The sequence below is a fragment of the Vigna umbellata genome, chromosome 1 (assembly GCF_029865625.1).
Source record: "Vigna umbellata cultivar VRB3 chromosome 1, Vumbellata_1.0, whole genome shotgun sequence".
NCBI classification, from domain to species: Eukaryota; Viridiplantae; Streptophyta; class Magnoliopsida; order Fabales; family Fabaceae; genus Vigna; species Vigna umbellata.
The window spans coordinates 11,559,132-11,702,769 of NC_142165.1; the positions used below are offsets into that span (position 1 = coordinate 11,559,132).

Here is a 143,638-nt window from a genome sequence, read left to right on the forward strand (position 1 = left end):
TTTCTCATCTTTTTTATTTTTTATTTTCTGTTTGTATTTCTACTCCTCTCTTCATCGGCTCTTCTTCTGTCTTCTCTCTTCTTCGTCGGCTCTTACCTTTTTTTTTTTCTCTTTTCTGGTCGCAGTAATATGAGTAGTGCAAATCCGGAGATGCTAATTCAGGATTTATACACAAGGCCATCAAACCATGCTATATAATTTTTTTCCAAAAGATGGGCGGAGATTTACATCGAAATGGCAATTTTTTTACTACAATAGGTGACCTCTATCTAACAACGCACGTAGGACGGAATATAATGCCACGAATTTTGGAGACCGGAACGCACGGACAAGCAGAGGATCCAGGACGCAAAAGTTTTATGCTTCTGGTTCTTTAAATTTTGAATGGTGCAATTTACTTTTCTTGCAATTTGGATTTTCGTTCTAGTATGTTATTTTGTTTTGCTATATTATTCTTTGTCTTTTGCGATTTGTGGCACTTTGTAGAATCTGGTGTTTCTATTTCATTTGAAAAATGCAATTGTTGTATTGAGTAAACAATTTAATATACAATGCACTCAATAGTTTATTCTTAATGTTTTTCCTTAGCATAGGTTTGTTTCAACTTATTCATCCATTAAAATACGTTATGATTCTCTTAATCTAAATAACATCATAATATCCTTTTCAGTTTTTCAAATTTATCCACTTATTCTCAAATATTTTTGTCAATCCAAACACACCCTTAATGCTTACATGCCAAAGTTGAAGTTATCTAGTTTTGTTGGTCATGCACGAAAGGCAAATAATTTAACAGTCCCTTCTTGTTCACACAACCACTTGGCAATTCTGTTTAATACTAAAATATTAAAGTAAGATATTTAACCAATACATAGATTACATTTTTTAATAACAAATTAATAAGAACAGTTATAAAAATAGTTGTACGAAATAACAAGGGTAATATTATTAGACACGCATTTAGTTTTTATATAATATTTAATTTTTTTTACTTTACTCAATGAGATTTAAACTCATATTTCAATTTTAAAAAGGAAAATATTTACATTCTCAATTTAAAAAGTTGAATGCAGGAACATGATTGAAACGAATTAAAATAGTAACCGTGATATCATTTAAAAGATTTTCTGATCAGAGTTTGTTGAAAAATTACTCGAAGCGTCCAAAGTTAGCTTCCTTTCCCTTATTTCTTTATTTTCTTTCTTTTCTTCGTTTTTCTGACTTTTCACTATATAAATAGGGGAGTATTGTATAAAATACAGAGTACGCTACATAGAGTTCTTCCAAATTCCCTCAAAGCTGCTTTTTCAGAGGATTGATAACAGGTTTTTTTTAATCTTCGGTTAATTTCAATACGTTTTGTTATCTTTAGTTTTGCAAAATTTTATGCTTCTGTTTTTTAAATTTTGAATGGTGCAATTTACGGATTTTTGTTCTAGTATTCTTTGTCTCCTGCTATATGTGTCACTTTGTAGAATCTGCATTTGAAAAATGCAAGGATCTGAATAAAGTTTATGTCTCAAATGTGGATTTACTGTTTTTCTGGTTTGTTATTGCTTGCAATTTGATTTTAGGATTAGTGTATTCTTTTCTTTCGTTTTTGTTCTGCAATCTATAGTTCAATATCATGCATTGCAAAGTTATGGATGCATTTCAGAGGATTCGCGTGGATAACAGGTTTTTTTTAATCTTCGGTTAATTTCAATACGTTTTGTTATCTTTAGTTTTGCAAAATTTTATGCTTCTGTTTTTTAAATTTTGAATGGTGCAATTTACGGATTTTTGTTCTAGTATTCTTTGTCTCCTGCTATATGTGTCACTTTGTAGAATCTGCATTTGAAAAATGCAAGGATCTGAATAAAGTTTATGTCTCAAATGTGGATTTACTGTTTTTCTGGTTTGTTATTGCTTGCAATTTGATTTTAGGATTAGTGTATTCTTTTCTTTCGTTTTTGTTCTGCAATCTATAGTTCAATATCGTGCATTGCAAAGTTATGGACGCATTTCAGAGGATTCACGTGGATAACAGGTTTTTTTTAATCTTCGGTTAATTTCAATATGTTTTGTTATCTTTAGTTTTGCAAAATTTTATGCTTCTGTTTTTTAAATTTTGAATGGTGCAATTTACGGATTTTTGTTCTAGTATTCTTTGTCTCCTGCTATATGTGTCACTTTGTAGAATCTGCATTTGAAAAATGCAAGGATCTGAATAAAGTTTATGTCTCAAATGTGGATTTACTGTTTTTCTGGTTTGTTATTGCTTGCAATTTGATTTTAGGATTAGTGTATTCTTTTCTTTCGTTTTTGTTCTGCAATCTATAGTTCAATATCATGCATTGCAAAGTTATGGATGCATTTCAGAGGATTCACGTGGATAACAGGTTTTTTTTAATCTTCGGTTAATTTCAATACGTTTTGTTATCTTTAGTTTTGCAAAATTTTATGCTTCTGTTTTTTAAATTTTGAATGGTGCAATTTACGGATTTTTGTTCTAGTATTCTTTGTCTCCTGCTATATGTGTCACTTTGTAGAATCTGCATTTGAAAAATGCAAGGATCTGAATAAAGTTTATGTCTCAAATGTGGATTTACTGTTTTTCTGGTTTGTTATTGCTTGCAATTTGATTTTAGGATTAGTGTATTCTTTTCTTTCGTTTTTGTTCTGCAATCTATAGTTCAATACCATGCATTGCAAAGTTATGGATGCATTTCAGAGGATTCGCGTGGATAACAGGTTTTTTTTAATCTTCGGTTAATTTCAATACGTTTTGTTATCTTTAATTTTGCAAAATTTTATGCTTCTGTTTTTTAAATTTTGAATGGTGCAATTTACGGATTTTTGTTCTAGTATTCTTTGTCTCCTGCTATATGTGTCACTTTGTAGAATCTGCATTTGAAAAATGCAAGGATCTGAATAAAGTTTATGTCTCAAATGTGGATTTACTGTTTTTCTGGTTTGTTATTGCTTGCAATTTGATTTTAGGATTAGTGTATTCTTTTCTTTCGTTTTTGTTCTGCAATCTATAGTTCAATATCGTGCATTGCAAAGTTATGGATGCATTTCAGAGGATTCACGTCGATAACAGGTTTTTTTTAATCTTCGGTTAATTTCAATACGTTTTGTTATCTTTAGTTTTGCAAAATTTTATGTTTCTGTTTTTTAAATTTTGAATGGTGCAATTTACGGATTTTTGTTCTAGTATTCTTTGTCTCCTGCTATATGTGTCACTTTGTAGAATCTGCATTTGAAAAAGGCAAGGATCTGAATAAAGTTTATGTCTCAAATGTGGATTTACTGTTTTTCTGGTTTGTTATTGCTTGCAATTTGATTTTAGGATTAGTGTATTCTTTTCTTTCGTTTTTGTTCTGCAATCTATAGTTCAATATCGTGCATTGCAAAGTTATGGATGCATTTCAGAGGATTCACGTGGATAACAGGTTTTTTTTAATCTTCGGTTAATTTCAATACGTTTTGTTATTTTTAGTTTTGCAAAATTTTATGCTTCTGTTTTTTAAATTTTGAATGGTGCAATTTACGGATTTTTGTTCTAGTATTCTTTGTCTCCTGCTATATGTGTCACTTTGTAGAATCTGCATTTGAAAAATGCAAGGATCTGAATAAAGTTTATGTCTCAAATGTGGATTTACTGTTTTTCTGGTTTGTTATTGCTTGCAATTTGATTTTAGGATTAGTGTATTCTTTTCTTTCGTTTTTGTTCTGCAATCTATAGTTCAATATCATGCATTGCAAAGTTATGGATGCATTTCAGAGGATTCGCGTGGATAACAGGTTTTTTTTAATCTTCGGTTAATTTCAATACGTTTTGTTATCTTTAGTTTTGCAAAATTTTATGCTTCTGTTTTTTAAATTTTGAATGGTGCAATTTACGGATTTTTGTTCTAGTATTCTTTGTCTCCTGCTATATGTGTCACTTTGTAGAATCTGCATTTGAAAAATGCAAGGATCTGAATAAAGTTTATGTCTCAAATGTGGATTTACTGTTTTTCTGGTTTGTTATTGCTTGCAATTTGATTTTAGGATTAGTGTATTCTTTTCTTTCGTTTTTGTTCTGCAATCTATAGTTCAATATCGTGCATTGCAAAGTTATGGATGCATTTCAGAGGATTCGCGTGGATAACAGGTTTTTTTTAATCTTCGGTTAATTTCAATACGTTTTGTTATCTTTAGTTTTGCAAAATTTTATGCTTCTGTTTTTTAAATTTTGAATGGTGCAATTTACGGATTTTTGTTCTAGTATTCTTTGTCTCCTGCTATATGTGTCACTTTGTAGAATCTGCATTTGAAAAATGCAAGGATCTGAATAAAGTTTATGTCTCAAATGTGGATTTACTGTTTTTCAGGTTTGTTATTGCTTGCAATTTGATTTTAGGATTAGTGTATTCTTTTCTTTCGTTTTTGTTCTGCAATCTATAGTTCAATATCATGCATTGCAAAGTTATGGATGCATTTCAGAGGATTCGCGTGGATAACAGGTTTTTTTTAATCTTCGGTTAATTTCAATACGTTTTGTTATCTTTAGTTTTGCAAAATTTTATGCTTCTGTTTTTTAAATTTTGAATGGTGCAATTTACGGATTTTTGTTCTAGTATTCTTTGTCTCCTGCTATATGTGTCACTTTGTAGAATATGCATTTGAAAAATGCAAGGATCTGAATAAAGTTTATGTCTCAAATGTGGATTTACTGTTTTTCTGGTTTGTTATTGCTTGCAATTTGATTTTAGGATTAGTGTATTCTTTTCTTTCGTTTTTGTTCTGCAATCTATAGTTCAATATCGTGCATTGCAAAGTTATGGATGCATTTCAGAGGATTCACGTCGATAACAGGTTTTTTTTAATCTTCGGTTAATTTCAATACGTTTTGTTATCTTTAGTTTTGCAAAATTTTATGTTTCTGTTTTTTAAATTTTGAATGGTGCAATTTACGGATTTTTGTTCTAGTATTCTTTGTCTCCTGCTATATGTGTCACTTTGTAGAATCTGCATTTGAAAAATGCAAGGATCTGAATAAAGTTTATGTCTCAAATGTGGATTTACTGTTTTTCTGGTTTGTTATTGCTTGCAATTTGATTTTAGGATTAGTGTATTCTTTTCTTTCGTTTTTGTTCTGCAATCTATAGTTCAATATCATGCATTGCAAAGTTATGGATGCATTTCAGAGGATTCGCGTGGATAACAGGTTTTTTTTAATCTTCGGTTAATTTCAATACGTTTTGTTATCTCTAGTTTTGCAAAATTTTATGCTTCTGTTTTTTAAATTTTGAATGGTGCAATTTACGGATTTTTGTTCTAGTATTCTTTGTCTCCTGCTATATGTGTCACTTTGTAGAATCTGCATTTGAAAAATGCAAGGATCTGAATAAAGTTTATGTCTCAAATGTGGATTTACTGTTTTTCTGGTTTGTTATTGCTTGCAATTTGATTTTAGGATTAGTGTATTCTTTTCTTTCGTTTTTGTTCTGCAATCTATAGTTCAATATCGTGCATTGCAAAGTTATGGATGCATTTCAGAGGATTCGCGTGGATAACAGGTTTTTTTTAATCTTCGGTTAATTTCAATACGTTTTGTTATCTCTAGTTTTGCAAAATTTTATGCTTCTGTTTTTTAAATTTTGAATGGTGCAATTTACGGATTTTTGTTCTAGTATTCTTTGTCTCCTGCTATATGTGTCACTTTGTAGAATCTGCATTTGAAAAATGCAAGGATCTGAATAAAGTTTATGTCTCAAATGTGGATTTACTGTTTTTCAGGTTTGTTATTGCTTGCAATTTGATTTTAGGATTATTGTATTCTTTTCTTTCGTTTTTGTTCTGCAATCTATAGTTCAATATCATGCATTACAAAGTTATGGATGCATTTCAGAGGATTCGCGTGGATAACAGGTTTTTTTTAATCTTCGGTTAATTTCAATACGTTTTGTTATCTTTAGTTTTGCAAAATTTTATGCTTCTGTTTTTTAAATTTTGAATGGTGCAATTTACGGATTTTTGTTCTAGTATTCTTTGTCTCCTGCTATATGTGTCACTTTGTAGAATCTGCATTTGAAAAATGCAAGGATCTGAATAAAGTTTATGTCTCAAATGTGGATTTACTGTTTTTCAGGTTTGTTATTGCTTGCAATTTGATTTTAGGATTATTGTATTCTTTTCTTTCGTTTTTGTTCTGCAATCTATAGTTCAATATCATGCATTGCAAAGTTATGGATGCATTTCAGAGGATTCGCGTGGATAACAGGTTTTTTTTAATCTTCGGTTAATTTCAATACGTTTTGTTATCTTTAGTTTTGCAAAATTTTATGCTTCTGTTTTTTAAATTTTGAATGGTGCAATTTACGGATTTTTGTTCTAGTATTCTTTGTCTCCTGCTATATGTGTCACTTTGTAGAATATGCATTTGAAAAATGCAAGGATCTGAATAAAGTTTATGTCTCAAATGTGGATTTACTGTTTTTCTGGTTTGTTATTGCTTGCAATTTGATTTTAGGATTAGTGTATTCTTTTCTTTCGTTTTTGTTCTGCAATCTATAGTTCAATATCATGCATTGCAAAGTTATGGATGCATTTCAGAGGATTCGCGTGGATAACAGGTTTTTTTTAATCTTCGGTTAATTTCAATACGTTTTGTTATCTTTAGTTTTGCAAAATTTTATGCTTCTGTTTTTTAAATTTTGAATGGTGCAATTTACGGATTTTTGTTCTAGTATTCTTTGTCTCCTGCTATATGTGTCACTTTGTAGAATATGCATTTGAAAAATGCAAGGATCTGAATAAAGTTTATGTCTCAAATGTGGATTTACTGTTTTTCTGGTTTGTTATTGCTTGCAATTTGATTTTAGGATTAGTGTATTCTTTTCTTTCGTTTTTGTTCTGCAATCTATAGTTCAATACCATGCATTGCAAAGTTATGGATGCATTTCAGAGGATTCGCGTGGATAACAGGTTTTTTTTAATCTTCGGTTAATTTCAATACGTTTTGTTATCTTTAGTTTTGCAAAATTTTATGCTTCTGTTTTTTAAATTTTGAATGGTGCAATTTACGGATTTTTGTTCTAGTATTCTTTGTCTCCTGCTATATGTGTCACTTTGTAGAATCTGCATTTGAAAAATGCAAGGATCTGAATAAAGTTTATGTCTCAAATGTGGATTTACTGTTTTTCTGGTTTGTTATTGCTTGCAATTTGATTTTAGGATTAGTGTATTCTTTTCTTTCGTTTTTGTTCTGCAATCTATAGTTCAATACCATGCATTGCAAAGTTATGGATGCATTTCAGAGGATTCGCGTGGATAACAGGTTTTTTTTAATCTTCGGTTAATTTCAATACGTTTTGTTATCTTTAGTTTTGCAAAATTTTATGCTTCTGTTTTTTAAATTTTGAATGGTGCAATTTACGGATTTTTGTTCTTGTATTCTTTGTCTCCTGCTATATGTGTCACTTTGTAGAATCTGCATTTGAAAAATGCAAGGATCTGAATAAAGTTTATGTCTCAAATGTGGATTTACTGTTTTTCTGGTTTGTTATTGCTTGCAATTTGATCTTAGGATTAGTGTATTCTTTTCTTTCGTTTTTGTTCTGCAATCTATAGTTCAATATCGTGCATTGCAAAGTTATGGATGCATTTCAGAGGATTCACGTGGATAACAGGTTTTTTTTAATCTTCGGTTAATTTCAATACGTTTTGTTATCTTTAGTTTTGCAAAATTTTATGCTTCTGTTTTTTAAATTTTGAATGGTGCAATTTACGGATTTTTGTTCTAGTATTCTTTGTCTCCTGCTATATGTGTCACTTTGTAGAATCTGCATTTGAAAAATGCAAGGATCTGAATAAAGTTTATGATTTACTGTTTTTCTGGTTTGTTATTGCTTGCAATTTGATTTTAGGATTAGTGTATTCTTTTCTTTCGTTTTTGTTCTGGAATCTATAGTTCAATATCATTCATTGCAAAGTTATGATCACAGGATACTCAGCACATATTTTCATGCATTTCTACTCCTCTATTCATCGCTCTTCTTCTCTCTTTTCTCTTCATCGGCTTTTACTTTTTTTCTTCGCTTTTCTAATCGCAGTAATATGTTTTTTTTTTTCCTTTTCTAATCACAGTAATATGAGTAATGCAAATACCGCATATCCTAATTCAGGATTTATAGACAAACTGAAGAGGGTGATAAAACCTATCCTCGACATGCTATATATTTTTTTCCAGAAGATAAGTGGGGATTTACATAGAACTGCCAACTTGTTTACTACTATAGGTAACTACAGCAGCAAAGCTGCTGCTATCATTGCTGTGATAATAGCTTACTTTTATCCTCCTGCTGCCATTTGATTTCATGTCCTGTTTCTCTGTTTGTTGTAATAATGTTTGAATTTTATTTCTATGTTGTAATACGTTGAAGTGTATTTTTCATCTCATGTTAGAGACACAAATAGAAAATAATGAATAAATAAATGTTTACGATCACTTTGCAAGGTTTTATCAGCTACTTACATAGATCCATAGACGAGATATTATCAGCTAAGTACATAAAGAAACCAATCTATATGTACCAAAACTAATTAAGCCTTAACTATGTTCTTTTTTCTATATTTTAGTTTTTATTTGTTTTTATTTAGACATATTAGTATAATATTTTTATATTAATTTTATATTGTTGAGAAAAATATATTTTTAAATATTTATAATTTTAATTTGTAAAAAAAATGTATAGATCAATCATTTTAATTAGTTTTTTATTCTCAATTATTATCCCTATTTTATTATGCTGTAGTGGTTAATAAATAATGTAACATAAAAATAATAATGCATCAGCACTAATATCTCCCGTGCACAATGTGGAAATAATAAGATAAAATTTTCAAATAGTTTCACAATTAAAATAAAAATGTTACATAAAAATATCAGAAAACTATACGAAAATTATAAAATTTATTACAAGATTAAGAATATCTCATTAGATTATGAATATTTTATGTAATTAAAAATAAATGAAAAGATTGTCATATCGTTAAAAACAATTATTCAAAATACCAAAAATCTTATTATTTGGAATCTTATACACATGTTGTAATATGAATTTTCGTATGACAGATATACAAATAATTAATTTAGTGTCGTGTCAAGATATACAGTAAATGTTTGTCTCTGAATTTATTCTTATTTTGCTTTTCGATCTTCGAAATATTAAAAATAATCTTATTTAATTTACACAAATAAACGTGAAAAGGTAATTAGAGAAAAAGTAACATTGTTACTGTGAATGAATTGATCATCCATGAAAAAATTGTTAATGGATAAATTAAATTAATTTTATCAGATTAATTATGGATAGACTAAATTTCTAAAATACTATTAATACTAACATTTGGCACATCATGGCTTGTGCGTAGCAGATAAAAGGAATTCACACATTTTCCACACAACATTTCTATTAAATGTAGCAACATCACAATCCTGCACCGAATCAACTACACTTTTAGATATATTTTGTACGCGACGTAGGACTAACGCCTTGTTCACTTGAGTGGATTTGAGGAAGAGTAATTGAGGGAATTTGAGAGGATTTGAAAATAAATTTTTTTGTTATTTATTTGAGTTAATTTGGAGATAAGTGAGAATGAATTTGGAAGTAAAGTTTGTCAGAATTAGTGTAGGATTTGATTGACATGACAGATTAAAAAAATTTACTTCCAAATCCAATCTCATTTACCTCCAAATTCACTCAAATAATCAACAAAAAAATTTATTTTCAAATCCTCTCAAATCCCCTTAATTCAAATGAACAAGACCTAAGAGTTCATGTAGTGGCATCATTCATAATTACCTGTAAGCGGCAACTTCAACAAGTTGCCTATACAAGCATATACACAATAGCAAATAAATCAAATAACAATCATCCGAGTGGTCTTAATAATTCATTACAGACAAACTAAACATTGAAATTTGTTTCATTTTTTATAATCAACACTTTACCGTCGTAGTTAAAAATATAAACCCGTTTAGGCATCCTTCAGTTAATTCAATATATAATTAAATTTTTAAATATAACAATTCAGCCACAGAATTATATATATATAGCCTACTCGATTGAAAAAAAAGAGAGAGGAAGTTGATATTGCAAAGAATCAGCATCAAACCTGCGGTGCCAATGACAGATATTTGTATTTATCCAAAGCATATCGAACTAATGCTTCATTCTCACCGGACAACTATATTAAGACAGTGGCCAATAAATCATCTTTTTTGTCTATTGACTTTTTGTAATAAAATTATTAAAATAAATGTAAATAATTATTTTAGTTTAAATGGTTAAATTTAGAAAAAAAAAGATAATTAAATTTAAAATAAATGTTACTTAAAGGATAAAATTAGTGAAATTATTATATTAATTAAAAAAATATTTATATAAAAGACAAAAGTGAAAAAAAAATGTAGAAACAGAGGAATACTTTATATATATATATATATATATAGATATATATTATTTTCTTTTTCTTTAGTTTTATAATTATTTTTTTCATCACACTCATTTTTTCATAACTTTTTTAATGCTTCTCTTAGTTCTATATCTACAAGGACTACTCACATCTTTTAGGTAATTTTTTTATCACAATTTTGATTACACACATTTCTTTTATAAGTATGTTGAATTTGTGTATTATTAACTTGAATAAATCAATTTTGGAACTCACATTTAATTTTATATATAAATCAAGTTATTGTGTATGCCCAAACTATATGCCACCTTCCTATTCTTTTCGATCATTTCTCTTTATTTATATATATAAAAGATGTTTGATTTTTTAAATTGAGGTGTTTAATCGCAAATAATCTTTTATTTATTAAGTAATATGAAAAGATATATCTTCTTTCTTTTTTGTGTTTAATTTTTTATTTGAATAAATTGTTTCATTGAAATTCTTTTATTATCTTTTAATGGTTTAATATTTAAAAAAAAAAATCAAATGTAGAAGGTTATTTCCATTTTATTATACCTTAAATTATATATTATTTTATTTGCTTTTCTTTTCTTTAATATACCTTTAATTATATATCATTTTATTTTCTTTTCTTTAATAGTGTATAAAATCGTTTCTAAAACATATTATTGAATTTTAATATATATTTATAATTTTTTGTTTATTTTAATCATATAAAACAGATGATTTTTTGTATAATGATTTTTATTTTTATTTCGTTCTCATAAATGTAATTTAATACCAAAATTATATAAACACATTTTATTTATTATAATGTTATTTTTATGAATATTGTTTATCACCTTTTAACATAGATTAATATTTAAAAGATAATATATATATATATATATAAAAGTTGAAATTATTATTTATTTAATATTTTTTGTTTGTTCAATTTCATGTGATGTATTGTAATATTTATTAGTATATAAATATATGGATTTTATTAAAATTTATAGAAAGAACTTAAAAAATTGAATATTGATTATCACCTTTTTAATATAAATTAAAATTTAAAAAATAATATATATATATATATATATATATATATATATATATATAATTTCCTAACTCATGTAACTCTTAAAGTACACCAAATTTTAGTTTAATATTTTTTTTCAATTTCTTGTAATATTTATTAGTGTATAAATATATAGATTTTATTAAAAATTATAGAAAGAAATTTAAAAACATTTAAAATAATTTTAAAATTTAATATTTTTTTTTATAAATTTTTTAAATATTTTTTAAATTTATTTCATTAACATTGATAAAATTAATAAATAATTTGATTGTTATAAAACTTAATTGTGTAATGTTTTATATAAGTTTTTTTATTTTTATTCCATTATTGTTTTGTATTTGGATTTGAAAAAATTATAATTTTTTCAGAAACATTTGACATTGAAAACATAGAAATGCATGTTTTTTATATTAAATATTTGATTATATTATATTAGTTTTTATGATTTTTTATGATTTCTAATTTTAATTATAATTAATTAATTAATATTGAAAGACAAAATCATTGAATATATAAATAAGGATAGAGATGAATTTTTAAAATAAAGATGAAAAAGTAAAACATGTTATGGTATTATAAACTTAATTATGTGTTTATATCTTGTTTATAAAAATAGAACACTTACTGAGTTATTCGACCTAGTTTTACTTGCTACCACCTTTTCAAAGTTGTAGTGTATTTAACAACAAATAACAATAGAAACAATTTCTAAATAAGTGAAAGTCTAATGAAAATAAAAAAAAAATTATAACATGTTATAAAAAAAATTCCTTCATATCTACTAAAATTATATTGAAAATATCAGCATATTATCTAATAATAAGAGTTAAGAGATTAAAATAAAAATTTATATAATTTTCTCTTACATGAAATAACATAAAGCCAATAATTTATTTCCTATTGTTACAACTACTAATTGAGTAACTCTAACAATGGAAAAAAAAAAAGTATGGCGTAGAAAAAAAAATCATTAAGAAACATATTAAAGGAATGTGAAAAGGTTAGAATATTACATTGGATAAAACTTAAGAAAAAAATAAACTATAAAACATCCATATCACCAATAGAGGCAATTGAATGAGAAATATACAATAACTAAGTGAACTAAGAATAAAACAAAATGTATTGAAGTAAATTTATTATTTTTATTTTATTTATTAAAAGTCTTAATTATAATAAATGAACATGCATGATAAAACTTTATTATAGTTTTTTAACTAATGCACATAATTAATTTTATTAATATAGTTTATTAATAAGGTTAAATGAGTTATGGAAACTTTAAAACTTATTTAATAGTAAAATATACTCGTAGGTATAATCACTGTAAAAAAATTGATAAATACAGAATAAATATTTGACATATTTTATTTTTATTATAATAAAAATTATTCTTAATGAAGATATTTTAATTTTTTAGTTGTATTTAAATTCTGCTAATAATAAAGATGATGCAAATATAATTAATTTTTCAATTATTCCAACTTTTTTTACGTTATAAAGTAACAATTTTGTTTATATATTAATATTAATTTTTTTCTTTAATAAATATACGTATTAAGAATCAAATACATATTTAATTTATTTAAATCATGAACTAAATTCATTAAATCAAGTTATTTAATGACTTAGTTCAGTTTAAGGTTAAGTTGAGATTTATTTATGATTTCATTAAATTAAATTTAATATTTATGATTACATTAAATTAAATTTAATACATTCCTATATAGGTTGGGTAGTGAGTTTATAATACGATAAAATTATTATTTTATTGACTAAATTGGATTATTTCATAAAATAAAAATTATTAATATTTAAAATAGTTTTTATTTTGAATAAAAAAATATAATTTTGGTTTGTGAAATAAATTTTAAATTGGTTCTTAACATTATCTATTTTGATCCTTTGCATTACTAACCAAGGTTATCAAAATTTCATCTAATTACTATTATTTATTTTAAATTAGTGTCTAATTTTAAATTTAAAACCAATGTAAATACTCAATTTTTATTTATAGCTAAAACTTTAATAGCTAATGTTAAAAATTAATTTAGACTTTAATTCAACAATCTATGATAAGTTTCTACTTACAAAATGATTTTAAATGCTAATAATTTTTAATTTATAAAATAATATTTAAATTAGTCAATTATATAGTGACTAATTGTTTTTATTTTTCAAAATGGATATTATTTAATAGTTTTAATATTAGTGATCCAATACCCACTTTAATATACTTACATTTTATTACATTTTTCTTGTTTGAATTAGTTGAAAACATTTGTTATAATAAGCTATATACAAAATCAAATTTAGATAAAAATAAAAAATTAATGGATACCGAACGAAAAATAATTAAATTTTAATAGATATTTAAAATTTATTTTAGTAAAAGATAATGAAAAAGAAGAACAAAAGGGCATCATACCCGTAACCAATGTTGTTACGTCACTCTAAAAAAAGAACCTTCTCTTTATGGACGAATTTAGTACCAATATTTTGCAATTACGAGGAAGGTGCATTTTTTTGTTTTAATTCTTAGACCAGAACATGCATCAAAATTTTGGAGTGTTTTCATGTTGTTTGGTACAAGCACCCTTTGATTCAAACTAATAATACAATAAACTGTTTGATGACCAATTCTCAGTTCCAGAATGACAAAGAAAACTCCACCTCACATACTATTTTCAAGGCATATTATCTTTTATCTCACATTAGGATAACATTAGATTCTCAAGATAATCAATTAAGTACAACAAAAGCATGATTCAAACAAAGAAAACAAGCCAAACTGAAGCATATTTTCACTAAAATTCTGATACTATCTCAATTTGAATTCATCTCTAAAAATACATATCAATGGCATCAGAACTCATAAAGTAATGCCTCCAAGTTCAAGTCCTCTTTTATTAATAACTTGTAAATAACCTGCTACAATTCTTCTTCAATCCTGCAAAGAAAAAGATTATAGACACAAGTTATGAAACAAGCAAATAAAGACATTACCAAGAGTTAGTGTTGGGAAGCAACCTTATTTCAGATAAGAATTTCTCATACAAGTAAAAGACAAAAAATTGTTCACCAAATCTATTTATCAGATTTCCAACCAAGCACAGGAAATGTTTTTTTTTTCCAATACTAGATTCTGAAGCATTTCAGTTATATTGAAAATATGCAAGACAAGGGCTACATATGTGAATTCAGAGCTATCTCCCGTCTGATGATATGTGCAGTTGCAAGCCAATGCCTTATCATTTTCTAGAGAATGTTGAAAACATTGAAAGGAATCAAGAAACATAATTAAAAGGAGTTTTATTAACAAACCTCATCGTCGTCGTCATCATCGTCATAATCACGATCTTCCTTCTTTTTCTTAAGTTTGGTTGTACCACCCTCTTTGCTGATGGGCAATTTCATTGCTCCAAAGGGAGTGTCAACATCAATATTTCCTTTCATGGTGTAACCAGTTCCCTTTCCTCTAATCATATCCCAGAGGGCAGAGCCAAAATCCTTAGGCCTGAAGGTGATTGGTATATCAATATAGGTAATCCCACTTTTCTCAATTTTAGCAGACTTGGTGAGTTCAGCACCACCAATGCTAACATCACCAAGCCACACCTCATAATCAAGAGCATTCAGGCCAAGGTCAAAATCATTCTTGTTTTCCAACTTCAAATGAAGAGTTGCAATTGTCTCTTCAAAAGAGAACCTTTCAAAATGAATCTTCTCAAGATCAACATCAGGCTTATAAGGTATGGGGATTTCTCCAGTTTTCTCCAAAGGTAGAGTTAGCCTTCCCAATATGGGAACATCAAAAATCAGACTCACCTTCACCCTATAAGGAATGATGCTTCCTGGTTTAATATCAGCATATGTTTGCTTGATGTCATCATAAATCAAAGTAAGAGGAATTTTCACTGTCTCCTCTCCGTGTGCATGGATGGTACCTGCATCTGGTATCAATCCAGAGACTAGCTTCCTTCCATCACTCTCAACCAAGTAATCTATGTCAATCAGAGGGATTGGCACTGGATTAGGGTTCTTTATGAGCACATCAACTACAAGATCTACCTTGTGAAGATTAATTGATGGAATGTGAATCGCAGTAACATCAGCAGAAGGCTTCCCAAACCCAATAGCTTCCTCAATCTTCTCACCAATGTCGTGAATGAAATCCTTCACCTTGTCAATGAATCCACCCTTCCCTTCCTCTTTGTCATCTTCCTTGTGCTTTTCATCCTTGGTACCCCTTTCCACCACCTCTGGCTCATCAGATGTCGACATATCTAAATTACAGATGCCAAATTTTAACATAAGTTAGCTTCATCAAGATCCAATTTCAACCCAATCACGGCACTAATCAAAGTCACAAGTTAACTCTCTGATCAACTATTTGCAAAGGAAAACACTGCAACATGCTGGATCACTTACATCAGCATTTGATAGTTACAACAAACACACGAATAAAAAATACAAACTTTAGATCTCCATGCTCCAAAAATTCAACCAAACTTGCCATTCCATATCAGGGTCATGATACTAGGAAAAAAAATTCAACTTTATTTGCATTTTGTTAAGTAATTACTTTTTGCCAGTAGATTTCCCAGGAATAAAAAATAGAAGATGCACAGAATCATAAGACGGTCAATGCTTGATCATTTGAATTGAATACAGGATACCATCCTCACAAAATGAGGAAGCATGGCCAAATTGGCCTTAAAGGGGATCATAAAAATGGAAGATACTGGGTGGGAATGAAGCAGAAATATGTGAAAGAGTGCAGAGAAAGTACCTGAGAATTGAAATGAGATGAGTGATCCAAGAGAGAGAGAGTATGTAAGTGTGAATCAGATTAACACAACACAACAACAACACACAACAGCATAGAGATCAAGATTTTGTAGGTGGAAAAAAAATACAAAAAAGAAAGTAAAAAACAATTAGCAGAGATAATGAAGGGTCAGATATTTCGCACGAAGACAAGACAAATGGTAGCCGTTGATTGAAGTTTGACCACAAATCCAGCATAGCATGGTCCACACGGAATGTACATGGTTTAAAGAGGGAAAATGCGTAAATAAAGATTTCAACTACACTAACAGCTACAACTACAAAGTTCAGCAAAAAGTCAAAATATGATGAAGTTATCTTTTGCTTATTTATTAAATATTGAGTTCATATTATTGAATATTTTTTACAAAAATTATTATGGCTTATTTTTTCATTTTTGTAAAATTTGAAATAATTATTTTAGTTTTCGTTAAAAATATTTAAAATTAAAATTTATTCATTTTACAGAAAGTAAAAAGTAAAAGTACTTTTTATGTCAATTAGTGTACAAGACAGACCACCTACCAGTCAAGAGTTGAAGTATTAAATATTGTGATACAATATGTTATTGATTATTTTATATAACAAAAATTGGGAAGTTTAAAACTAAATTAATAAATAATAGTATTCAAACTAATTTTAAAACATTGGGACGCTAAGTTGGTAAGCAACGGATATCTTATGCACTGAATTTTGTAGAAAAATACAGTACAAAAGGAATAAATACATAAAAAATAGAAAAGAAAAAATAAGATGAATGAAAATAAACAATAAATAAAATGTATTGTTGGAATCTCATTTTAAAAACAAAAAATAAGTACATAGATAAAATAATAAACAGATTATTTTTAAAAATCGATTTTTTTTCTGTAATATATGTTTCTAGCACTTTTAATCTGGAAAAAAAAAACATTGAAACATGAAATGTCAATTTTTGAAAAATTCACCACAATTGAACCGTTACAAAATGTTAAAACATTCCCTGAGCGTTTCTTTTTTGCAACTTCAACAGGTTTGTGTTGTACTTTCTTTTATTTGTATTCTTCCTTATTTTAACTTAATTAAACCCCTGACATTCTTTTTTTCATGATTTAAATCATTATTATATCAGATTTTTAAAATTCTTATTATTAAACGAATCTCTTAAAATGCTGATGCGTAACTATACTAATACTTTAAATATAAAATGAGTTTTTTATAGTTTTTATTTATTTTTTGGTTGTTGCTGCAAATTCTTAATATACTGATAAACATATAGTATCCATTTATGTGTCTACGACAGTACATTGGATTCTTGAGGTAAATCGAGTAATATAAACATTGGATTCTTTTATATCAGAAATGAGAGAAGAACAAGATTCACATATTGTCCTGTTCACGAGGTCAGTGTCCATAGACAACAGCAATCAGAATTCTCAGTAATTGTCTGTCCATAAAATACAACCAATTAGCATTTCAATACAAAATGCTATGACTAAGCAACCTAATCTCACAGGCAAATAAAAAAATGCCTTGAACTGATGAAACAAAATTATATTTATATATATGATTCAGACCACAAGGTGTGAATCACTACAAGCTAAACCAATATTATAAGGAAGATTTCAAGAGTTTAAATAACACTTATGGTAATAATACAAGGTAGAAAAACTCATAATTACAAGGGTAGGGGAAAAAGATGTAAGGAGACTCATGATGTCCCCAGAGGAGCTCTGTCATCTGGTCCAGCAAGCATGATCTGTCATTGTTTGCAGTTTCGATTTAGCAATGGTGGTCAAAAAGAGAGAAAGAGAGAAAAGATCAATTCTCAAATTCTAGCCAATGTGTTAAGTTTCAGAAGGACATACATTACAGTCAAATGCAAATCTCCTTGCAAGCATGATGACAGCATTCCTTTCTCGCTCTGATTCAAAAGCTAATACAAAAGAATGCCCTTGCTTTGGCTGCCAAAAAACTCCCTGTGCTGCTGCATTTCCACCTCCTCTAACACCACAAAGCTAAAGAAAACAAGATCAAAGTACTATGGTTAACCAAATTCTATTTATCATAAGTGACAAGAGCACAAGAACAAAATGCATTTTCATGAACACAGATAGAATCGAATAATTCAATGCACATGGTATATGTGTGTGTATATATCAGCACAGTGATTAACAATAATAGAGAATGAGTACAAGAAAGAGGTTGGAGCATTGATTTGCTTTTCACAATCAAAATATAAATGGTGTCAACAGTTCTAAATACCTGCATTGAACTTGAATAGTATTCTTTGGCAATTGTGGTCTTTCCTTTGCAGAGTTTTATTCTCATCTTTCCAACATGAAGCACATGAATAGATTCAGTTGAAGGTGAACCATTCATTTGAGTTACAACTACCTGAAAAAGTATTAAATGAAACATGTAATCTGACTAGATTTCACTTGTAAACTTTATTTTGAAATGAGAAGAACAAAGTACAAGATAATAACAGTTTGTCAAAACTAAAAATTTTGATTAAATGGCTAAGCAACAGCCATGAAACCATACACCTTTGAATAAAAAAACAGCTCAACTTAAAAAGGCACACGCATGTAAACAAAAGTTAAAAGGAACAGAACAACATACGTTAAATTCAGTGTCATGTTTGCGAACAAGTGCCTCAACATAGGTTCCCAAACCAGCAGCTGCAGGAGAGTACAGAAGAAATTTAAGCTCAACATGACTGCACAGCAAAACGTGTCTCAACCCCTTAAAAAAATAGATAACAAAACTTTATATTTAAAATAGAAACATGCACAGAAGCAATGCCTCTTAGTGACTACTACTATAGCAAATGAGGATATGTCAAATTGAAACCAGACCTGGATCTATTGGACCAGAAGTTGAGAGTGTGACATGCTCACTTTCTGAAATAACATCAGCTTGCAATATACGCCCAACATCAAAAGGCTCAGGGGCGTAAACTGATTTGGTTGCTCCTGAGAAAGTTATATTATATGATAAGGAAAGATTAAAACGATGAACTTAGTGCATGACATATTTAACAACAACCAGTCTTCCAGCATCTTAAACAGCACAGCATACATAATGTTTGGCTAGCTCAAATGTATAATAGCCAGAAAATGCTAGTCACAATCTATGAATTAAGTTCTTATAAAGTGACTATGACCTAACTCAATTCTATAAGATGAAGTTTACACTCATTTATATACTAAAATATAGGCATATATCTCTTGTGGGTGTGACTGAATAGTGAGTGACATGATAGAATTAATAAACCTCGCTAGAATAGGTCCGGATACCATCTTATAAAATAGTTTGAGTCTAACTAAATGAATCATTATAAACAACACAAGTAGTTATATTGAACATTCATCTATGATGAAACATGTTAAGCAGATTATAGGTATATCATTTTCTATGAATACTAAAGGATAGAAATGTCATAATCATAACTGTTATTTGCCTTCCGGAAAGTGACCAATAATAGAAAATGCAATACAATCAGTAGGAGATATGCATAAATCATGAGTCAGCCAACTCGCTAGTTAAAAAAAAGAAAAAACAACAGAAAAACTACCTGATATAAGTTCTTTTTTTGCATCATCAGATGATACACGATACCACTGAATTGTACATTTAGAAACTTCAGGAGCATTATCAGAGCAAGGTTGAATTTGCAAGTAAGAACCTAAGGTTTCATTCCCTTCAAGTTCATATAAGTGAGGAATATTCTCCCCGCCTTTCTTTGTCCTAGTTAGCTGAAAAGTAGTATGAAGGATAAACAATAAAATAAGCTTACAATAATGATGAATGGAAAACAATCACTAAGCTTCTCCATCTAACCAAAGAAATTTCCCATTCACTTAAGGTAAAAAAATACATTGTTCAACATCAATGCCCAAACATTAATCCAAATGAATAAAATCATGGAATTTTCGAACACGCCATGTCAAGAATTAGAAGATTCTCTCATGTATCTAAAGATCATACCGCCTCAGCGAAGAAATATGGAAAATTGAATAGCTCATGTTTTTCATGTAGTATTAAAACATTTCCTTATATATCAATCATCAGAAAAATAAAGCAATTATGAAAGGATTATAGGCCCAGGTTTTAAGTATTGCCAGAGAATTTGACAGTATAAAGGTAAGTACTGCATGACACAAAGCAGAGGTGACAAAAACGCTAGCTGATAAGAGGGGGAAATCAAACACTTGAGGATTCCAGCAAGCATCTCATATTACTACTCCATGTGAAACTTTCACACGCTCAAGTCCCTCTCATAAAATATCCTCCAACGATCATGATACACAACAATTCTCAAGGCATGTCATCCCCGAAATCCATGCATGATGCAAAACCATGTTCAACATATTTCCAACCAAAAACCAGAGTGCAAAACCAAATTCAAGTTACAAAACGTGATTCATCATAACATGATACTTAAAACCCCAATAACTATCTAAAGTCATCCACATGATACTGAGAGTATATCATAGAATTGACCATGGGTGGTTTATATGACACACATACCTCCTTTTGAAGTCGAAGATACTGTCTAGTCTTCTCAGCAAGTTGAGCCCTCAATGCTCGAAGTTCATGCTCCATATCCATGACCTAGAATTCAATCAACAATCAATATAATCATCTATCTTAAATAACTTAATAAAAAGTCTTAACAATATCGAAAAAAGAAGTCTAGGAAAATAAAGGAAAGAATGCTAATTCAACAAAGGAGATCAATCAAGATACTGGCAAACCTAAGAAAAACGGAACCGGAAAAAGAGAAGGCATTGAAAATAGCAATCAGATGGCAGAAAACATAGGTACATGTGTATGTGTTCATATATACCTTGCTTGGCTGATGCAGCATTTTTATTCTTCGAGCCTCTTGAACCTCCTTCATTAATTGTTCCATGTCCTGAAAGATAAAACCTTTTTTTTGTTGAAACGATTATTACTAAATTAAGACACACCAACAGTATTTGTTTCCTCGTATAAAAGAAAAGAGAAAGCAAAAACAATTGAGTGGGAAAGACAAACAATGCATAAAAAGGAGAAGCAGTAGCTCAATTGCATGAAACCTTGAAGCATAATTTTAAACATAAAGGTAAAAATATTGAGCAAAACACTCATCTTCCACTTTCACTTCTCCTTGTGTCAAGATAAACTACCAGCAAATATATACTGTGAGCCTATTTGGATAAACTTTTCAACAAACACATATTACCAACTCCATATAATAAAACATGACAAATGACAAGTAAATGGCACAAACTTGTTTCCCAGAGGCTTGAGACATTCTCTCATGTTCTTGTAGTGCCTCTTCAACTCTTTGAACTGCTGCTCTGGCATCCTCTATTTCAGCACGAGCAAAAGCTCTTTCTTCATCAACAAGTTTCTTGGCATCTTCAGAAGCCTAAAAATTAAATGAACTATCAACATCGGACAAGGAATTTCTTTATGCAGCTATGGAAAAAATATTTCATTACACAGAAACTAGTATATTCTTGGAGTTATATAGTTAATATGCAACATTCTGGTCTAGAACAGAATTACAATAATGTATTGTTCAAATCATGTAAGTGCACAATTCATGCTTTCTTATTTCATGGTTGGGGAAAAGTGCTTGGAAATCTTTTTGCCGAAACTTGTGACATCTCTGTGGAGCTCAGCAAAGAACTATTTCAGGAAACTTCTTCAGTAAGGATTGTAAGGGACTGGAGTCCTCTTTGATGCAATTGTTGATTTCGTTGTGTTTACTTTTATTGCTTATAAAGAGGATATCTTATAATGCTTGATCTTCTTTTCTTTTGCTATTTCTAATCAAACTTCTGTCATCACCATGTAAAACAGGACAGCTCACCTGCTTAAGAAAATTTGCAAGCTTCTTCACCTCTGCCTTCTCTTGTATTAGTTCTCCTTCCCTCTGAGTCAACTGAACTGCTAGAGCTTCAACCTGAAGAATGCACAGAATAAATTTGCAATTTAGAAGACTGTGAATGCACGGATAAATTGGCACTGCAACCAACCTTCTACTAAAAAAAATAAAAGAAGTTTAAATTCATTTTTATTCATGGAGCAATGAAAGCATTATCTAGATAAGATGTACTTCTACAAGTATATACAAAATTTAAAAGAAGTATTTCCAAGTTCATTCTCAAAGCCTTTTAACATACACTCTCCCAATTTAACTTCTCTAGCAATACACAAGACTTTATACTATAGAGCCAGCTTCATATGAAAAAGCACATAACAATATAGATATGAAAACCTGATTATTAGGTAGAAACAAAGTCGAAGTAGATATCTTCCTTTTCAAAAATAAAAATAAAAAAAGAACTAACCATAGCAATAGCTTCTTCCACATCATCCTTGTTTCTGCCTGCCACACGCCCTTTTAAGGATTCAAGTGCATCTCTAAGTTTCTTCAAAAGAACATGTTTTTCCAAAGATGCTGCCTCTCTAAGTCTAGCCTAATTTCACCAGCATATGAAAAGCTTAGTTTAAAAAAGAACATCCCTTTCTTCAAAAATTATGAATATGATCACTGGTTATTTGAATTGCAATCACTGTAAAATAACAATCTCAGGTTGCAAAACCCTCCAAAGGAAGAACTGTATTCCGATGTAAAAAATAATTGATTTTTAACCAGAACAAAAGGTAACCTCTTCAGACAGCTTAGCCGCAGCAGCCAAACCCTTCTCGAATTTACTGGCAAGGTCACGAACCGAGAGACGATTATGCTGCTCCAACAGCTGAGCAGTCTCACGTGCAACAACTTCCTTCATAGACAGCACCTTAGGATCATCCTTTGTCTCCATTATCTGATTGTTAGCTCCAATTCTGTAATTAGGAAACCGACTAGAAGCAAAGACAACATCAGAAGACACCGCAGGCACGGCCTCTTTTTGCATTGTATCACCAAAATCACGAGTCACCCTTGTCATTTTTCACACTCAATTGCCTCTGCCAATCACAAAACCAAACCTTTTATAGCTTACAACAATAATACAAAAAAGGGGGCATATATACACACATGAAGAACAAAAACAGAAGTACTTCACAAATAAAACATACAAAAAGTGAGAAACTGATAAACAGAGATACCCCAAGTCCACAACCCAATAAGCCTATTGAAGTCAAAGCATATTTTGAGAGTTTTTCACACGGAAATTAAACCCCCCCAATCATCCTTATTTTCACTCCTTTTCTTATTTTTTTTTTTTTGGGTTAAACTTAAAGCAGCAAGGAAAAGGCTAACAAGAAAAGGACAAAAAGAAAGCTTTAACTTACAGATGATGAGAAGATAGAAAATGGGTAGATATGCTTGTGATTCTAGGATCAGATGCAAAGGGGTTTGCTCAAATTTGGTTATACACACACAAGCAGTGGTCAGATCAATGGTTTGAAAGAAAGAGAGAGAGAGAGAGAGAATAAGCACTTAGCATATGGATAGAGAGAATGAGAAAGATGAAAGCTTGCTTTTTGAAAAGAGGAAAAGGAATAGGTTGTGTGTTGTGCCGCCCGTGTGTGAAGTGGCCCCGCTCTTACGGGATGTTAGTGTCAACGTTTTGTGTTGTATTGTCTTTGTGTGATCCTTTGCCACGCACAAAACAACAGCTTTGAATGGAACTAGGCTACTTAGATCCTTGTCTTTAAGATGTTACGCACAACTATGGTGTTTGTTTGTTCTTATTACAAACATAACCATTACATTACTTTGTCACCATTTTCATGCTTCAAACTTAAATTTCTTCCATTTTCAGGGTCCCATTCAAACCCCATTTCTAGCTGTTCCTTCAGCCTTTACTTCACTCACACTTCCATTTTCATTTTGCTTTAAAAAATTAAGGCTGGCAATGGAAACCCTATCCCTCTTTTTTTCTATTATTTGATCTGCAATTATATTATTCACGTTCAATGAATTCGAGATAGCTTTCCGTGTTGGTTATTTGACTGGGATTTGATTTTCGTGCGCGTGACTGAAGTGAAGGAAAACATTCCAAATTATCATTTTTTGTTTTAACAAGTATTATATGCAGTTTGTTCTGAAAAACAAAAAAATTAAATCAATAATCTCCTAATTTAACCTAGTAATTTGGGAAATCAGTGTTCCAATAATGGAAGATGATATCATATTTTTCTTCTATAATGTGTGTGAGAATAATCATGGCAGGTGGATAGTTGACATTTTGTAATCCATTTGTTTTTCTTTCCTAATAAACCTAATTCAGAATTAATCACAATTAATTGCTTATTACCATTAGGTCATATATTAAAGGAATAATTTGCTCCTAATTTATAATTGTTTGGTGTATATAATAAGGATAAGAAAAAAACAAATTTTCAATGAAGAATGTAGATGAAGGTAGAGGCAACATTTTCACATAACATATTATGGATTTATCACTATGCCTGTGTCTCAAAAACATTGGTTCAATTAATAATATTTTTAAATTAGAATTCGGATGGTAAATTTATATTAAATATTTGAAGAAAAAAAATCATTTATTGTAAATAAATCTTAATTCGACAAAACTATATTTTATAGACAAATATTTGTGATCTATAAAAATATGAGCATTTATAAGACCTTTCGTGAAATATGGTATAAATTATTTGGCGATAATTTGAAGTATTAATATTAATTTGATTATTTTAGTTTTCTTTTGTAAATGGTTCTCTTTATTTTAAGAAATTTATGTAGGATTCACATAATAACATTGTTTTTATTAATAAATAATTTATAGGAGAAACTTTGATTAAAAATTACTAGTCTTTGTGATTTATAAGTTAAATTTATATTTTATCAATTTTTTACAACAACTTAAATTAAAAAAATTAAATATAAAATATGCGTAAAAGATAAAGCACGTGGAAAAGGCTGTTAGGTTCCATCTCAATCACGCTTTCTTTCTTTTTCTGAAATTTCATTTTAAAAAAATAGAAATGCAAAGAGTGTCGCTTTTTCAGTATTTTAAAATTTCAGTATTCAATAGAAATTAAATTATTACAACTCCTTTACACTTTTTTTTTCTTTTATCTCTCTTTATCATGTCACAGATTTATTTAATTTAGATTCAATTATAGTCACAAATATTAGTTATCATCTATCCAATGATGAAGATTTCAAAAGTTTAAATTAATTTAATTGTTGAATAATAATTATATATTTCTTATTATCAATCATCAAATGCAATGATGAAGATTTCAAAAGTTTGAATTAATTTAATTTAAATAAACAATTTTTTGTTTTGCGACACACAGCTTAAAGAATTTTTTAAAAATTATTTATAAAAAATTATAAAATAAAGGATTAACGAAATTAAAATAAAATGTTTAGATTTTTATTCTAAAATTATTGCGCATGATCAATTAGAAAACATTATAAGTTCTAAGGATTATGTGATGTCAATAGTTGAAACTCAAGCTTAAAAAAAAGTTATCGATAAAAGTTTGATAAACTTTAAGGATTAATTAGATTAAGATTGAAATTATTGGTGTTTAATTAAAAATAATAATAATATTTAAGATTAATCGGAACAGAATTAAAAATTGAGACATCTTTTTGTATATGTCACGAGGATTAAAAATCAATTAAAATTTAGAGTTCATAATTATAAAAGAATAACGTTTTAGGATGATTTAGTGCTTTTTTCTCTTTATTTCATTTTTCTCTTAATCTTAATAATGCTAATTTATTATATTTATTTATCAGTGTAATAAAATATTTATGTTTCTTTAATCATTTCATTTTTAGATACAAACCCTATATTCAGAATTCAGAAACATATCTAAAGTCAGTTTTCACTTTTGAGCAGAGCAGCCTCCGATTCCGGCACGGTGGGCGGCATTGCAGATTCTCGGTGGTTCATCTCCGCGCCGACGTGAGTTCCTTAACCCTTTCCTTTTTCAGCTGTGAAGGTGTTGAGAATTTCATGGATGTGTATTATTCCATTTTTATCTGTAAATATCTTTATCAATGCAAACCATGAATTTTCAGTACTTGTTCTTTCCTGGTCTTGGTCATATTATATGCACATATATTATATATCCCAGTGGATAATATATGAGAAATTTTCATAGTGTTTGATTATTCACCTTCAGACCCGGAATCTGCTTTGCAATTATTACATTTGATGTAATTAGCCAAATTACGCCGTTCCTGTCATGATTAAATCGCATCTTCAAGTTGTCTACGTATTTGTTTTGTGCTTGTGAAATAGGTTAACATAATGTAGGAATATAGTTAGATTGGAGGAATTATTAGAGCTTTATTGGATCTTAAATTTGAGTCCCGAGTTTTATAAGAAATCTCCATTGAAACATAACGATATAACACGAAAAGGATTTTAATTAAATTTACGACTTGAGATCTTAAAAGAATTCAGTCTTAACCTAATAATTAAATTAGCCTTTAAGTTGTAACAAATTGAATTGTGAATAAAAAATTATAAAAAGTAGATTTTATACGATCTTTAGATTGGACCAGAACTTGTAAGAAAGTTTTAAAATGATGTACCAAGGTGGTAGAATAAGAACTTGTAAAATCATCTTCATCAGGAGATGTTTACTCAGGTGTTTGAATAAAGTACTAGTTGTCTGAAGCAACTTTTCATTGGAGGAATATGAGATAATTCTCAAGTTGCATAAAAATAGTTTGCAGCTGTTATGTCAAGAAATTGCTGCTTGTCAATAAGAAAATAATTTTTGGGGCCAAGGGAGAGGAAGAGCAAATAAAGAGAGTATAAAATAAGGAGAGAGAGTAAAAATATAAAATAAAGAGTTAGAGTTTCTTAATGTTTTTTTTTTTCTTCTATTAGAGCAAATTTGAGTATGAGTTAGAGTTTCTTAAAAAAAATTCAATTAGGGAAAATTTGAGTATGAGTTGCTTAAAAATAATTTCAACCATATTTTACATTTTTCAATATGGGGAGTTGCCCTAAGAAGGTCTTATGAGATCCTGTCATAGTTTTAATCAATATTTTACAAAACATATTCAAGTTTTTCATTTTACTCGAAAGAATTAATCGTAGTTAAATCTCCTAAGCCACTTAATAGTGCATCATTGGATGATGATACACAAATATCTTACTTAACACCCATCCAACACCAATAAAATATTACTTTTATTTTAAAATATAAGATGATTTAGGATAAATTAACTAGAAAGTAAACATATTTTTTTATTAGGTGTTAAAAGAGTGTAGGAAAATTGAAAGTTCTACATGTAAAATTGTCCAATAGAGCCTATGATGTGATAGGTAAACAGGCGAGATAAAGCTTTGTAATTTGGAACATCAAGTTTAGCCCGATTCACCACTACGGAAATTGTTTTTGTCCTTTTCTCTATCTACAAAACCTCTGTGTCAGAGATTGGATTTTTCAACACCGTTGTAATTTAATAAGATACAATTACCCATTTTGTTTCAAGTAATCAAAAAATGTTTTTTGGTGCAGTGGACAGGCATGTCAGACAAAGATGAAGAGTTGGCTATGCCAAGGGATGCAAAGATTGTGAAGTCTTTGTTGAAATCAATGGGCGTGGGGGACTACGAACCTCCTGTTATACACACGTTCCTTGAGTTATGGTATCGCTATATAGTTGATGTGTTAACGGATGCCCAAGTGTATTCAGAGCACGCAGGCAAGTCCGAAATCGACTGCGATGATGTTAAGCTTGCTATTCAATCCAAGCTTAACTTCAGTTTCTCGCAACCACCTCCTCGCGAGGTAATATTAGTTATTTTATATTTTTCAATATTCTTACCCAGTGGTTACATATTATATTTTTTTATTGTTGAATTTAGGCTGGTTGTGATGTTTCTAATAGAAACTACAGGCACTCCTATTCCCAAATGCTTTTATTTTCTGCCTTATTTGTAGTTAAAAACTAAACAGGTGTTGCAAGTCTCACGCTAATATGAGAGATTTTGGCATGTTTATGTACTTCAACTTAAGTAAAACCCACAAGGAGAAAGTTGTTCAGTTCTGTTAGTTTCTAATATTAGGAGATATGTTTCATGGAGGAACCTCTTTCAAACTGAACATCCTGAATGGGGCAGAGAGTGTTCTTTGGAGGCTGGATTGGCTCGTGAACGATGGTAAATTAGAATGATGACACTAACATCTAAGAACACAATTGCAAAAGCTTTGGTCTAGATCAGTGGTTTTGTTCTGCACTGTGACTCTGACCGAGCTTGTGTGAAACTATGAATCTACTGAAGTCTGCCTAAGATCATGCAAGAACGAGTTCTCAAGCAAGTTAACTAACTTTACTTATCATGAATTTGTACAAAATCTTATAGTTAACTTGCGGGTGAGACAATCATGGTACATCATTCAGCAGATCTGGTACTATGACCTGTGCTGCATAATTGTAAACTATTAGTTTGTTTTTTAAATAATCATGCTGGACTACGAAAGAAATCACATGTATTACTTCTTGAACGACTGTTTAATTTAGTCAGTTGGCAGGTGCTTCTGGAGTTGGCTCAAAACCGCAACAAGATACCACTGCCAAAGACTATAGCTGGACCTGGTATCCCGCTTCCACCTGATCAGGACACGTTAATCAGTCCCAACTACATGTTTGGAATTCCAAGCCAAGGGTATGGTGAACCTGAAGAAACAGAGGATGAAGAAACTAGTATTCCCAACCCCTCTCAGGAAGAGAAGACAGACATGCAACAGCAGGATCCCCATCAAAGAGTATCATTTCCCCTACCCAAATGCCAAAAGGACTATTTTTAAGTCCCAACAGCCTTTAATGATTAACAATCTTACTATAGCTTTACACGAACTTGTTTTACTACAGTGGTAGTAACAAAAACTAAAAATTTTGTAGCTTGTTCAATTTGTACTTTTGTAGAGTCCACTGCCGACATCGAAACTAATTGGTTTGAAAACGGCTCATTGCAGTCAGAAGTTCTTGTGAACTCAGTCTTCACATCAGCTCTCTATAGTTGTTGGTTTGGGGCCATGGTAATTCTGATAGGGTGAGAAGATGGAAAGTGGAAGGAGGAAGAAGAGAGGGGGATGGTATCCACTGGTTATCCGAGGACGAAAGTAGTTTTAAGTGACTGAGAAAAACTGGTCAACGACGGGGAAGCGTGTAGTGACAAATAAGCATGAGAAAAAAAAGTGTGAAATTCAAAACATCAAAGAAATGGCAAGAAGAGAGGATTTTTATAAAAATGGTGACGTCATCAATAAATTATTTGAGGGAGTAGCTGATAGCTGACAACATTCTATTTTTTTTTATTATTGTTGGTAGAGACACTAAATAAAATAAAATGATTAAAAAATAGCAATTAACAGAATGGATGTCAATAGCTGATATTTATTATGTATTTGCTTTTGTGTTTATTCCTTTGTCTTGAAATGTTTATATTAAACAGTGGAAATTTTATATTAATTTCATAAATTATACATTTAAGAAAAGAAAAGCAAGATATTGTAATTATTAAAAAGCTTAGTTTCTTATTCAATATTAAAATATTTGTTTGTATACAGATATGATGTGTTACATGCTTTATTTATTTTTATTTGTTTTGATTTAAAAAGAAATCCTAAAATGTAAATAATTGACATTAAAAAATGTGTTTTAATTAAGCTTAAGAAATATTCATCCTACTCAGTTATTGTTTTCTTACCTTACTAGTTTAATATATGAGAGAATGATGTTTTGGTACGGTACCAACAGTAAATCAAGATCAAGAATGCACTAATTTTTTTATACATCAAATTTTGTAAAATTCAAAGAACATAATTACATTAATATTATCACTGAAAAAATCATTCCTGTTATAAATAGTTTTTTGGCATTAAATATTTTATGGCACAAGTCATTTTAAATGTCATTTTAGACTTTAGTCATGAAATTATTACAGGAATTATTTTATCTAATTAAACTATAGACTTACTGAAATAAAATATTCACCTAATATGAATAATAATAAAATCTTTTACACTATGTTGCTACTAAATAAAAAAATTATTCACCTCATAATAACATTTTTTTACCAAAAGCCATTAGTCTTATCATATAAACAATATTCTAAATGGAAATATATAACAAGATTTATGATGTTGTGTAAATCTTAACACCTAAATACTAATATAAGTAATAATAACATCTTTAATTATTCAATTAATCATAACATTTTTACCAAAAACCATGTCTAGTATTACAATATATGGTGTTGTAATCACTGATAGTAAAATGAGCATGGAGTGACTATAAAATACTGAGATAAGTCCTGAGCAGCAAATTAAAGACTCAAAAATAGGAATAAAAACAGAAAAAGACAGAAACTGCATAGACCTCACTTTCGTATACTGAGTTTGCTCTGTTAAAACTCCAAAGATTGTTGAATTTTTCTAGCAACAACATAGATGCAGCATGTATACTTGCATATTTTTTAGATATAGTGATGGAAATGATGCGAGATGAATTAATATTCTGAATATCATGCTATCATTTGCTATACATTTCTGAATACTTCCTATCTTATCAATTGGAAATAATCACACTACTTGAAGAGTGTGTATACATATATTTATATATAAACAAGCACTAAGAATCTAATTGATAAAAGTCACCCGATATCATTAGTAGCAGCAAAACTCTGCTATGAAAAAAAAAAGAAAAAGATCATCAAACTCTGCTTTGAGGCCTCAAGCAATTTCCCAGCACCCAAAAAAGCAAACTCTCGTCTCACACTTTAGAACATACAAACGAATACGAAAAAATATAGATCATAACAGCCATGATCTCCCCACACACTAAAAACAACCATCTACATGAACTAGAATGTTTAAGACAGTTCGGTCAAGTTCTTTGCTGGAGGACGAAGAGCAACAGAGGAGCAATCTGAGCTACTGTATTTCTTGTAAACTGCCCTGAGCTTACTTTCTGGAGCAGTGGCATGAAGGTTGACCAGGATTTTGGCGCAATCCCTGGCACCAAAAACAAACAAAAGTCATTTCATTACTGTTAAAAAAAAAAAATTCCCAGTTGCATGTTTTAAATATGTTCAAATATTAAATTTGGTGATCCAAAAAATATTAACCTCAGTTGCTCCTCAGAGTAGCCTGTGTAATGCTTCAAAGTGCTTGTCCAGAAAGGAGTCCTTTGAAGAGTACTTCGAGCCACAAGCACAGCAGAAGCAGCAATCAAAGAAGGGCAGTGCAAGACTACGGTAGGATAGTGCATCATAGCAAGTTCAGCAAGGAAAAACACCATATATTCCGTCTACATTGATGAAAATTAGGCACATTATTCATCACGGCATCCTAAAACAAAATAATGAGTTTAACAACATCCAACTACAAAGGAATATACCTCTTTATCAGATGGAGTTGAGGCTTTGATATACCGAACCAAGAAGACATACGGTGTGGGAACCGTTAAGTACCACTCAAGCTTCCTAAGGATTGTTTTCTCCATCAACAGCACTTGTTCACTGACATAAGCATTGTCTGATATGCACACAAAGTCATTAACCTGCATGCATACATCGGAAACAGACCATAAGTTGTGATATTCACAGTTGTTTTCTCAAAACATCCTCCATAACTCATAGATGGAAAGAATTCCACCTCTGGTGCCCATATCTCTTCATATTTTGAGGCTAGCAGCATGGAGCTGATGCCAACAAGCTGAAGTTCCCTTCTAGGCACGGCCTTCATGGACAGGAACCGATCAACAATGTTGAGGGTCAAGTAGAGAGTTTCTGGCATGAGCTCAAATTTTCTATGGACTTCTATCAACCAGTCCACAAGGATTGATCTCATCTTGGCATTAATATCTGGCTGCGAACCCATGTAATCATGCACACAGCCATCTTTCTGCTTCATCAGGATCAGATATGTTATTACAAGAACTCATGAAATGAGGAGATAAACAAAGAAAAAACATAGAACTTTACCTCAGTATTTTTGTAAAATTCATATATATCATCAATATACTCCGCTGCTGCCAATTCATTGTCCGTATCAGTTGCATCAATGTTCAAGACCGGTTCCCTGGGGAGTCCACAAGCAGCCTAAGGTGGACAGTATGTGTTGTTAGAACACAAACACTAGTGAAAAAGGGCAACCAAATTCCAAACCACAACATTCCAAAAAGCAAAATAATAAAAAAGGAACAATGGGACAACCTTGCTTCGAGCAGAGAGTACTGAACTAAAGGCCTTGGCATTTTTGTCCCTTGCCTTGTTTGTTTTAGGAACATATTGCTTCTTCTTTTCCTCCGTTTCATCATCAGAGCTAATCACTATCACTTCAGGTTCTTCTTTAGGCTTCTGAGCTGCCTTCACCTTTGCTACCACCGCAGCATTCTCCACTTCAGAGCTTGACTTCTACATAAGATTCACTCACATGTTTAGAGACACGTCCATAAAAAGAGAAACTTTTTCCACTGATCAATGTTAAGATTGGATATGTAAAAAAAAGTCAAAGAAAAAAGGAAAGAGAAGTGCAACCTTGTTCTTGTCTTGTGCATTGGCCAACAACTGGGCACGAAAGTTCCTAGCAAAAAAATGGACAAATTTAGACAAAAGAAACAAGATACATATGCGGATGATGGTAAACGATAGTAAAAAGATTGATTTATCAAAACAAAATAAGTAAAATACCTTGCCACAGGTTTAGACACATTAATACCAACATGGCCTTGTTTGGCCACAAGATTCCCAATATCCTGAAGAACCCTTCTGTTTCTTCCTTCACCACCCATATTCTTCTGCTTGTTCTCACGAATCTCACCTTAAACCACACAAAAACTACAATTTCAGAAACGAAGAAAAAAGAGAGAAACAAATCGCAGAATAAATATCCAAACTTTATCCCAACAAATCTTAAAAGGGACCCAAGTGCAAGTGCAAGAAGAAAAACAAAGAAACATTCAAACGTGAGCAAGAAAGGAAGAAAAAGAACAAAAGGAAAAACAAAAACCTTTGTTGGGTTGTTCCGCTATGGAAGCCATAACAACGTTGTTTTGCTGCGTTTCTTGAAAAGTTGAACTAAAAACACCGCCGAGAGTGGAGAACAGCGACGACAGAAAGCCCTGAAGACCACCGTTCCGCACCTCTCCTTCGGCTCCTTCGTCGGTTGTCGCCACCGCGGATTCAAGCACTGTCTCAGTAGCAACCTCTCTAGTTTGCTTTTAGGGCGAACGTATGAATGAAAATATGAAACAGTGTTAGTATGTTGCTTTGTTCTTTTGTGAAATAAACATTTGTTCAACGGCTATGTTTTATTTATACAACACAATCTCAGCTTCCAACGGTCAATTCTATCTTCAACCTAGACCGTTGGATTTTCTCTCACATCAACGGCTACTAATCTTCTAGCCGTTACTCTCATTTCTCATTCCTAAACTTAACCGCTCCTTTCCTTTTTTATTTCTTTCTAATATGACTCTTACAAATTATTTATTAATAAAACTGAAAGAGGTTCTTCCATTTTTATCACCATAGCAACTATTTTTTATTAATGACTTGATCAGTCACATTTAATAAAATTTATTTTTAATTAATTTTGTTTATATATGTTTTAATTGATATTTTACTCAAAATATTTAAATTCAGTGTCACCGAAATTATACAGGTGCCCTTTGATCTATTTTTTGGTGAAATTAAATGTTCATTTCATCCGTTGGATTCATTCTTTAGTAACACAACATCTCATGACCTTTCACTTGTTGTAAAAGAGTTTATAACATCATACCGTGTTTACGTAAAAGTACTAAATTTTGATGATAAAAATATATATTGATATTTTTATAAATATTTTGTTTAAATTGATATTAATCTTATTCATAGGAAACATCAATTTATATTTAATATTGACTCTAAAGCTAATATCCGTTAAAAGCTTTTATTTTGTGTTATTGTATTTATAATAATTTTCATGCTTCATTAATACTCACTTTTAAAAATATATTTTTGGATTGTTTTATAAATCTCTTTAATATATATAAAGAGCTTCCCAAAGGAAAACAATTCTGAATAAAAGAAAATAAAAAATATTTTTTTTTTCATTTTGATTAAAGTAAAACATATTAAATTCTCAATGTTTAACTATTTTTTAAGAAAAAGCAAAGAATATTTCGACACAAATGTTACAAGGAGAACTAAGATAAGATATCTTACACTACTTAGTTTTTTTTTTCTAATCTATAAGAGTTTGATTTGTATACTGTAAAAATCACTCTATTAATCAATCAGAAACCATGTCAGAGAATATTTTTAAAATAATTAATTCAAAAATAAATAAATAAATTAAAGCAATTGATGGTGTAACCATGCTTTAACTATTAATACATTTATTATTTACTTTATATTTAATATAAATTTTCTAAAAATAATTAGTTAGAAAACAACAAATTAAAGCAATTGATGGTATAATCATGCTTTAACTATTAATACATTTATTAGTTACTTTTTATTTAATATAAGTTTGTTTTTATCAGATTTAAGATTATTGTTTGCTCGATTTTGATGATGAAATGTGATTGTTTTTAAAAATTTTGTAACCTTGTGTAAATGTAAATTACAAATTCAAAAAAGCATAGAAAGATAATATCTTAAAAATGAAAAAAAAAAATTATGTGTAAAAGTAAAACGAAAAACGATATAATTCAGACACGAAAAAGATTTACATTTAACTGTGATTTTTAGCACTGTACCAAAACAATAAACACACTGCTTATATTGTCGTTGTAAAATAATTTTTTTTATAAGGGTTAGATTTGACTTTTTTTTTTCTCAAAACTAATTCTGATTGAGAATTTATAAGTTAGTTACCGTGTATTTTTTTCAATAAAATATATTAGTATGTAACTATAATTTTAAATATTTTTAAATGATTAAATTTTGATTAAATATTTTAGTATTATTATTTATTTATTTTAATTCTTTTAATTTAATAAGGAATTAAAAAGTTATTTGAAGAGATATTAAAAGTCGTGTGAATTGTCTTAACAAGTAATAATATTAAGTAAAAAAAGTTATGAACAATAAAAAGTACATTAAAGATTATAAAATATAATAATAATAAAGTAAATAAATTAAAAATTGATTAAAGTATAAAGTAGTTTTTAGATTGTAAATGAGAAAATTTTAAAATAAACTATTTGATATTCATTTTCAGGGGGAAAGTTAATAATTTCAAATGGTACTAACAAATTTGTAAGGGCTTTCACTCATTAATGCATTAAAGTGAAACTTAAATATTTTTATTAAATGCTACAAATTGCTTTTAAAAACGTGTAAGGATTGAATATTTCTTTATTTAGTATTTAATATCATGTTATAGTTTTATATTTATACAATAAATATTTAATGTATTAACTAATTATTTTGTTATGAATACTGTAAAAAATATTATAAAGCATTAATGACACTTACTAAATTTTTAAAATAACACACCATAATATATTAAGATATAAAGAAGGAATGTGTTTGACTTTTTCAAAATGTCATATATAAAAGAATAAATTCTAATAGAAAAATATGTATTTTTTTGGTGTAGGGATGAAGTTAATGATTTACTTTTTGTATGAGTTATTAAAAATTTAAATGTTCCTTTCTTACGTTGTTTCAAATTTATATTTATATATTTTTAATAAGCGTTTTATATTAGTGATATCATAATTATGACTCAATTTATAATAATCATATTTTGTCTTATAAATATTAGAAGTAATTTATTTATGTTTAGTATGTTATATAGTACATGTATTTGTGACATGATAACCGTTTGGACGTTCCATCCAAGGTTAACTAAATACTCATATGATACATATACAAATTTCATAAATATGTAGTTGAAAAATAAATCACAAAAATCAATATTTTTTAATTTTGTAACAATAATTTAAAATTAATTTTGTAACAATAATCTACAACAACTATGAAAGTTTAAGAAAAAATATGTACAAAAGCATAAACATTTGTCTCTATATATATATTAAGTGACTGTAATTTTTCAATAACAGGTATTGTTAAGTGATGAAGTTTGTAAACTAATTAATGTCTTAAGGTAAAAACTTAAGCACATAACATTTTTTTAATATCTTTTAATAAAAAATTTACTCCAATGTTTTAGATAATATTTTTACAGCATTTATAAATGTTTGTTAAATTTAAATAAAATATAAAATAAATAATTTTATAAGGGGTTAAAAGTTAAGACATTTTTTTATTTAAAAGCATTTATCCGATATAGATAAACTTTTTTAGAACATGAATTTTAAAAGAAGAATCACTTTTTTTTATCAGAAGAGCGCGTCCATGCATGTGAAAATCGGTGAATAAGTGCTTTTTCTAAGCCAGTTTGAGTGTGCAGGATGTTGAAGCAACCACGCTCCTATGTAAGTCCCATGATTCCCTCCACCCCGTTACAATAATATATCTACTTTGCCCATTACTTAGGTTTTGTTTAGATTCCTCTCTAAGAGAACAAATTTAAAAAATTATAATAAAAAAAGTAAATATTTTATTATATTATAATTAAACTTAATTAATTAATCATGTTTATCGTCTGATTAATTATAAATGTAAATGTTATCGACTATAAGAAATCTTAATAAATTCTTTTAGAAAAAGTTTGTCTATTTTTTTTACTATTTTCTAACTTTTACCATTATTAGGTTCTATTATTAATTAGAGATTTGTCTAAAGACGGGAGAATTTGTATTGACTGGGCCAAAATTGGTACAACAGACAACTGAGAAGGTTTAGTGTTCGGTTTTGGTAAGCTAGTGAGTTTCAGTCCAGTAGTATTCAGAGATTTTGTAGTTATTGTTCGATCTTCTGTTCTGAATGAAATATTGATATATAAAGGATATTTTCAAAGTGTGACCCTGATTATTTGAGATAATTGTATGGATCTAATGTGTATGGGAAATCTTATTGGTATTCAAGTGAGGTATGTGTTTCATGTAATGTAAAAGAGAATTCCAAGGAGGAATGTCTCAGTGAAATGTGTATTAATGTAGTAAAGTATGAATATGGATATTGAAATTCACAGAGTTCATCCTGATATTTTGATGATTACCAATTCTCAAGTAGAGATGGGTAATGCATTGTGTGAGAATGCTATTAGAAGGTGGGTTTAAGCCTAACTCAACCCCACAAAACCGGCTTGTAGGGTTGAGTTAGGCTCAAGTCCACTTCTAATATGGTATCAGAGTCATGGTTAGAGCCTATCCTAGCGAGTTCTAAGTGGGCATTCTATTCTTCTATTCCACCTGTTATCGGGCCGTTATCGGACCACCCAATTTCTACTATCACGCACGAGATGTCTATACCTCGGCGTGAAGGGGGTGTGTTGGAAGTCCCACATCGACTAGAGATAAGGCCAAATTAAAATATATAAGTGAGGTGCAAACCTCACCCTACAAGCCGGTTTTGTGGGGATGAGTTAGGCCTTAAGTCCACTTCTAACAAATGCTAGGAGGTCCTAGCCCATAGGTTCTTGGGTGAGTTATAACGGACTAACATCTAGTGGAAGTTGATGGTTTTCCAATTACTACACCATCGGAGTGCATGAACGACCTTAAGCTACGTATTCATACAATCCGGATGGTCAAGTCAGGTGTTCGATTTTTGCTTGTATTATAGGGTTAAATTTCTATATGTCTATTTGCATTGGTTTTGGTATGTTATATAGTGTTCAACTTTGTATTGTGTGTATTTGAAATGAATTGTATGTATGCATTACCAATTAAATTGTAGTAGTTTACCCTTATTTTTCTGTTTTCTCCATGTTACCATTCAGTTTTTCTCTTGCAATGATCATCCTTTTTGGATGTGAGCAGAAGGAGAAGATTTTACATTGGAACAGGAACTGAACAACGAGACTCTTGCTGTTTAGGTCATGATCGATCGGTCATATTAGTGTAGATACTTTTGGTGAACTGTTCAGTCACTATTTTGTTTTGTAAATATAACCGTTCGGTTATATGAGTATAGTTTGGTAGTAGTATAGGAAGCTTATGTAAAGTTTTAAATTTTATGGTTATTTTGTAATAACTGTAAGTTTAACTTTATTATTTCAACAATTGTTCTATTATATTGTTAAATGATGACACATGTATATAGTTTTATGCTATATTTTTGGAATGTTACATGTTTATAATATAATAATTTTTTATAAATTATGTAAAAATATTAATTTTAACTCTGATTTAAAAGTTGTTTTTAAATTTATATTAATAATAGGAGTATTTATATATTAATAATTTTTAGTTTATAGAATAGGTGAAATATAATCAATATAATAATTTTAAATGAGAAATATTTCTAACATATTTTTTATAGAAATTTATTTTTATTTTTTAAATAAGCTAATTTTAGTTACGATAACTTGCAATTGAAAAAATCTTATTTTATTCTTATAGGATTATTTGCGGAGAAGTTAATTCAGAAAAGCTTTAAGAATTGTTTGAACAAATTTTCAATAAAATTTTGAAAGAGAAAAATAAATAAATAAAAACAAAGTAAATTTCTTATTGTAAGCACAGATTAAAAGTAAAAGTTTTAAAATATCATATGATAGATTTATTTTAGAATAGTTTATACGTTAGTTAAATTTTAATTTATGAAAAAATAATTTTATCTTTTTTTTAAAATGTCTTAAATTTGTTTGCCAAGAAACTCGTTTAACATTTTCAAGAAATTTTTGGACATCTTACATGTATCTAGATTTTAACTTGAGGCGAAATGTCTAATTAATTAAAACTTTGTCAATTTTTTATTATTATGTACACTAATGATAAATATATTTTTTTAGAGTATTTTTTTTATATAAATTGAAATTCACCCATAATAAAAAATGACAACAATATTGTAAATATAACATGCTTTTTAATATTGGTTTTACTAAGAACATATATAGAAAATGATATAGAAAATGGTGCGATAGCAAAACTATAATACATTATAAAAAAATTTATAGTGATTCTACCCAAAACATATATAGAAAATCGTTTTTCTATACCAAATAGACTTAGAACTGATATAGAAGTAATGTAGTGGCAAAAATGTAATATTGAGAATTATTTTTATATCGATTAGTCACTATAATCAATATAGAATATTTAATATTCTGCCTCAACCCTCTTTTCGTACTTCACTTTCTCTTTATGCACTTCTTCTCTTTTTTTTCTTGTTCTCGTTTCACTTCATTTGTGTTGTCGTGCATTTGGTCCAATTGTAGATATTTTCACAATTGTTTGATCAACTTGGTAGGGCAACGTTTCCTTTGGCCATAATTGAATTTCAGTTCACGAACATAAATCTTTGTAGACATCTCCTATTTATCTCTTGGCTATGTTGCCTCCTCGGCAAGCTCCTCTACATCGAGGCATAATTCAAAACCCTCAATGTCTGCAATGTCGCAACCCTTTATAGATCACCAAACCACTACTCATCAAAATCCTCACCGTACTTATATATGGGCCATGACCCCTTCCAAATTATCATGTCATCGCTCGTCAGAATCCTCGTTGTGCTCATGGGTCATGACCCTTTTCAGATTGCAAATGTGGAAAGGCAATATGGGGGTTGTTGGAGAAGATACATACGATGGAGAAGGTGGAACAACCACTGGTTGAGTTTACTAACTCATTTAAGCGATGGAGATGGAAGTTTCATTTGCATTATGATGGAGATGCATGGTGGTGGTTACGTTGAGAAGCTTTGGTGAGTGCGTGGTGAATGTTTATCATTCTTCGAGATTTGTAGGTTGTGGTGGCTAACGATGGTTTGCATGTGGTTGTATTGATTTTGATCGGTGAGAGAGTGGAGAAAAATATATTTTTCTATACCAATTATACATTTAATTGATATGACACTTTTTATACTAATTATGAAATTAGTATAAAAATCAATATTTTTTAATACTTCAATTTCTATACATTGCTATAAAAAACATTTTTAACATGTATACAAAAAAGTTGTTGTGTAATAGTGATAACTTATATTTCTAAAAATAAACACACACACACATATATATATATATATATATATATATATATATATATATATATATATATTAACAGTGGAAAACTTATGCAATAAAGAAGGTAGCTTTGTTGTATAAATTATTATAATAATAAAATAAATCTTTAATTTTACGTCACTTAACATGTAAACGTGGACAAAGCTTAAAAATTAAGATCGAGTAAAACTTTCTCTCATTTTGTCCATGTGATTGTTAAAAGGTTTGCATAAAAATTAAATAAAAGAAAAGGTGTAAATTTTTAGTTTATGAAATGATTTTTTTTTCTTTTCTTATAATATAGTTATATGATAAATAAATTACCGTAATTATCTTAAAGCTTAATAAAACTACATAAAAAAGTATGTACTTTTTAACCATTTACAATAACATACCTTAAGAACAATAAGGTGCACATGTTTCTTAAATTATTAAGGGTTAATGAAATGTGTAACAACTATATATTAGTGAGATATTTTTAAAATAAAAGAGGAAATTAGTGTAGAAATAGGAACAAAAGTACGTAAGTGATTAAATGTCGAGTCTTTAGTTGGTTTTTACTACTACAATATGTTACTGTAATGTCCTAAAAAATAAAGGAATGGTTGAATAGTGCTTTAAGCTAATGAGACTAGACCTTTTATATTAAAGTCTGACTATTAAAAATAGAATTTTTTAAGATGTCTGGTTCATTGGTCTAAACTCCAATCTCTCTCTAACCTCTATTCTTTAAGATGTCTGACTAGGGCATGCAACTTTGCTAGTTGCATGTAGCCAGTAGCTTTCCCCTTTAGATTCTCTGCCTATTCTAGCTCTAAGAGTTGTTTTTGTCTCCACTTTAGTGGGTTGTGGGGTCTTGTTGTGTGCTGGCTATGTAAGGCATTGTTGAGGTCTTGTTGTGAACTGAGTTGTACTGTTGTTACAAGGTAAGGGGAGCTAGTTATAATTTTTAAATTTGTTTTGTTTGAATCTGTTTTATAAATGGGTATACATGTTGACTGCTGAACTGATGTGTTGTTGGATTGTATTTTATATTTTAAGCATGCTGGATGTTATGACCTGAGATGTGTGGTTGATGAGACTGTAGTGATTTGTTTGGGAATCGATTTGGATGAACGAAAGGGTTGTAAATTGAACATGTAGGAAGAGGATGTGGTGAGATTTCTGTTTAGTGTTAATTTGGTAAACAGTTCAACAGTTAGGCAGAAATTTTAGGTTAGTTAAAGGAAAGTGAGGTATTGAAATTGGGCATTTGAGGTCTAGAGCACAATAGGACAGTTTGGACAACTTAGATGGGTTAAATGTAACTTGTTAAGCACACAAGGAAGGTCTAAATCATGTTAAAAATAGTGGAATGGATCTTAGGTCATTAGGTTGTTGATTTACATGTTCTAGAGAGTGAAGTGAGTTTTGATCACTTGAAAATCATTAGAGGAATGTTAGAAATCACATTAACAGGCTTAACTAAGACATAATCACGATCTAGAGGTCTTAGAAAATGGGAAAGAGGACTAGAATTGGTCTAGAGGGTGCAAGTGGGCACAATCTGTAAATTGGGCGTTCTGCAGATTATGCAGACTCGCTATGCGAGTTGTTTCACATAGTGATTCCTTGTAGGGGATTGGCCTCTGTTACGTCTCTCGCTATGCGACCTGGGTGCGCTATGCGAGAGACCCAAAGTCCGATACTTATTCAGACTTAAATGCAAGGCGAGCTGGGTGGGTACACTATGCGAAAAGCGTCAGTCTCCCCATGCGAGGGTGGTGCGCTGTGCGACAAGTGCTGAGCCTAGTTCTCTGAATTTTCTCTTATGTTGTGTTTGATTAGTGTGCTCTTTGCTTTGTTTGTTAAACATTCTTTAGCATCTATAGTATTGTATTGTGATGTTCAAACAAGTATGTGGATTGTAGCAAAAAGTGTATGATTATAAAGTGGTGGAAATATGATCCAAGTTTTAAACCAAGTTCCATCTGTGTAGAATCTCTTGGTGAGATTCTTAGTGTTTAGAATGAGAGTAGGAGCTCAGTCTTGGGGTCATCCTGAAACTCCAATGGTCTTTCTTCTCACGTAGAGAGGATTGCACCATGTGGTAAGGAGTAGCGAGAAGTCTTAGTCTTGGGGGCTTCTAGTATGCCTCAAGGCCCGAAACAGACTAACCTCGTGAGTGTGGTAGGGTGGGGAACCCAAGTTTCATAAGCCACCACGAGTGCAAGACCCGCCATGGCTCAACTATCATTCTAAAGTCCGGACGAGTCAAGTCTAGTATTCAACATGTTAGGATGTATGTTTTAAACTGCTTTGATTGGAGTTACCCTAGTATGTTATATACTGTTAATTGTATGTTTTTTTTATATAATTAGCTCACCCTTGCTTGTTTGTGTTCGCACTACAAGAAAAATGGCAATTATATACAGATTATTATATACGGATTTTCATCCGTATATAATAGGAATGTTATATACGGATGTTATATACGGATTTGTGGAATAGCCGTACATACGGAAAAATCCGTATATAATGGGGTAAAATTTTATATACGGATTATCCGTATATAATATCGGTGGGTAACATTGGCGCGTGGAAGCGGAAACTTTTCCAGGGATAAATCCGTATGTAAGACCGTATGTAAGTTGATAAAATATTTACCCGCTGATTTTATATACGGATATGGAGATAATTAATAATTAAAAATAAAACTAAATAATATAGAACCTGACTCTTGTATCACTTTTCTCCCTCCCTCCCTCGAGCCAAGTTTTATCCCTTCTCGAGCCCTAGCTATTCGTCCTTCTCCACTACTACCTATGCCTCCTTCTCGTCATTAATCTTCCTTACTCACTGCAACCTTCTCCCTCAACGAGGCTTATTCTTCCTCATGGAGCGTTCTTCTCTATGCTACTGCAACCTTCTCCGTCGTTGAACCTCTCTCGAAGCCTAACTTGAAGTCTCCTCTGTCGAACGCAGTGAAAGGCTCTTCTATCGAACACACTAAAGGGATTGGAAGCGTTTTCCCTAAATGTGGTTGTGCGTCGTTGCCTGCGGAAACAATCTCCTTCAGCAAACACTGTAGGACGACCTCCGTGGTTACTTGAAACCTTCATCTGGTAAGTAATCCAAATTTGCTTCATTTTCATAGTATCTATAATGTTATATTGACCCATTATTGTTCTTGTTTGTTTGGAGGTTGGAAATCCCAAATTTTGAAACCCTAGGTTGGTTTGTTCCCGTTGGAAGAGATAAGGTGGAGCTCCAATTGCCTTCTGCACCTGGTAGGTATTAATTCATTAGACTTGGGTTTGTGTTTAATTGATATAATTGAAAATGGGTATTGTCTTCTCATGATGACCGTCTATTTCCAACTCTAGATTATTTAGCACTCCTTATAAATTACCCTTTGATTTCTTCTCCTGCATAATATATTTTTATATGCTGTCGAATATGTATTTGTGAACTGTGACACCCCACCAACAGTGAGGAGCATTAATTCCTAAGAAAAATTTTGCATTTTCTTTTCTCTTTTGCCAACCTGTGAATTTAAAGCTTCCATTCTCCTAGCTAGCTAGTGCCTACCTCTAAGACAACACTATTGTTTCCTTTCAAAATTTCATGAACACCGCAAGACATGGTGCCTTTCGTAAGTTTTGGTCTTGTTAGCAAATTATTACTGAATTGAAAATGATATAAGTATGAGGGTAGCACGATATGTTAGAGATATTTTTATCACAGTAAGCTCTGTGATTAATAAATAAACTGTTTTTAAGGGCATTAATGATACTCAACTCAATTTGGTTAATACATATAAATGGAGTAATGAATATGTTATGCTGGAATCTGAGTGATCACCAATTAGTCTAGCATGTGATGTGAATCATTCCCCGAAACTGCGCATAAGATGCCTCATGTGGAAGAACATTTTCGAAATATTTTCCCTTCTTACTAAGATTAAGTGAAAGTGTTTCATTTACTCTCGGAAACTGTTGCCAAAACTTCCTTTTACTTCATACACAATATTCTGTTTAGAAAGTGTGTTGTTGTGGAGGGAGAGGAAGGTCCTGTAGAAGGGCACTTTGATAGTTAATATTTGGTTTAGAAAGTGTAATGTGAATAGTACGTAGAAATGCATATGCAAGTGGCTGAAACTCTGTTTATAAAGGAAAGTGGTAGCATAAGAAGTAATCCATTTGACATGTTATGATCGTTATTAGATCTGAAATTACGTTGCACCCACTTCTTCTTTCACGGAAATGGTTTTCATGGCTCCCATTCCAAGCTGCTGCACCGTTCTCTTCTTCTTCACTTATCCAGCCAACAACTATGCTTCTTTCCATGTGCTTCTTTTCAATATCAGCTGGACGTGATGCTCTTGGATGTGGCTGCAGCTGTTCATTGCCGAGACATCATTCTTCCTCTCCGTTTGCTTCTCTTGTTTGCCGAGACATCATTCTTCCTCTCGGTTTGCTTCTTCTTCTTTGCTTGGACCGTGAGATTTGCCAAGCCATCACCGTTCACTGCTTCCACATACCAGCTCTTCTTCATTTTGTTGCTTCACGCACATCCTTCTCCAAGACCAAGACCGTGGAGCACCTTTCTCAACTGGAGTAGCTGCTGCACCATGCCTCAAAACCGTGAGCTTTGAGTGGAAAATCATGTTAAAAATTCTGCATCAAGCCAAAGTGAAAACCATGAGCTCCTCTCTTCTTTCAATGACATTGCAGCTGCTGTTTTGCTGTTTTCCTTTCCAAAGCCAAGCACACTTCTTGCATCCAGTGTGCTATGTGAACGCTGCTTACTGCATAGGGGCTGCTGGTTGCGTCAGCTACTCAAGACCATGACATTTCTCCATTCTCTTCTAACGTCCATCCCCTTTTCACGCTACTGGATGCTTCTAAACTCTCATCATTCCCTTTCTCCATTCAGCTGTCACATCCTCACGCGTCCAGCCCCTAAGATGTAAGCTGCTGCCATGCCTTTCCAAAGCTAAACACACCTCCTTTTCTTTTCCTTTGCTGGTACCGTGAAGGTGGCTGTGTGATGATGGTGTTGGTGGTGCTGCCATGGAGCGTTGCTGGATGCAGAGATAGCTGGATTTCCGTGAGTGTCTATGCTTCTAGCACCTTGTGTTGCTGCTGGTGTTGTAAAAACCGTGAGCCACTTCCCTTAGATGTGAGTTAGACGTGCTCCTTCCTTCACTGCTGGACCGAGAAGTGTTTCTTCCAAAATGTCCAGCCCCAATAAAATGTGCCTCTTCTTCAAATTGAATGAGTGCTGGTGGGGACATGGTGTCTCATTATTTTGAGAATGTCCGTGTGCTTTGTGTGGAGTGGGAGAAAATTCTGCAGACTTCATTTGGCACTCCTCCATGTGGCCGTGAGATGGTTGCCTTTCCTTTAGCATTTTGTAAAAATTTATTCAATGACAAAGAAGAAGGGGGCCATGTGTTCCTTTGCATGGACGTGATTTGCTTCTTCAAATGTGGTGGCCCCTTCTTTGCTTTCAACTTAAATGTTTGCTATTTGAAAATGAATTTTTTATGGGGACTTAGTGTATACAAAACCGTGGGCTGCACTTTGGAAGTGGTCCCTCTCTTTTTTATGATAAATGCTTCTTTAGTATGAGAATGTGCTTTGAACGTGGTCCCCTAATTCCATTCAGCATTCACGCTCATTCTTCCAAAACCAAAGAAACATTCTCCAATCTTCATGCTATATAAAAGTCATGTGATTTTCATTAAATTTTTTGTTGTATTCTCCTATTAAATTGGATTTTACCAAAAGCACTTTAAAGAATTACATCTTTCTCTAAATAGAAAAAACAAAATTAGCCTTGTAGTAGCCCTTTTATTCTCTTACACAATGAGGTTGAAACTATTGATTTTTGGCTAAGAGAAAGGACTGAATGACTTGCTATTTCTTTCACATGTAGCCCATGAAGCATTTTCATTCCCTTTTTTTATTCTCAATTGTGGACCGTTATCTTTTTCTTCCAGCAATGAATCACTTTCTTTCCCAAAAATAAAACCACCTCCTCCTAAGCAAATGAGTGCAGTGTACGGTGCTGCTTCTTGTATTCCTTTTTAAGGGGACGAACTGGAAAGATTGAATACCTCAGAAGTATGAGTTATTTATACAAGATATCTGACACCACTTCTGTCATAAAACTTTTAAGATTTAAATTTTGTAGATCTTGTTTTTCTTATATACTACCTAACTTTTTCATTTATATTAAATGTGAGACTTTTAACTCTAACTTGGATTCTTAATATAGAGTGGAAGCACTACCTATAATTTCATCATTAAATTGCAAGTACATTGTGTCTTTTTGAAGAAACTGAAATTTTTTTCATGCTTAAATTGCACTAAAACAGGGATGCTTCCTATAAATTCTGTTGTCAATGAAATTAACAAAAGTAACTATAATTTACATCTAAAACCTTCCATAAGATTCTTGGTTTCCATAAGTATTGGTCACAAAAAAATTTGGGTGACCTTTAATGATTTTTGATACTTTCTTCATCAGAATCCTAGTTTTGAATTTAGTTTGGAAATCTGGGTCTGGTTTTTAGATCACATGTTTTCTTATGTATAATAAGCTTTTGGTTGGTACAAAAACTTTTGTTTCAAGTGTTTCACATTTATTTTTGTTTGTTCTGGAAACATTCTTTTAGTGATTCATTATAATAGAATATGGGTTGAAACAATTTATAATTTTGGTTACAGAAGTTTGTACTCAAGTTGGATTTGCATGATGACAAGGAAAAGCAGAAGGCCTTGAAAACAGTTTCAACTCTTTCAGGTATTAAATAGTAGTTTTTGTTGTACTAAATAGTAGTTTTTGTTGTACTAAATAGTAGTTTTTGTTGCTGTTGATCTTGTTCATTTGCTTGTTCTGTTTTGCTTATTCTGTTTTTCTTGTTCCTCCACTATTTTTTTATTATTTTAAATTATCATTTTATCATCTTGAAAATTGAGTTTAGAATCAATCAACATGACAGTGGTAGAAGGCTGCACGTCTCTTATTATAGTGGCGTCTTTTGTATCTAAAATGCTTTAATATTTAGTTTTATTGGTTTTGAATGAAAGATAACAAAAAACTGAAGAGAAAATAATAATAGTAAGATGCCTATGTTCTTAAATTTGTCATGTATATTTAATTATTCTAACTATTTTATATCAAGCATAAATGTCTAATATTCTGGTATTCTGGAACAGAATGGTGCCTTTTGGTACCAATTGGAAGTTACTCATTATTTTCCTGACATCTTGTATATTGTGCATGGGGAACAACTATATACAGGGTATTTATTTACCTCTTATTGAACCATTATATACGGATTTATCCGTATATAATTTCCATATATAAGTTATATACGGATTTATCCGTATATAACTTATATACGGAAATTATATACGGATTTATCCGTATATAACTTATATACGGAAATTATATACGGATTTATCCGTATATAACTTATATACGGATTTATCCGTATATAACTTATATACGGATAAATCCGTATATAAGTTATATACGGATAAATCCGTATATAAACCTAGCTACGACGGTATTATATACGGATTTTTGTCCGTATATAATCCGTATATAAATACGTATTATATACGGATTTTGGGTCTTATATACGGATTTTTGCTGTATGTAATACACTTTTTTCTTGTAGTGTCGTGCTATGTTTGTGTGTATTTCTTCTTGCAATGATCATCCACTTGGATGAGAGCAGATGTCGAGGAGGTGCCCCTAGAAAGATGACGCTGAATCCTAGTTTCATTAGGATTTCCTTATTTTAACTTATGTATTTTGAAAAACTTTAATATGTAAAACCCTTGGTATGTTGGAAGACTCTGATACTTCAAGCTTTAACTTCCTAGCATTTTAAAGATGACTATAATCTCAATATTTTATTATATATTTCTAACTGTTTTTCAATATTATAAATTGATGATATGTATGCCGTATATTTTGGAGATGTAACACTTACAACTGATCATATGGATTCATTTGTAAAAGCATGTGATGCTCTGCATAACTCTTTCAACTACACGTAAGAGTTTAGAATGTTGTAATATTATACTTAAATCCTTTGATACAAAAAACTTGCGGACAAAAAAAAAGAACTTTTATTATAAGAAATGATAAAATGACATGTTTTAACATATATTATAAAAATAAAATAATTATAAAAAATGCACTTTTATATTTTTAAAAGAAAAAGAAAAAATAAAGAAAGATGATATAAATTAATGTAAAAAGTTTATGTATATTAAAGTATTTGCTACTATAATATGTATTATGAGAATATAAATGTGGATATGGAGATTCGGTAGACATTATACAGAAGGAAACTAACACCTATGACAAAACAAGAGGAATGATCAGATTAAACTTTTGTAACATTAGCCGTCCATTGAACCTTAATTTAATTATCTAATTGTTGGATCGTATTTTTTCTGAATAATTTTGATGATTTGAAATTTTATTTGCAAGTATAATTTAATAGTCGAAATTTATTTACATTTTAAGTTACGTTACAATAAAACATTAAGATATGAAATGTTAATTAACTTTAAATTGCATATTGTAAACTTAATATATTTTTAATAATATTCAACAATATCCAGTTTAACTTCCATAAAAAAAAAGGATTATTAGAGTTGCAATATTGATATTTACGGTCAGTGCATCTAGTCTCTTTTAATGTGATAATATAAGTTTTTCAATGAGTAAAAAATAGAAATGGGAAAGATATAAGTAATTAGGAATAACTAAGGAATATATGTTAGTATTATTCAAATCTCTTATTATTTTTATAATAATTCTTATATTGATAGCTTATTAACATGAATGAATATGTAATATCTAATTTTTTAAATTAAGTATGATATATATGTATTTTTAAAATTTATCAGTTTTTCCTATTTCTACACTTAGTTTTAAGAAAAAAAACCCTATTTCAAAACATATACATATGTACAGGTTTAACTATACATAAACAAAATTTATTAGGATAGGTATACACCGTGTCGTTTGCTCTCGACATTTTTAGATCTTTTAAAATCAATGTCCTGTCGCATTTTAATATGCCCTATATTAAATTTAAACGATTTTAACTATTATTAGTACTTTGATTTTAACTATACTTAAATTGGTCGGTCGTGAACTTTCGTTTGTATTAGCTTCAACATTAATTATACACGTGAAACAGTTTTTATACATTTAATTACGCACTTAAGAAATAAATTTATTTTTATACACCATATATATATAATTATTTTTTCGTAAAAAACAATCTAACTTTTTTAGTTAAATAATAATCCTTAAAAAATTACATATGGTTTGAACATTATCACTTTCAAAATTGTTTCGGTCATGGAGGTCAATGTGTCAAGATACTGTGAATGTTTTGAACGTCCAAATGTTTATTTTCATTTTGCCGTTTGTTCTAATTATCTGTGTAATTAAAATTGAAAATCACTTCCAGAAGACATCTCAATATCAAAATCAATAAAAAGTTCACAATTTTAATAATTAATGTGTATTAAATATCATGGTCTATCTCTTTATCTTAATATTTATAAATTTTAAAATAAATTTGCAATTAGTGATAACTTGATTATGATTTAATTAAAATAATCATATTTTGTTATAAATTAGAAATATTAAATGTAATTGTTATGTAGTTACAATCATTTAATCTTGGAAAAATTGAGAATGTTCTTATAAAACCGTTTGGATTATGCAATCTAATATTAATTGGATAATTATACGATTAAATGAAGTATATGTATTAGCTAAACGCAAAGTCAAACTCGAGTACTTGTACCTTTTATTGCTCTATTGAAAAAATAATCATGTACACTGCAAAAGTATAATTCGCTAGAGATTTGTTATAATATTCATAACTTTTAAAATTTTATGGTTTAATGTCTCGGTAGGTCCCTATTTTCGGCGTGAATCTCAAATAGGTCCCTCTTCTTTTCGGCGTCTCAATTGGGTCCCCATTTTTGTAAAATTGTAACAATTAAAGGCCTACCGTCAAATTGGACAAACGGCGTTTAATTGTTTATTACGTGGCATGGTCAGTATTTTCAGTAATCATAGGTGGAATTAAAAAAGAGTTTTGTATTAAAAACTATGACGTTAAATCAGCTTTAGAGAAAGGGCACAGTGGGAATTTCCACTTCATCTTCCCCTCTCCTTCTCACACACAATCAGAGTTCGATGATCTCGTTCAGAGACTCTAACCGATGATCTCGTTCGGTGGTGAGTATCTGCTGATTCTCCTTTCTCAGCTGAGCCACTTGGGTAACCAGATCGTCCAAGTGCTTCTCCTTCCTCATGCGAGATCGCTGTGCAGATTCGCGATTCGATGTCATTCTCTTCCTCTTTCTCTGATCCATTAATGCTTGCAAGTCCTCCTCAGAACCCGATCTCTGAAGCAGAGAGGATGAACCCGAACATGTTCCGCTTGAGGAAGCCATGGGTCCTGCGCCTAACAGTGCGCGATTTGTGATTGTTGGGTTCTTCTTTGCAGGTCTGGTTTTTATGCAGGTTCGATTGTAGAGCGGGAAGGTGCGGTGGCGTGTGATGGCTGCCATGGAGGTTGGGCAACGGCGAGGAAGCTCGCGAGGTGAGGGAGGTTAGTGGTGGTCGCGGCATGGTTGGTGAAGATCGCGAGGTGATGATCCGAGATGAAGGTGCGATTGGGTTCCGAGAATGGAGAAGATGAAGATGGTTGTGCCAAGCTTTCGTCAATGGAGGAGAGGCGCGATGAAGGTTGCGGTGGCTGGTGCGTGTTCGATGATTTGCGTGTGAGAAGAGTGGTGTCGCGGCGGCTGGCGTGGTTGATGGTGGTGGAGAAGAGGACGGTGACTTTGTGCGACGGCGGCGAGATGTTGGTGATGCGAAGACGAACTCGCAGACGGCGGTCGTGGTGGCTTCAAACCCTTGCGCGAAGGAGAAGGAAGGTGGCGGCGGTCTTGGTTGAGGCACCGTGGTGGTCCGTTGATGCGCCGGCGAGAAAGGAAGGAGATGATTTTCTGGCTGTGGCGACGACTTGCGGCATTGGCGGGAGCGGCGGAAGCGGAACGGCAGTGGCGGCTAGGGTTAGGGTTTCAGTGGGTGGAAGATGATAGGACTGACGTGGCGCGAGGAAACTCTTTTTTAATTCCACCTATGTTCCACCTATGATAACTGAAAACACTGTTCATGCCACCTAACAAACAATTAAACGGTCGTTTGTTGCAGACCCCTAATTGCTACAATTTTACACAAAAAAGGACCCAATTGAGACGCCGAAAAGAAAAAGAACCTATTTGAGATTCACGCCGAAAATAAGGACCTACCGAGACATTAAACCAAATTTTATCTATCACTATCTATGTACCTGAAATGTCTTAACTAATATATCACGTGGTCATGAAGAAAATGAAAAGGTGAATGCAATAATGAAGTGATTCAGAAAATAATCGAGTATTAATTTAGTTTGTTTTGAATGTTTCTATATTCAAAGATTATTGGTTTCTCTCACTCTTAAAAATAAAATTAATTGGAAAATTAATATAGAATTGTGTCGGGAAGAAAGAAGATAAGATATGAACGATTATGAATAGCAGTAGGTTTCCCTTTTATTCCTTGGTATTCTAAAACATAATAAAATCCATGTTCAAAACGAAGCAGACACGTAACCAAGATGTTTCACCCACCCACCGTCTTGCCTCCTTCCACGTGTCACCTATCACATGGCTATGTTTGTTAGGAATCTATGCAACTCAGTGATGATGAAACTCAAACTACCGTCACATTTTATTTTCCCCTTTCCATGGGAACTTCTTAGGCTTTGGAATTCGAATCAAAATAGGTTTAACTATAATATTTAAAATTATTCTTAAAATAATTATTACAAATTGCAATAAAATATATTTTGTTAATTATTTTAATTTTATGATTATTCAGTGGAAAAAATTACAGCGATTCATATATTTAATAAAATCTTAAATAAATATATTTTAAAATTTTATACTTTGATCCAAAACTAAAATTTATTTACTTTTTTATGTAATTTGATCGTAAAAATTTAAAAAGTTTTTAATACTATATTAAAAAAGAAATTTAAGTCTAATACAATTTAAAAAATTAATTTTTAAGATAAAATTTATACTTATTATATATTATAAATTAATCTTGTAAATGTTTTCAACATTTTTAATTAAAATGTGTGTTTGAAAAGGATAAAAGTTAATCAAAATATGATTCTAAAGATAAAAATATATCAAGTATTTTAATTTTGTATTCAAATTTAAAAAATAAAATTATATTTAACTATTTTAAAAAAATAGTTTATGATGCAAATATGATGATATCCTGTTAAAAAGAAATATAAATGAAGTGTAACTGAAAAAGAAAGTGTAAAGAAAAGAACTAAACTTGTCTGACACAAATAATTGGAGCAACATGGAGCAGTTAGTATTTTAGTAATTAAGCAGAAAAGGAGAGAAGTTCATAATCTGTACATAGCTGGCAGCACAAGAATCCCACATTCCCTTTCTCTGAAGCCACCACCCACTCATAAAAGGCCAGTTTTTCTGTGCTTCCTGCACCTTCACAAACCCCAAGAACAATGAAACAGGGAAGAGGAAGAACCTCTTTTCATCTTATGTCATCAATTCTCTCTTCTCTTCTCCTTTTCCTCTCTCTCTTAGGATCTGCTCATGCTTACAAGAATTACACAGTCGGAGACTCCTTAGGCTGGTTTGACAACACTCAAAACTCCAAGGTCAATTATCAGAAGTGGGCTGACACTAAAAAATTCACCTTAGGAGATTTCCTCAGTATGTTTCTCACATCTGCTTTTTCTCCTTACTTCAATTCTTTCACTTCATCTCTAATTTTTATTTCACAACTATGATATCTAATCAGATTTAAATCAGAAGATGCTGTATATATACTTATCATGTATATCTGACTGACACAGAAATTAGATTGGCTTCAATTATTGTATGTTTCATCTGCAGCACATACTAATATATTAGTGTCGGTAGATTTAGAAAAGTTAGGCTTAAATTGGAAGCACTCTTAGTGGTATTTTCATGGAGTCTGTCGCGATCCACAACCTTTAGTCACAAATCAAGTATTCATTCACTCTTAATTTGCCAAAAGAGCTAACAACGAAATATTACTGTTAGTTACCATTTGTCTCGTTTGGGGTAAATGGGGAAAGAGGAAAATCCGATACCCAAAATGACTACTTGACAATTACTTTTTCTTATTCCTTTCTTTTGGTACGAACATTCTCTTTTTATACTCTTATTGAGTTCGGCCACTAGTTTTTCTTTAATGTAAACATTTAACGATGATATTATGAGTGGAAAGAGACTTGCTTTAAAGCTAACCACTACACTGGCTATGATTAAGCTATCATTTGAAAGAAACATAGAATTGTGGCAAACAAACATACAATAAGCCATTTCCACATCAGTAACTTGGGCTGAAAAGTAGGTCCTTTTTTTGAATAACAGATCATGCCAATTTTTTACAGTTGCCGACAATTCATAGCCTATTGAATTCTTTGAACATGTAGGTGTTGGCAGTTTGGTATGAATATTTATGATATTATAGTCTCACCTAAGTGCTAAACACTTTTGACTTGTGGGTGTTGTTCTTGTAGTTTTCAACACAGACACTAACCACTCTGTGGTTCAGACATACAACTTTACAACATACAAGGAATGTGATTACGATGATGCTCAAGACAAAGACACAACCCAGTGGTCAGCATCTGATCCATCCAACACCCAAACACATCCTGTGACGGTGGCGATTCCTCTGATGAAGGAGGGCAAAACGTACTTTTTTTCTGGTGATTATGACGGTGATCAGTGCAGGAGTGGACAACATTTCCAAATAAATGTGACCTATGGAGAAGGGCTGCCCAAAAGTCTGAAAGCCCCAGAAGATGCCCCCTCTCCTGCTAATGCTGTTGCTGGAGATGATGATTCAGCACCAGACACCATTGTCCCTTCCAACTTCAACCATCCCAAAACAGAAGAAAGTGATGACGACAAAGCTAGTGACAAACAAAACTCTACTTCTTTCTCAGTTTCACTGTCTGCACAACTTCACCTTGTCCTTTTAGGAATGCTACTTTTTTTCCTTTGATGAGTCGATATTTATTTTATAGTTATTTTTTTAATTATAGGTATATGTCGTTATTATTTTTTATCTATTTTTTTCTTTCATGAGTGACATAGTGGGATTGTGAGAGATTGAATTGCTAGGTAGGATATACCATATATTATTTGTAAACTAAAATAATGATATAATTATATCCTTTATTATGTTTGGTTTCTGAGTGCTGTTAAAAAATCTGTTCTGAGTAAATATTTATATCTGTTTATTAAAAATATGGAGTTTTCTTATAATTTGATGATAGATGTGTACACTTTTTAAATCATATTTGATAAATAAATATTTGTTATGTTCCACTCTCAAAGAGACTTGTTTTAAGGTATGATGATACTATATTTTCAGCAATATATTATTTGTGTTTAGTTGAATTTTAGCATTTATGTAAATATTTTAAATTTTAAATAATTAAAATAAAATGTATGAATTAAAATAAAACTATGTATAAAATTTAAGAATTACTTTCCACTTTTTTTCACGGATTACAATGTTCTCTATAGAATAAAAATGAATTGAATAATATTTCTGGTTATTTTACTAAAAATAAATTCCCAAGTCCCAGTAAACATGAAATTGCTAACCTCTGATAATATTTCTAGATTAAAATTTTAAGGGTTAAATTCATACAGAATGTTTGATTATGTTTTTTATAAAAGAAGATAATGATATGTTAATACAGTTATTTTCACATTTTGACATATTATATGTGTTATGTCAAAATGTTATAAATGAAATATATGTTAAAATTTCTTTTTCGTAATAAAAAATTACAATAAAAATGTTATTAGGTTTTTTCTTCTTCATATTTGTTGAAGAATTTTAATTCGATGTTTAAAATTATCTTAATTGGATCATAAATAAATTTTGTAAATTAGTAACAATTAATTAATTTCTATTAAATGGTAAGAAACCACCCATTTATTTTAAATGGTAAGAAACTACCCATTTATGCTAAATGGTAAGAAACCACGTCAAAATATGTTGATGTGGATCACTGCCGTGAGCACCATCTTTCACAAAAAACCCCAAATTGAAACCAAGACGTGAACTAGAGAAGTGTTATCATGGTCTTGTGTCTTCGTTCTTCTTCCACCTTGAATCATCTTCTTCGCAAACTTGCAAAAACCAAATTGTGGGAATCGCGCAACCGCAATGGCCACGGAGCAAATTGAAACCTTGCAAGTTTGCAAGCTCCTTACCGCAAAACCATCAACCTTGTCGTTAATCACCAATAAAACCCAAATCACGCTCTAACCTGTAGAGAAAACGAAACCCTAGTATGAAATCCTTGCACAATCCTCCTTCATAGCGAGTTTAATCGCGTCACCATGACCTTTCCATCACGCTCCAAAAATCACCTGCAAATTGAAACTAATAAGAAATCGCGTTCTTATTAACTTATTCAACCTACAAAAAAGGAAAAGACTATAAAACCCAACTATGTAATTCGCCATCAAAATAAAACTACTCGTCACCAGAAAACCTTCTCCATGTCCTCGCGGCGCAAGAATCCTTTCTACATTAAAACCGTAATTTGGATGAAGAATTGCACATCATAATTTTATCATTATAACACTTGAGCCAGTAAAATTAATAAAAAATGACACGTTAGGATTTAAACCAATGTTATTGTTTATTTTTGGTTGTGTTAAATAATAATATTAATAAGCATACAAATTTTATCCTACAAAATATATATATATATATATATATATATATATATATATATATATATAACATTTTTAATGTATGAAAATAATTATAAAAATATATAATTTACGTCATTTATTGTGAAAGGTATCAATACAATTTCTTTCTATTATTTCATCCGTTGTTAATTGTCACAATAATGAACTCCATCCACAACATTTTTATAGAAAATGTGTCCGTTTCATTTCATAACTTGTTATAATAGTCGTGGTCCCAGACCAGCGTATGATTTTTTGTTAACTTATCACGGGGAAAACAAGTTTTGTGCCTTATCAAACTAACACTCACGAATTCCAGAATAATTCTTTTGTAAGAACGTTTCCAAACTTTCAGAACGATTATTGATGAACTTCTGAATTTGAAGTTCCGAAATTCATGATCCAAAGAATTTTTGAACAGAGTTTCTACCATTTTCAACAAGAATTTTTCTAGACAATAAAAAAAAAGATAAATGTAACATAATCAATCAGCATTGCACCTGTGCTCCAGCACCACCATCTCACCAAAAAGTTCAACCATAGAAAGACAGGTGTAACCCCAAAATCAGATAAACTCGGAAGGACAATGTTGTCATTTCAAAATATTTGGCGGTGCATGTAGAGAAAAGCTGGGTGCAGGAAGCAATTGGTTAAGGAGAGACCAGCTCGAACAAAGAGTCAAAGCAGTCGTGGAGCGCAAGCAGCGTCATTTCCTAATTCATATTTATTAACTTGCGCTGGGCACAAAGAGTTTGAGTTTGTTTGTGAAGAAACGAATCGAAGAAAGAGGGAAAAAATGGCGCAACCATCATCATCGTCTTCGTTGCCGGCGAAGTCCGACGCGGAGGTAGAGGAAATGCTGGATCGGATGCTGACTCGTTTGGCTCTGTGCGACGATTCCAAGCTTGAACCGTTGCTCGCGAAGCTTCTCCCTCTCTGCATCTCCTCCCTCTCTTCGCAATCCCCCGCTGTTCGCAAAAAGGTTCTCCACCGCCAAATTTCAATTACGCTATTTCTAAATCAAACTATGAATGCGTAAATTGAAAATTGAAACATCTATCTGTTGTCGAAATTGCTGAGTGTACGGATAGGAGCTTATTGCTGTTCAGTGAAAGTAGTTTTCCTTTAGGGTGGTGAGATTGTATTGCACTTTTAAGAATAAGGAACATTTTGCGTACATGCACAGCACCGTTTGTAGCTTACCTTCCGTTTCCAAATAAAACCGCGAACGCGGAAATTGATTGTATTTTTACTCTGCAAACGTTATCGTCTACAGGAATATTGAAATGTTTCTTCTTAGTTGTTGCTAGTGTTGAGTTAACTGACATAAACCACTGCTGTTTTCTAAGAGTGATTTTGCTTTGGCATAGTACGAGTGAATCGCACTTGTAAGGACAGCGAGGAGTTTGCCTACATGAACATCAGTTTTGTACGGTCTATTTTGATCTCTTTGATGTAAATTTATGAAGTATAGTATGTTTTTTCTGTGCGAACTTTATCGGCTAGATGAAATATCTCTTCTCTGCTGTACGAATCAGCAGAAGAAGCTGTTGGTGTTTACTAAGAGTACTTTTTGCTTTGGCATGGTGAGATCACATTTAGCACTTTAGTTCGTGTACATGTATACCGGTTTTGGACGGTATATTTTGTCCTCTTTTTGATATAAGTTTGTGAAGCGATTTGGCAAATGTTTCACAATTGTTGACTTGTTTTTCTGACAGGTGCTTGAGATTTTGAGTCACGTGAACAAGAGAGTTAAGCTACAGCCTCAAATTGGTTTACCTTTGTCTGACCTGTGGAAGTTGTATTCGGGTTCTAGTGCTGTCCCTATCATAAGGAATTTTTGCATTGTGTACATAGAGATGGCATTTCAGCGTGTTAATGCAAAGGTCTCTTATTTTTTATATCGGAAGTACCTGTTTGTTGATATTATTTTTCTGGCTTTAATGTGAATTTTGATGCTGATGATTCCTTTTTTGAACCTGGTTGAATTTTCAGAAGTAAATAATGTTTCATTACTGGATAAATAGTCAAATTGATTGGTTTGGGATTCTTAAATATTGTTTTCTGCTGTTGATTGCTTAATGTGGAGACTATCTGATGCCCCCTGCTTTTCAAATAGGAAAAGGAAGATCTGGCTCCTGATCTCTTGATGAACATCTCAAAACTTCCACTTCAACATCAGGAAATTATTCTTAGAATCATTGTTAAGGTATCAACACGCACTATTGGACTTTTCCCAAATCTTAACTGTGATGGTTATAATTTTTCATTACAGTTGGGGAAGAGTTTTTCATCGCTATTTTTCAGTATCGGTACACATTATTTGAGTTGGTGTCATTATATCAGTGCATTGGGACACTTTTCTCCTTATTCTATCTATGAAAGGCTTCAGTTTTGCGTTTTCTTTCTAGGGAATTGGAAAGGATATATAAGGAAAATTAGATGTAAATTCTAAACTTGGGAATTCAAAAAAAGGGATCTTTTAGTGGGAAGAAGGGGTCCATTACAACCATTAAGAGCACTTGAATTTCTTGGATCCATGGGCTTCTTTCCAGCATTATTTTTTTAAATGAAACTTTCTTGCTCTATTTTCATTATTTATATATCTTAGTTGCTTTTTATTTTTCTTTTTACTATGTTATAGAATAGCAAGGGTCATCCTCTGTTATTTCTTGGACTACCAATGGATATCTGCTTCTTTCTAGGTAATTGGAGAATGCCACTCTGGTAAAATTTGTGAGGAAGTTGCAGCAAAGTATAAAAAAGTGAAAAACCCTCAAGATAGGGAGCTGTTTATTGAGTTTTGTCTTCATACAATATTGTACCAGCGGGTCTCTCAAAGGTATGTAACTAACTTTCTGCTAAAAGGAGCTTATGGTATTTGAATTTGTTCTGACATGAATTAATTTGTTTCATTCTTATCTCAATTGAATGACATTTTGGTAGAGTATATAATGTGTACCTCTTTTTATGTGCATTTGCCTTTACTAGTTTCTGTTCGTTGTAAATTGTAATCTGAAATGTCCTAAGTCAGGTCTTCTATCAGAATGTTAGTTGGTAATTGCTGTTACTGTCAGTAAGTTGTGAGTTAGTTGAACAAATTAAAATAATGTATGCATAAGAATCAGAATGCTCAGAATCTGAATCTATGAATAGAAAAGTGAAAACTCAGTTTGATTTGCATAAAGATTGGCAAACTTTCTCTCTGTAGAACTCTTTTTAGATTTTATTTTGTTGCAGTGGTGGATTCCCTCCTGGGCTTTCGATAGCGCAAGTTAATCGTGTTACAGGGAAACAACAGTTGCAAAGTCATGAAATTTTACAAAGAAAGGTAAGATAATCATGTAATGGTTTTAATATTGTCTTGGCATGAGAAGGTCAAATATCACATGTTGATTGTGTTGTTTTACTACTAAAATCTGATAACTCAACTGCTATCTATTATTATCGTTCACGTTTATTCTCCTGTCAGAAGAAACATAATTGAAGAATCAATCACTCAATATAATATGATGATTTTTTAACCTTATAATATGAAGATTGGGAGGAAATAGAGGAAGAGAAACAAAATATTCATAGCAAATTAGAGAATCAGAACTTATATTATTGTGTGGTTCTGGCTGTACTAATTATATGATATTTATATATCAGTCATATTGGATGGTTGTAATACTAACAAGTTACAGCTGGAGCTAACTTTCATAATTGACATTCTGGGCTAGTGTAGTTGTCTTGATAAACTGCCATTAACTACTGCAAACGATAGCATAGCAACTACATATTAACTATATTATTCTGGCATATATTACCTCTTCAAATTTTCATTTAAAGAGTGGTTAACATGTCAGTATGTTTGAAAGCATACAAGCATGTCATGTCCAATCTTGCATTTACTCAGAAAGCTACTGCAATCTGTCTTATCTTGGTCTTTGTTGCTGCAGTTGGGTATTTTGAATGTCATTCAAGCTATGGAGCTTGCTCCTGAGCTTGTTTATCCTTTGTATATTGCTGCCTCTGTAGATTGGTACGTTGTAGTTCCCATATTACCGAATTTATTTATAACAATTTCTTGTAACTTACTGACTTTATAGCTTTTGGTGTTTCATTTGTGGATGATCACAATCACATCTGTTTCTTGATCAATTGACTCAAGTGAAGAGCCTGTTATTAAGAGAGGCGAGGAGCTTCTAAAGAAGAAGGCCAGTGGTGCTAATTTAGATGATTTAAATCTGATAAACAGATTATTTTTGCTATTCAATGGTATGCTATTAAAGATTTTGTTAACATGTTCTGAAATATGTTTGTCAATTATTTTTTCTTCAATTTGTTTATGATAATATGCAAATATTTTTTTTGTTTCCCCTGAATTTAAAATATGATCCTGCTTGATTCTTACATAAATTAAATGTGTATGCGTGAGAGTATAATTGATTTTAAAGAGGTTCTGCCTAATTTCCTCTTATTTTTTCACATTTCATTTAATTAAGGTCATGTGTTTACTTGTAAATGTTTTGTGCGCATCCTTCATGTTTGAACCGGATGCCATCTTGGTTATCTTCAATGCTTTATTACTTGCTGATCCCATTTTTCATAATTAAGTGCAATTTAAACAGGCTAAATGGCCTATGTATATGCTCTAGCTTGAAGCTGTAATAAATATAAGACCATTCTTAGTCGTCAGCCTAACAGCTTCTTCAATAAGTAGAGTTGGTCTTTAACATATACTCAGTGTTATTAGACCCAGACCAGCCTGATTGGATATCCTGGGAACTAACCTTTAACTGGTTTGATATTCTGTTTAGATTAGACAGGTATTTAACCTGGGGTTGTGTCATCAACTCGGGCTGTAAACTGTGTGAACGGAAGTCCTTTGGGTTTGTTAGAACAACATCACTGCTATGCTGAGGCAATTTTTTATTAAAATAAATAAGAAAAAAGAATTTTGTAGTCAAAATAAAATTTTCAATTAAATATACCAGTTTTTTATATACTAACAAGTCTATTTGAAAATGCATAGAGAAAAAAAATGAACAAGAAACTGCTTTTTGTTCCCTGTTATGATTTTTTTAAATCATTAAAAGACTTGAGGTTGTTCTACTACTCTTGTTTCCTAGTTTTTTAATTTACTCCAAAAATAGAAAACTTATATGATATAAGTATTGTGATTTTTGATCATATTAGTGGTTTTCTTCTTCCACGTCGTAGCCTATTGTGGCGTTTGTATGATTTTGGTAGTAATACTAGACATTTATTGTTTGCCATTTGCTTTACTTTCATTTTCAATTTTCAGAGAGAACTCTTGTATCTTGAAAGCGAATTCAGTTTTCTGCCCTATTTTATCCAAAACCAAATTTAAGTTTTATATATTTCTTTTTGTTTGCTCTTCAATATTTATACATTATTGATGTTGAATGTAGGTACCGTTGGAGTTGAAAATGCTGATTCAGAATCAAGAGTTAGTCCTGGAAGTTATGCTTTAAAGGCAAAATTGATGTCTATATTCTGCAGGTCAATTGCAGCAGCAAACAATTTCCCGTCCACCTTGCAGTGCATTTTTGGTTGCATTTATGGTACTAGAATATCCTTTTATTTAATGATTGAGCTTATATTTGCTAATTAATGTTTTTTTGTTGTTCTGAAAACTTGTAATTCCTTTGTTTCAAAGTTGATTGCTTAAGAATTGGCCAGTGTAATTAAGATTTTGCACATGCACTATAGTAATGATACTTGTGCACTTGAATTTGCAGCTTCATCGTATATAGTTTGTATGATTATTGTACATATGAATATATTTTCTTAGAATTTGTCTCACTTTTCTTTGAGGTTGCTTGATTTTTTTCTTCTTCTATTCTTTAAGTTGCTGAAATAGATTCTGTTACAAAGAAGGAAAGCTTATAGAAAATGCAAATGGGCAAATTCTTAAGGACGAAAATAAAAAAAAAAGTGTTGAAATAACATTTGTTTTTGTTATAATATTTTTCTTTGATCAAACAATGTATTCAATGATACCGTGCAAACATGGACCATGCCAACAAAAGCCCCAATTTCTCTTATCTTCAACAATGTTGTATGCTTAACTAAATCATGGAATGAATGCTGGAGGGGGAGAATGGATTATAACTTTGTACTGATTGTAGGCACTGTAATCTTCATTGGTAAATTTTAATAACAAGTGGACATCTTTTTCATTACAAATAATGCTTCTTTTATATTAACGAAGTTTTCCTCTTGTATGTATATCGTTTAAAATTTCCAACTTTCCTTAGTTTAAAACAGAGTTCTTCTTTTGTCAAAATGAGACAGACACACAAGCATGTGTGGATGAATAATTAGGTTTTCTTAGCTGATTTTCGTTTGCTCTATCTTTTTCCTTGTTTTGTTTTTATTCTTTATCTTTAGTGTTTCATATTCTTGAATTTAACAGGGAATGGTACGACATCAAGGTTGAAGCAATTGGGGATGGAATTCACTGTGTGGGTATTTAAGCATGTGAGTGCAATGTTACTTGGCTTTTGTTTTTCGTCATAAATTTTACCCATTGAATAAAAATCTCTTTTCCTAGTAAATGTTTAGAATCAAAAGTATGGATGCAACATGGGGCATGGATATTATGACATTAGCACAGGATCTGACAAATTTTAAAGCTAAAGGTTATGCTATGATTATAATATTGCAGAATATAAATTTAATGCAAAATTAGCATTAAACAACAGAAGATTTTTTTTATCAAGAAAGAGAATTGATGTTTTAAAAAGAGCATGTATAATTGCAAAAGTCATCGTAGATATAATAAAATGCTACATTTATCTAGTTACCATGATGTTTTCATCTTTATTGGTATGAAAGTTTAAAAATAAAAGATAAAAAGTTATAAAAATATTTTCTGACACAACACATGGACATTAATACCATTTTGAAGCGTTTGTGTTTTTTTTAAATGATTCAGTTCAAATAATTTTAAATGCCTACTGAGACATTTTTTTGCAAATGGTTAAGTTGAAGATACTGCTCAAAATTTGCGGTGAATCTGCAGTTTGAAATGAATTTTACTGTGTGGGTTGTATTTCTATATTTTGATTAGCTTTTTGGAAAGTGGTTGTACTTCACTATGAATTTATTGTTCTTTACTGATGCAGTATAACTTTTTGTTTCCTCAACCTCTAATATCTGTAACTGGAAGTGCAGGCAAAAATCGAACAGCTTAAGTTAATGGGTCCTGTTATTTTGAGTGGAATTATGAAGTCCCTTGACAATTATCCAAGTTCTGAAGCAGGTTTGCTGGAGACTTGAAAGTTCTTTTTAATGTTATTTGAATAACATTTCTTTTTTTTTTGAATTCAATTCCGATTATTGACTCAGATGCCACTGCACGAGAGGTCAAAACTTATGCTTTTCAATCAATTGGATTGCTTGCACAGCGCATGCCTCACCTCTTCAGGTTCAAACTTCTTCCTTGTGGTCATAATTTTTACCATTTTTTCATATTTATCTTTCCCTTTTCATTGGTAGGGTGGAATGGTGAAGGACACTTGAAATAAAGTAATGGACTATATACAATATATTTTTAGGAAGGCTAATCATGTAGGCTGTAGCTCTCATGCCCTCTAGAGGAGAGTGACAGTTGTGCCACTTAATTGTGTCCATGTAGCATACTAAAATAAGTCCAAAATAAGTTCTTCTCTTTGCCTGAATCTCTTCCTTCAAATAGTTTACTTTGATCTCTTGGTATGAAGGTTGCTTAAATCCTGGGCCGTGTTTTAAAGCTGAACCGAACATTCTCCTAAATGCTTTGCTGCTTAACACATTAAAAGGTATTGGATTTTCATAGAAATCCTTTCAACGTCTTTACAAGCAGTTTCTCTATGATACTTCTTAAATAATTGATTAATTGTGGCATATGAGCTAATTACCATCTTGAAAATATTTCTATTGCTGCCCATTCCTTCAAGTCCTTTTTCTTTTTCAGTTTGTGCATCATCATCCTCAACATCTAAATCTTGTTTTCATCAGTCTCTGTGGAAGACCCACAACAATTCCAAACATCTCTTTTTTTCCCTTCTCCATACATCCTTTTGATTTCTCAGCCATGTGGTGCTTCAAGTGATAAACCCCTCCAGTTAAGACATTTTCACAGTATTTGCTTTGAAATTTCCTAGTATCACCATGAGCACACTGTCACTGACAGCTGTACAATGAATTTGGCAGAAGATGCATTAGAAGTTGTGTTGATGATGTAACAAAGTATACATTATGAGAGGGCAGAAGCGAAAATGGAGACCTAAAAACACAGAAAACAGAGGAAAAAGTGATGAGTGAAAACGGAGTGTGAGTCAGAAGAGATGAGTGAAACAGAGTGGTGTTGTGAGAGCAGAGAAGACTGATAAAGTACATACCCATGGCTGAGGGAGGATCAAAATGTTTGAGGAGCAGAAAAATGCGTGCTGTGTGTGTGCTGTTTTCTTAGCAGAGAAGAGAAGCCAGTGCCCTTGAGTAGATGAAGTGTTGAGGAGTCTAGGGAGAAGACCTTTTTGTGCAAAATTGACAACATGCATGGGTCATTTAAGAAGCTGTAAAACAAACGTGACTTTTTTTTAGGTTTTCTATAGGTTTTGCCCAAAAGCCATTTTTTATAGATAAAGCCTTGACATTTTCCATGTTGACAATTCTCGCATCATTCCTTCCACCCTTTTATGATCTATCTGCTGGTTCCATTGATTCTAATGTTTCATGATTTCACATCACATGATTGTGGGTTGCTAAAATGTGGAATCATGGGCAACTTTTCCTTTGTTGGTTCTATGGATCAATGCCGTTATGAAGGACTGAAGAAAATATCGATATTATTTGACAAGAGATGAGAAATGCATCTAAATTTGAGAAAAAAAAATCAATTTAAAGTGAAAGTGAAGAGTTTTGGTACTGTGGGGAAAGTTTTTCAGATGGAAAGAAAAGGAAGAAGCAGCTTTGTAGAGAAAGCGAGTTGGCATTTGAATAAGAGTAAAAATGTGTGGGATTTGAAAACGACTTCTCACTGTTAGCTCATTGGATTTTTTTTATCAAAAAAGCATTGATTAAATGCTTAAAGTTATTCATAATAGCAAGATAATAATGGCTTTGGGGTGCAGTTATAGCTTATTATTTCATTCTTTTAATATGTTTCAAGATCTAGCTCATCAGATTTTTTTTCCATAATGTATGTGATCCTTGTCTACCTGGCACCAATGTTGTCAAAGTTGAGGTTCTTTGGAGGATTGAAAGGGAGATGAAAGATTCTAACTTGACTCATAAGAGTAATGAGTATATGAAAGACTATATTTATAGGACATATGCATGCATTAAAAGAATATGACAAGAAAATATCTCAAAGTAAATCATTAAATATTACAATCCAATTCATAACACAAGTAAAAATAGGTCCACATATGATAATACTTTCTCCTAGTATTTACACTTCGCATTTCTTGCTTTCCCATCAATTGAAACACAATGACTCCATGCAATCGGTCCTTGTTCCAATACCATTTAACTTGAACCACCTTTAGTTGATGCCATTATTTTTCTTCAAATTCTAAGCAGAAGAAAACACTTTCAAGGTCTAAATGATAGCAAGAATAAAACAAAATTTGAAGAAAATTTACAGAACAGAACAGAGTTGGAGAAGAGGGGAATGATTGACAACTATGATGTCATCACTGATGATGTTGACACAATAGTCAAAGGTGGTGAAGTGAACCTTGTTGATAATGAAGCAAGCGTTGGAAACCACAATGTGAGTGCTGTGATGGCTGCCAATGGTAATGGGAGTGTTGTCAATGATGAGGGCAGTCTAGTTTGGTTCTTATTTGTGTTTGGAAACCCTTGGGGAAAAGACCCATTTTTTTTAAAAAATTTAAATTAGATAATCATAAACCTGACTTAAAAAAGCCCAACTGCATGAGTTGGGTAACTTGAAGTTTAGGCTGCACAAATGAATAGACGTGGCACACAATCTGCCGATTTCATTTCGATCCACCAGTGTCTCCCTTTCTTGCTGGATTGTATACGTTTGTGAGGATACTCATGATTTTGGCAACATTGCTTTGGCTCCAACTTAATAAAAGACTGAAGTACCAAATGCTTAGGTCATCTGAGAGGCCTACAAGGTGTTACAAGGGAAAAAGCTCTATGGCCATTGGTCAAGACCATATAATTATAGGTGCACTTGAGGCAATAGAACCCAGGCAGGGTCAAGGAAAGGCCAGCACGTCAAGGGAGTTCTCAGCCTAATCTTACCCGTGCTATATCTTGGAAGTGTGATATGTGGTGGGACTGTCTTTTGTTTGAATTGTGAGACACAATAGAATTACTAATTCTCATTGTTATAGAGTTGTAGGCATCAAAAAGCTTTCTTCTTATGTGTGTATTACATTATGGGATAGAGTTTTCTTCTTTCTATCCTTGGGGAGTGGGATTTGATAACTTGTAGTTAATTATTTCTTTATTAACCCTTTTAAATTTGCATGGTTTTAGGATGGTTTGCTATTGCTTTTTTTTTTTTTTTTTTTTATGTATTTCTCTATGTTAAGGTAACAAATAATTTTTTTTCTGAAAAGAGAATTGCCTTGAGCTAGGTCATTTGTGCGGTCTACTTAGTTACTAACTATGCTGCTTCCTGTTCTGCCAGGGAAAAGATTGACATGGCTGCTCGTCTTTTTCATGCTTTGAAACATGAATCCCAGTCTCTTCGATTTGTTGTTCAAGAGGCAACTATATCTCTTGCTTCAGCATACAAAGTATGTATCTTTCTACTATTTGGATGAATCTATTTTTCATTAATGTTCTCCGGTCATGTAAATTGTATTATGGTTGATGTGAAAGTGAAACTCGTATGTCAAATATAGTTACACAGTTAAGGCTTACCTCACTTGTATATGATACAGGATGCATCATATAGTGGCATGTCTCTTTAGATATTTTGACAAGTAAAAAATATACAATTGAACGAATTAATTGCTTATTATACAGTTGTTATTCGTAAGTCTATGCTATAAGAAAATTATTATAAGCCATTGGACACCCAAAGTTGAGCCAAAGCTTATCTGCCTTTATATTCAACATAATCCATCTCTTTTAGAGGAAAATATTCCATGATTCCCTCTTGATCATTACGTGATAATTTAGATTAATACAAGAGATTGGAGAGTTATGATGAACCAATGAACTTTTGTTTTAGGTAGAGGTGACCATGAATTAAACTAACCTGAATGGATCTGAATCCAAATAAGTTGGTTGGACCGAAATTGTTTGAATTTCAAACGAAGAAAATGAACAAATCAAGTCTGGTAATAAGTTTATTTTTGGTTTGCAAACCAGAGACATGACCCCCAATTTATTCAAGTACATATTTTATTTAATATGAAACAGTGATGAATGAGTACTTCCAGGTTTTTTGTTTCACTTCTTTGCATGCGTAACGCTGGAAGCAATTGACAATGACCAAACCACACTTCAATTTCCAAGCCACTGACAATGTCATCAGACTTAAACTTGTTTGATTCTGCACAATGTCCCCCTTACTCCCCAACAAATCCATAACCACTACCACCATTAATGTTGAGAATTAGAACAAGTTGGAAGGCAACATAGTTCAAAGACTAGCTGGAGATTCCCTTTCCAGATCCTTCAATGTGCCATAGTTAATTTTTTTTTTCATAGTTTCTTTCATTACCCGTTGTCAATTGACTCCATTCATGGAAATTCCTTGATGCTGTTTGTTAGAATACGACGGTTGATGGAATATGATGCAGATGCTACTAAATTTTTTGTCAATTTCCATTTCGTCTGTTATGTGAATCTGGTTGACCATCTCTCTCATTTCCTCATTTTTCTCTTGATAGATAACCAAATACCTAATTTGGATTGACCCAATATAACAAAATTGAGTCAATTTGGGTTGTGACTGCAAAAGGCAACTACCTGAACTGACTTGACTAAATCTTTGTAACAATTTTTGTTTGGTTTGAGGTCTGACCCATGTTCACCCTTATTTTTAGGTATTGTTTGCTTTTAGTTTTCATTTGAATAGTTTCATTGTCCTTTATAATATTTTCTTTCCTTCTAAAAAAGTGTTTTTTACCCAATTATAAGTATAATTAATTTCTTAATACTTGTTTTATGTTTGAACTACCATTTGTACAAATAAGCTGTGTAGTTGGAATTGTATTATCTGAATCGTGATTCGTTACAAAATTCTCCCCCAACGATACATATCGTTTGATGAATCGTTTTGTAACCTAAATAGTAACATGAAACGGATGTGAATTGTGTGATTCATGATTTGATTTTCATTACATACAATTCGTGATAAAGGAACAAAAACTGAACAAATCAGAAAGAAACACGTAAGGAAAAGAAACTCAACAAAGATGAAAGTTCAAACAAACAGAAAAATAAACAGTGGAGAAGATGAACATCAGATGAATAGTGAGAAGGGAGAACATGAAATCAGGAGGTGAACAAAAATGGAAGAGAAAATGTTAGGTTCTTGAATTCAAGAACTATCGCTTCACATGTTACCCACTCACACAACACACAAAAAACACAGAAAAGAAGAAAGAATGATGTATATTCTTCTATATAAATCAGCGTATCAACTTCCAAGGGATAACTCTCTCCTCCACAGGATATAAAATGTCCTGCCTATTCAAAGAGTGCTCAAAAACTAAAAAAGTGTACAATATTCCCAAAGCCTTATATATAGGCTCCCTTTCCCTTTCAACTAACAAAACTGACTGACTAACTAATTCTTCTTTCTCCTTTTCATACACCAGCAATATCCTACCAGAAAATCAACCTAGGACAAGATTAACCCATAAACAGTGAGAAGATGACTATGTGAGGGTGGGTTCTGAGTAGGTTTTCCAGAGTAATATTTTAAAATATAAAATGTTTTTTCATAGTTTTTTATCTGAATTTTAATCATACTAACATACTTTTATATTTTACGGTTACAGTCATAATTTATATATTATTTTTTAATTTTTTTATTCTGGTTTTCATAAAAAATTAATATTATCTCTTTGGAAAACTCAGTTATTGTTTAAATTAATATATAAGTGTTCTTATATCTTTCAATTATTGTTTAATATTTTCTTTTTAATTTTTTTAATATTTTTTATTATATTTTTATTTACATTAGTCTTTATTTACGGATTTTTTTCATTTAATACTTTTGAAAAGAAAATAAATTTGAATTAATATACAGTTTTTGTCTTTATTTATTTTTATAAAAAATAGTGTTTGTTTAAGGGTTTTATTTATTTTATCTTTTAAGTTATACAAGTTATGTAGCCTACGATTCAAAGGTCATGAAAAATGATTCACGATTCGAATCTCAATTAATAACCATACAAATTAGAATCTTCCACATCACATGATTTCTTCTTCTTACATATAGACATAGGATCTATGGAGCAATTATTTAGAAGTACATTTTGTGAAAAAATCCTTCCTATCTGATAGGAAAGGATCCCATGATCCTGAACTGATCTCTCCTGAGATCAGAAATTCCAAGTTTGTCAATAATGCTAATAATAATCATCTCGATTGATATTTTCCTATTATTTCTTGTATTGGTTCTTCAATGATGTATGAAGCATATTATTTTGGAAAATTGTCACTTATTAGACTAGTAAAGCTATAGAGTTAATTAATGGTTGCGAACGTGTGATTTGTTGTGTTGAATTCTTTTATTTCATAAAATTAGAGTAGAAGTTCAATTTTCCTGAGACTGTTTTATGGGCTATATTGTTGAACTCTTTTACCAGCAAGACTTTAGGTTTTGGTATAAAAATATAATTGTGGACTCTTTTTTCAAACCTCTTATCATGCTCTTACTTTTGATTTTATGGTTGATTTATGATTTTACCTTCCTCTTTTTTCCTCATTTTTTTTATTCACTGTACTGTCTTGTGTATCAGGGAGCCCCATTAGCTGTGTTACAAGATTTGGAGACACTTCTGCTAAAAAATTCTCAAGTGGTAAGACAAAACATACCAACTTTTCCCCTTGTCTTCGATCCTGGATAGATATATTATTTGTTCTGTTATGTTGGAAATTACATGATAAAGATACTCCTCTTTCCTAGCTGCCTAGGTTATTGTAAATGGTTTTCCTTGGATCAGTTCTCAAAATAATGAAACATGATTTTTTGGATGTTAAAGATCTTATGGCCTTTATTTGGAGTGTTCAGTATGGTCCCCCTTACACATTATTCAATTTATAAGTTTAATGGTTTTCTTTTATTGTTCAATTCTTTCTCCAAAATATATTACCTTAGTAAAAGCTTTATAGCCTTCCTTGCTTTTGTGTTTTCTCATTTATCGTCCCATATAAAATTCTTTTAAGGTGACAATATTTGGGAAGAGGTTTGAATGTGGCACTGACCCATTCTTTGCTACCATTTGGACTTATGTTACATTTTAAAAAGACCTACATGTAAAATTTGGTACTTGATACTTTTTTTGTTGTTAGGAGACAACTACACAGTGTTTTTGTTTTACATCGGTCAACATTAGTGATGATTGGATAGGCCTTTTGATACTTTGTATAACATTCTATCCTATGCTATGCTCTTTGGTTGGAGTGAGAGTACACATTTTTGAATGAGGTTGTTTCAATTGCTTCTCTTTGGTGCACTTTGTACAGCTTCTTATGGGACTCATTTCATGAGGCAATCAGAAGAACATAGAATTTCTACTTTTATTATTATATATTTTTTTATAAGAAAAGATTTTATTGAGATAGAGAAGATACAAAAGGAGGATAAGAAATTGTCAAGGTCTAAAGGTGATACAACAAAAAATAAATGGAAAAGAAAACAGAAATTAAGTAACAAGCAACAAAAATACCAATCTCTAACAAAGGGCACACCCCTCAGACCATGAGCAGAACGTCTTAATGGAGCTAGAAAAAATACTGGATGCAAAATGAACCAAATACAAGACTTTAGTACCGAGAGGATTCCTTTGTCCTTTCCAATCAAATACACTGCAGCCTGAGAACACCATATAGCTTTTTGGTGTCTTTGCTTTAATCAAATCCTCTGAAATTAGTGCTGTCATAATACCCTATCTAATTAAAAATTTGATGGACACATGGTTTGAACTATAACATGCTGCATGGTGATGGCAGGAGGAAAGTGAAGTACGTTTTTGTGCCATAAGATGGGCAACATCTTTGTTTGATCTGCAACATTGTCCAAGTCGCTTTATTTGTATGCTTGGAGCAGCAGATGCTAAATTAGATATCAGGTATTACAAATTCCTTTAGTGATGATCTGACATGCTATGATGCTATAAAGTATGTATTCTACTTAAAAGAGGGTTTCTGTTACAAATATTTTGAGGGAATGTTTAGCTTTGCTTTTTTCGTGTTTTCCTTTTACATTGGAGAGATTTCCTTATCCTCCCAGCTGATTTTCTTCTTTCATCAATAAAATAGGAAAAAACCCTCCAAGCCTATTATTGTGCATATTTATTTTTTTCCAAAGGAGGTGCAATTTCATAACTGAACACTTTATTACATATTTATTTTGGTATTGCATCAAGTGATTTTTTGAGCCTCTTCTCAAATGTCATGATTTTATAAAGTATGTACAGAACATCATAATATGTGCATGAAAATGAATGTGCCATGCATGGCTTTTATATTCTAGGTTTAAAAGATTGTTTTGTCTGGTTGTATTTTTTTTACCATAACTCTGTAAAGAGAAAAGGACAAATGCATGTGTTCGATTTTAATAACCATCTATCTTGAACATGTTATCTCCTTAGATTGAACTGCTTCTTTTAAAAATCAGAGACTATGATTCTCGTAATGCATTTCTTGTTGCTGTAAACAGTTACTTTTATTCTAAACTGATGTTTTTGGAACTTTATTTTGTGCATAATATGAAAAATTTGAGTTGTAATTATAGATAATTAAGTTTTGATGTTATTTATAATTTGAAGTCTTATATCTTCATCGACTTCAGATTAAGTTTTGTTTTCTGGTTTGAAACAGAGAAATGGCACACGAAGGTCTTTGTCTTCAAAGTGAAAGTCAAATTTCTGGTCTTATTTATCCTAAATTGGGCATGATGCTTGATTACATTCTTCGACAACAGCCAAAGTTGTTGGAGTCCAGTGAAACTAGAGAACAAAACCTTGTTTTTCCTTCAAATACATATGTGGCCATGATTAAATTTTTATTGAAGTGCTTTGAGTCAGAGTTGGAGCAGAACAAATCATTAGAAGGGTCATCTGAAATTGTGTCATCAGTGAAGACATTCTGTTTAGTCCTGGAGCATTCTATGTCATTTGAAGGCTCTGTTGAGTTGCATGTCAATGCTTCCAAGGCATTGCTTATAGTTGGATCACATATGCCAGAGGTCAGTTATTATTAAAGTTCTTCGATTGCTTTCTTTGTTGTGTTCCATCTGACAGATCTATTGTTATAGATAGGTGATATCATCACATTTTGCCCTAAAGGTTTCAAAGCTTAAGCAACTTCATTGTGTTCCATCTGACAAATTTATTGTTCTAGGTGATAGCATCACATTTTTCCCTAAAGGTTTCGTGGCTTAAGCAACTGCTAAGTCATGTGGATTGGGAGACTCGTGAATCCATTGCACGTATACTTGGAATAGTATCTTCTTCTCTTTCCATCCCTGATGTTGTTTCTGAATTGACTTCCTTATTCAGCCAAACACTCAAGTCAAGGTTTGTGTACTGGTGGAAATAAAATCTTTTAGCTCATTTTTTCTGATAAGTGCTGCTTTTTCCCTGTTTGATATATGCTCATGCTGAATTAATTTATTGATAGGTTTGAAACTCAGCACGGTGCTCTTTGTGCAATAGGATATGTAGCTGCAAATTATTTATCAAGAACACCTGTAAGTACCATTTACTGCACATTTTTAATTACTAACTGTTTGGTTGGAGGGGAGGCTTTTTAAAAATCTTGTTTGGTCTATTTTTAGGTGGGAACAATATTTGCTTTCATCCAATATTGGGGGAATTTGGAGGGAAGGAGATATGATTTAAAACATTTCAAGCATATTAACTAAAATAATCTTTCTTTTAATTTTGAAATCCAAGGTCTGGATGTGAATTAATTTTTAAAATCCCTCACCACCCCTTGTGAACCAAACAAGAAAAGGATCCCTCCCCTTCCTCTGTTGAAATTCTTAGTCTCCCCTTCTTTCAACCAAATGTAATGTCTAATTAAAATCCCTCCCCTTCCCGTCTCTCCATTATAATCTGCCTAACCCCTCCCTCCATTGGACCAAACATCCTCTAAATGGGTCAGAACGAGTTTTGGCTGGGCAATAGACTTTAAGGGGGGATGTATTCAATTGAGATTTACAAGACTAAAAAAAGAATGATCTTGTAATCAAAATTATACAAGTTCAATGGATTATATTGTTGATGGACTTCTATGGATTTTCTGTGATTTTTTAATTGTATGTATAAATATCGTTTACATGAAACAATCTCATCTAAATATGTAAAATTTTTCTACTTCATTTCAAACTTCTCTGGATCTCAATAGTGATGGTAGTAGAGTAATCTCTTCTAATTTTAAATGTTTTTTTTCCCTTCAAGTAGTTATTATGGGTTATTTTTATTATTACTATTATTATTAATTATTAATATATGATTGTTCAATCCATTTCCTACTTGTTTGTGGTCAACGAGTTAAAAATGTAGCTATTAAGATTTCTATGGAAAGCAACAAACAAGGAGGAAATGGTGACATGCTAGTGTTATTTTTTTCATAAATAATTGATATAGTATTCATTTTTCCATAAAAATATCATTACATTCTTACCAAATGTTTTAATTCTACCGGACTTTTTTTATGTAAAAACGTCTTTTGAAATCCCAATTGAATATGTCTCTCTCTAAGATTTTATACTTTTTATGATTTTGCATAGTTGCTTAGAATGCTAGTTTTATGAGTATGACAGTAATGTGCAATTGTGATTTTGATCTTGGTCAATATGCTGCTCTTTTAGGTGTTATCTGTTCTAAAATTTACTTTTATCCACTGAAACTGAAGTCATAATTGTTGCATATAACATCATTCCTTTGGTCATAAATATGTTTACACTTTGTGTATATACATATTCTTGGCAGATGCCAGAAATACTTCTCCAGGATACACTTAGATGCCTGGTTGATGTGGTTAATTCAGAAACTTCTGCACTAGCTGCTACTGCAATGGAAGCACTGGGTCATATTGGACTACGTATTTCATTACCCCCAGTTGATTCTAATTCAGGTAAATTCAAGTGTAAAAGACTAATGAACATGTTTTGATTTGGACTTAGAACCGAGCTACTTGTTGAGCTATCATAATGGCGTCTGATAAACTCTGCAGATGGAATTTTGATTATGTTATCTGATAAATTGAACAAGCTTCTCTTGGGTCATGATATTAAAGCAATACAGAAGATTGTTATATCTATTGGACATATGTGTGTAAAAGAAACATCATCTACTCAGCTCAATATGGCCCTAAATTTGATTTTCAGTCTCTGTCGATCCAAGGTAATACACTTTCTTCCCTTATTTTTTGTATGATGAGCTTATTTTCAGTGACTTGTGTTGGATTGATGTTCCTTCTTTTGTTTCCTTTCTCAAATTTTTGCTACAATATTTTTTTCCTTTTATGTTGTGGAAAAGTTAGTTTTGGTTTCTAGGATTCCTTAATCTTGATTGGGAACAGTTTTGATGTTATTTTCTTCTTTTTGTTTTCTTTATGAGCTAAAATAAACACTAATTATAAGTTGCAGCCACTAAAAAGTATCACATTTGTTTAACTAAATTTTCAGGTTGAGGATATTCTCTTTGCTGCAGGGGAGGCCCTGTCTTTTATGTGGGGTGGTGTTCCTTTCAATGCTGATATTATTCTTCAAACTAACTATACTTCGTTGTCGATGGCTTCAAATTTTTTGATGGGAGATTTGACTTCGGTGTCTAAGAAGAGTTATAACGAACAAAGTGAATATAGTGGAGATTATCATGCTTCTGTGAGAGATGCAATTACCAAAAAACTCTTTGATGTTCTTTTATATAGTACCAGGAAAGAAGAGAGATGTGCTGGAACTGTTTGGCTTGTTTCACTTATAAAGTACTGCAGCCATCATCCTGCTATTCAGCAAATGCTTCCAGAAATTCAGGTTTTTCATTAACAAAATAAATTTTCTATTTTATTTTTTCTTCACATCTCTATAGTAACATGTGAAACTTCACTTATGGTATTGTATTGTTTTCCATGGTTATATGGGGAGAGATATAAATAAAGATTTGATTTTCTTCAATTTATATTTGGGTTTCCTATGTATATTTGAAAAGGAAAATGGAAATTCAGAAAGAAGTTAGTGTGATATTGATATATGGACTGGAAGATGGCCCTTCATTGTTGTAATTTTATTTTTTGTTTTGTTCAAACTTGTTGAATATTGTTAAAGATGTCCTGAGTTCTTATAGAAATTTATCTGGATTCTGGTTTATAACCTTTCATACCCAGGCAGGAGTCATGGTCTAGGAATAGAACATAATCATATCTGAAATTCCCTCAGTTGTCTGATCCCTTGGGTTCTAATAGTTTTTAATTTGAAAGTGCTTCCCTGTATCAGATATTAAATGCATCCCATTTATTGCCACTGTAGTAGTGTGATAGTTGATATTGGGTATTTTTAATTTCAATTGGAAGAGGTTTCTGATTAGGCCAGATGTTCTTAAGATAAAATTTGGTACCTGAAGTGGATCTGTGGCTCTTTGTCTGTTTTCAGTCATTGTGAAGGAAAAGTCTAACTCTAATATTGAGATCATAGGGGTGTAAGGAAATGAGTTACCATGGTTGTTGATATATGTTGTCATGACTCATGAGATCAGGACCTCCTATAATACAAATGAAGGTTTGCATGTTAATACTGCAGATTAAACTGCTATTCCTCTGAAGTTTTCATTGTTAGTGTGGTGGTTTGAACATGGAAAGGTTTGTTATACAGCTTATAATTTTGATCCTCACATGCTTGTTTTGGTCAATGTTATCTGACCTAACTGTATTTTTTGATTGGGTTTAGGAACAATTAACCGTCCTCTATCCTGTGGACCTAATAACAGTGTTAGAACTGGTCAAACTTTATGTTTGTCCAGCCAGACAACTGACAAAACTTTGTGCAGTTGCAAAATGACTTGAACTACTCGGTCTTACCTAGGTTTATGCTTCAACTAGAAGCTTTGCAATAATAAGGTTCTAACCTAGGTTTCCAAAAGTGAAATGCAGGGCATCATACCATAGGACATGATATCTGTTATAATGAAACTAACCGAGAATATGCTTAATAAGTTGTATGCTAGGCTGAGGTTCTTCCTCATTAACACTCTAAACTGTTGTAATTGTTATGATGGAGCTTTTCTCGCTGTGAAACCACCACCTATATTGTAACATGGTATTCCTATAATTTGTTTTTGGTTTATGGTTTTTGTAGTCTGGGAAAAATGGGTTACCTTTGGTTTTAATTCCCAACTTTTAAATTTACAGAGTTTTCATCTTTGTATTTATTAAAAGCTAACTCTTTACACAATAAAAGTCTTAAAAGTCAGGCACTAAAACTAAAGATGGTTCATTTTTGAAGGACTGGAAACACCATTAACCCATTTATTTTATACAATGTTCTTGGCTGTGTGTCTATAATTTTGCAGAATCCTGCAACTTGTGTTGTTGGATTTACGATTATAATGTAAATATACAGGAGGCTTTTTCTCACCTTCTTGGTGAACAAAATGAACTCACACAAGAGTTGGCTTCTCAAGGCATGAGTATTGTGTATGACATTGGTGATGAATCAATGAAAAAGAATTTGGTGAATGCACTTGTGAGTACATTGACTGGGTCAGGGAAACGGAAAAGAGCTGTCAAAGTAAGTTGTTAGTAATCTAGTATATTTTTTAAATTGTTTTACGTGGAATAAGGCTTGGTGATTTACTGTTTTTTGCTCCCTTTAATTTTTTGTTTGAATTACATTTCTGAAGTTATTTTGTGCAGCTTGTTGAAGATACTGAAGTTAGTGGAGGAAAATTGAACACTTATAAGGAGTTGTGTAACTTAGCTAATGAGATGGGGCAACCGGACTTGATATATAAGTTCATGGATTTAGCAAATTATCAAGCTTCTCTGAATTCAAAGAGGGGTGCTGCTTTTGGCTTTTCTAAAATAGCAAAACAAGCAGGGGATGTTCTTCAGCCATATTTACGTTCTTTAATTCCAAGGCTTGTACGCTACCAATATGATCCAGACAAAAATGTGCAGGTAAGTTCCATTTATGTAATCTGGTAAGCCCGGTATTGAATCTAATCCTTACCAAGGGCATTTACAGGTGAATCCAGAAAATTTCTTTACCTAGTTTTAATCTATGATAGAAGATTTTAGTGCTATATAATTATTGTCTTTGTCAAACCTCAAACAAAAAATAAAATGTTGTTTTACCCCGTAAAAGTTTTGGTTTGGTTCTCTATTTCCATGTAAGATTTTTTCTTTTTCATGTAGCTTTTCCTTGCCTTTTTCAGTGAAAAACTCACGTTTCCTTAGAATGCAATGTTATGCATGATATCCAATGAGTATATGTATTCTTATTTTCAGGCACTTAACTTGATTTGGCTGCTGCATTTTTTTCTGTCTAGGATGCAATGGTACATATATGGAAGTCACTAGTGGATGATTCAAAAAAAACCATTGATGACAATTTAGATATCATAATTGAAGATTTATTAGAACAATGTGGATCCAGGCTTTGGCGGTCGCGTGAGGCATCGTGTCTTGCCCTTACAGACATTATTCAAGGACGGAAATTTAATGAGGTCATTGAGATTACTTACATAGTTTGTATTTAGTCTGAAATAGTTTCTTTTCATTCTCTATATAAAGAGAACCCTTGTTTTCTTTGTACATTTTATCAATACCAAAGTTACTTTTTCAGTTTCTCTATTCTCTCTCTTGACTCTAATAGTAGGAAACAAAAACCTAAGTAACTACTGATATGGTGAGTCACTATCTGTAAAAAACAGGGCAAGTTTTTCTGGTTTTGGTATTTGTGATGTTTGTCAATGGAGAATAGTACTAGTTATTCTGGTCTTCTGTTTCTTCCTTCCTACTTTTTTTTTATTGTGTTATTTACTTGGCTTTATTCTTGTGTTAAAATATGGTTTATATGTTTATTTAAGTATTTTTTTATTTGAAGAGAGATTACAGAGGTTTTTATATTTGATGTGTTATTCCCTTATATGAAAATTAATGGTTGATTTTCCCTTTCATTAAAACTAGTGGGTGATTTGTAGTATATTGTGCTGTTGAAAGATGTGAGTGATTTATGATGTGTTGTGCTGAAGTGTGTGTGGGTGGTTACTTTTAACATTTGGGTAGTTTATTTCAATTTTTTAATTTTAAAATATAATTAAAGGTAAATAGAAATATGAAATGTGTACATCAAAGAGGAGAATCCCCTTCTTATGTTGTATAGATTTAAAAAATAAAATTAATAATGGTAATCAGATAAAAAATAGTGGGTTATCTGTATTATGCTGTGTTGTGCTGTTGAAGTGTGCGTGGGTAGTTTATTTCCATATTCCTAATTTTAAAACATAATTAAGGATAAAATAGGAATATGAAATGTGTGCATCAAATGAGAGAATCCTGTTTATATATTGTTATAGATGAATGCCTTTATTGGGTCATTACAAATATAAGTATTTTTTTATTAGTTGATAATTGATTCATTGAATTATGAGTAGCCTCATTAAATATAACTTTCACTTAAATAAAATTTGAATTTACAACATTATTAATTAAAAATAACTAATTTAACTTCTTTTATTAGTCTGTGCGAATTATATATTTGTCTTATATATAGAACCTGAGGTAATATTTTTTTTTTTATGAATTCCATCCATTTTGACCCGTTAAAAAATTATATAAGAAATATAATTCATCCATGTTTCATTTGATAAATATATCTAATCCATTCATTTTGCCATCCCTATCTACAATTTGAGCACTGGTTGATTTTGATATATCTAAAGCATATCAACATGTCTTTATTCTTTTTTTTTGTGCTTTTCTTTCATCATGCACCACCCATAGGTTGGGAAGCATTTAAAGAGATTGTGGTCTGGAGCATTTCGTGCAATGGATGACATAAAGGAAACTGTCAGAATTTCAGGTGAAAAGCTATGCCGTGGTGTAGCTTCCTTGACAACAAGGCTCTGTGATGTTTCTCTAACTGAAATGTCAGATGCACACAAAGCAATGGATATTGTTTTACCCTTTTTGCTCACAGAAGGTATCCTAAGTAAAGTTGACAGTGTGCGCAAGGCATCAATTGGAGTTGTTATGAAGCTTACGAAGGTTAGGAATGGCTTGCTATCCCTTTGCTTTTCAACTTACTTCATACACCCACTTTGCTTTCGTTTTCTTAACTTTCTTCCACCCGATTGTAAATTAAATATATGTAAATTTTGTATATTTAAGTCTCAGTTTTTTGATCAAATCTTGTCAAACTTAGTTGGAATGTATATGTTTACTTGGCTCTAGTGTATATAGATGGAATATAACAAAAGACTATTTTAATATTCTTTTATTCTCATCAAATCTGATGTTGGTTGTTCCTTTTTTCTGCTTTGTTCTTAACCAAATGATTTTTCAGGTGCGGTATTTTAAATAATCTTACTGATGTTTTGGTTTTTGGTACTACTTTCTGGGTTTATTTGTTTCAGAAGTATAACTTATCCTATTTTCTTGTACTTAAATTTTCAAACTTCTTTTCCAAAACTAAGTAATTAGAATACCAACTGTTGTAGAATTCATTTCCCAGTAAGCATGATTGGTGCTAACCTGCACATATTGAATTCACAATTTTGGATATTTTTATTGTCTGTTTTGGTGTTAGTTTTTAGTTTATACATTGTGAAGTTTCTGGTTTTCCTTTGACAGTGTTTATCCGATTGTGATTGTGTAAGAAGAATAATGATTGGTTGTTACGGAAGGATAACATGGTGCTATTATTCCATTAAGTTATGGTGCTGTTAAATCTGAGTGTCTTATTATTATTGTCTTGTTTTAGCATGCTGGAACTGCAATTCGTCCACATATGTCTGATTTAGTGTGCTGCATGCTTGAAAGTTTATCAAGCCTAGAAGATCAATGGCTCAATTATGTCGAGGTTAGATTGAATGATATGTTCTGTTCCTGCATAAGTACATTTTTTTCTCGTTTATTTATATGTTAACTTTTTATGTTTTTCGTTTTATTAGCTTCATGCAGCAAATGTAGGAACACAGTCAGACAAGCTTGAAAGTTTGAGAATTTCCATAGCCAAAGGCTCTCCTATGTGGGAGACTTTAGATTCATGCATAAAAGTTGTTGATGCAGAATCATTGAACACATTGATCCCACGGCTTGCTCATTTAGTACGATCTGGTGTGGGCCTCAATACTAGGTCTGTTCTTAACTTTTTATCACATCTAATGTATTTTCTTTTGCATTGTTTGCCTGCTTGAACTGTCTTGAGTCATTTTGATATTACATTTTCCCTTGAAAATTTATGGAGCTTATGTTGATTCAAGGAGGGTGGGTTAGTAGAAAAGGCATGTAGGATTAGTGACAATCAGTAGTTGGCTGATGTTCTCTGTTTTACAAATTAATATATTGTCACCCTTATGATGCTGATGCTCTAGCTTTCTTATTTTAGTGATTTTTTTATATTCCTTTGCTTTTCCACTTCCTTCTTGTTGGGAATATTCTGTCCTTCAATGAAACACATTTGTGTTTCTTTACTATTGAAATTCTGTTTCATTATTGATAGGACTCCTAATAAGGATGGGCCTGTTAATCAACATGAAACAATTATAGAGGGAGCAAGGCCCAAAATATGGAAGGTTTACGTGAGAAGAAAGAAAATGGGGTTAGGAAAAGAAAGGGAAGTTAGTTAGAAAAGGGGAATGACGTGTCAGGAATCCAGGGGAGGGGAATTCTGTTATAGGAGAGAGAATAGAGAGTGTGAAGGGGGAACAGAGGAGGTGGTGAGTTGGTTAGGAGGAGAGTCATCCTCTGGTTAGGAGTGGGAGCACTCTGGGTTTTACTGGTGATTGTAGAGCTTTCAGCTCCATAACTTTTATTCTGCATAATACTTGAATAATATACCTGTGATATTCAGTTTTATTGTTGGGTTTCTATCATTGGTCCGACCTGCCGGATCCCCGAGAAGAGCTAGCATTGTTGTCCATGCCACCCAAAATGTCTGACCGAGTCGACGCATTGGAGGAAAGATTGTTAGCGATGGAAGTGTCTGTACGTGAGACGTTGGGGGAATTTCGCCAACTAATGTTGGAAGAGTTGACTAAGCTGCGTAACGAGCAAGCGGGAGAGCGTCGAGAATCTCCGTTTTCAGATATGGATTCAGGGGCAGAGTACAGGATGGCAGCAAAGAAGGTGGAATTGCCATCATTTGATGGTACTGACCCTGTGGGATGGATTACCAGGGCAGAGACATATTTTGAAGTGCACGGCTCTACAGAAGAGGTGAAGGTCCGATTGGCAAAACTAAGCATGGAAGGGGCAACCATTCATTGGTTTAATCTTCTACAAGAAGCAGAAGTGGGGTTGTCGTGGGCAAAGTTAAAAAGAGAGTTGATCGGTCGTTATGGTGGTCGTACTAGCGGTAATCCTTTCGAAGAGTTGAAAGATTTGTCGCAGACGGGCAGCGTAGATGAGTATCTAGCGGAGTTCGAATATATCTCCTCTCAAGTTTCTCGTTTACCAGAGGAGCAATATCTGGGTTACTTTATTGGAGGGTTGCGACCGGAGATTCGGCGGAGGGTTCGCACCTTCAACCCGATGAATCGTCTCCAAGCCATGCGCCTAGCTCGAGACGTGGAAGCAGAAGTGCAGGGAGAGGGATTTCAGCGTGGAGGAGGATTACGAGGGTGGAAAAGCAATCGTGATTGGGGTACGGGTCAGGGAGAGAAGTCTAGATCCGGGTCGGGTCAAGGCCCACATTTAGGGAAATTAGGCGTTGGGTTAGGCCCAACCCAGAGCATATCAAATAAACCATTATCGGCAGCGGGCTCCAGCCTTCATGAGTCACGTTCGACGACGCAAGGCAGTCGCGTTTCAGGTGATCGTTTCCCGACCGCCGACCGAAATCGCGGTACGAAACATTTGCCGTATGCGGAATTGATGAACAGGAAAGCTCAAGGGCTTTGTTTTCGATGCGGTGAAAAGTATCACCCCTTGCATCGATGCACAGAGCGGCAACTGCGAATGGTGGTGTTAGCGGATGACGAAACAGTAAATGAAGCGGGGGAGGTGATCACGAGTGAGACGCAAGAGGAGGAAGATGACCATAACTTGGAGTGTGGGTCTATGGGGCTGTTCGCAGAAGTTGAAGTACCATGGGGTGGTCGGAATAACCCTACAACTTTGCGCATAGAGGGTCTTCTCAATGGATTAACCCTGGGAGTGCTGATTGATAGTGGGGCCAGTCATAATTTCATTTCTCCCCTTGTAGTGGCTGCTCTGGAGTTGAAAGTGGACAAAAGAAAACAGATTGGTGTACGTTTGGGAGATGGACATAGGGTGTCTACAGCGGGGAAATGTGAGAAGTTGGACATCCAATTAGGAGAATTCTCTACTACGGTAGAGCCATATGTGTTGGAATTGGGGAACGTGGACATGATTTTGGGAGTTTCCTGGTTGCGAAGGTTTGGAAAGGTTACTTTTGATTGGGAAGAGATGACGCTAAGTTTTTTTTGGCAGGACAAATATCTGGAGTTACAAGGTCAGAAACTGAGAAAACACGGACAACATATAGCGTTGATGACATCTTTCCAGAGTGTGGTGAAGGAGAATAGTTTGGGAGAAAAGTCCATTTCGAAGCAAAGCTTATCAAAGACACAAGTTGAAGATATTCAACAGATTTTAGTGGGTTATGCGACTGTATTCCAAGAGCCACAGGGGCTGCCTCCTTATAGAAATGTGGTGCATGTTATTACATTGCAGCCAGAAGCAAAAGCCGTGAGTGTGCGACCATATCGGTATCCACATCACCATAAAGAGGAGATTGAAAAACAGGTTGGAGAGATGTTGACACAAGGAGTTATCAGACCCAGTTCTAGCGCTTTTTCCAGTCCGGTAATTCTTGTTAAGAAGAAAGACAGTTCATGGCGCATGTGCGTGGATTATAGGGAGCTGAATAAAGTCACAATTCCCGACAAATACCCAATTCCAGTGGTAGAGGAGTTATTGGATGAGTTATATGGTGCTACTTATTTTTCTAAACTAGACTTGAAATCTGGGTATCATCAAATACGGATGGCAGAGGAAGATGTCCATAAAACAGCTTTCAGGACACATGAAGGTCACTATGAATTCTTAGTGATGCCCTTTGGTTTGACAAATGCCCCTGCGACTTTCCAGTCTACTATGAATCAGATTTTTAAGCCCTATTTGAGGAAATTTGTACTAGTATTCTTTGATGATATACTAGTTTACAGTAAAGGATGGGATGAACATTTGAAGCACTTAATGAGAGTCTTTGAGTTGCTGTGTGAACAATCTTTCATGGTCAATAGAAAAAAGTGTGTTTTTGGGAGTCGGCAAGTAGAATACTTGGGTCATCTAATTTCTGAGCAAGGAGTTGCAGTAGACCCAGAAAAAATTAAAAGTGTGATAAATTGGCCCATACCTCATAATGTCAAAGGTGTGAGGGGTTTTTTGGGATTAACGGGGTATTATCGAAAATTTATTGCGGGTTATGGCAAGATTGCTCGGCCCCTTACGGAATTGACGAAGAAGGATGGTTTCCATTGGGGTCCAAATGCATTATTGGCCTTTGAGGAATTAAAAAAGGTAATGACTCAAGCTCCCCTATTGGCTTTACCTAACTTTTCTAAACCGTTTGAAATTGAGTGTGACGCTTCAGGGGCAGGGATAGGAGCAGTATTGATGCAAGACCGACAACCGATAGCTTATTTTAGTAAAGCTTTGGCACCGACTAATGTTAACAAGTCAGCCTATGAAAAAGAATTAATGGCATTAGTGTTGGCGGTCCAACATTGGAGACCATACTTGATTGGAAGGAGTTTCAAGGTGTATTCAGATCAGAAGAGTTTAAGACACCTCTTACATCAAAAAATCACCACCGAAGCTCAACAAAATTGGCTGGCAAAGTTGTTAGGATATCAGTTTGAGGTGATTTACAAACCGGGCCCAGAGAATAAAGCTGCTGACTCACTATCAAGAATGTTCGAAGCGGGTGAATTGAGGGAGATTCAGTCTTTTCCATTATGGTTGCAGGAACAACATATCCAAGAGGAAGTGGAAGTAGATCCTTTTTTACAGCAAGTGGTGCAGAAGCTACAACAGGAAGATGCATCTGTTGCAGATTTCACTTTGCAAAGAGGAGTATTATTTTACAAAGGACGCTTGGTATTGTCAGCTAAGTCAGATTTAATTCCTACTATCTTAAATGAGTTTCATTCTTCACCAGTAGGGGGTCACTCGGGTTTTTTAAGAACCTACAAACGTATCGCAGCAAATCTGTACTGGACGGGAATGAAGAAGATAATTCAAGAGTTTGTTAAAGCATGTGATGTATGCCAACGACAGAAATATGAAGCAACGTCTCCAGCTGGATTACTACAACCCCTGCCTATTCCAGATAGGATTTGGGAAGATATTTCCCTAGACTTCATTACGGGCTTACCAAAATCTAAGGGGTTTCAAGCTATATTTGTAGTGGTGGATCGATTGTCTAAATATGGCCACTTTATTTTATTGAAACATCCTTATACTGCCAGGAAGATTGCTGAATTATTTGCTAAGGAGATTGTACGACTTCACGGCCTTCCGCAATCGATTGTTAGTGATCGAGACCCTGTGTTTATGAGTCTTTTTTGGCAGGAACTATTTCGATTACAGGGAACAACTTTAAAAATGAGTTCTTCTTATCATCCTGAGACTGATGGTCAAACGGAAGTGGTAAATCGATGTTTAGAAGCTTATTTACGATGTTTTGTGTCGGAACAGCCCAAGAACTGGTCATATTGGGTACCTTGGGCAGAATTATGGTATAATACTACTTTTCATGGAGCAACAGGAAAGACCCCTTTTGAAATTGTGTATGGGAGAACACCACCTGCTTTAGTGCGTTTTACACAGGGCGAAACACGTGTGGAAGCTGTAGCCGCTGACTTGGTTGATAGAGATGAAGCTATTCGACAATTGAAATATCATCTGCTGCGAGCCCAGCAGCAAATGAAGAAATTTGCAGACAAAAAGCGGAGATTCATGCAGTTCGAGGTTGGAGAGTGGGTGTTTATTAAATTGCGTCCCCATAGACAAGTAACCATAGCCCGACGTATTAATCAGAAGCTGGCACCTCGGTATTATGGGCCTTTCTTAGTGGTGGAGAAGAAGGGAGAAGTGTCTTATAAGGTGCAGTTGCCGGAATCAGCAAAAGTACATCCGGTTTTTCATGTTTCTCAATTAAAAAAGACTATTGGTAATCATGCGGTAGAACCCACTTTACCAACAGAGTTGAGTCTGGAAGAGGAAGATCAAGAAGAACCTGAGACAGTGTTAGCAACCAGGGAGATTCCTGAGGGTGGTACTATTACTAAACAATGGTTGGTTAAATGGAAGGGGAGAACAGAGGAGGAGGCAACTTGGGAAGATGAGGGACTATTGCGAAGTCAATTTCCTTATTTTAGCCTTGAGGACAAGGCTGTTGCTGCAGGAGGGAGTAATGATAGGACTCCTAATAAGGATGGGCCTGTTAATCAACATGAAACAATTATAGAGGGAGCAAGGCCCAAAATATGGAAGGTTTACGTGAGAAGAAAGAAAATGGGGTTAGGAAAAGAAAGGGAAGTTAGTTAGAAAAGGGGAATGACGTGTCAGGAATCCAGGGGAGGGGAATTCTGTTATAGGAGAGAGAATAGAGAGTGTGAAGGGGGAACAGAGGAGGTGGTGAGTTGGTTAGGAGGAGAGTCATCCTCTGGTTAGGAGTGGGAGCACTCTGGGTTTTACTGGTGATTGTAGAGCTTTCAGCTCCATAACTTTTATTCTGCATAATACTTGAATAATATACCTGTGATATTCAGTTTTATTGTTGGGTTTCTATCAATTATTAACAAGGAAAAAACAGAACAAATGGATTCAAACTGTTATTTTTTTCCTTAATTAAGTTTTAAGCCCCTCAAATTTTTGTATATTTACTATTAATTGAGTTCTTGCCATTTAATTCTCCATTCTGTTTCATTATGAACAAGGAAAAAACAGAACAAATGAATTCAACTTGTTATTTTTTGCCTTAATTAAGTTTTAAGCCCCTAAAATTTTGGTAGTTTTAATTGAGTCCCTATTAAATTATTTTGGTCTATTGAGTATTTTAAACTTTTATATTTTTTAATTGAGTTCTTACTGTTTAATTCTCCGTTAAGTGGATGACGTGATTGTTATGTTGTTCAGTCATTTTTCTTATTTACTTACATGTATTAAGAAATGTGAGATTTTGGAATTAATATAAAATAATCTTGTGAAACGACAAGTAACTTTTGTTGTTTTCCTTGAAAACATGTAGGATAACAAGGGATCATCACTGTCAACTACATGAGTAGTAGTGACAGAGATAGTCTCTTGTCGTTTTAAGTGATGACATGGAAGCTATCGAGGAGCATGATGATCTCGTTATCTAACTAGTTTTCAATTAAAGCAACAAAAGTCATTTATCATTTTACATTAACCATAATACCATTTTATCATTCAAATGCCTATGAGTAAATTTCACTTCTCTTCTTGCAACCACATAATGTTTAGCAGAACTGTACCAGTGCTGATAATTATATGATTCTTATAAATGCAATGAATCTATATTTAAGCTTTGTCTCTGATAGATCACTTTTGTAATATTCACAATTAATTATGCTTTCTGTGCTTGTGCAGGGTTGGTGTTGCCAATTTCATTACGCTGTTGCTTGAAAGTGTTGGTGTTGACATTAAGCCATATGCAAATATGTTGGTGAGATTGTTGTTTCCAGTTGTTAAGGAGGAAAAAAGTACTGCTGCAAAACGTGCGTTTGCAAGTGCTTGTGCAAAAATCTTAAAGTATACACCGGCCTCACAAGCACAAAAGCTTATCGAAGATACTGCGGCTCTGCACGCTGGTGACAAGAATTCTCAAATTGCATGTGCATTTCTCTTAAAGAGCTATTCATCCATGGCAGCTGATGTTGTTGGTGGATATTATGCAGTTATCATTCCGGTTGTTTTTTTTTCAAGGTTATGAACATTCTCTTTTTTTCTGTTATGGTTTTTTATTTTAATATTTTATAAAAATCCAACATTATATCAAATCCAGAATCATAAATTTAAGCAGAAGCTTGTCATTCATTGGCTGCCAGCCACTGTCCTTTAGAATATTAGTTTGTTGTTCTTTGTGAACACTGGGTGATTCCAGGTAAGTAGATTTGGAGTCTTTTGGAGTCATTATGATGAGTTTGTAGGATTTGTCTTGTTCTTTTGTTTTTCCTATAATTTCTCTTGTACCAGTTTCAAAGGGTGCAGTATGTTCTATGCTGTTGCATTCTCATCAATTTCAGAAATTATTTCATGTTATGTTGGAAAAAAAGAATTCTGAAAATGTATTTGGAAAATAGCAAAGTGTAGGTCAATAGAGAAGTTGTGAATACCATGTTGAGGTCCCATTAATTATTGTTGTAGTGTCTTTATTTTAGTAAATTATTATTATGGAGAACACCAAGCCAAGTTCTCAGTTATTGTGAATGGCCAACTCTCCTAAAGTTTAAATAGGCCGGCTGGGAATAATTTTATATATCTGACTTAGCTGAAATCATGGTTTATAATCATGGAAAAAGCACTGGCCAAGCATATCTTGTCTCAAATTGTAATTTAACTGGAAGAATGTTCCCATCAGCCTTGTAAGGATCCGTATTTGGTAAAAACTTAAGCTCTCACATTGTGGCCAATTATGGATTTTATATTTAACTCTTGAAAATCATGTATGTCGTTGTAGGCATTTGATTCTGAATTTTAAGGGTAGATGAGCAAACTGTGTTTGTTGAATAAAGCTCATATAGCAAACTAAGATCTTCACATTGAAAAATTTAAGTATTCTTATTTCACATAGACTAAAAATTGTCATGCAGATTTGAAGATGATAAAAATGTCTCTGGACTATTTGAGGAACTATGGGAAGAATATACAAGTGGGGAACGAATCACTCTCCACTTATATTTACAAGAAATTGTTTCACTTATTTGTGAGGGCATGTCATCATCATCATGGGCAAGTAAAAGAAAAGTTAGTCTTGCTCTGTTTTCTTCCTTTTCTATTATTTTCATATAACCTCATTCAACTTGGTGATTTCATGGTTTGTGTATAGATGTTTACTTATTTATCTTCTGTTGCCTGCAGTCTGCACAGGCTATATGTAGGCTTAGTGAAGTTTTGGATGAATCTCTTTCTTCTCACCATAAGGTTTTGCTTCAGTCTCTCATGAAGGAAATTCCTGGTCGCCTATGGGAGGTAAAATAATGAAGACTTCCACTTTTAAGTTTATATATTTGGCAGAGAAACTTGTTATCAAATATCAATCTTGGACGATTGCGTCAAGTTTCATGTGCTTGTATTTCTTACTACATATGGCAGGGTAAAGAGGTGCTATTGCTAGCAGTAGGTGCTCTATGTACATCCTGCCATAAAGCAATTTTAGCTGAAGGTTCCTCCTCTTCCATTGCCATTCTGAATTTGGTATCATCTGCATGCACCAGAAAGGGGAAAAAGTATCGTGAAGCAGCACTTTCCTCTCTTGAACAGGTTAGTAATTTATTTATAATGTGTGCTGGTTAGTAATTTTGGGAAAGTTTTCTCCTTTGGGGTAAACATTCAATTGAAACCAACAAAGCAATATAATCAATATCAAATGTTCAAGAAAAAAATAAATTATAACAAAAAGTGGATAAAAGTTACAAATCAAATGTGTTAGAAACTGTTGGAAGTCTCGTATCGACTAGAGATAAGATTAATTTATAGTATATAAGTGAGTATAAACCTCATCCTAAAAGCCGGTTTCGGTTTTGTGGGGTTGATTTTAGCTTAAAATTCACCTCTTAACAGAAACTACTAAATTCTAAAAGAATGCAAAATGGTGACACTCCAAATTGTAGTGATGAGTTTGATGGCAGAAATTAGGAAGTCAAGCTTTAGGAAAAATCTACAGAATCTGAAATAGTCTTGGTATACTACCATGCTTGTGTATTCCACATTTAAAATCTTGAAATTTAACTGCACCCATGGAAGCTTCAAAGCACAGCCATCTGCTCTCAACAACTTCGTTTTTCTGTACCCTTATTTAGAATTAATTACAAAGATAATAAAAAAATAGAAACTGAGCATCATAAAACTACATAGATAACTTGAGAGTAAAACATATTTGGCTGTGTTTTATTTTAATTTGTAGTCATCGGAAGAGAAAATTAGAGTCGTAGCCTGATTCTCATGGGCTCATTGGCCTTCCTTAGACTGACTTATCATAAAAATCCCAAGGTAATTAGAAAAATAGCAAAATTTCATGAAAAACACTACGGATTGAGTGAAGCACCATGTTTCATATAATAACAATACACCATATAACATTATAAAGTGCATACTAAAATGTTGATTAATCACCAAAATATGCTCTAGAATTTTATTCTTTTATCATTCATTTTAATTTTTTGAAAAGTCTATAGACGAGATGTAGCAGAACTGGGATTTCAATGGTACTAGCCCATTTATTTTGTCAAGTCAAATGGAGTGAGTGATCTGTTGGCCTGGCCTCTTTTTACACTGCTTCTATCTATACAAGTTGTAATGGAACATATGAGACATAACATAAACACCCAAGCACTTGGGGAACCCATCCCATTAAAAGCTAGCTGTTAAAAGTTAGATATTCCATCAAGTATCCCATACTAAATTTGAGATTTAGCCTCCCATAATTCCGAAGTCCCATCATAACATTGCTTAGCCAACGTCTCGACAACTTTCACTCTATGATAATTTACTTAGTGACACTTGAATATAATTTCTTATTGGCTAAAACCTTTCACCAGTCATGACCCTTTATAGGTAGTTCTTTTTGAGGTGCTGATAATCAGTAATGAGGCCAACAGTAAGCACCCAAGTACTTCTTGAACTCACCCCTTAAAAACTAGATGTTAAGGGGGGGAAACCAAACACTTGAATACTTCATCAAGCCTCTTATACTACTTGATGTGAGGCTTAGACTCCCACAATACCCATGTTCCTATAAATATGAAATCATATATGAACCTCTTACTCAACAGTTTAAGCATAACATACTAAATTCAGCAATATTTCATATATTCTTTCATATTAAGTTGCATTATTTTTTGAATGTTTCCAGGTTATAAAATCCTTGGCCAATCCAGAGTTCTTTAATATGGTTTTTCCCTTGTTGTTTGATCTATGCAATTCAGAGCCCCTAAAGTCTGGGCAAGCACCTTTGGTCAGTGATCCCGCTGAAACAGGTTATGACAAATTCTGGATCTTCATTTATATCTTGAACAGGTTTTGTTCCTTATAGGAGACTGTGTATGACCATCAATGAATCATTTAATGCAGTTCTTGACGTTAAGTTCCTCATGCCAAGTTGGTTTAGTTTGTTGTTTCTTAACGAGGTTTTCATTTTGGGGCCATTTGGTTTCATTGTTTTTTACTCTCAAAGGTTTGTTAGGAAACGTGAAAATATTTTTATTTTCATTTTTGCTTTCACTTTATCCAATACAAACTTCTGAAAATAGGAAACAAACTGAAAATAGAAAACGTTTTATAACATCACCCTATTTAGAAACTTGATGAAATGGACGATTCTCCTTGTTACTGTTACTGTTCAATGGCTATTCAAATGGCCAGCCACTTAAATCATTTGATTTTTCCTTGTTACAAGCTGCTTAGTGCTACTGACGACAACCCTTTTTGACTTCTTTTTTTGCAGAGTTGGACAGTGTTGAAGAGATTTCTGTTCCACATAACAAAATTGTTGACTGTTTAACCTCTTGTATCCATGTGGCACATATAAATGATATTCTTGAGAAACAAAAGAGCTTAATGCACATGTATACCGCATTCCTGTTGCCTGAACATAAATGGACTGGTATTCTTTATACTTCATTCATCATTTTTCAAAGTCCCTTCCAATTTTCTAATAGTCTTAATTAAGAAAGCCATCGTTGTGCAGTTAAAACTGCAGCCTTTTTATCTATCAAAGAACTTTGCTCAAGGCTCCACAGTGTTGTGAAAGACTCCCAGGGAAATCACGAACTTGCTGGCGCAACTTCTTTTGTTCAGGAGGTAATGGAGGCTTACTCTCAGTTGGACTAGTAACTTCAATTCTTGAATGATCTAAATAAACTTTATTCTTTTACAGATATTTCACTCTCTGTCACCAAAAATACTGCATTGCATAAGCACAATAAAAATTGCACAGGTACGTCACTGTCTTGTTTGGTTGAACATTATTCATGAGTTAGATTTCCCAATCCTATAGAACTAGAAACCCCTGGGGTAATCAGCACTTTTGGAAGTAAATTTCAATAGACAGCACTATTAATTTATAATGACATGAGCTACAAGTGCAATTTCAATTGGGAATCATGAATATTTTCATTGCATTCATTTAAATATTTTATGAACGTAATTTATGAAATGTTTACTGAAATTTTTTCCAATTTTTTTTTCTACTTGTATGCATCATTTGTATTCAAAACATATTTTGGAGAGGTGAGGGGTATAATTATGGAAAGCACTAAATAATGTTTGTTATAGTGAATGAAATTGCTCTGCTTTCACATTTATTGGGTTTGCTCATGACTTCGTACCATGTAATTCAAAAAATAGTTAAAAGGTTGTTGTGCTCCAGTGATAAGCCCAGTGATCTGTTTTATTTTCACCCAATCTACAATACTAACGAAACGAAACAGATACGATGCGTTAAAAAATTTACTGCTGCATACATTACATCTGATTGCCTTGATTGTTTGGCAAAAGTGGACTCTGAAGTAAAACTGAAGCAAAATTATTTTCTTTAGGAAATATTATCAATTTAAAAATCTAACGAACAAAACTGTCAGGATAGTCGAAATTTAGGGACTAGATTTGTAACTTTTTGTGTGTTTGCGTGATCATCGTTACTAAGTGGTGATTGTTGTGCCGAAAATCAGGTTCATATTTCAGCTTCAGAATGTCTTCTGGAAGTCATGAAACTTTCGATGGACGTGCCGTTGGTTGGCGACGTCAATGAAGGTTTCAAGGACGAGCTGATTCATCAGTGCGAGATAGAGAAGAACGAAGGTGCAAAGTCAATATTAAGAAAATGTGTCAACATTCTTCAAGACTGGAAACACTAAATTGTACGAGCTATGGTCTTAATCCTTATTTACTAAGTTTTCAGATGATAAATCACTACAGCTCCTGCTTCTTGCTCATTATTTGCTGTAGTCGGTTAGTTCTTTCTTTTATATTGTCTTAATGATTTACAATTTTTGTAAGAAAATTTTGTATACGAATTATTATGATAATACTATGGTTATAATTTCTGTTAAAGCAACAGATGTTTCTAGATAAATTAAAACTTTTAAATCAACGTATAAGATTGAGGAGAAAAGAATATCGTATTCTTGAAACAAATTGAATTTGATCTGGTAACTCGTGTCAACCTCTAATATTAATCTTATGCAAGTTATTAAAATGAATTTATAATTTCAACTAAAAATAAAATTGTATGCATAGTTGTCTGATTATTAATGGTAATTTTGTTCTTTTGACATTTAAAAGAACTTTACGATGATAAAAAAATATATTTAAAATGGTAAGAAAATGTTAACGCGGACGTAGAACATTCTGAATTATCATTATAATATCGTATTTTAAGTAACATTGTTTATTTAAACAATTATTATAAACAACACGGTTGAAGATAATCTTAGTCTGTCAAATGAAAGCTCATTTAAATGTAATTTTTCATGTTGCTATTTTTGCATTGAGATTATTTTATGACTCGGATTTAACTAAATATTAACATTTCACCAAATAATTTTATATTTTAGTTTTTTATTTTTAGATACGATTTTTCTTCTTGAACTTTTAGTAGTTTATTATGTGAGGGACCATTTTAACATTTGGTTCAGATAAGAAACGGAGCTGAGAGGAAAATGACGGGAAAAAAAACTAAGGAAAAACTTTTGGTTTGGATAAGAAATCAATCTGAGAGGAAAAAAAAGGAAAAATTAAGGAATTTTTAATAAAATTTTACGTTTTTAGATTGATAGAATAAAGGAAAATGATAAAATAAATACTTTTATTTCCTTATTATTAGTTTTTATCTGTTTGATTTTGTGGATAAGTGAGAAGGGAAGACAATGAAATTGAGAGGAGTAATATATGGGAAAAAATTTAGTAATTTTTACTATAATTTTATGTATCTTTTATTTGTATCTTTTATCATTAGTATTTTTACGTGAAAGTGAAGGAAAAGAAATGCTAATCATAAAGAGTATAATTTTATGTTAGAAAGTAGAGAAAAATATGAGAGTAAAATATATCAAATTTATCAATAATAAATTTAAGATATATTTTAAATATTAAAATAAATAAATATACATTTTGTTATGAAATTCATTCATAGCTAAAATAAGTAAAATTAGATTAAGCAATTTATTATTGAATTTAAGATTAAGTAATTTACTAAAATTTAATTAATTTTTAATTTTTTATAAATTTAAGTATTTTTAATTTATTTTTTATTTAAAAACATTCAATAATTTATTTTTTAATTTAGTTTTTATTGTATAATTTTTTTTGTTAAATAGATGAAGTGATTCTTATTTTATTCTATATTTTTAACTTACTACAAATTATGAGATTTTGTAATTCACCACAACCTGTTTTGATGATAATAATGATGATATAAAAGTTTAAATTAAAATAATAAATTTATCATTGATTTTATTAATTTACATTATTGAATTAAACAAATTTAATAAGGAATTAATTAAAAATTAAATGAATTGTTTAAAATGTAATTATCCTTCATTAAAACCATTAATACAAATTATATAGACACCTTTCAAAACAATTGAAATGATCACAGAATAAAAAGCAATTATCATAGTGACTGAGGTTGCGTTTCTCCGTTCTCAGTGAAGTCTTCTCCTTCAAGAAGACGAAGAATTAGAAGAAAGAAGGGTTTGCAGTGCAAGCATGGATGAAGCTGAATTTCAACGCCTTCTCCAACTCTTCCCCGTTGTTCGTTGTCGCGATTACTCTGTACCTCTCTCTCTCTCTCTCTCTCTCTCTCTCTCTCTCTGTTTAGGGTTTACAATTGTATGCCTTCTCCTTAATTTTTTTATCTCCATAACTCTGCATTAGGAATCTGGCTTCTCTGCTGGTTAAAGTTTCGATCTTTCAGAGACCCATGTTGTGATTTTTGCATTTCACGTAATGCTTCTCTCTAATGCAATTAAATCCTTTTTGGTTTTGATGTTAGTTTAAGGTGGTAGTGCAGTTTGATGTATATTAGTGTCTCAATTCTTGAGGAAATTTTAGGTGAAAGTTTTAGGTTACGAATACCATAAAACATGAGAAGGATTTGGTATGAGATCTTTGACAAGGTCCAGGAATGAATTGCGAGGACTTTATCGGTAAGAAATATATGGTTTCAGTTTTGGTGGTTAAATTGGGTATTTTAATTATATACTTATCAAGTTGAAAGAAATTTTTTAGAAAAGATGTACTCAGTTTTACCTTGGGATTGAAGCCAGAGGCTTTGGTAGGAGGTGGGAGCAGTGAGCTACTATCGAATTTTGCAAACCAATGGTGTATTTCGTTGAAATGGATTGATTTTATGTTTAAGGATATTCATCTCTGTGGAGTTTTCGTGGGAAAAGGCTGTATTCAATTCATGGATATTACCTGGGTCCCTTCTCATGCCTTTTTGAGGAAACATCTGTTCTAAATACTTTCAAGTTTCCTTGTTGTTTTGTACCCTTTTTTTCTATTGTTATTATTTAGTCTTTTTGGAAGATAGCTCATCCTCCTTCCTTTGTGTTCTTTCTCTTTTTCATATTATGATACTTGTTTTATAGAAAATTACAAATGTCATAGTATTCTGCGCCAACTTTTGAACTTCATTGAAACAATTTGAACATACTGAAATCCAAAAGTCTTCTCTTGCTTGTTACGGTTTGAAGGATCATTTAATTTAACTATTTTGTTCTGTGTTGGTTGATGAATGAGAAATACTTGGATGATGTTAGCGCACATGCTACTGGACCTATTTTAGAGACAAAACCTTGACCTTTCTCCTTCTATATCTTTACATCCTTTGTGCGAAGTTTGGATTATGAAGATTGCCTTACGGTTGGTAAGAGTTGCCCCGGAATTTGTCAATACTAGTTAATGTTATCTCATCTTATTCTTATTTTTTATTTAATACAAAGATTGGAATAATTTCCCATTTCTGTTCCACTTACATATGTAGTGTCCACAATGCTGACGTTTTATTTTATACGAATCAATTGGTTTTCTCTACCTTAAATTCCTTTACTCCTTTGAGTGGCATTTTCTGAAATTGTGATTCAGATGGAGCGTACTCTCAAACTATATATGATTCAAATTTCAAAATTTGTGTTTCTTAGCTTAAATAATTTACGAATTATATTTGAACATGCATTCAAGTACCAAATTGATAACAGTTAAATTTCAGGCAGAAGCAGCGTCATCCAGACAAATTCCATCTGGGGTAGCACAGAATGAGGTGGTAATGCTGAACCTGCATCTGTTATAGGCACGGATGTTTGCATATATATCATGTCAGCTAACGAATTTGTATCTTCAGGTAAAGCAATGGCAAGATGCATGGGATGAAAAGGAAATTAACGATTCTGAGCAGCAAGGACTTGATCAACATGGTACAACTATCTTTGGGACATTTTTTTCAACTTCAATTTCCTAGAAAGCGCATCAACATCCATGAGTTGCATGGAAAAATATTTATTTATTTTGGTTATAACTAGTAGGAAACAGAATAATGATTTTGAAAAATTAATGCATGCTATTCTTGTGTGAATTCTTCAAATGTACAGATTCATTTTGGAGCAAGCTAAAGACGGAGGCTGCTAGGAAGGTATTCTAAAATTTACCTGTTATTATATGCATATAAATTTGTTTCAGAATTAGCATCATAGCACATTATCAGAAATTTGTTTGCACCCTTAACAAGTTTGAAGCTGATTATGTGAATATTGAAGTTTTAATTGGAAGTAATGGCATGTCTTAGATGCATCCATGGTTTAGCCTACCCTTCCATAAGAGGAATTTGACATATGAAGGGATGCATTGGTTTTTGTTTGTGTCGTCAATTGCTTACTATTTTTTTGATTAAACCCAAAATTTCTATTTTCTATATTATTATTATAATTATTTGGAGTCCCATATGGTATGTCAATATATCAACTGTTTTGCATCATTGCCTCCTCCCTTGGGACAACAGTAACCTGGTTTACTTGATTTGCCCAGTTGAAATTTTCACTTAATGATGGACCTTTATTTTGTCAAGAATTTTTTGGGTACTTTATTTTGTAAAGATAAGGATAAAAGCATTCCAATGTAATTTGATTTTGTCTTTTTGGTTATAGGAGAGAAACATTCGTATTATTATTTTTGTCCATGAATGAATGTTACTCTCTGGCAACTTCCCTTTTTTGTAAACCTGTTTTTGAGAAAGTATAATTTACTCTTAAACCCATGCAAGCACAGTGGTGACAAATGAGAGAAGGGAGTTATGTCATAGTATTTATGCTTTAAGCGTATAAATTTGGTGATGTTATTGAGAATCCATATGATATTTACCTGTCATTATTAAATAAAGCTGTCAATTATGCTTTGAGTGAAACTCAGCTCATTGATTGTAATGTTCCAACAGATGGATGCAGAAGAAGCAGAGAGATTTTGCAAGGCATTCCGACAAATTCATAAGAAACTAGTATGTGCCTATTTAAATTTCATTTATCTCATTGTTCATAATAAATACTACGAAAGATATATTTTCTCCCTGAAATTACAGAAAATGAAAAAAGGGGAAAAGAAACCAAAATTGTTGCTTCTAATGCAATAAATAGGAACTGTTTCCTTAATAGTATTGCATTTAACGAAATTTTTTGTTGTTTGATTTTATGTTTTCCATTATATTTTACTTTTTAGGTGAATGAAGAGTTGAGTTTAGATGCAGCTCGAAGCTTCTTAAAATCATCCTAGAGTTCCAAAGAATATGCTTTCAACATTTTCCTTGTGATTCAACAATCGGCCATTGTAATTCTTTTGTACTGTATCAAAGTGTTTTATAATACCTGTGACATGGTATTTTAATTTTTATCTGTAGTTATTTATTACTTTTGTAATATTAAGAACTAATATATCTTCTTTTTTTCATTTCAATTGTTTGAATTTCGTTTTTTATGTGCATAGAAGGTGGAGTTTCAATCATTCCGTGTGGTTCTGATCGTGTCAGCATCATCGATAAAGTCTGTTTGTTAGCATTGATACTGAAATGAATTTGTACATTCTCAACTTACAAACCTATATATTGTAACTGCAAAAACACAAAACAGAAAAGAGTTTTTCTCTTTTTATCTTTTTAAAGTTATGTTTAATTTATTAAAAATAAAAACTATTTTGAAATAATTATTATGTCATGTCCATTTGTATCTTACTTGTCTTTTGGGCTTACGGCAAGTCATTAATGATGGTAACAGTTAATGGGTACCTGTGACCGACAAACACAAATCCCACATTTCCTCTAAAACATTTTTTTTTCTTTAAATAGCAATATTTTTATATAAATTTAAATTAGGTTAAAAATATCGATTTTGAAAATTATATAAAAAAATTATACATTAACTAGATATTTTTTTCTTTAATATTTCTGGAGTAACTTATTCTAAAAATATTTGATCCACAAATTCCATAGGTACCATTACTTATAAAATCATCACCAAACCGCAAAAGTGGACAAGCCAACAACTTCTTTAGGCCTTGTTCTTTTGAGTGGATTTGAGAGGATGGATTTGAGGGGATTTGAGAGGATTTGAAGATAATTTTTTTTGTCGTTTTTTTGAGCGAATTTGGAGGTAAATGAGAGTGAATTTGAAAATAAAATTTGTGAGAATTAGTATAGAATTGTATTGACATGACAAATTAAAAAAAATTATTTTCAAATTCACTCTAATTTACCTCCAAATTTGCTCAAAAAAATGACAAAAAAATTATCTTCAAATCTTCTCAAATCCTCTCCCTCAAATCCACTCAAAAGAACAAGCCCTTAATGTTCAAACATGGATCATCATTACTACTTATAATATGAATTGAATGAGATGTACCTAAAAACAATATTGCACAAACATGCTTAGAAATTATTAGAAAATTCATTTTTAATGTGTGTTGGGGATTTTAAAGAAAAGAAAAGAAAAGCATCTTTTCGGGGTCTTTTCTTTATAGACCAAAACCAAATTAGCGACCATGTTTAATCTTGTATGTTTGAGATTTAATCTCTAACATTTATTAAAAAACATGAATGTGTGTCATGTTTCATGCACTATGATCCTAAAAAAAGATAAGATCGAACTGGCTTAGACCATTTTACCATCTATCTATTTTTTGTTCCATCAAAAATCTGATTCATTTTACCATCTTAATTTTTACTCTTACTCAATTTTATTTTTATTCATAAATAATTAAGTTTATGTCTTCTTTTTCTTTTAGTAATACATAAAAAACAAAAACTTCAAAAATCCACCACTTTTTTACCTCTCTCGCTTTGCCAAAAATATTTAACAACTTGGGAAATAGGCATGCCAAAATATGTTTCACATGAGTGAAATGTTCTTAATATATATTAGGCTAAATATACATTTATCTTTATTTCATTTTTTTTATAATATAATTTCATACTTTTAAAGCCTTCCAATTTTTTTTTAATTTTATTTCAACAAATTAATTTAGTCCTTTATATTGAAATTTTATTGTGATATCTTGCATTAAATCTATATTACTATTCTTTATAGATAATATAATGTGATTAAGAATGATAATCTATTTTGTAGTATTGTGTGAACTTTTCACGATTTCAACAATAATTATCTGTGAATATGAAATTAAATTTATATATATATATATATATATATATATATATATATATATATATATATATATATATATATATATATATATATTCCCTATTTTCATATATATTTTTTCTTTTAAATTATCAAAAATATCTTATAATTAAAATAACTTATATTAATTTTTCTTTAATCTTTACTTCTGTAACTTTTAGTTACACATTTTATCATTTTTATTTAAATTGTTATTTAATACTTATATACTTATTTTTTTCTTAATATTTAACATTATATATAAAAATTTATATTAAATACTTGATAATATTATAATATAATTTTTTATACAAAATATTTAATTAAAGATAAAAATTGTATATATATTTTTAAAAAATATTTAAAATAACTTAATCAAACCTATACCCATTCGACCTCCATAACGTATAACTATGTGGACCTCCATTGTTATGGGAAAACCACGATTTCATAAAGTTGTTCACATAATGTTTATCTAAATTATCCTTTTTCACTCTAAATTCAGTTTTTTTATTACTTCTGTTAAAAAAATGTCTAAAAACTATATACAAATATATATTAGGTGAGGTTAAAAAATTGTATTCATTATTATTTTACTTGTTGCATAACATGAATTAAACTAGATTTAGAATTACGTAAATCTATTTTGTAAAATAATAATTATATTTTAAAAATTCAAAAAACAATATTATTTTTTAAAAATATCATGACATTTAAAATTAGAATGAATTTTATTAGTAAGAACTAAATTTAGAAAACATATATTCGATTTTTTATTTAAATTACCTTGATTTTATTGTTTACTTTTAAAAAAAAAATAGCTTAAAATAGTTTGTTGACCTAAAATAAAGTTAAATGGAGTTGAAAAAAATAAAGAGACTCTTAAATGATTTGTTAGGTCACAGAAGGAATCGTGTAACACACTGTCTCTTTTGTAATTATTATAAGCCAATAATGGCTTTGTTTTTTGTATTTTCTGGCGTTAAGAATTTAGCTGCAACGGAGTTTTTGAGGAACTGAATTCTGATTATTTTTTTAATACAACAAAAATGTAAGTGTTTCAATTTTAGTGAATTATATATATGATAAAAATTTTAAATATATTTTTATATTTTGAATTTTTTTGTAATGCAATCTGTAAAACTTAAATTAAATATGATTTGAGAACATGTTTTTAGTAATATTTATGCATGAAAACTAAATTATAATTTAGTTAATATAAGAAATATGTGTTGAATATATTAGTAATTTTATTGTCCATTTTTGAAATGAATGCAAACATAGAATGAAAAATTGAAATTAATATTATAAATGCGGATAACATAAATATTATTAATTAAGATGATAACAGTAATAAGAAATAAAAAATAAGTTATAAAGAATGACAACATAAAACATCATTAAAAACCAAAAATATTTAAAAAAGAATAATAACAGAGAACAATTATTTCAATTGTTAACAACTTTTTTGTATAATGTTAATTATTTTAATTAATTGATAAATTTCAAAAAAATATTTTCTTTTCCTTTTAGAAATTTGATTATTCAAAATTGAATTTTAATTTTCAGAAAAAATAAATAAAAAATCAGACACCTAAATACCAAATTTGAACCAAAACAGAAGTGTGTTATTTAAGTAATTATTTGGCATACAACGCTAGCTTTAGAAAAAAAATGGTTTCTCAGAAAATAGTTAGAAAAATCACTTTCACTTATTTATTGAAAATTAATTACGCATGTTATGTTGCATCATGTTATGACAGTGAAGTCCATTTATATATTTATATATGAAAGAACCTGTGAGATTCAATTAACATTACAAACAATATTAATTTGTAAAGATGTTATTTTTAAATGTTACTTATTTATTTACTATTAACAGTGTTATCATCATTAACATTTAAGAAAACTAAAATCAAATGCAAAGTAAAAGAAGAGGCAGACAAGAAAAACATAATCTATTATATTAGAAACATAGTTTAACTCCAAATGACAAAAAAAATAATAAAAACATGACAGAGTATAGATAAAAATACTTATTCATTTAAAGAAATAAAAGAAAAGAACACATATAATTGTAATTAAAAAATATATAAAAATAGTTATACTTTATATAATAGAAAATCGTGCTTTAAAATTGATAGATGTTTAAGATTATGAAATTCAATTATTTTAGTACTAAAAATTTAAAATATAAATATAACTTTTATAAAGTTATTTAAAAACACATTTTTTTAGAATTTTCTTTTAAAGTGCTTTTTCTATTCTTTTTAAATTCTCTTTTTGAAAATCTGGAAAATTACGATGAGTTCATCAAGATTAATAGATTCGTTTTCTCGATAGGATAAGTTGGTTTATGTCCATTTCTAAATCTATTTGATCTTTTTTTACATGTGACTCTTTTTGGTTTATATGTAGTGTTTGAGTTTTCTTTGCTAGTATTTGCCAATCACTGGTCCTAATTGTGTCTCGTAGTTGTGTTTGCATTGTTCAAAGGAGCAGTTTGAGCTTCATGTGGATCTAAGGATATTTTAAAAGGTCATCAAGTTGTTTGATTGCCTTTCACGTGAGAGAAACTAGTTTATTTAGTGTGTGTGAATTTGATAAATCTAATATTGTTGATACGTTGGTTGAATATGATTAGTGTTTATGTCTGAATTGAATTGTGTGGTTTAAGGATTGAATTGAATTTGTTTGTTATCTGGACTGTTGTGACTAAGAGAACTGAAGAGCCAAGTAATTGAGCAAATTGATATAAGTTTCAATGTATAACAATTGTGTTGAACCAACTATTTGAAAAAAAGAATCTCAATTTGAGCAATTGATCATGTTCAAGTTCACTTAAATCACAAATATGAGTTTGTTGTAAATTGATATAACATTGAGTGCAACCTTAGGTGTGTAAGTCTACGAGCATTTTAACTTCAGACCACTAAGTATCTCTTTTCACTGTTGAGCGTCTAGTTTTGCAAATGCTTTGGCATTGAGTGGTAGTAGGACACTATTGAATATCATCTTTCACTACAGGTCTGCAATAATTTAGTTCTAGGACGCTAGGCAAGGTGTCATTGAGCGCGACTTTTTGTAATAAAAATGGCGCTTAACACTAAGATTGAGGTTGAGCACCACCTTTTACAAGAAGTCTAGTGTTGGACAACACCCTTGAGTGCCAGTCTACGTGTTTAATTTTGTTTTTCTTCTTGGTTGTTTGGTATTGATTTATATAATCTTTAAGTATGCTTGTGAGTATGAAAACTATGTGTGTGAAAATGAGGATTTTTGTCATGAACATGTGTGGTATTGTTAGAGAATTTCAAAGAGAAATTATGTGTACTGGTGATGTGTAATGCATGCATTGACATATCCCAAGTTCAGAGGGAGGTATATTGATATTCTACCAATTATTCAACTCATATAAAGAGGAAGAGTAAGGGGAAAAGAATGGTAGAAGGTTTTAACCACTAAACTTTAGGTCCTAGGCGCAAATGAGACTAATCTTATGAGTAGTAAGGTAATGATAATCCCTATGTTTATGACTTTGTAAAGCATAAATAATACTACAAGTGCAATCATACAATGAAACCCTATGTCAAATGCATGTATCTAAATAATTGAGTTTAATGTCAATATTTATATGTGTTTGAGTTATTGTATTTTATCATTGTTTAATTGATATTTAATATGATTTAATCGTCTTATGATGTTTTTTTCTTTTCATATTAGCTTATTTTGTCTTTTCTTTTGTGTTTTGTTGTTCTTTTGCTATGATCATTTTCTTATATGAGTAGATGATGAGTTATGTGATTATATGTCTTTGGTGAAAGACAATGATATAACATATTATGTTACTATAATTATTAAGATGAATAAGTGCATTAATATTTTATATATTTCTTAATTATCCATTATGTGTTATCTAATTTTATAATGTTTTATTTATTAATTTTATACTATTAAATGAGATGATAAGTTACACATTTGAATTTACTAGAATATAATTAAGTAGTATGATAGGAATGATTATCTTAGGATATTGAAATGAAAACGACTAAGCGCATTACTTTTTGTCTGTTTTATTTATTGAATTAATTATTACTTTTAATATAATTATTACACTAAATTTTAAATATTAATAATACATTTAAGTTCATGGACATACTAAAATAATAGAAAAATCAATTTATCTAAAATAATATATTAATGAACAAGGATTTTTTTAAAGAGGGTGACATGATTTTTTCACTCAATCTATGCATATGGTTGTGAAATATACTAAAAGTATGTTTAGATAAATTTCTCAAAAAAATCATTTTGAGAGAGAGAGAAAAACTTTGGTATAAAGAATTTGTTGTAGTTTAGCAAAGTAGTTCCACTTTTAAGTTTGAAGTGTGCATAAACTTTTGTCTCATTCATAAGAATTGTACTGAACTGAAGGAAGATTGTGAGCTATGAAATAAGTGTTTTGTAAAAGAAAAAGTGATTTGTTTTCAAAGCAATTCTTAGTAGCAAAGACAGTTTTGTTTATTTTAAAATCTTAGTGACCTAACCTAACTAGTGACCTAACTACCAACTGAAAACTAGTTTCTCTTTCTCTGTCTCCATTCAATTCAAATAATCAAACAAAAAGTCATAGTCATATTTCCCTTTCTTCCTACTCTTCTTCTTCTTCATCTACCTCCCTTCATTCTTCTCCCCTCTTTCCATTCTCCCCAATTTCTTACCTTTCCTCTCTACACTTTTTCAGGTCTGTCTCCTTCCCAATTTCTATTTTCTTGCCTCCCATATGAACTTGCCAAACAAACTCTCAAATTACAAGAAAAAAACATAATTTTGTCTTCTTCTGGACTATTCATTGAGCATGGTTGTTTTCCATTGAATGCCTTTTTCAAAGTTTAGTTATTTATTTACTTTTTGTGGAATTGGGTTCCAAGCTTCTACTGAGTTCTTGCTCAAGTTTTTTCCTTTTTTTTTTGTCAGCTGTGATTCAGCAGCCATTAAAAATCCCAGAAGCATAGTTTATCTTCCTGATCTTAGAAGGGATGCATTTTCTCATTTATACTCTGCTTAAAGTTTTCGATTTGCTGTTGGGGCACTAAGCACAGAACAAGCTATTTATAACCTTGTGGCTGATTATTATTGATCACCATTTTTGTGACTATGGCTATCCTTATTTGAATTGGTGGAAAATGAGGAATGAAAATCACTTCACACGTGCTTTGCAAAATGCGGAAAGGTTGTAAGTGGAGGAAGAAACTCCTTTATATTACAACCACAAATCCTGGCCCTCATTATTGCACCAAAGCAAGTTGGAAGTGATTTTTTGCCCACTACAATGAGGATAAAAAATCTGAACATTTCTTCTGTCTAACTCCATTTCATTTCTCTCATTTTCCACATGCTCAGACAAACATTGTCCCCATATGTTTGGATTCACGTTAGATGATCCACGTTGATATGCTGGCTAATGTTTGGATTTACATGTTAGGTTTCCTCTCAAGAAATTGATTTTGCTTCTAGAATTTATTTTTGGAGCTGAAATAATTATTGAGTTTTACTGCTGACATACTTTTAGAATTAAAACATCTAAACATGAATCATATTACTTCAAAATCAATTGCAACTAACTGTGATTCTTTATTAACTGTTTTTTCTATGACATGGCATCATCTGTAGTAAATGGATTCTTTAAAGGGAAACTTATTTTTCTTGCAATTTTAACTGATTGTGAAAAAAACACAATTTCAATCCGGAACAGTATTACTAGCCACTGACTCTCTTTCTGTGAAGATAAATAGAAGCATGATATGCAGATGAAAATCTGTCTCTGCTTTCTACCTGGAGATAGAGATAGCTAAGTTTGGTTTGAATAGGTTCTTCAAACAAAGTACTTACTCTCTCATATCTTTTGCTAGCTCCCTTTAACCTATCACTTCACCATGTCAAGTTTGGAGGAACCACTTGGTCTTGACAAATTGCCAAGTATGAACACCATTGATAGGATTCAGAGGTTCTCATCTGGAGCTTGCCGTCCCAGAGTAGATAACTTGGGCATGGGAAACTGCTGGATTGAAGGACGAATTTGCAGCACATCTAACAGCTGCAAGTGAGTCATATATTGCAACTCTTGTTAGAGACTGATACATATCATTGCTCTATAATTCAACCTTTATCACTTTCATTGTATAGTCTTTGATTTTTACCTGCCGACTATATCACAATACCTTGCATCTTTATGTAGTGAAGATGATGAAGAGTATACAGCAGAGACATTCCCATGGAAAAGACAAACAAGAGACTTATCCCAAGATAACTCCTTCACTCAGAAGACTGTGACCAAAGGGAGGAAATCAATGAAATTTGGGATGACTGATGATTCATTCTCTGATAGCCAAAGCAGTCCAAAATGCCATACCAAAGATTTGCAAGGTTTAGCATATAAGGTAATTCAGTGGCTGCTGCATTATTTTTAGTGTTCTTTGTTCAAGTTTTCAGCTACTAACTTCTGCCTCTTTGTGTTTCCAATTATGTAATATATATTCTAAACATTCTGTTGTCAGTTTGTTTTATTACATTTCTTTTTCTGGTAATTAGCTTATTTTCAATTTTTAATCGGATAATGGCTTGATGCAGTTTCTGAACTGTATACCAAAGTTTGTTAAGATAGTAGAAGTTGGTCCAAGGGATGGATTACAAAATGAGAAGAACATTGTACCTACAGCTGTAAAGATTGAATTGATTCATAGACTAGCTTCTACAGGGTTATCTGTTATTGAGGTTACAAGTTTTGTGTCTCCCAAATGGGTCCCACAGGTACAACTGCTTTACCTTATTTGTGGTAAATTGATATTGATGATTTTATAGAGTGTTGGGTTGAGTAAATTTGTACCAAAGTGTTTGTATCTGAAATTAGTTCTCAATCTCATGGATCATGTGGAGGCTTTTGGATGGCTTCTGTTGGATAAAAGTCATTCAATTGTACAATAATTTAATATCTTTCATGGAGAAAAAACTAGTTCAATTATAGAAATCTGAATGACTTATTCCATTCCATCTGATTTTGAATCATTATGTTTCTTTATCTTATAGTTGGCTGATGCAAAGGATGTAATGCAAGCAGTAAATAACTTAGGGAGCATCAGAATGCCAGTTCTGACCCCTAATTTAAAGGTACAAATATCTTGATAAAACCATAAATTGTACAATTTATATTCCGATCTGTGACATGTTACTTTTGTAGGGTTTTGAAGCTGCAGTAGCAGCTGGTGCCAGAGAAGTTGCTGTTTTTGCATCAGCTTCTGAATCATTTTCAAAATCCAACATTAATTGCAGTATTGAAGAAAGCCTTGCTCGTTACCGAGCTGTTATTCGTGCTGCTAAACAGCTCTCAATTCCTGTTCGAGGGTATGCCATTAATTTTCTTCTTAATCATTCTAAGATAACATCATATGATATCACTGTCTGCTTCAATATCGGTAATGGGTAAAACCTTTCAAAAGGTGGCAAGGCCAAGGTCAAATTCCAGTAATTGGATGCATGAAAGTGTCATATCATATCAGTTGATATTGTAGATTTTGCTGACACAACATTATTTCTCTACTCTCTTATTCCACATGACAAACAGTTTCTTTACATTGAAATGTGATAGGTATGTATCATGTGTTGTTGGATGCCCGGTAGAAGGACCAATCCCTCCCTCAAAAGTGGCATATGTTGCTAAAGAACTTCATGATATGGGTTGCTTTGAAATCTCCCTTGGTGACACAATTGGAGTTGGCACACCAGGTAACAACTTATTCTGAACTTTGGAAGTTTAAGCAATATATGCTTGATAGACAAGATTCTCTATTATTGTAGACATCCTGCGTATAAACTTGATAAGGTTGATGAATGTAAAACTAAGTGTCTTTTTTCTGTCTTTTACTGAGAATGTTATTGGTTTCTGGTATATTATCCTTGTACTTATATTGTGTTGTTTTCAGGAAGTGTAGTTCCTATGCTTTTGGCTGTGATGGCTGTTGTTCCAATAGAGAAACTAGCTGTCCACTTCCATGACACTTATGGCCAATCCCTTCCAAATATACTTGTGTCCCTCCAAGTAAGTCCTCAACTAAATTGCTTGGTTGGACCTTTCACTGTGTAAAACTTGTTGAGTTAATCAGTTGTTTCATTATGATTGTTTGAGAAAGAATAAGCAAAAGGAATACCGGTGTAAATGCATGACAGTATGACAAACTAGTGTTAGTCCAATGTTGCATGGACCTCAACCTCATTACATATGTAACATGTTTGGTTATGGTTGAACTGTATACTGTCAAAAACGATTTTTCTTCACTTGCAACGATAGCATGCAGACATGCCATAGATGAATTTAATTAGTAATTTGTATGTGAACAGATGGGGATTAGCATAGTGGATTCATCCGTTGCTGGGCTTGGTGGATGTCCATATGCTAAAGGAGCTTCTGGAAATGTTGCGACTGAAGATGTTGTGTACATGTTGAATGGAATTGGTGTGAAAACCAACGTTGATATTGGAAAACTTCTGTTGGCTGGTGACTTTATCAGCAGCTATTTGGAAAGGCCTTCAACTTCAAAAACTGCCATTGCCTTGAACCGAGTTACAACTGATGCCTCCAACATACCATCATGATTCATCTTCTTAACTTTACCTTCAAAGGAATATTTACATTATCACTCATCACTGCATACATATATTATGTTCCTTTCTTCTTCTGCATGCTACTACCAGGAGAATAACATCTTCACTCTGGAATCACTTAATTTCTAAGTAAATAATTAATTTAGTCCTTCAAATTATATACTTAATTTCGATTTTGAAAATTCAACGTGAGAATTTTCCAGAAAGTGCTACTGCGGTCATGATTTGCAAAATCAGTTTTATATACTTAATTTTTACATAATAAAATTTAAAATAAATAGGTTTTTAATGTACAATTAAAATCCTAAAGCATCTTTGGATGTATTGAGTATGGTTTAGCTTTACGGTAAATAATTGAAAGTTTAATTCAAAAGTAGTATCACAAATGAGTAATTTTATTATGTATGAAATTTTAACGACGTGTTTATTTTTCATATTTGAAGTAAGCAATTCTAATTCACAGATAATAAGCTATTAGATTGTAATAAATATATTGAAGAATTCGTATTACTATTTATTCGTGTAGGATGTACAGGTGTTCACTATTGGGTTGTGTAGAATTTAATCAAATTCATTATTCAACACACATTTTAATTATATTTTTCATACATAATTCACTCTTGGATGAGTTGGATTTAGTTGGATTAAGATATTGAAAAAAATTTCTTATGTTTTTGTTAAAAATTGTATTTTTCAAGTATTTATCTAATTTAAAAAAATATAATTCTCAATAAATCAAATCATAATAAAATTTTCAATTTAAGACATTCAAAAGTATATTACAACCGGTCCATAAAATAAATATGGTCCATAAAATAAATTTACGAATGAGTGTCAAAGTTAAAAATAAGTCAGCTAAATTTTGTTCATTTTTTTTAATCAAAATTTTATAACCAGACGTATAACAGGTTAATGAATTTGTGGGTTGATCCACTTAAAAAATATTAATTTATTTTTCATATTTATCACATTAAAATTAAATACATTAACTCAACTCATTATTTTATAATATTTTTAATAGTAACAAAATCAAAATATTCATTTATTTTATCAAACATTTGTAACATCCCAAAAATACACTATAAAACCATATAGAGAATCATTACATATTAACAATACTACAAATCAGTTCAACATCCGTCTAACATACAAGTAAGGACGACCGTCTTTACATAACAACAAAGAATGTAAAAACTAACACTAGCTTGAGACCGAACAGTGTATCAAATAATACTAATACCGAACGGTCTTACAAAAGGTACAGCTAACACCAGACCGAACGCTCTCAAGGTTCGGCCTTCACTTCTGCTGCGTCTTTCAATACTTCTTCCAGTAGCTCTTCTCCTTTTGCTCACATCCACACGGATGATCATTGCAACATGACAACGACAAGACGCACAACAAAGACAAAAATGATAAACAGGGTAAGCTTATGTAATTTAATATTTATCCAATCACATCATACAATATTCATAACAAAACCAACAATGACCACATCATAATTCTTACATCAAGGCATGCAAATAACGACCACATGACTCTAACTGTCCGGACTGTATGAATCCTGTGTAGCTACGACGTTCGTGCACCCGGATGATGTAGTAATTGGGATACCCTCAACAACTGTCACCCGATGTTAGTCCGTTCCATCCAAATTAACCATAAGGACTAGGACCTCCTGCCATTCCCACACGTGACTTACTCCTCTCTACATGAGAACGAGTAATCATGGAACATCAGGATGAACGCCAACTAAGCTTTGCCCACATTCATACTTTACCAATCAATAACCACTTTCTGAGATATTCCTCCCTGGAATACTCTTTCATAATCAAACTATTTCATTCACATCACATTTCAAATTCTCTCTTACTTTATCATCCATATATTCAAAGGAAATAATACCATACGTTCTTATCATAGCCCAAGTACGACTGGTATAACAAGACCGAGCGTTACTCACCTATTTCAATAAACAGACTCCTAAGAGTTCAAACCGTACGCCACGAAGCCTAGGCCGAGTACTAAGACTCTAGGCCGAACACCTTTTAAAGACCAACACTAACTTATACTAAGTAATAATACTGATGAGAAACTATGAATTAACGAATGCTATCTAGTTTGAATAAATACTCTGATTTTAAGCACAGTAATACTATATTATAGAAAACAAGACCCAACGCTTGGTTTAAGACCGAGCCTTGTAGAAACCAAACACTATTGAACGAGCGTTGGTCCAAGACCAAATGCTTATCAGGAACGAGCGCTACTGAGACTGAACGCTTGATCCAAGACCGATCACTAATAAACTCACATAAAGTTGTTTAGAAAGTCTAAAGAAGGACTACACTTAAGTCGGACACTCATTATACATATCTATTATTATAACCCGAACTCCACTAATGAAATTCCTTGTAGAAGAAGAACTTAATGTAGACGGACGCTTAAAGAGTAACAAAATGGTTAATATGAACTCTAGGTCAAAGTTTAACTAATACTATATAGTATTACAGGAAGACTCTTATACTCTATCCTCAAAACATGAGAACTAAGGTAAGACCATGTACTCCCAAGAAAACCGAACGCTCGCTAATGACGCTCGACCATGCTAATCACCTTTGCTCAAAATACTACGGTTCAAATATTAAACTTTATCCCAACTCAGTTCACAGCTTATATCATATGTTCATCCACACATCCAAACCAGCAGTACAATCATATTTCATACTCCTCGAATAATCACACGTATCATGCAAGCATATAAACATTCCACACAACAAGCTAAATTAAATTATATAAGCTTCCCTTACCTCGACACGTAACCGAATGCTCAAACGAAGCAAAATAGAGCTTTCCTCTACCAAAGAACTAACGTTCGACGGCCACGTTTTTAAGAATACTGAACTATAGAGAAAACCAGAAACATTCAGAATACTACCACCCACTCGGGCGACCAGAACTAGAGAGTTGCATGCGAGTCTAACCGAATGTGCTAAAAGAAAAAGAACTCACCAGCTCAGAATCACAAACTGATCAGTTTAACTAGAAGCTTTTGACGCCGGGAGTGCTCCAGCGGTGCCTGAGAGGTGATCGGAAGAAGAAATGGTAAGGTTTTCTTAGAGAGAATGAGGAGATTTTAGAGAAAAGAAGGAGAAAATGATTTCAGCAAGGTGGGGAAGAAGAAAGACATGCAGAGAAATGACACGAACGGTCACTCCCATGCAGCCACCTGTTCTCCATTAACTTCACTCACTTCTTGGCACCTGAATCCCACTACTTGGGGTTTTGGGTGCGATTTAATGGGGTCTAACATTATTTATTATAAATATAATATTAAAAATTAAAGTGTAACTTACCTAATTTAATAAACAAATAAATTAATTTAATAACCTACATAAAAAATTATAAAAATTTGGTAAAAAAACTAATAAATAATTATTGTTCTTTAACCACACTTAAATCCATTTAATTTATGAGTCAAGTAAGACGAATCTAATTTAACTCATATTTAAAAAAACTAAAATATTTCTAATTCAAACTTATGATAAACGAGAATAATTCACGGATTAAATCCTTCTTAACATCTCAAGTCAACAAATAGATAATTTATACTAAACATATCACTCAATTATTAAAAATAAGTTAATTTAGATTTAATCGTTAAAAATAAGTTAATTTAGATGGGTGGAATTTGAACCGATCATAATTAAACTCATATTTATTTAATTGGATTTGATTGATTTCAAACCAAATGAACATTACATTACCAACCAATTATGCATAACAATAAATTGTATCAATATTGAATAAAAATGATTTAGTTTTTAGAAACTAAAAAAACAAATGAGTTATTATATTTTTATTACAATAAAATTACTCATTAAGATTGCACAAACATATTTAATTTAATTTAAATCACAATATAAAACTATTTTTTAATTATTAACAACTTCCATAAAAAGATTAAAGGGCAGATTAAAATATATGAAGTCAAAAGGATCAAATGTATTAATTAATAAAAATAAAAGGAAACCAATATATGAAATGTACCTTTAAAAGATAGAACAATATTATAATGTTTAACTGAGAGAACGAGGTTAGCACAATTGTCAAGTTATATATTCCAATTTAATATAAGATAAACTAAAACAAGGGAACCAAAAATATTTTTGGCATTTAGCTTGTTAACAAGAAAATTTATCTTAAAAATGTTGGGATAATATCGAACTAATAGAAAATTTATCTTAATATAACATTCAATCCAAAAATTTTAAGAAAATAAATTTGTTATTTTAGACTTTTTTTTTATCCACCTTTATACCCAACATACACTTTCTAACACATAAGAAGTTGCATTCTTGTACCATAATGCAAACCCCATAATAAAAATGTCCATGCCATTGCCATCATGCACCAAAATGTCTCCCTTTTAGTTTTAAATTTCTACAAGAAAGTTGTTAATTATTTAGGGAAATTGAAACTAGGGTTCTTTCCGTTAAACTTTAGAAAAGCAAGAAAAACATAGTTACCCCTTTTACGAGCATGCTGATAAAGAAATTTTAATCTTTGACAGTGTTGGTCTTTTTGAAATACGAAACTGTAGTTTGTGTCATTGTGTGATGATGTTCTTGGTAGCTCGTGACAACACGAATCTGACAACACTCATAGGATGATTTCATCCTCCTACGTATCATGTCAATCCTAAAATAATAATACAAAAACTTCATGCCCATGCCATCTTCAACACTGCAAAATTGACCATGCAAATTCAAATTATCTGTATAACACTCACAAAACCTAATTATGACATTATCAAAGACAAAGCTAACTCATGATGATGAGGGACACCACCACTCTCAAAGTTCAACTTAGCAAAATCATTGTCTTCTGATCCTGTTAAGTCTTCGCTGACAAGAGACACATTTTCTTCTTCTACTTCTTCTTTTTCTTCTCTGTCAAAAGATTAAAATAAAACATGCAATTTGTTGAGTACATGAGGCTATGATTAAGGTAAGGAAATAAATTGGTGCACAAGCAAAATGAAATAATGAAGGTTTCTTTTTACTTTTCTTTTGGTTCCCTTTTTTACCAGTCAAAGCCATGGCTCCCCTTTACCATAATTGGAATCTCAAATGCTTCTACTTAGAATAAATAACATGATTTCTTCGTCGGTCATGGCTCCTGCAATGCATGGCACCTTTCGTGTTCTTAGAGCCAATCTTATTGTTGCTTCCATTCCAAAATAGCAGTCATTTAATACCATTCTTTGAATTTGTGCACCATATGTTCTTGTTGCTGTATTTAAGACCAATTATTGTATTCAAAGTATTATCTCTATTAGACTTTAGATATTCTTCACAGAAAGAAAATCATGATTTATCTATCAATCAATTATAATATGCAGGTAAATTTAGAAGTGTCAAAATGGTCATAATTCGTGGGTCAATTTGTTCTATCATGGGTTTGAGTCGGATTGAGTTTAAAAAATTGTATTTTTTTTTTATGCAGACCAGATTTAAACCCGGTTCATTTAAACCCGGCTCATGCGGGTTGAACCCGTGGTGGGCCGGGTTGGCCCACCAACCCACCTACTTTATTTTATTTTATTAAAATTTAATTTTAATTTTATAAAAAAATATTTATTATTTTGTTTTTGTTTGAAAAAATTATTTAAGTTCCTTATTTTCAAAATTAATTAAACATCCCGGTTGAGAGTAAAATTTGAGAGTGATTTGAATTATAGAAAGTTTGTAAAAAAAATTATAATTAAGTAAGCCAGTGAGCCAACCTCTTTATCCACCAACCCGTAGTGGATCGGACCGGCTTCGAATTTTTCTGGCTCGCTGATAAATGAGCCGGGTTGGGTTGACTCACTAAGTGATCAATCCATGATGGATCAGGTCGGATTGGGCTGGATGACCCGTTTTGACAGCTTTAGGTAAATTAATCCTTTTATATGAATACTATTTATCTATTATAAAATTCATAAGTAAAATATCTATATAATATATCTGTGTGTGGAGAAATTTGATAAGAACAGTTTTAAATAGATTTCTTGAGACATGGATGGTTATTGTCCTTAAGAATGAATTTATCTATAATGCAATGGCCAACAAACAGAATCGGCCACACACAAACTCAGTCGCACAAGCTCAGCTACATGAGTTCGACCATTCAAACTTGGTCACAGAAGCTTGTCGACATGAGTTCTGCCAAAACGAAGAGAGACATCGAGAATTTTGCAATATAAATCTATTTATAATATATTTGTAAATAACACATATAAATATGTTATTTATTTACGAACTTTTTTTTGTTATGGATAAATCATAATTATCTATAAATTTTAACTATTATCTACGAATTTTGATAATAAGTAATTGTTTTTTTAGTGAATTTTATCATTAAAAATCTTTTTTAAAGATAAAAGAAATTTCAAACTCCAAAATAAATAATAAATCAAATGTAATAATCAAACCTTATTTAAACGAATTTAAAGTTGAAATAATATTTTTTTTTATTTTGTCTAAAAAATATATAAGTAACATTTACTTTACTTTTTTTAGTGTCATATGTCATTAGATATTTTATTCATAATTTTAAGGAAACTATTTATAACTTATGCTATTACTTTTCAAAAAATCTTTAATAATAATTTTACGAAAAATATTCTTTGATACACTTAAATTTTGTATACTCATTTGACATTAATCTTAACACTTTTATAACCATTTTATCTTTATACTTTGTATTAAATGATGTAAAAGTATGTTATAATATTGTTAGTCTAGTTTTACTCATCAGTTAATTACATGTAGAAAATTGTATGTGGATAACTTCGATATTTCCACTACTATATATCCTAAGATGTTATGTTAAGAATAGAATAGAATCATAATGATATATACTAAATTCTAAATGATAGGAGTATTTTCAATGAGTTCCTTCAATGAAAGGGTATTATTCTATGGTGACTTACCTTGAAATTGGAGAAAAAAAAAATATACCTTGAGAGTTAAATTGAGTTATTATTTTTTATAAGAGCACCTTCATGTGAAAATTTGTAGATACGTTTGTGTTTCATTCTAAGGGCATGGGAAAGAATGACATGTCTCTGCCATGTTCATCAATTCCCATTTTCCAATAGAGATTACAGAAATTCATGTTTAGATCCTAGTGAAATAATATATATACTAAGTGTTATAAAAACCATGGCTTCACATTCAACTAAAATGAAAAAGCCAAAAGCTTGTAATCTACAAAAGTAGATTTTTCATCAAATTTGTGTCAAGTTTTGCTTGTCTTAAAGCCAAGGGGGCCATTCACCAAGGAAGTAAAACAAATATAAAAATGGCCACAACCAAAAGCCATGAAAGTTTCCACTTTTGTAAAGTGAGTAAAGACAACATCATTCTTTGTAAGAAAAAGATTCATGTGCTAGTTATTAACACTTTCATGGCTTATATTTGTCAAACCCCCCACCACTTTGACCAAATTATATCTTTCTACTGTTCAATCTCAAAATAATTATAAGTATATATGTACACAGAAATTGCTCTTGTGACTTACATGTGCTAGAATGAGACTAAATAGCATGATCAAAGAACTGTGAAATGCAAGAGCCAAAATTAACTTAGTGTTCTTTGCAAAAGATTTTCTCAGAACCTAAGATCTAGTGTAGCATTTGATCATGCTTCTAATATGCTGCAGCATCTTTTGGAATTTTGTTGTTTGCAGTCTGATATGGCATTGTGATCACAGCTAATTGTTCTTTGTTTAATGCTTAAAATCCTATTTCTCCAGTACTTTTGGTTGGTTAGTGGATTCCACCCCACTTATTGAAATTTACACTGATAGATTACTATATGGAGCCAAAAGGTACATCAGAGAATATTAATTAAAATGAAAGTAACTTAGTATTGCAGATGAAGTAAAAATATGAACAAAATTACCTGACAAAATGAATAGTCAAATTTGAATATAGAAAACTAAACCTTTTTTTATAAGATCATTGTTCAATTTCTTCCTTTTTTAACCTATTATATACATGATGAGTTTCTGCATAATTGTGATCACATCACAGAAGATAAAAGAATAACAATCTAGTGATGATTTATTTGATAAACTGACTTAGATAGATATGCAATGATATTATTCAAGTTCAAAGCTCTCTCTCACACACATTCATGCAGTGAAAAAATATGGATACATGAGCCATAATAAGTGATCAGAGTAACATCATCTAAGCTCCAACAAAAATAGCAAAAGCTCTCTCTCTCTCTCTCTCTCTCTGGTCCATAGTTGTTTCCCAAGTAAAAAGCATCAAAACACACTCTGCAACATATTTATTTGCGTTTAGGCACCAACCCCTATGCTATGCTATGCACATTCATTGACTCACACCTCTCTTTGACAATCCTCATTTTCAGAGCTCACACTTCAAGGTTCCTCACACCATACACACACTCTCAGCAAAAAGGGCCACCCTCCTTCAAAACCACAACTTTACTTCCTTTCCCTTCTTCTTCTAACCTTTATTTTTTCTTTCTGAGTGTTTCTAGTGACACCCTTTTGCAATCTCATCCAAAAGAAGCTGATTTTGTTTCTTACTTTACCGGGTTTTGAGCCAATTATAAGCTTTTCATGCACCGTCTGCACCTAAGTGAGAGCATGAGGTTGATCAATCTACCACCTTGTTTCTCATTCCTACTGTTGATTTTGTTCTTCTCCATATTCTCTTCCTCTGCTGCTGAAGGGTATGCAGAATCTCAAAGCCTTACAAATGAACCTTTGTCAAATCTCAGTTACCTTAATGATAAAGGAGGTTCCAGACAGAATAATGGTGAAGCTGTTCTTGGTGATGAGAAAAGGATAATCTACACTGGTCCTAATCCTCTGCATAACAGATAAGTGCAGATTTTTAGTTCTAAAGGGTCTTCTCTCTGTAATTTGTATATATACATATATAATTTTTTCTCTCCTTCTTTTCTTACTTGTTTTCTTGTTCTTTCTGCCATTTCTTTTCTTGTGAGAGTCTGTCACTTATTTTTCATAGACCAGTTTCTTCTGGTGTACTGACAATAACAATGTGTAAGAATGTTATGTTACCACTCAGTATCAAAGAAAAAAAAAATTGGCTAATTGGTTTTTAATTCCATAATTCTTTTGGACTGAAGTTTAATTTCTGTGTACAGAAAATGGGAAGGATTTTTCATTTTTGTGTTGTTAACTGGTCATTTTGATGGTAAACTTTAAGCAATTATGGTAAAAACAAGTTAAATAAATTTATCACAAATGACAATTCATAGTTAACTGAAAATGGAAATATGTGTAAGTTGGTGTATTATTTTTTTTACTCTTAGTTGCATTAATGAAAATGAAATGAATAGGAGATGGAATGTTTGCATCATGGATATCTGGGTTGCATTAATGGAACTGTTTTGTTTAATGCTTATGTCAACTGTTAGAAAATAATCACATTGACACTTTTTTATTAATTTATTAAGATTAATTTTGAACCAAGTCTTGTTAAGTTGATGAAGCTACAGAATTTTACAAAGATTTATAATTGTAATTCAAACTTTTTCTTTATTGAATTAAAGTTTAATACTGGATATTAATTAGTTGTATCATCGTCTCCCAGATATAAAAATTTTTGTTCATTTTTGTTGGCAATAACTGACAAGTACATTTTATAGAGACTGAAATAAAAAAAACATTAAACAACATTAAAATTATATTTAATTTATTTATTTTTATGGTAACTGTAAAATTCATTTTTTTATTTTTATTAATATATTAGGATAAGTTACTAAATAAGTTTTACATCTGTTTTCGAAAGTTCTAAGAAATATATTTATTCAAACAAATAGAATTAAAAAAAATTTAAAAATGCCACAGAAATTTTTTTAGTTTAGTTTTTATCTTCAAATCAATCCAAACTGAACAACATAAATTTTTTTTATGTTTAGTTTGAATATACTTAAACATAAATAAATCAAGACAAATCACAACATTTCTAAGAAATTTTGTTTAGTCCAAGAAAATAAATATTAAATGATATTTCACACAATAATTAAAATAAAATTAAAAATATTTTTAATATTATATTTTAAATTAAAAATTTGATTTAAAATTAGATAAATTCAAATATATATCCTTCAATATTAGTATTGTAGTGTGCAATGTTTAGTTATTTTTATTAATTCATTACAACAAATAACAAAAAGAGCTTTTATATTTTCTTGAATTACAAAAAAAAATTGTTCAATTCCATAGACGGGAGTTGAACCCGGATTTTGACCGAGAAATTAGCCAAATGTGCTACTACGGATTAATAAAGTATAACGTTGATATTATTTTATTTGATTTAGCTTTCGTTTACTAAAGGACATGTAAATTGTTTATAAAATAAATACAAAATCAACATATCTATAATGTTTATAAAATAAATACTTAGATTATTTTATAAATTAAATATTGCCGACAGATAAAGAGAAAAAAATATTAAAAACATTATTATATTATTATGTTATATTAAAAATGATATTATTAATGTAAATTTTTAATTAAAAAGATCGATTTAAAATTATAATTAATATATATATATATATATATATATATATATATATATATATATATATATATAATCTGTTAAGATTAATTCTAAACATATATAATTTAACACACTTGGAAACTCTTTCGAAATTTATGAAAATTTCATACCAACTTAGATAATGTTATAATTTAATATATTAACATTAACACACATATATTATATATATAAATCTAAAAACATTAAAAATATTATTTAAAACAACAAAACAATTTTAAAAACAAAAATAATTAATCACTATAATAAATAATTTATAGAGTAAAAATTATTAATTTCTAAAATATATTAGGAATAAAAATTATAATTAATAATTAATTAGACTCTAAATTCATCAATAATAATAACTACCAAGATTTTAACTATAAATTTATTTTATTATTTTACTAATATTTTACAACAATCAATAAAATGTGTTTTTATATTTCCATGAGAATAGTAGAAAATATATTTTTTGACAAAAGGATTTTACTTTGAAAAAAGAAGTTTCACAATCAGGAACTCAACCGGATTTCAAACTGAAATTAAAAGAGAAATATATTATTTATAATTTATAAAATAAATACAAAATCAACATTACTTTACGTATCTAAAAGTTAAGAAATTTTTAATATTAATAGCAGGTAATATAGGTACTTAAAGTTTTATAATTTTATATAATTTAATTGTATTTTATTGAATATACACACCTTCTCAAACATTTTTATATATTATATAAATTACTGCTAAAATCATATTATATTATTCTTAACTTTAAAATATTACTTGGTGTTATTTTAATAAAAAAAATATGAATAATTTATTTGAAACTTTTTATTCAAAATAAAATATTAATTCAAATAAAATATTTTTATATTTAACTTAATTCACACATAAAATTTAGAGTTCTCATACTAAGATACTTAGATTTTATCTTATATCTCAAATTAAATATTCCTACTTTTAGATAACAAATAAGAGATAAAATCTAAAAGACATGGTTATCTTTAAACATCATTTCTAAACTATAAAGTTATAATAAGATTATATTAATATCCATTTTTAATTGAAAAGATCGATTTAAAATTACAGAAAAATTACATACAATTTGTAGTTTTTATTTATAATATATATACATATGGTTATTGAAGTTTTTATTTATAAATTTATTGTATCATGTTAAAATTTATCATTTTCAAGGTTTCCACCAATCATAAAGATAATTTATTCGTGAATTGTATAACTATATATAAAACAGATTTCTTTTTTATCTTTTTATTTCTTTTTCAAATTTATCTTTTAAATGATTTTTTAATTAAAATAATCATTTTATTATTATTACAGTTCTTTTAAATTTAACTATTTTTTTAATTTGATGTTTTTAAACTTAATTATTCTTTTAATTATAAAACTACCTATAAAATAAATAAAAATTATTTACAATAAAATTATAAATATTAATTATATTTAATTTCATAATTATATATATATATATATATATATATATATATATATATATATATATACTTATATATAAGATATATATAAAGAGATTTTTTTTATCCACATTTATCTTTGAAATGATTCTCTTAAAATTAAAATCATTATTTTATCACTTTTATAGTTTATTAAGTTTAACTTTTTTTAGTTTGACTTTAAACTTAATTATTTTTAATTATAAAACTATATATAGAATAAATAAAAATTATTTATAAATAAAATTTTAAAATTTATTTATAACTGACATAATAGTAATAATTTTATTATTTTTTATTTCCATAAAAAAAGGAAAAAAGTTACCACACATTGTAATTTATTTGTGAATATATATAAAGTAATTATAATCGTGTTAAAAATATTGGTTATTCTTATCTCTGAAAATGTTTCTACTCCACTCATACACATTCTTTTCACTTAAAGATGTGTGTGGTTTATAAAATAAACACAAAGCAAATAATAATAAACAAATCATAAATGCAAGTAGTTGAAACTAAAATTATTATAGTTGAAGATACTCAGACTTTATCTTATTTTATATTATAAATGTTTCTAAAAACACATATTGCAAAGTCAATATACTTAAAATTAAATCTTGTTTAGATAAGTTATTATTAACACATCCAATCAGTTAATAAATAAGAGATAAGATTTATCAATTTTTTTTATTTATAATATCTTCTCCAAACTGTTATGATATAATAACACATAATTTCTTAGAAGATAATTCTTGTTATCTCTAGGATTATTTTTAAGAATTTATAAATTTTATTTTATGATAAGATAGGGTTATAAAAAACTATATATATTCACCTCACCTCCAATTTTCTTGTATATTGAAATTTGAATCATAGGTGAACCCTTTACAAATTCTTCATTGGAGATCAGATAATTTCTCATATTGGTATCTCAGTTCATAAAGTTTGGAGCTTTATCCTCGTTTTCTTCTCAGTCATAGACATTTTATTCTGGGTAAGAACAATCTAATAATTTTTACTATTTCAAGTGGCCCAATTTGTTTTTCATCCAATGTTTGAAAGCTAATTCAGTTATCTGTACTGTTCATCGTTTAATTTATTTGGTCTTCATTGTTAATCCTTTGAATTTTCGTTTGTTTTGTGTGAAGCAAAACTGGGTCCTTTAAAAACTGTAAAATATATTTAAAATTCAATTTTTTTTATTTTTTATTTTCTATCATACAAAATTAATATATTTCAAAATTGAAAATGTTTTTTTTTTATTTAAGTGACAAGATGGTTGTTTATGCAACTTTCCTTGATGTATATTTGATTGAAAAACAAATAAAAATTTCTTAATTTTAATTTTGAAAAGTACTGAAATTACAGTATGATTTTTTTATTGCATGACCTGAAATTCGGTGCCAATGCATGATTTTTGTGGACATATATTCAAGAGTGTAGACAGACTCGTATTAAGGGTGAAAGGGTAATAACCCCACTATATTTATTTCCTCATATGACCTGTGACAACATAGGAATGTCTTATGTCATAGGTAAGAGGAACTTGACCAAACATGCATTAGCAATATTTTTTGGTCATCAAATTCTTTTAGTTTTGTTAATTGTTTGAATTTTAATAACTCCATGACCAAAGTTAGTTTTACAAAAGGTACTTGCTTGCTTTCTTGGGTGTTGATATTGTTGTCAAAAATTAACTTCTGTGAAGACTATTTTACTCTTATAAAGATTATGAAATGATAGTAAAATGGTGTTTAATAACTTTTTCTTTGTCATTGTGATGCTTTGGTATATTCTATGATATGTTCAAGGGAGAGAACATGAAGATAAATTATAGGCTTGGTGTGCATTATTTAAGATTGTTATTAAGAAATCATAAGAAGACAACAATAGGGTCAGAATAAAAAGCAAAGATCGTGAATTAAGTTGCTTAGAATTAACATTAACTTGCTTGAAATTTATGAAATGCAGCATTAATAAGGCCAAGCCAACACAGAAAGAGACAGAAGAGCAGAAAAACTCCACCAAAAGCGATTCACGTAATTCAGGTAGACCTTTGAACTTTGAAGATTACTTTGAGAGATGACAACAAAGTTCCTCAAATATATATAACTCAAATCCCTTCATTTCAGGAACAGCAATCCCTACTCTACATCTGTTTCCCAGACTCTAACAAAACACAAACACATACACACAACCTTGTGTCATTTCCTTATAAGTCTCTTAAGGTTTTGTGTTGTGTGCGAAACATGACGGAAATATCTTTTTCTAACGAGTCATGCTACATGAGTGCATGTAGTTTTGGCCAAGAGATGTGGTTCTACAGTGAACCAACTAGTCCTAGCAGGCTCAGACTGAGATCACCCTTTGATTCTCAAACAGACTCCACAACACCAACGGAAACAGAATATGAGGATTCAGACTTCACTGGGGATGAGTTTGAATTTGAAACCAGTCGTAGATTCAATGGTAGTGTCACTGACTTGGACTCTGAGATAAACCAGAAGGATGAGAAGAACCCTTTTGGTGATTCATTGCAGACTATGGCATTTGCTGATGAGCTTTTCTGTGATGGTAAAGTCTTGCCACAGATGCCACCTCTCAAACTTCCTCCCAGGCTCGAAAAATTTGAAGTTGGAAGCATTTACAGATCAAAACTGGCGTCTTCAAGGTCCTCGAGATCGGTGTTTAGACTTCGGCTTTCACGGCATAGTTTTCGGAACGATGACTCCGATCCCTTCACGGTGGCTTTGGAGAAGGTCAGAGGAGAAAAGAGAAGGAAATCAAACGTAAGACATGTTTTCAGGAAGAGTAGGTCACTTTCTTCATTCAGGAGTTTCAGACACAAGTTTAAGAAAAGTGTGAGAGTAACAAAGTCAAGTCAACCTGAGTCACATTGTAGTGACACAGCTGAAGTAGTTCGTGAGCTTGAGAAAAGGCCATTGAAGGAAGTATCAGGACGAACGAATGTGCTATCTGAGTCCAAAGGGTTGGTGTTTGCTAGAAAGATGAGACTAGTGGCATCAATTTCAAAACTTGGTATAGCAACGAAGAAAGATGAGGGGAAAAGAGGTGGGTTTTGGAGAAGGAATAAGAAGAGGGAAAGCATAAAGAAGTTTTTGTTTCGGCTTCGTGACTTAGGAAAAGCCAATGCTCAAAGCAAGTTAGAAGATAAAATGGAAGCACAGGAGTGACATCAACAGAATCAAAGCAATGTGATAGAGATCCAAGAACAGGTGAGCTGACAAAAACGAGATCGGTATGCCACAGGCCAAAGATTTTTCCCTGCTTGGGTTATGAGGACAAAAAGTGAAGTGATTCAATCATACAACGTCTCAGTAGAATATAGAAGTTAGCTGAAATGAATTATGAAAATTAAAGTTTATAATTCGTTCTTTTTGTGTAATAGCTTTGTTGTTGGATTTTGTCTATACTTTACCATTTTATACATTTTATACTGTCTTGTAAACCCTATGGGAGCAATGCTATTCAGAAATTGGTTATGTATATCTATTTTTTTCTGGAGTTTTTCCCAAGTGAATTTGCATATATAACAATCTGTACACTCCCTTTGTAGCCCTTTTTCTTCTTATATCCAAAAGAGAAACCAGTTTGCGTATAGAGAGAGTGAACTTTTAAGGCATGTTGTTATCTGATTTCAGCGCTTACTAACTTGAGAAAAGCAAATAGGTTTTAATTTAATCTTCTATATGTTGAGGAATGAATATTCTACAGCAGTAGTGCATAAATGAGTAATTTACATTGATTGAAATCACAGGCTAAAGTTGACCATGAAAAAAATGTATTAATAAAAAGGGGGGGAAGTGAATATAGGATAGTCTCAAACAGTCATTTGACTGAATGAGAATCCTATATCCCATTTTCTCTAATGCAGAAGAACCTGCCCTGCCAATGCCCGAGAAGAATTCTAGTCTTGCCATAATGCTATGTGGAAGATTAATCTGATTAATCCAAGGTTTCAGAAGGCCAAATGCTTTTCCAAAGAGAAATCTCAGCCTCGCTCTTAAGCTTTCTGATTCCCCCATAAAAGCCATCTGCTTCATTTCCTTCTTCTCTATGATCTTTTCTACTGATAGTTGTCTTCCTCCACCGCGAGTCAGGAGTGTATTGATTGAACTCTAGCACCACCATGTCTGCAACCAACACATAATGCAGTGTCAAATAAACCATATTTGAATCCTAAGAAAAGAAATGTAAACATGTAAAGCCTTATGTCATGACTGAAAAAATTGACATGTTCAGTTTTCATTTTGGCCCAACTTATATTTTTTCAATATTCGTGGAGAAAAGCTTTTGATGGTATGTATGACTGTGTGGTCCACAGCATCAAATAGTCCACTCCAAAACCCCATAACAAAAACAGACAGGAACATGTGTAAAAACTGTCATCATGCTTGCACAAAATGATGAAAGAATATGACAACAGAGTTTATCAGAAAAAAGTTTTCTGACAGAAAGATAACAGCTAAAAGCAATGCGTAATCATGGCCAGGAAGCAATGTGTATACACAGTTCATTTATACATACGGAGGCACAGATTAGTGTTTTGCATTATTATCTCCTGTTGATAGTGTTATATATGGTTAAGGGAATGCTAAATGAAACATCAAATTGGGTAGCTAAGTAGAAGTTGTGGATTATTCTGGTCGTATCAGATAATGGAAGCAAACTTTTGAAGCTTATAGTGACCGTGGTATCCCCACATTACGTAAAAGGAAAACAGAACCTACAAGAGAAACTAATTTAATTTTGTTTATTTTAACGTAGTTGGCCATGAATGTATCCACTGAGACATAAGTTATCAACGTGTTGGTGGAATTATGACATGAGGACCATGATATGTCTAGGGGACCAATCATATACCATAGCTGGTGGTCCAAATTTTGATATATTATCAGGAAAGGAACCTAGCCCAAATTGTGGTATGCTCTGCCAGAGTGATCTTTACATTCAAGTCATTCTTTTCACCATTTGATCTCCACAATGAAAAACATAATGATGGTAAATAACAAAACTTCAAAACATTTAATCCATAAACCAAAATACTTCAACCTTCACTCAATTCCTTTTTCTTCAAAACTCTGCAGGGGTTGTTGTTTCCTTTTTTCCATGTTTAAACATTATTTAGTTGAATCCAAAACAACACAATTCATCTAAATTCTAGAGCCATCCTTTCAATCAATCACTAAATCATATCCTCCTTATTTTGATCCACTGCTCAATTTTACTCAGAAAATAGTTCAACTTGAACTGAGGAACAGAACATTGATTAAATGAATGATAAAAGGTAAAATCTACAGCCACGAAATTATAACTAATGATGAAACACATTAAATTAAAAGGAAAATTCATCAACTCACCACTACTATGACAGCGGCAGTAATTTTCGTTCCCATTGCATAACTCCAAGTGGCCTACAACACCATACCACCAACCTGCCATAAAGATGCATTTCATCACGCAACTATTCAAAGAAAGGGTAATTAATTGTAAACTATGATCCATAAATAAAATTAAGTAATTAGTTTTATATCAAAGATTTAAAATTGTATTCCCCATAAAATTGTATTCATCCAAGTTTTGATTTTTCTGTCCATGGTCATTCTTGTTTAATGTTTGCTTAACAATCTAAAGACTATCTATGATAACAATAGAAGTAGAAGAACAAGTTGAGTAAAGGAGCAAACCATAAGGAAATTCCTTGTTCCTTCTCCATTGAATCTCTACGTGATCGCCAGGATGCAAATCATGCAGACAATCGGAGATATGAAGATCATGGGGAGGAGTATCAACAGGTGGTGCTCTTAGCCTTTCCCATGGAATGCCATGCTCTACTGCAACTGCCCTTCTTCCATGTGGTGGATACCTGTAATCAATAATTAATAAATAATTAGGCCACTAGATCTATCCTCTTATACTTCCTTTTTTCAATAATCCTTTATTTTCCTTGTGGAAACTCTTCAAAACTCGCGGAAAATTTTTCTTTCGATGGCTGATGATGGGAACAAACATAGAACCACCAAGAATCATGTCCAATTACCTGGCTTGGAAGGTGTCAGTTTGAGGATCATAGCTAAGTTCAGCATCATAGCAAGATAACATAAATCCTACATGGCCATTCTGCAGGCAAAAAGGGAAAAATGTAACTAACTTAAGAAAAAACAATAACTTTCTATTCCAGTTAACATAAAAAAGCAAACTTGATTTAATATTGAGGGTGGCATGATAGAATACAAGTTTTGGATAGGAAAAGGTGCAAAGGGTTAATTCACAATTGTAGATACCTCACGGTTATAGACCTGAGCAGGAAACCAGAAGTCGCCAGTCTCAAGAGCAAGATACCATCTCATGAGTGAATCAGGAGGCAAGTAAGTTGACTGCTTGCAGGTATTATTTGTATCCACCTTGGTTCTCATCCATGAAAAAGGCCAATGAAGGGACACAAGCCTCATCAAGCTCCTCTGCCTGGCATATCTAAGAGTTTCAGCATTCCCTTTAGAAGCAACATGCCATTTCCACTCCCTATAAGCAGCTTCACCAATAACTCTACCCCATTTCTGTTTCATGTGCCTCTCCCAGAGGTGATCACTCACACACCTCTCCCTCAAGGAGCGGCAAACACTAGCCATTTGACAAAGTGGAGCTGGAGGGAGCTTTTCAAGAATGCATTCTAACACCAGGTCTGGCAAGTCCAACACTGATATGTTTTGGGAGTCTTCAACACTCTCCACCTTGGAAGTAAGAGCCTTCTTCACTAGAGACATTGTTGTGGGAATTGGACAAGGAAAACAAAGCAAAAAGTGGTTCCTAAACAACTTAGAGATGGACTTCACTAACAAGTCTTTGTAAAAAAAAGGGGAGATCAACCTGACCTCACCAGCCCATGATGGGAGTGGTTTGAGAGAGAGGAGAGGCTTTAAAAACAGAAAGAAGGAGATGCAGGTGAGAAAGTAAAGTAGCATTAGCACGTAAGATGTCTTTCACAGGTCAAGTTCGAGTTTGGCATATACGATAACACAACCTTAATGCCAATTGTGCAACATCAATGGCTATCAAAAGGAAAACCAGAATGGCCTCACTACTTGACACAGATTAATGGCACACCCTCCCTTCCTTGTTGGAAAGAAACACAAGAAGCAAATTGGAACCTTCAAAAGAAAACACCTTTTAAAGATGGGGGGTTTTATTGGTTCAATTAAAGCCCACCAAAACCCAATGGTGGGCCTCCTAGGCCGAAGTTAGATCAGAATAAATTAGGTAGACAACCACACGAATGAACCATGGAAATAAACCCACAGTGGCTTAATACTAACTCTCTCTCTTATTGGCTTCCAATAAAGAGAGAGAACAGCACAACAACACAACCGTGTAGTCAACCTAAACAGCTGTCATTCAATGAAGAATCTGTATACAGTAGTCCTCAGAAGATGGGAACATCAACACAGCAAGAAACGGAGGTGGGGGCACCAAGATCTGATAGCAGTTTTATAAAGCCTAGAAATGGAATTGAAAATGAAAAAAAGATGGAAGATGAGTCTATGCAACAAGAACCAAATATATTTATATATATACGTATAAATATATGATATGTATATCTGAAGAATCTCTAAATCTTATTGGTAAGTGAATAAATCTTCTGGGAATATAATTGGCGAGCAGCTAGAATAAAATAGATCTAGCTAGTTGGAACTTATGCAGAAAGAGGCCCACAGAGCAGCCTCAAGATCCACAAAAACAACGGAAGCAAGGTAAAGGACAATCTCTGGGGTGGTGGGGAAGATTATGGACAGACAGATACAGAAGAAGAGGATTAAAAAGAGACTCTGGTGAAGAGGATAATGAAGGTGAAGGGTGGTAGGGCCTCCCCTCACTCCACCAAATTCTTCACCTCACCTCAATTATTATCCTCTCTTCTGCAAATGCAATCACACAATTCTCTCTCTCTTTTTCTTCTTCTTCTTCTTCTTGTGTTTGTGGGGCAATATAGAGAACAATTGGTGGACAGTGAAAGGAAAAGGCAGAGTAATTTATGCACAAATAATGAAATGGGAGGCTGAGGTTACGTTAGATTTTTGTGGATGCCAAACACATTTCTACTCTTAAACATAGACATGTCATCACCCATGGCTCTTCCTTTATCATGCAATCATCCACGGATTTCCACAAAAAAATCCATAATTAAAACCATGAATTTTAAACCTTTTTTAATTCCTTCTATCAATAGCACTATTTATTATTATTTTTCTCTGCAAAATCTTGTACAATTTGTTTTCCTTGTTCCAACTTCTACTTGGAGGGAAACGTGTCTGACTACAAAAGGCAACTACGTTGGATAACGTATATAGGACGAGATTCGTTAACGTTAAAGCTGCAGATGAGGGTTTCCATCCTCTGCAACCGCGTCCACCGTAACAAACATCTTCTCCCACACATCTCACACCTTTTCATTACTTCAATTAAAATATTTGTTCCTTGTTTGGATAATTGGACGGTGCGATAAAACCGCCACACTCTAACGTGAATTTGCGTCCTTGCTTTGCTTAATTACTCTTATCATTGTCACTTTTACTTTTTTGAACGCAAGTTAACAAACACACCCCAAGTGTATTTCTACACCACTTTTTTTTTTTAATAATTCAACTTTCTTTTTCCACTCATAAAATTAATTGAATAAACTCATTGCACTAACATTACGTTATTACCAAGTCAAATTTAACTTCAAGTTTCAAATTCAAACTTAAAAAAAAAAGACTGGTTTGAGGTCAGTTCAAGATTAGTGAGTCAATTCAATGCATCACGTGTTTTGAAAAATTTATTATTTGAGAAAACACTTTTTTTTTTCTAAAAAGTAATGAGTAATTGCTAATTTTAAAATAAATAGAAATTGACATATAAATATGTTTCATTGATTATATTATTCTTTCAAGAATCTAATACGAAGACTGAGTTCACTAATGAAATCTATACTTAAAAAATTGAACATGATTTTCTTCTTTAAACATTAATACTACTTTTTACAGATTAGGATAAAGCGTTTTCTTAAAAAATTCTCAATGTTTAATATATGTTTATGATGTCTATAGCTTCTATAGTAACAATAACAATATTTAAAAAAAAAAAAAAAACTTCTAGTCTACACTTTTTTTTGTTTGTTAACCATTGTAAACTATATCACTAAGCTTTAATTATATATAATTTGCAGAAGAAACTAATATTATAGTTATCTTTCAGTGGACTAAGTATTTTTTAAATTTTTTAAGTTTGGTTCATTTTATCTTTTATTTTAATTTAAAAGTAATACGTTAACACTGATTAACACGAGATAACCATTTATATTTTTTTAATCAAATACTTTATTATTGGAATTCTAATTATAAAATAAATTGATTAAATCAATCTGTGTAGGCGTAGGAAGATGAAATCATGAATTAATTATTACTTGTATTGTCTAACTCTGTTTTATTTATTTAATATTGAAAAATATAGGAAGATGATGATGTGTATCTCCCTTCCCTAGGATTTAATATTTAAAATTGAATGATGTTAGAAAGAGAAAATATTGAATTATTGGTGCTCTCACTCTCAAAGTTTGGTGATATTGATATTGATATTGATATTGTGATTGATGTCTTGGGTGGTCCATCACCTCACAATATTCCATAACGCAATTCTTTCTTTTCACAGAGAGAGAAGAATGAATTATTATTGTGCTTCCATGAAGATGAAGATGATAAACTTTCAACTCAACTCAAATTTTATATAAACTTTATGTTTAACTTACTTTAAAATAAAAATATCAACTATATTAATAAAGTATATTCTATAGAAAAATAAATATTTTTTCATCCATTTAATATAAATAAACTTAAATTAATTTTTATTTATTCTTTTATTTTTATTGGAAGTCTAGCATATCTTATTAATTTAAAATATATATAAATAGATATAAATTTTATTTTATAAATCAAAGTTAAACTTAAAATTTATTCATTAACATAATATTAGAATTAAGATACTCGTGGTTTATTGGATTATTAACTACAAACTTTATTTTATAAACTAATTTTACAAAATTGAATTAAACTTAAAATTTATTTTTTAGAAACTTTTTATTTATAAATAATTAAATATTATTGATCAAGATTTAAATCCAATTTACATAAAAGAGTAACTCTAATTTAAAACCTTAAAACAACATATCTATAAATCATTATTTTCTTACGAAATGCTTCACTTTTTTACCTGTAGAACTTAAATTCAGAAAAACCTATATTAATTTATATCTGATATTAATCTCAGCATATAAGAAGGAGAAGAAAAAACATGTGTTCTAAATATTTAGATAAATACACCCCAAATAATGAACATTCACGTATAATATTATTCATGTGTTAGTTTGACACTATAAAATATTGTGATCATGTCATTGGTTTATGATGCATGAGATATGAAAGGTGTAAAGTATTGACATGTATGTATGACATTGGTCCTTCAATAATATGGTTGATATATGGAGCAACCATCATTGTCAAAAAAAAATTTCACAATAACTTCACTTTAATTTAATAACACAAAGTATAATTATTTAGCTATAGAGTAGGCATAGGTATCTAGGCTTAGGTTTAGCCATAGCTATGATTTTAAGCATCACTCACTATACTTTCTTTCTGGTTCATGGTGGAGATCATTAGGGTTTTTCTTATTTTTATTTTTCTAAATATTTTTTTCTTTTTTCTTTCAATATTATGGTTTCTGGAACTTCCCCTGCCAAAATTATACGTTCAAAAGAAATTCATACTTCTACAAATCTTTTAATAATATTTAAATATTATCTATATCATGATGTGATTGATTTATATTGATGTTTATAATTATTATTAATTATAAAGTAATTTTGGATCAATCACATAAATGATATTAAAATGTATTAATACGTAAATAATATTAAAATGTTATAAAATAATGTTCTCAAAATATTGTATATATATATATATATATAATATTTTTTAATGACAACTTTGTTTCTTTTTTGCTGTTAAATATTGACACTTGAAAATCTAAGCTAAGCCACTGAAATTGAACCTTAAAATGGTTTTGTTTTGTTCATCATTAAATTTGTTTTAAGCTGGGTGAACCATTTTTTTTTTCAAATTAAAATGTTCTTATATATCTTTGAAGAAACTATTTGCACATGCAAGTTGTTTGGAAACTATTTTTTAATGTTATCACAATCATGAGATTTTTTTAATGGTCGCTTTTACCAATATTTTTTTACTCAAGAACATGACTTGTTCATATCCAACTTATTTTAATTAAAAGCCTAATCACTAGTAAAACAGAATTTAGAATATAAGACAAGCACTTTTCTTTGGCATATCTTATTCATCACATCGTGATATTAAGACTGACAATTTTTTTAATAAAAAAAGAAGAAGCATACTTAATTTCTTTGACTCTGTGTCAAATAATTCACATCTACTCTGATTCTGAAAATAAATATATACACCTTTCTTATATTTTTAATAAAATGAAACTTATATCCCTTCAATAAATAAATAAATACATACATACATACATACATATATATATATATATATATATATATTAAAAAGTTGAGTAGTTTATATTAAAGTACTCGATTTTTTATTAATTTTCTATTTAAATTTGATTTAATTTTATATTTTAAATAAATAAGAAATGAGAGTGTCACTTAAAAAAAATACAAAAAGTTGTTTTTTTATTAAAATAAAAAATCCATTAAACGGTAAGAAATATGAATATTATTTTACTGATAATATTAAATATATGAGTGTTTATTTTAAAATTAGTGTTATTTGATACAATTTAGGAAAGATAAATTTTATTTTTTCTTTGATAATAAATATAACGTAATAACACAAATAAATAAATAAACAACTGTATTACCAAAATAAAAGGGACATTGCATGCTTTACATAAAAAATCAAATTATCGGGTTGAAAAGAAAGATCAACTAAAGTTTCATCTAGAAATTAAACATCAATACAAATTGATAAATAATTCATACTAATAATGGAACTTGTTTTTCTTTTTCCATAAGCAATAGCTCTATCAAACTTAGTTCTATACATGCTATGATAGACAGTTGATAATTATTAACATCTTTGATAAAAAAAAATTAGGAGATATAGAAATATATTTTTAAAATATAAGAAATATACTAGAGATTTAAAAAGAATCTTTTACTAGAAATTTCAAAAATAAAATAAAAAAATCAATGATTAAGTTATAAAAGCTTAAAGTCAAATGGTAACAGTAACCAAAGACTTCGTATTAATTTATAAATAATGGTACAACAATTTATAAATAAAAAATAATAATAATTTAATTAAAGATAAAAGATAAAAATAATATATTTAATATTTTTTGAAGTTAATATATATAAATCGTATGTATTATTATTAATATATAAAGACTTCAGAGACACTAAATTGTTAATGATTTGTGGAAGATAAAATATCATTCTAGAATATTTTTCTGAGCAATAAATATAAGAAGTTGTTTAATGTAAGTTTCTTTTTGCAAATCGTCCTTAAATGCATGGTTCATATCAAGTAGATAAAAGGATCATGGATGAAAAGTTACCAAAGCTATAAATAAACTAACAAAAGTCATATTTGTTACGAGAATAAAGTCATATACAGACGAATTAAATGTAATGATAACAAAAGACACATAAGAAGAGATACCAGAAAAAAAAACCATTGATGAATATAAGAGAAACACTTTTACATTTATTTAATATATAATATAATAATAAAATGATTATAAAAAATGAATTTTTATATTTTTCAAGAAATGATGAAAAGTAAAAAAGAAATTAAGAAAAAATAATGTTAAATAAATAAAAAAATTGATGTATATCGGAATATATTTTTCAACTACATAAGAAAGCAATACGAAAGAAAGTATAGTTAGTGTGTATGAGTGTGGTGAGGTCAACAATTTAAAAGTGTAGTCTTTTTTTTCTGAGGAATTGAAGAGCAATGGTGGATAAGGGCACCTTAAAAGATTGAGACATTAAAAAAGCAACCTTTTTTCTTGGGTGTGTGAAGTGGGCAACGTGTCTGAAGGAAAGCATGGTTAGAAAATTGCAGGCCCTGCAATGGATGCAGTCACTTAGCACAATAGGGAATGAATTGTACTGGAAAAGTGGTTCCCTTTGGGATGGATGGATAGATGGATAGATAGATAGATACATATGACTTTGGTGGATCTTTCTCAGTGGGTGTTTTGGATTTACTCAAAGGATTAATCTTTTTTGGTTAAGTTATCATTGGAGAGGATGAAGAAAGTGCAAAAGCTTATCCGAATGAACATTACAAAAGCCAAATTCGTGAGTGACGATAATGTCTGAAAAAGTTGTTTTTAACTGTGAAGTAAATGGGAGTGAAGAAATATTTGTTGGATGATTTAAACATAGTATTGTGTTTGGTTAATTAGATTGATATTTGCACTAAGGCAAACAATCTTTTGGTAGTTGTCCCCTAAAGTTTGAACATGTGATCCATCAAAGCCCCACCACTACCCCACATATTTCTCCATATTAAATTATCTCTTTCTTTCTCTATCAATATGAACTATGTATCGACCTATGAACCAGATGCCAAAACATTAATCTTCATTTCTAGATCATTCTTATTTCCACTTTTAGTAGCTCTTTTTTCTTTGGTTTTTTTTTTCTGCAGTTTCCATTTTACTTCTACAAAATATATATTAAATAAATATTATATAATAACCATTTCTGGAAACTCAATTCTGTTGCATTTGCTTGAAAATTGATTAGAACTTTAGGTGATCAAATTCATCCTTTGTCCGTGGAACTTCCTTTGGTGTAATGGAGTCAGATACTCATCACTTGTTGCTTTTGTGGTTAATTTATTTGCTAGAATCTGAGGCAGCTCGTAAATCAGTGTATGACCGGATTTGGCAATTCGTAAATGTGAATTTTTTTCTATTAGATTTTGACTTTTGGTGTCAATTTTTTTCACTAATTCCAAAATTTGATTAACTGTTAATTTTTTTATTTATTGAATTTTGAAGTTGGATTAAGTGTCAATTTTTTTAGTGAATTTTTGTTTATCTTAAAATCTGGATAATTGTTAATTTCTTTTTGTTTATCAGATTTTAAATTCCGATTATGTGATTTTGTATGTTAACCAAATTTTCTAATCCAATGAAGTCTTAGATTTCAGACCCCATATTACACATATATTAATAATTTATTTATTTAATATATATTTTGTAGGGATAAAATGAGAACTGAATCAAGAAGTTGGGGGTGCGGAAGAAAATGAGGTACAAGAATAAATCCCTTTCTTCTTTTCAAATGGGATCAGAACTCTGTTCCAGGCCTCTTTGGTCCAATTTTGGGCTTTTGCTTTATGCACTCTCATAATTACTGTTTTCACCACATTGCTTTTAAAATGATATTTTATATTTTATGGTGTGTTTAAACTAGGGATGGCAAAAAAATCCGCGCTCGCGGATATCCACGGATAAAATCCGTGATGGATAGTTGATATTCGCGGATATTTACTACCCGCGTGTAGCAGATATTTTAATACCCACTTAAAAAGGAGTCGGGTGTGGGTATTATACTATCCGTACCCGCGGATATCCGCTACCCGCAAAAAATAAAAATAAAAATTAAATTTATATTTTATTAAGTTAAATTTAATCAAAATTAACATTAATTTATATTTTATAAAGTTAAATTTAATTAAAATTAAATTTTAATGTATATTTAATTAAATTTTTATTATATTTTATATATTTTTTATAATTTTATTTTAATAATTTATAAAAATATATTTTATTAAATATTTGCGGGTATCCATGGGTATCCGCGGGTTTTAAAATATCCGCGGATATTTTTTAAACGGATATCCATGCGGGTAGCGGGTCGGGTAGTAGATGAATTTTTTTTTTGTCGGATCGTGTTGTGGGTATACATTATTCGTGCCCGATCCGACCTGTTGTCATCCCTAATTTAAACATTCATTTACATATTATTAATTTTGAAAACATTTTGGAAGAAAATTTCTATAAAAAGTTTGGAAGAAATGTATCTCCTCCATCCTTAATCGGGTTTAGAAACGACGTGAGTATAGCGATGGTCTAGGTACAACAAAAAAGATATGGTGACGATAATGACAATGATATGGTCAGAAAAAGAGGATATTTTAGTTATTTTATTGCTCATATGGGGTGCAAGAAATAATCATGGGCTGCAGAATGTAAAAAACAATTTTTGCAAAAGAAATCCGGTAATGGAGGATGTTGGACATGGGTTGGAACTGGGCTTGAGCTTCTACTTCGAAGATCCATAAGGATTATTCATGCACGAGTTTGGTTTTCTTAGCTTGAGTTCATTAATTTCAGCTCACTAAGATTCAAAAAGTAGTGTGATTTAAATGATGGTATCCATATACTTTTAAGGATTAAAATAATAATAAGATCATGAAGTTTACGAGCTAAAATCACAATAGTTAAGTTTATTTTAAAATTTGTATATTTAGATATTAGTGTGATAATATCTTTTACTTTCAAAACTAAAATTGTAGCTTATCCAATGTGTAAAAGGCTAAAATAGTAGTTATTGTTATATATTTTACATTTTATTTTAGTTAAATAATATCAATATAAAGACATGATAATATAGGATAAAATACTGTTTACCAAATCAATAAATTATACTATTAATATGCAATATGTATAAACTACTATTATTTCATTTTGAAATATCGATATATTTAAAAATAAGCTTTTACCAAATTTAGACAACCCACAATTTATTTTTTGAATCTGTACTACATATATGGAGTCCATTCTTTCGGAGTTTCTTTGGTTAAATCATTATATAACTTATTACTTCATTGAATTTAAACAAATCTTTAACCTTCATTAAATTATTTATATTTATTTAAAAGTTTGAATAAAACTTTAGGAACATATTAATGGATATGAGAGAGAATGGATTCATATTTTATACCTTTAAATATATTTGTCTTTAAACTTATCTAAGTTTAATCATTTTCTCTAAACTAATGTACAAAACTATGAGTCTTCACAACTCAAATTTTTTACCTTTTTATTTCATTTTTTTTGTCCCCTTTTCTTATATATTGTAAAAGATGTTATGACATATATATATATATATATATATATATATATATATATATATATATATATATATATATATATATATTCTTATGTACAATCATTTTATATTTCACTCTTTATTCTATATTTATTGAAAATACAATTAAAATATACTGTTGTCAATTTTTTAATAATATTCTAAATTCAAAGGTCTATTCTATGAGAGAAGCGTGTACTATAAAATGAGCATTGAAGTGATGACAGGAATAGTTGTCATTTTGTTGTCACTACTTTGGATCCTTTATTTAAGGAATTCTTGGAAGTGGTTCTTAGCTAAATAACATGTTATATATAAAATTAAGGAACTAATGAAAAAAAATTAGTGATATATAAGGTAATTAACTAACAAGCTATTTTATTTTTGGGCTATAAAATAAGCAAACAACTGTTCTTTTTTTTCTTTTTATGGTTTTTTTCTTTCAGAAACATATAATCTAGAAGAAAGTTGTAAAGAAACAAGTCTAGCTAATCTGAACACAAGCCTCTTCTATACATGCTTCTCTTCAAATGTCAGCAAAATCAGTGAGAGTTGTTCAATAAAAGCTGATAAACATAATGTGAAGAAGTTCTGACTGAGAAGTGCATACTATTCTTGTTGATGAAGGTTACCTGGGTGCAATCTCTTTTTGCCACAGAGAGGAACCCCAAAGAGCTTCACAGAACCATTAGCCTCATCACTGGAACTTACCAAAGACTTCTCCATGATATGGCTCTTAGCTGCTCTGATCAAATTTGGAGACTGAGGTGATGATTCCAATTCTACCAGCTTCAGAATAGCACTGCTGCTTCTCTGTTCATAGGAAGCAGGACTTACATGGTTTTGGATGAAATATATGATATCATTGTATAGATTCTTCATGTGAGTCAGTTCTGATAACAGCATGAAGTTCTTTCTTCTCAGTCTCTGGTTGTCCTCAGAAAGTGCTGTTAAGATATCATTGCCTGCCTTAGGAGATGGTAATGGAGGAGTATCAATCCAACACAGATTCTCATCTGGCTGAAGAAGCTGTGGTGGTTGGTCATGCATATGGTAATGTTGTTGATAAGGGTGAGGGGTTTTCCTCCTGTGGATTTCACATAGAAGGTGCTTAGATCCTTTTCTGAAGTATTCATTTGCAAACTCCCACCTATCAGCAGCTACCTTCTTGAAACCCTGCAAAAAGAGGAAAGCTATATATATAGATATAGATATAGATATATATGTGCAGTTTTACAAGCATAAGTCAATCATGAAGCTTGTGTAGCTAGGCAATCATAACTTAGCCTTGTTAAGGCAAAAATATGGAGACAAGACCATTGTACTTTTAAGGTTTTATACTACAGAAGATTCCATTTCTCTACTCTTCTGAATAAGAAACTTTGTCAAGAAATGAAGATGGAGAAATCTAACTCAATAGGGGTGAAAAATTGTCTTGCAGGAAATCTTAATTTATCAGAAGATAGCACAAAAGCAATGGTGAAGGATATATAGAGAACAAAGAAGTTGTGCATATACAGAAGACATTATTCTCACATAGGTATTTAGCTGTCTAACAAAGCTTGAGAAGTTGTTGTGCTTGAAATAGTTTGGAAGAAGATCTCTAGCAAACTCTGGGGGCCTTCTCACAACAAACGTGGTTTCATCATCACCCCAAGACACAATGTGGTCAGTGAGAGGGTCATCAACAAGTTGGTATGTTTTTGTCAGAAAGGGAGCAGGCACAGACTTCTGAGAATCCATGGTGAATACCATGCTGTCTTCACACCTGTCTAGTGTGAAAGCCATCACTGAACCAAAGAGTGCTGCTGCTTCCAATACTATGCTTTGGAGCTCTCCTCTTCATTCACTTTTACCACACCACCAAGTTTTAAAGAACCTCATTCACTCTCTCTCACATTATATTTTGAAAAATGATGCATGCATACTTATGTGCTATGCTATTAGACCCTAAAGAGAGATTAACAGATACAGAAGAAAAAGTATAATAAATAACACTATGTGATGCTAAGAAAGTGTACACTATGCACATATGCAAGTATCATTACTCATAGTTTTACAACTCTGAAACAGAAACATATGACATATTTACTTAAATAACTATTCTTTGTCCGACCCCCCCTCTATCATGTGTGTAGTTAGTTTACAAACTTTAAGAAGCATATGACCATGTCAGTAAAAACAATGTATTTTTCTAGGATAAGCTATAATAAGATCCAATGAGCTATTAATTAGCTATTGATTGTTCTCTGGGATGCAGTGGTGGTGGGTTGTGATGCTTCTAGAGATGTGAGCTACTTTCTATTTTTATTTTGGACTGATACCAATGGGATATATATATATATATGTATATGCATACAATATTCTCCAAAATTTGGAGAGAAGGTGCATGAGGGCATATTAATTAAAACTTAAAATGTACTACTGAGATGGGTTGCAAGATCAGTTCTTTTGAGTTTGAAGTTAAAAAAGTTTGAAGGCTGCATAATACAGTGATTTTTTTTCTGTGGATACAAAGATCTCATGTCCTTCGCAAATTCCTAGAATAATAATTAAAATTGGAAGGTGATATTTTAAGTATTTTTGTCTGGGTGACACACACTATTGTGTGGAACTGAAACTTGGAAGGTTGTGATAGTCCTCCAAATTAAAAAGAAAATATGCTTACTTTTATGTATATTCATTGGCCCACTATTATATCAATGTCAGAAGTTGTTCAATTTGTTGGTCCCTCCCTCTCCTCCACCCTCGTCTTTACTTGGAGACTAGAACCAAAGCCTGCTGTGCTGTATATTTTTTTGTCCAATAAAAGAGGAGATATTCTCAACTCTTCTCAAGCTTTTTGAATGTGTAACACAGAAGCCATTTCTTAATTAGACTGGTTTTTTCTGTATTAAATTTTAATCAGATAAGTTCCCTTGAATGATACCTTTGTACAATTTCCATCCACCCTTTTGTTTTTGAATAACGAATGATTCTTTCAAGTGATCAATTACTGAACTTTGGAACACATCACTCCACATTAGTTGTGGAAATAAAGGATAAAAGTTCTGCTTCAAATACTAAAAGTTAAATGCACTATCTTTATGCATATATAGCACTATTCTTTATTTATCATCACCATCAGATATTCTTATCTATAACAATAATTCAAGGTTATCGTTTACACAGAAGCTATGACAGGTTAATCTCACAACAATCTCATTCAAATAAAGTACTAATAAGGATTGATGGGATAGAAACTTTCTTAGATCACCCAAATCATGACTTTTTGATTTCCAGCATGAGAAAAGTGTCTCAGAAACCAGAAAAGATAAACACTGTTGAAGAATTATGTGGTTGTAATTTCCCTTTTTCTCAGCTATCATATCCATCCCACCCTTTATTTTCTGAAGAAATACCTTTTTCTTATTTCATAGGGATATTTGTGGGGATCACTGTTGGGTTGTGATCACGAGGGTCACCATTTTAAATCTTTTCCCACTACAGCTATACGTCAAACTTTGCCTCTTGTACATAACTATAGAACATGATAGAAAATGAGGTTATTATATAATTGTAAGTCTCAAAGTGCTTTGTACCTAGTTTTCAAGGTAGAACATTCTGACCTTTATTCATTTTTGTACAATCCAAAGCACACCCGTGACCTACACATACAGAAGTAGCTCCTTCTACTCATCAATCATGGAATAATGTATTTATATATACACTGCACAATTATTATGAGTGAATCTTCTGTCATTTGACTAGATAAGGTATGTACATATATTTCAATTTTCAATGCTGCTGCCTCTAATCACATATGCATGAGAGAAGGAAGAAAATGATCTTGTGCACAACCTTCTAGCTCTAGATTCCATTGTTGGAGAGGTCACATTCATATCACTCTCTTTCTACTTTCTTTCTTTCTTTCCACATTCTTCTCTTCTTTCTCACTTTTATTACTTTGAAAATGTATGTGTTGAAATTAAGTCCTGTAAGCATGCTTTTGAATCTTGAATTTTTTGGTACTGTTTGGTGGTCAATGTGTAGTTAGGAAGCCTCTAAAATACCCTGCATCACTGCTAAGAATCTGAAAGTTTCAAATAATGTTTCAATAAGGAGAAGATTCTAATAATATTACAAATTAATGTTACCAACGTACACCCACAGTTTCCAGTAGAAGTGGGCAATGTATGTTGTTGCATCACATGATCCATCTCCATCCATGTGACCCACTGCATGCCTTTTTAAAGAGAAAGAGAGAGAGGGTTTTGTCTTTTATGTATCATGCACAAATCTAAATGCATAACATGTGAATATCAGCATGTTGCAACTAAATTAATATACAGAAGATGCCTCCAAAAGTCACTATTATTGGATTAATTAACAAAAAGGGAAGGTTTGAAAGCTTAGAGGTTTTGTAAAAGTTAACACCCAGGTTAATTAAATTCCATGATTGCACTCTTGAAATTTGAAGAACAGAAACTGTGCCTCTTTATAATATGTGTGTGTGTGAGAGAGAGAGTTCTTTGAAAGTTGAAGTGTTTTGAAAACCAACCATCCAACTTTCTTTTATGCTTCTGAAAATATCTCTAAACCGAAAGTTAAACACTAATTCTTTGGTGAAGATTATTGAAGCGAGTGTTGCAGTTCAAACAAAGTAATTTTATTATGTATAGTGAAAAATTGAAATCTGACAACGTGCACCCACAAGTGTACCTTTAATGGAGAGGATAAACAACCTTACAAAGAAAAAGTGGAAGATAGCTAGAACCATGAACTTGATGCATAAAAAACCTTATTTGCCCCAAAATATGCTTTTGTCCAGATTTGGTTGCATCAGTGTAGTATTTGTATACACATGCATAGTTAACTACTGAACTTACTTTATTACTATTTCAAACCTTCAATTAAACTAAACAAAATAAAAACTATATCATGATTAAGAGATGTTATACAAATCTATTCTGAGAAACTTAATCATGTCTATTTTTTTTCTCTGTTGCAATAAACTTCAGAACTAGTACTAGAAGAATGAAGACCAGCAGTAATTTACAGTAGTTAAGAGACTTTGATACACACACAGACACACTTTGATATGATGAAATTTTGAATATCTTGTCAAAAAGTCATTTTCTTTTTCTGGTGAAGTTAATAAGGTAAACATTCTCTAAGATGTGCAGATGACAGAAGATGGAATGAAAAATGATCATATCAAGTTATACTGATAGTGGAACGATATTAATTTTTTTTTTCCCTTTTGAAAAGAAAATCTTAGTGGGAGGGCTGTGAGTTGATGTATCTACCTTAATAAAGTGATATGTGGTTGCTTCTATGGAGTGGCTCATCAGTGGATGAAGAATTCAGCACCACATCTCAGGCAAATGATGAAAATTCACATGCGGAGGACAATGGTAGGAAGCTTTAGTCTATCAAGCATTTATATGTAAAGTAATCGCTCCTATTACTTGGATTTTTGCATCATTACCCCTCATGCATTTGCCTCTCGAGTGTGGTTACGTTTACACTATGTATCTCTCTCTTTTCCATTATCAAGGGTCCCGTATTTAAAACTTTCTTTTTTGCAGAGTTCATGTAAACGTGGTGATAAATGGTGTTGTGAGAAAAACAAGATGGAACTGAGATTAAGGTGAGTTTAAAATGTTACTGTTGTTTATTGAAAGTTGTTCTGTTTTAGAATATGAACAAGGAATTGTCAGAAGCAGTGATCAGCACAGGAAGTAACAGTTTTCCTTTCTCTTTTTTCTCTGAAGAACTTTGTTATTTAGAGAGGGCATAGAAAAGGTGAAAAAGTGATGGTTAGTGGAGAGAGAGAGAGAGAGAGAGAGAGAGAGGTGAATGGTGTGTCTTTCTGCCTAGGAAAGACAACAATTTAGGTCAAGCAGTGTGCAGAGAACAAAGCATTAGAAAAAATGAACCATGGTCGTGTATTTAAAAGTGAATGGAAAGGGCAATTTCATAGGCTTTTTTTCCAACCAACCTTTCACTCTCTTCCATGTCTGCATGCATACATTTTGTTCTCTAATCTTTACCAATTGCCCTTTTGTTTTTTGTTTTTTCCTCGTGACAGTCAAAGTGGTGCAGTAATGCATTTCTGCAATGGAAAGTATGCATGCCATTTTAATTCCTCGTTATTATCGATTGTTCGAATTTTGCTCCCATGCCAACGATTTTTTATTCTGTTCTTTTGGGCTACACCGTTTCGAGAGTACACATAAAACATTTGACTCCTTTTCTTTTTTTCTTTTTTTCACTAACTTTTCCAAACATATTAAAGAAAAAAGTGATGACAATTAATAGAAACGAAGGTTAAGTATTATGATTAAATATTGACTTTTTTATATATATATATATATTCTTCCTTATCCACCCTCATGTATCAAGACTGATATAAATATTAAGAAATGATATCATGACACACTTTTACATTTATTTGAGATAACATATAATAATAAAATGGTCACAAAAATAAAAAGTTTTGTAATTTTTTTAAAAAAAGAAAAGAGAAAAAAATAAATAAGTTTAGTGCGAAATGATAAAAAGTTGAGGTGTTGAAGAATATTTTTCATAAATATTTTAATTTTTTCAAATAATATTTTGATTGAATTCCGCAAACATAAATTTGCTTAAGTTGAAGAGAGTTTTTTTTCTTTCTTTCAATTTTAAGAAAATCTTAAGTTTTGCATTAAAATATTATTTTTAATTGGTAAGGATTCATGTAACGACTCATTAAAAATACTTAGATATATTTTACCGCCTTTCTTTATATAATTTTAAAAAAATTAAATTATTTTTTATTTTCGACATTTTATTTTCATCTTGTTTTTTCCGTTTAAATCACATGTACATATCCACTTAAATAATTATATTTGTCTCTTTTTGACATCAAATTTGTTTTCCATTTCGCAATTTTTAACTATTGTTCTCAGATTAATTGATGCACTCTTTTACATTAAAATAGATAACATTATCTTAAAAATGACCTAATTTTAATCAATTATCTATTAAAAGACGACGCATGTTTTCCTCTAGTATAGCTCTTTAATTATACCTGAATGCACTTTCTATATATCGTTTATAATTTTAAATATTTTTCTATTTGATGTTCTATCTACGTTTAGAATATCTGTATAATATAATATATGATAAACTTGTGGGTTCC

At 31.3% G+C, this 143,638-nt stretch overlaps 11 protein-coding genes, 1 long non-coding RNA gene and 1 pseudogene across 21 annotated transcripts; 7 read left to right on the forward strand and 6 right to left on the reverse strand.

The window, feature by feature from the left end:
• Window positions 1-14,197: 14,197 nt before the first annotated feature.
• Window positions 14,198-16,470, reverse strand: LOC148204633 (uncharacterized). Of its 2 annotated transcripts, XM_088094837.1 has the most exons (3): window positions 16,311-16,469; window positions 14,843-15,804; window positions 14,198-14,468 (listed from the first exon to the last, which is right to left on the reverse strand). In XM_088094837.1, the coding sequence occupies exons 2-3, from the start codon at window positions 15,800-15,802 to the stop codon at window positions 14,463-14,465; spliced, it is 966 nt and encodes a 321-aa protein (XP_087950963.1). In that variant the 5' UTR covers window positions 15,803-15,804; window positions 16,311-16,469; the 3' UTR covers window positions 14,198-14,462. The 2 variants fall into 2 exon arrangements, with proteins under 2 accessions (XP_087950963.1, XP_087950959.1); XM_088094833.1 differs by lacking the exon at window positions 14,198-14,468 and having other exon boundaries at window positions 14,834-15,804; window positions 16,311-16,470.
• Window positions 16,471-17,657: 1,187 nt separating this feature from the next.
• Window positions 17,658-23,958, reverse strand: SCAB1 (plectin-like protein). Of its 2 annotated transcripts, none has more exons than XM_088094844.1 (13): window positions 23,627-23,958; window positions 22,999-23,299; window positions 22,678-22,806; window positions 22,197-22,289; window positions 21,609-21,749; window positions 21,183-21,251; window positions 20,864-20,947; window positions 19,908-20,088; window positions 19,189-19,305; window positions 18,953-19,011; window positions 18,593-18,724; window positions 18,196-18,345; window positions 17,658-18,086 (listed from the first exon to the last, which is right to left on the reverse strand). In XM_088094844.1, the coding sequence occupies exons 2-13, from the start codon at window positions 23,278-23,280 to the stop codon at window positions 18,039-18,041; spliced, it is 1,485 nt and encodes a 494-aa protein (XP_087950970.1). In that variant the 5' UTR covers window positions 23,281-23,299; window positions 23,627-23,958; the 3' UTR covers window positions 17,658-18,038. The 2 variants fall into 2 exon arrangements, with proteins under 2 accessions (XP_087950970.1, XP_087950979.1); XM_088094853.1 differs by lacking the exon at window positions 23,627-23,958 and adding an exon at window positions 23,411-23,562.
• Window positions 23,959-26,109: 2,151 nt separating this feature from the next.
• Window positions 26,110-29,646, forward strand: LOC148204634 (transcription initiation factor TFIID subunit 9-like). Its single transcript, XM_088092816.1, has 3 exons — window positions 26,110-26,220; window positions 27,794-28,066; window positions 28,811-29,646. The coding sequence occupies exons 2-3, from the start codon at window positions 27,803-27,805 to the stop codon at window positions 29,084-29,086; spliced, it is 540 nt and encodes a 179-aa protein (XP_087948942.1). The 5' UTR covers window positions 26,110-26,220; window positions 27,794-27,802; the 3' UTR covers window positions 29,087-29,646.
• A 1,277-nt stretch (window positions 29,647-30,923) lies between these two features.
• Window positions 30,924-33,553, reverse strand: CYCB1;4 (Cyclin B1;4). The gene is made up of 9 exons (XM_088094857.1): window positions 33,293-33,553; window positions 32,974-33,103; window positions 32,821-32,866; window positions 32,497-32,697; window positions 32,266-32,382; window positions 31,937-32,185; window positions 31,680-31,841; window positions 31,408-31,589; window positions 30,924-31,294 (listed from the first exon to the last, which is right to left on the reverse strand). The coding sequence occupies exons 1-9, from the start codon at window positions 33,321-33,323 to the stop codon at window positions 31,153-31,155; spliced, it is 1,260 nt and encodes a 419-aa protein (XP_087950983.1). The 5' UTR covers window positions 33,324-33,553; the 3' UTR covers window positions 30,924-31,152.
• A 9,503-nt stretch (window positions 33,554-43,056) lies between these two features.
• Window positions 43,057-48,315, forward strand: LOC148204635 (uncharacterized). Of its 3 annotated transcripts, XR_015780937.1 has the most exons (5): window positions 43,059-43,449; window positions 43,529-43,614; window positions 47,062-47,137; window positions 47,554-47,639; window positions 48,021-48,315. It is a non-coding gene; the product is annotated as an uncharacterized LOC148204635 (long non-coding RNA). The 3 variants fall into 3 exon arrangements; XR_015780936.1 differs by having other exon boundaries at window positions 43,057-43,449; window positions 47,062-47,639; XR_015780938.1 differs by lacking the exon at window positions 47,554-47,639 and having other exon boundaries at window positions 43,062-43,449.
• Window positions 48,316-50,459: 2,144 nt separating this feature from the next.
• Window positions 50,460-51,977, reverse strand: LOC148204636 (bZIP transcription factor 44-like; annotated as a pseudogene).
• An 855-nt stretch (window positions 51,978-52,832) lies between these two features.
• On the forward strand, window positions 52,833-54,704 carry ENODL18 (early nodulin-like protein 18). Its single transcript, XM_088094867.1, has 2 exons — window positions 52,833-53,187; window positions 54,024-54,704. The coding sequence occupies exons 1-2, from the start codon at window positions 52,977-52,979 to the stop codon at window positions 54,512-54,514; spliced, it is 702 nt and encodes a 233-aa protein (XP_087950993.1). The 5' UTR covers window positions 52,833-52,976; the 3' UTR covers window positions 54,515-54,704.
• Window positions 54,705-56,955: 2,251 nt separating this feature from the next.
• On the forward strand, window positions 56,956-92,943 carry LOC124832866 (ARM repeat superfamily protein). The gene is made up of 35 exons (XM_088094876.1): window positions 56,956-57,211; window positions 57,951-58,118; window positions 58,352-58,441; window positions 58,938-59,074; window positions 59,473-59,563; window positions 60,174-60,256; window positions 60,386-60,492; window positions 61,650-61,802; window positions 62,657-62,721; window positions 63,418-63,505; window positions 63,592-63,670; window positions 66,896-67,004; window positions 70,191-70,250; window positions 71,404-71,522; window positions 72,274-72,640; window positions 72,796-72,971; window positions 73,075-73,144; window positions 74,391-74,535; window positions 74,635-74,804; window positions 75,089-75,436; window positions 77,018-77,185; window positions 77,311-77,574; window positions 77,946-78,122; window positions 79,402-79,665; window positions 80,381-80,479; window positions 80,571-80,755; window positions 87,262-87,597; window positions 88,485-88,638; window positions 88,753-88,863; window positions 88,987-89,154; window positions 90,746-90,869; window positions 91,337-91,495; window positions 91,580-91,692; window positions 91,769-91,828; window positions 92,562-92,943. Exons 1-35 carry the CDS (start codon window positions 57,026-57,028, stop codon window positions 92,745-92,747), a joined length of 5,379 nt encoding a protein of 1,792 aa, XP_087951002.1. The 5' UTR covers window positions 56,956-57,025; the 3' UTR covers window positions 92,748-92,943.
• Window positions 92,944-94,478: 1,535 nt separating this feature from the next.
• Window positions 94,479-98,029, forward strand: LOC148204638 (octanoyltransferase). 4 transcript variants are annotated; one of them, XR_015780948.1, is made up of 7 exons: window positions 94,479-94,665; window positions 96,104-96,154; window positions 96,236-96,308; window positions 96,483-96,523; window positions 97,322-97,381; window positions 97,600-97,707; window positions 97,864-98,029. XR_015780948.1 is itself a non-coding variant. In XM_088094882.1 (6 exons), exons 1-6 carry the CDS (start codon window positions 94,600-94,602, stop codon window positions 97,651-97,653), a joined length of 345 nt encoding a protein of 114 aa, XP_087951008.1. In that variant the 5' UTR covers window positions 94,479-94,599; the 3' UTR covers window positions 97,654-97,827. The 4 variants fall into 4 exon arrangements, 2 of the variants coding, with proteins under 2 accessions (XP_087951008.1, XP_087951014.1); XR_015780949.1 differs by having other exon boundaries at window positions 97,867-98,029; XM_088094882.1 differs by lacking the exon at window positions 97,864-98,029 and having other exon boundaries at window positions 97,600-97,827.
• A 6,125-nt stretch (window positions 98,030-104,154) lies between these two features.
• Window positions 104,155-108,366, forward strand: LOC124832168 (hydroxymethylglutaryl-CoA lyase, mitochondrial-like). 3 transcript variants are annotated; one of them, XM_088094898.1, is made up of 9 exons: window positions 104,155-104,292; window positions 105,461-105,651; window positions 105,787-105,988; window positions 106,179-106,358; window positions 106,635-106,715; window positions 106,786-106,949; window positions 107,194-107,330; window positions 107,528-107,643; window positions 107,943-108,366. In XM_088094898.1, the coding sequence occupies exons 2-9, from the start codon at window positions 105,485-105,487 to the stop codon at window positions 108,195-108,197; spliced, it is 1,302 nt and encodes a 433-aa protein (XP_087951024.1). In that variant the 5' UTR covers window positions 104,155-104,292; window positions 105,461-105,484; the 3' UTR covers window positions 108,198-108,366. The 3 variants fall into 3 exon arrangements, with proteins under 3 accessions (XP_087951024.1, XP_087951026.1, XP_087951017.1); XM_088094900.1 differs by lacking the exon at window positions 104,155-104,292 and adding an exon at window positions 104,313-105,028; XM_088094891.1 differs by lacking the exon at window positions 104,155-104,292 and having other exon boundaries at window positions 104,313-105,651.
• Window positions 108,367-122,377: 14,011 nt separating this feature from the next.
• LOC148204639 (uncharacterized) lies at window positions 122,378-123,466 on the forward strand. The gene has a single exon (XM_088094912.1). It carries the CDS (start codon window positions 122,522-122,524, stop codon window positions 123,464-123,466), a length of 945 nt encoding a protein of 314 aa, XP_087951038.1. The 5' UTR covers window positions 122,378-122,521.
• Window positions 123,467-123,945: 479 nt separating this feature from the next.
• Window positions 123,946-128,368, reverse strand: LOC124843411 (F-box protein At2g26850-like). The gene is made up of 5 exons (XM_047320150.2): window positions 126,578-128,368; window positions 126,334-126,413; window positions 125,981-126,159; window positions 125,654-125,728; window positions 123,946-124,426 (listed from the first exon to the last, which is right to left on the reverse strand). Exons 1-5 carry the CDS (start codon window positions 127,253-127,255, stop codon window positions 124,239-124,241), a joined length of 1,200 nt encoding a protein of 399 aa, XP_047176106.1. The 5' UTR covers window positions 127,256-128,368; the 3' UTR covers window positions 123,946-124,238.
• An 8,458-nt stretch (window positions 128,369-136,826) lies between these two features.
• On the reverse strand, window positions 136,827-138,544 carry LOC148204640 (heat stress transcription factor B-4-like). Its single transcript, XM_088093388.1, has 2 exons — window positions 138,010-138,544; window positions 136,827-137,649 (listed from the first exon to the last, which is right to left on the reverse strand). Exons 1-2 carry the CDS (start codon window positions 138,259-138,261, stop codon window positions 137,083-137,085), a joined length of 819 nt encoding a protein of 272 aa, XP_087949514.1. The 5' UTR covers window positions 138,262-138,544; the 3' UTR covers window positions 136,827-137,082.
• Window positions 138,545-143,638: the final 5,094 nt, after the last annotated feature.

Bases quoted from the DNA above. Each gene is read 5' to 3' on its own strand.
- LOC124843411 (XM_047320150.2), bottom strand. From the start codon at position 127,255: ATGCTACTTTACTTTCTCACCTGCATCTCCTTCTTTCTGTTTTTAAAG. The intron at 125,729-125,980 runs GTTTGCTCCTTT...TCTTTATGGCAG, and splicing joins GAACAAGGAATTTCCTTATG to GTTGGTGGTATGGTGTTGTA. The intron at 124,427-125,653 runs GTGAGTTGATGA...TGTTGGTTGCAG, and splicing joins CTGCCGCTGTCATAGTAGTG to ACATGGTGGTGCTAGAGTTC.
- LOC124832866 (XM_088094876.1), top strand. From the start codon at position 57,026: ATGGCGCAACCATCATCATCGTCTTCGTTGCCGGCGAAGTCCGACGCG. The intron at 61,803-62,656 runs GTACTAGAATAT...TGAATTTAACAG, and splicing joins CATTTTTGGTTGCATTTATG to GGAATGGTACGACATCAAGG. The intron at 67,005-70,190 runs GTATGTATCTTT...CTTGTGTATCAG, and splicing joins CTCTTGCTTCAGCATACAAA to GGAGCCCCATTAGCTGTGTT.
- LOC148204640 (XM_088093388.1), bottom strand. From the start codon at position 138,261: ATGGCTTTCACACTAGACAGGTGTGAAGACAGCATGGTATTCACCATG. The intron at 137,650-138,009 runs GTGAGAATAATG...CTCTTTTTGCAG, and splicing joins TTAGACAGCTAAATACCTAT to GGTTTCAAGAAGGTAGCTGC.
- LOC148204638 (XM_088094882.1), top strand. From the start codon at position 94,600: ATGGATGAAGCTGAATTTCAACGCCTTCTCCAACTCTTCCCCGTTGTT. The intron at 94,666-96,103 runs GTACCTCTCTCT...GTTAAATTTCAG, and splicing joins TTCGTTGTCGCGATTACTCT to GCAGAAGCAGCGTCATCCAG. The intron at 96,309-96,482 runs GTACAACTATCT...TCAAATGTACAG, and splicing joins GCAAGGACTTGATCAACATG to ATTCATTTTGGAGCAAGCTA.
- LOC148204633 (XM_088094833.1), bottom strand. From the start codon at position 15,802: ATGTCGACATCTGATGAGCCAGAGGTGGTGGAAAGGGGTACCAAGGAT.
- SCAB1 (XM_088094844.1), bottom strand. From the start codon at position 23,280: ATGACAAGGGTGACTCGTGATTTTGGTGATACAATGCAAAAAGAGGCC. The intron at 21,252-21,608 runs GTTTGTGCCATT...TTTATCTTTCAG, and splicing joins CTCAAGCCTCTGGGAAACAA to GACATGGAACAATTAATGAA. The intron at 19,012-19,188 runs GTCTGGTTTCAA...ACTCTCCTGCAG, and splicing joins TTCTGGTCCAATAGATCCAG to CTGCTGGTTTGGGAACCTAT.
- LOC124832168 (XM_088094898.1), top strand. From the start codon at position 105,485: ATGTCAAGTTTGGAGGAACCACTTGGTCTTGACAAATTGCCAAGTATG. The intron at 105,652-105,786 runs GTGAGTCATATA...ATCTTTATGTAG, and splicing joins AGCACATCTAACAGCTGCAA to TGAAGATGATGAAGAGTATA. The intron at 105,989-106,178 runs GTAATTCAGTGG...GGCTTGATGCAG, and splicing joins TGCAAGGTTTAGCATATAAG to TTTCTGAACTGTATACCAAA.
- LOC148204634 (XM_088092816.1), top strand. From the start codon at position 27,803: ATGTCAGACAAAGATGAAGAGTTGGCTATGCCAAGGGATGCAAAGATT. The intron at 28,067-28,810 runs GTAATATTAGTT...GTCAGTTGGCAG, and splicing joins CGCAACCACCTCCTCGCGAG to GTGCTTCTGGAGTTGGCTCA.
- ENODL18 (XM_088094867.1), top strand. From the start codon at position 52,977: ATGAAACAGGGAAGAGGAAGAACCTCTTTTCATCTTATGTCATCAATT. The intron at 53,188-54,023 runs GTATGTTTCTCA...TTGTTCTTGTAG, and splicing joins CACCTTAGGAGATTTCCTCA to TTTTCAACACAGACACTAAC.
- LOC148204639 (XM_088094912.1), top strand. From the start codon at position 122,522: ATGACGGAAATATCTTTTTCTAACGAGTCATGCTACATGAGTGCATGT.